Raw genomic sequence first — 144,179 nt, 5'->3', positions numbered from 1 at the left:
TTTTGGCAAAGGTAAAAAAAAAAAAAGAATCTGATTGGATAGTAAATTATAAAATGTTGTATTTACCTAGTTAACATTGTGTTTAATGTATTCAACACTCAGCTGGGCCAGCTGGAGATGAAAAGACAAGATATGTAAACATAGTTCCACTTATTATTGTCAATAATCCAGGTAAAATCTATTTTCTTGTCTGGCACAGTTTTAAATGCAATTTAGACTTCTAATATCCTGGCCCAAAACTATAAACACCCCTTTGGAAAACTGTAACTTTTTATATTATGTAACTTGTCAGAAACAATATTGATATGGATAAAATAATATAGATGAATAAGCTATACTTATATATAACATCCAAAAACAACCCTCAACATGAAAAAGAGCAACGCTGTCCTGCCAGTTAGCACTCTAATTTAAAATGATTGAAATCAGAAAATTTTATGTACCATTTTGTCCAACTTATAACAGAAAGAAGTCAATTAAATAGATAAAAATATATATAAATAAGAATAGTTATAAAATATATTTGGAACAATAACATGGCAAAAGCATAAATGGTATAAAGATCCAAATAATCTTTCCACTAATTCAAAATAACAAAACATCTTCAGTGTTTTCAATTTTTACTTTTACTTTTTCGACTGACAGCAAAACTGACAGCTAAATAAAGCAGAGTCATTTTCTGTTTATACTTAACAATATCACATGCCTTCATAGTCATAATTCATAGCTATAAATTACAAGATCAAATAGCAAAATACAATATTTTGGTTGTTAAATCCAAACTAGTCCTAAGGTAACTTTTTTTTTTTTTTTTTTCATGATTTTAATCATTTAACTGTTTTAGAGCTGGCAGGTGTTCTTCATTGCATTCGAACAGGAGAAATATTGTTCGACAACTATTCCCTGTGTCAACTTGTTTCCCAGCTGTAAAATCAAAAGCTACTAATCTTATGCCAACATCAGCTTGTAAAGACAACAGAGGCGACTTGCTAGCATCATTTAGCCAAAGTGTAACTTAAGGAAAATGTGAGAAACGTTAGGAGGTCAGGTCCAGCACAGACTGGGTGATTGGATAAAGGTTTTTCATTACCAGGGCCGGTAAAACAGAACTAGTCTAAAACAAGCACTGGAAAACCAGTTTGTTGGAACCTAATCAGATATAAACTAGTCTTAAAATCAAATTTCACTGTAAAAAATGTTGTTTTGCTTCAAAGGATATTTAATGTAAAGCAAAAAAGCTCTGATTTTGTTCTGTTTGCCTTTGGGCAGTTGTAAACCGTCAGACCACTAAGCCAGTTTAAGATTATTGTATAAAAATCATGCTTTTCTCTGCTTTCAAGGAAAACCTAGAATCTGATACAAATATCCCAGTATATTCTTGCTTCTGTATTTGTTGCTTATGACAGATACAGTCCAGCTGCTTCACTTATCTCCTTGTGACACCAGAGTGCACAGATAAATCCATATGGGAAAAGTGCAACACAACCTTGAAACTTCAGATATTAAAGCAGCCTAAAACTCAGCAGACCTCCCCATTTTATAACTGCGGCTTTACAGCACAGCCAGAAAAACATCCTCCCAAAAATACTAAATATATGAATACTTAATCTAAATCTAGTTACTGCACTTTAGCCCAAACAATTGCATCAGCATTTTGAGGTACAACAGCTTGAGTGCAACCTGAGCTGCTCTGCAGAGAGCTGCAAAGTGTGTCTCCTACTCTTGAGGGGTATGAGAAATCGACCTCCAAATGGTCTCATACACCTTTCTCTCCTTTCTTACAACAAGTTTGTCTTTTTTGATAATATCAGCAAGCTTCTCTGCAAAGAGTTGCAGGAGCTCATCACACAAAGCGCTCTCCTCAAAGTGCTGCAAGATACAGCAGAAGGCCTTGCAGAGCAGCTCAGGTTGTACGCAAACAGTCTTGTACCTCAAAAGGCTGATGCAGCTGTTTGGGGTTCATTGGACCCTTGAGGAAGATGAAGAAGAAGCACACAACTTCTTGATGTGCTCAACTGATCAGTTTCTACAAGAAGCTTCTGCACATTAGACTCGCAGTGAGAGAGAGCAGCATCATTTTAGCTGATATGCTGGGTGTGTGGCACAGCATTCAACTCTGATAAAAATATTTAGAAAAGATCTTATCTCTCCTTCTGCAAGATCACTTTAAGGAACAAAAGTTTGACAAAGTTAACAAAGATAGGCAAAAACAAATACCACTACCCTTCTTCTCGCTTAATGTAATTCCTTCAATTAACAAAATGTCTGACAACTAAAAATAAATGTGTGATTGCATTTGCTGATTGCCAGTGTAAGTATGTCCTACCTATGATATGGTAAGAATGTAATCTAGTAGTATCTATCTTTTAACTTTAAAGTCAACCTACCTGTATGAAAAAAGTAGGGAAAACAGTTTTGATAATCCAGGGTTTTGACAGTGAATCAGTTTAAGGGGCTGCAAATGGTGCACAAACATCAGCAAAAGTATTCACACCCCTTAAACGTTTTGCATGCTTACCAACTTTTGTCTGCTTCATTGAGATTTAATGTGATAGACCAACAGAAAGTGGCACATATTTTTAAAGCAGAAGGAAATTCCAAAAAAAAACTAAAACTCTGGTGTGCATTTGTAGCCCACTTTAATCTGATACTACTAAATAAAAGTCACCTAATCAGTAAACAGAGTCCACCTGTGTAGCAGTTAAGGGAAATATGTTAGAGACAGCAAAGACTTAAGACTAGCTGAGGTTTACCTTCCAGCAGGTAAAATGATCTTCCCAAACCACTCTCCAATCTCACTAGGTTTGTTTTTTTGCAAAGAAAGAAGGGAACAATTTACTGAGAGGGACTGAATGCAAAGGCAAAGCACACTCATAGTTATTTCTCTTTCTGCCTCACAACTACGCACTACTTTGTGTTGGTCCATTAAATCAACTCCTAAATAGAATTCGGCCACCATTTAAAACAACATGAAAACGTTCAAGCGTTAGAGATACTTTTGAAGGTACTTTAATTTACTCCTGACACATGTTCACACTACAATTATTTCTGCATGTGCAAATTCACCTGACTTCCTTACTGCAAATTGTTGCAAGTTCTTCCAGTAACATTTTGTGTCAAAACGTGGCTCCTGCTTACGTACAAAGCTTTGAAAGCATCCTTGGCTCTGCATTATGTTTCACGCTCTTTGATCTGTTTATAGAGTCTGAATTAATCTGCTAAGTATTCAGAGGCTGTCTATGCAGTTTTAGATTGTGCACCCTAAAATCCACAAACATTTGTCCATGACACCTTATCTAAGTCTATCTGTTAGAATATTTGACTTAGAAAGATTCAGTGGAGATGTTTAACATCTCAAAAGCCCAGTACAGTCTAATGCTGACTCTAATTCCCCCCTCTGTCTCTCATCCTTAGCCCATAACCCTTTATTTCTAAGGGTTGCATCTCAATTATTTCTGTGGAGTAGGGGGAAAGGTACAGGTCAAGGCTTTCTAGCATTTGAAAACTGATATTTTTCAGTGGCTGTAGGAGCTGTGCTTGCAAATACCCTAAAATATGTTCTCTGGTAGCATATTTTAATGGCACAATAGGTAGTGAAATATGTAATTTGGAGTGTTTGAATATACTATGTTCCATATCACTGTTCATTATTGTTAATCATCTTTAAAAACAACAGCAAAGACAAAATTGTTTGTCAGACAATGTGTTACGATCCTGCGGCCACGTCTCAGTGAAACATAAGTATCTCCTGGATTAACCCTTACAAGTAAATCTAAACATAATTTGAATATTGTGAAAAAGTGCAATGTTTTGTCTCTCATTTCAGAAAGTGAAACTCATATTTTAAATAAATTCATTACAGATAGAGTGAAATATTTCAAGCCTTTATTTATTGCAATATTGATGATTACAGATAATGAAAACCCAAAATTCTAAATTTCTGAAAATTGGAATATTGCATTAGAACAATAATTTTTTTTATTTTAAACAGAAATATCAGGCTTCTGAAAAGTATGTTCATTTCTATGAGTCAAATCTTGGTTGGAGCTCCTTGTGCATGAATTACTGCATCAATGCAGCGTGGCATGAAGGCAATCAGCCTGTGGCACTCGAAGTGTTCAGGAAGCCCAGGTTGCTTTGATAGCAGCCTCCAGGTCATCTGCATTGTTGGGTCTGGTGTCTCTCGTCTTCCTCTTCACAATACTCCATAGATTCTCTATGGGGTTCAAGGTCAGGCCAGTTTGCTGACCAGTCAAGCACAGTAACATCATGATCATTTGAGCAACTTTCGGTGCCTTTGGCAGTGTGGGCAGGTGCTACGTCCTGCTGGAAAATATAATCAACGTCTCCATGAAGCTTGTCAGCAGAATCAAGCATGACACCCTCTAAAATTTCCCTGGTAGATGGTTGAGTTGACTCTGAACTTCAGAAGACACCGTGGACCAACTCCAGCAGATGACATGGCAACCCCAAATTATCACTGACTGTGGAAACTTCACACTGGACTTCAAGCGATGTGGATTCCACATCGAGAGGAGCCAGTTGAGGTGGCTCGGGCATCTATACCGGATGCCTCCTGGACGCCTTCCTCGGGAGGTGTTCCAGGCACGTCCCACCGGAAGGAGGCCCAGGGGACGGCCCAGGACACGCTGGAGGGACTATGTCTCTCGGCTGGCCTGGGAACGCCTTGGGCTCCCCCTGGAGGAGCTGGAGGAGGTGTCTGGAGAGAGGGACGTCTGGGCGCCTCTGTTGAGTCTGCTGTCCCCGCGACCCGGTCCTGGATAAGCGGAAGACGACGAGTACGAGTACGAGTATATTTATTTAATTATCTATTTTGTTAATCGTCAACATCATGATTATTTAGGCCATAATATGATCATAACATAGCATTTCTGCATTAAAAATGTTTTTATTAGCCTTATGAAATATTTCTTTTTTTTTTATATATAGAATTTTCTTGTTTTCATTAGCTGTAAGCCATTATTATCAAAATTAGCTGAAATAGATATCTGACATCACTCTGTGTGCAATAAATCTATAAAATACAGGAGTTTCAATCTTTGAATTTAACAACTGAATTAAATTAAGGATTTTTTTTTTAGATTTACCTTATCTTCTTTTAAAACTATCTTTCTTAAATATCACCATACAGTCCAATGGATATCCAAAGGTAGAAAGTGCACATATATGATTCACTTTAAGCAATAATCAGCATGCTAAATGCCCCCTCACCAACTGGTGAGTCTGTACCTGGGTTACTGGTGGGGGCTTTGGTCCCCCATGCTGCTGGTATGGGCTGACTGTCTGTGTCGGGGGCTTCCGCGACTGATGTGCCTTGAGGGGCACCGCTGTCAAGAGGGTTGTCTAAGTGGACACCTGTCAGTGCCGTCTGCCTAATTATTCCTTGAATTGTTGGGTCTTGTTGGGTCTGCACTGCCAGCCCCCAGCTGTCCTCATTCAGTTGTCAATGTGATGGGGATTCTGGCTCTTTTTCCTCTAGCAGCTCAGCATTAACTTTCTTGGGCTCACAAATGGCTGCCCATTTAGGGCCATATCTGGCATTTTTAATCATCAGATTTTACGTTTTTAAAAAAACACGGGTGAGTGCATGAGTATTTTACTGATATTATTTAGGGTTGTTATGATAAACCTTGAAATTTCTAAATTACTTTTATTTTAAATAATATTAGGTGGATATAACACTATTCTCAGATTTTTTTTTAAATCTTCAATCTTCAGTCATTTTGATTTTCTGTTGATTTTTACAGCAACCCTCATGTTGCTGCTTTTCTTCCTTGTTTAGAAAATGATCTTTCATTTGGGGCTTGTTAGAAGCAAAGATATGACCAAAGCTTGTTGCCCATCTAATTTGTCCAGGAGTCCAGGTTTTTAACAATCTTTCACTAATAACTGTTTTTCAATGTCTTATGTCCAGCTAACAGTAAACCTGATCCAAATGTATAGATTCTCTAGTACTGAGATGTCCAGATGCAATAATTAAACTGAAGCACCTGAAGATCCTAATTTAGAGTGGCCAGAGGAGTGAGGAGAGCTGCAGGCATGAAGCAAGTTTTCCACCTTTCAAACCATTTATGACCTGTGATGCTACTTTAGGCCAAATCAAACTCAGGATTAATCCTTGCCTTTAACAACACTCAGCAGCCAGCTCATCAACAAATTTTAACTGATAACCCAATTGGTTGGGTGAACATCCAGACTTGGCATAAAAAGGCCACGGCAGGGATTTAAACCCAGAATCATCTTGCTGTGAGGCTACATTGCAAATTAAGAATCAACCATGCTGCCCTCAAGCACAAATTTGTAGATAATCATCATACACTAAGTGAAGAGCCACTGAAAAAAATACATGTAAGATTTCACTTTAATAAAATTAAAATATTTGTGGCTGTGAACATAAAAAGGGGGCTGCAGTTTGGGAAAGTATTTTTAAGGGCATCCCTAAAACCGAAGAGCTTTTCATTCCATTAAATTAACTTATTAAACTAATACACTGAGGTCGCTGGGATTGCTTTCAAATAACCGTCTCTCTAATGTGTCTCGAAGGCTAAACAACTAAGAGTTGGATGTCAAAACATTCAGCACAGCGTGAACTGAATATTTAAAAGACAAATGCATTTTTCACTGGCCCACCAGCAATAACAGTGACTATAAATAACTCAGAAAGGCTGATTGAGTTGTTCATCAGTACTAGTGATTGACAGGCATGTTCTGCATTTCTGTCTCTCTGCAACTCAATTTAGAGATTTGGATTTCCAAAATAATTGCTTTACAGCAGCAGGTAAAATTTTGATAATTGAAAAAAGTCAGGTAGTGCACTTTTGCCGTTTTTACTGTTGCTGACATACTAGTATTAGCATTTATCTCAACATTATGCCCTGTCTCATAAAACTACCAGTTGGCATTTGGCTGTATTTATAGCATGTAAATGTCTGGATACTCCTGATCATAATGTTTTTAACATTAAGTATTTAAAGATCCTGTGTTTTGGATGGAGATGTGAGAAGGGGTCTAGTGACTGGAATTTCTAGTTTGATCAGCCCAGACAGTTGATCTGAAATCACAAAAATCTGATCTTTTGAATCACTATGCCCATAGCTAAGGCACAAAAGAAACTTCCAGAAAGAAAAATTACGTTTCAGAGAGGCTCTGTTTAATCCTTTTGAGCTTTTGTCTGCTATAAAGCATGTTGGATTTAAAGATACAGTATTTCACAAAAGTGAGTACACCCCTCACATTTTGTAAATATTTTATTATATCTTCTCATGGGACAACACTGAAGATATGACTGTTTGATACAGTGTAAGGTAGTCAGTGTACAGCTTTTATAACAAGTGTAAATTTGCAGTCCCATCAAAATAACACACACCCATTAATGTTTATACAGCGGCATCAACAGTAAGTATTCCCCAAAGTGAAAATAGCCAAATTGTGCCCAATTAGCCATTTTTCGTCCCCAGTGTCACGTGACTCGTTAGTTTTGCAAGATCTCAGGTGTGAATGAAGAGCAGGTGTGTTAATTTTGATGTTATTGTTCTCACATTTTCTCATACTCGTCACTAGACGTTCAACATGGTGAAGAACTTCCTGTGGATCTGAAAAAATAAATTGTTGCTTCATATAAAAGTGGCCTAGGCTACAAGAAGATTGCAAACAACCTGAAACAGGCCTCGCCATGGTCGAACAAAGAGATTGAGCGCACATGCTCAGTGTGATATCCAGAGGTAGTCTTTAGTGCTGCTAGCATTGCTGCAGAGGTTGAAGAGGGGGCATTGGGGTCAGCCTGCTCAGTGCTCAGACCATATGCAGCACATTGCATCAAATTAGTCAGAATGCCTGTCATCCCAGAAGGAAGCTGCTTCTAAAGATGATGCACAAGAAAGTCCACAAATAGTTTGCTGAAGACAAGCAGATTAAGGACATGGATTACTGGAACCATGTCCTGTGGTGTGATGAGACCAAGACAAACTTATTTGGTTCAGATGGTGTCAAGCGTGTGTGGGGGCAACCAGGTGAGGAGCACAATAACAGGTGTGTCCTCAATTCAATTCAGTTTATTTATATAGCACCAATTCACAACACATGTCGTCTCAAGGCACTTCACAAAAGTCAGGTACATACATTCCAATTAATCCTAACCATTGAACAGTTCAGTTAGATTCAGTTATTTATTCAAATTGGATACAAAGTTTTTCTATCTAAGGAAACCCAGCAGATTGCATCCAGTCAGTGACTTGCAGCATTCCCTCCTCCTGGATGAGCATGTAGAGACAGTGGACAGTCACTGGGGTTGACGTGGCAGCAATTCCTCATACTGAGCATGCATGTAGCGACAGTGGAGAAGAAAAACTCCCTTTTAACAGGAAGAAACCTCCAGCAGAACCAGGCTCAGTGTGAGCGGCCATCTGCCACGACCGACTGAGGGTTTGAGAGAACAGAGCAGAGACACAAAGAGAACAAAGAAGCACTGATTCAGGAGTACTTTCTATGGGAAGGAAAAGTAAATGTTGATAGATATAGCTCCTTTAGTCATTTCACCTAGAAAGAAAGAACAGATAAACTCTGAGCCAGTTTTCAAGGTTAGAGTCTGAAAGAGAGCATATAGAGTTAGTCACAGTAAAAGCTCAGTCAATCGCCATGTCTAGGAGAGAGAAAGGGTTAAACACTGAAAGACAGGGCCAAGTGGATCATCGGTAGAAGGTGAGCATTAAGTTGTTGCCAGCAGAAGCTCAGGTGATTCCCCCCTCCAGAAAGGTGCCACAGGCAGATACAGAGCCAGGCCAGGCGCAGCCTCCAGGAAGAGAAAAGAGAGAGAACATAAAGTCAACAGCTGAAATAACAGCAAACAATGCAAAACTGGAGAGTAGCATGAGTAAATGCAGCGAAGAGGGTGAAAGTGGCCACCATGTCCTCCAGCAGCCCAAGCCCACAGCAACACAACCACAGAGATAGTTTCAGTTCAGTTTATTTATTTATATAGCGCTTATTTACAACAATGTCGTCTCAAGGCACCCCACAAAGGGTCCGGAATGGTGCGGGGCCGCCGGGGAGGCCAGACCAAACCACCAAATGCCGGAGCCCGGCCACCCCAGAACGGGCCACGTGTAGGGGGACTAAGCAAAATAATAAACTGATAAAGTTTATCCATCTAGAGCCCACTGATGGTCATTGTTATACTAAAAACCACAAGGATTGGGATACCTCTCTCTGTCAGATTGATCATAACCATTGGAGAAGAGAAGGGGTCATACAGGTAGCAGAAATGGAGGGCGTGTTTGCACCTTAACCATAACTGAGCCGGTTTAGGCTAAACCTGACTCCCTCTTACTTGCCTACAGTCAAGCACAGTGGTGGTGGGAGTGTCATGGTTTAGGGCTGCATTAGTGCTGCTGGCTGTGGAGAGCTACAGTTCATTGAAGGAACCATGAATGCCAACATATACTGTGACATACTGAAAAATCTGAATCAGAATAAACTTTATAGGCCAAGTTTGTGTGTACAAACAGGGAATTCAACTTCAGTTTCCCATCACTCGGATGGTTTATCAACATCAGTCCAAACAACAACCACAACATGTAAGAACACATAAATAAATAAGGACGGGGAGCAGTATGTACAAGTATGTGTTTTTTATGTGGAGTATATAGGAAGATAGAAGGCATGTGTGATGGTGCAGTTTGCTTATTTGTTTCCAGCAGATTAGCTGCCTACCTTGACTGTGAGGTGTTCATTGTGTTCCTCAGAGAGACAGCCTGAGGTAAGAAACTGTCCTTGTGGCAGCTTGTTTTTACAAATGTTGCTCTGTAGTGCTGACTTGAAGGTTAAACTCTGAACAACCGGTGACCAGGATGTGTGGGGGTCAACAGAGATGTTAGCTCCCTTTTTTGTTACCCTAGACCTGCACAAGTCCTGGATGGTGGGAAGGTCAGCCCTGATTGTCCTCTCTGCAGCTCTAAATGTTTGTTGCAGTTTGGACCTGTCCTGCTTTGTGTATGAGTCAAACCACACAGTGATGGATGAGCACAAAACAGACTGAATGATGGCAGTGTAGAAGAAGACCAGCAGCTCCTGTGGAAGGTTGTATTTCCTGAGTTGCCATAGGAAGTTCAGTCCCTGTTTGGCCTGGCCTTCTTCCGAACAGTGTCTATTTGTGATGCCCACCTCAGGTCCCAAGAAAAGGTTGTTCCAAGGAACCGGACGTGATTCACAGTAGACACAGTGTTGTTGAGGATGGTGAGGGGAGGCAGTGTAAGTGTCATCTCCACTGTCTTTAGCAAGTTTGGCTGCAAGTGGTACTGAGCGCACATGTGGACCAACCAATCCATCTCCTGTCTGTATGCAGACTTATCACTGTCCTGGATCAGTCCAACAACAGTGGTGTCATCCGCAAACATCCGGAGTTCAACAGACGGTTCCGCTGAGGTGCACTTATTTGTGTACAGAGAGAAGAGGAGTGGGCAGAGAACACACTCCTCTGGTGTGGCAATGCTGATAGATCTTGAGCGGGAGAAGATGCTTCAAATCTCACCTACTGCCGCCTATCAGTCAGGAAGCTGGTGATCCACTGACGGGTGGAGGCCGGCATTCTGAGCTGGGTGAGCTTCTGGTGGAGGATGTCTGGGTTGATGGTGTTGAAGGCCAAGTTGAAATCTACAAACAGGATCCTGGCTTATGCCTCTACATACAAGTCCTTCTCAAAATATTAGCATATTGTGATAAAGTTCATTATTTTCCATAATGTCAAGATGAAAATTTAACATTCATATATTTTAGATTCATTGCACAGTAACTGAAATATTTCAGGTCTTTTCTTGTCTTAATACGGATGATTTTGGCATACAGCTCATGAAAACCCAAAATTCCTATCTCACAAAATTAGCATATCATTAAAAGGGTCTCTAAACGAGCTATGAACCTAATCATCTGAATCAACGAGTTAACTCTAAACACCTGCAAAAGATTCCTGAGGCCTTTAAAACTCCCAGCCTGGTTCATCACTCAAAACCCCAATCATGGGTAAGACTGCCGACCTGACTGCTGTCCAGAAGGCCACTATTGACACCCTCAAGCAAGAGGGTAAGACACAGAAAGAAATTTCTGAACAAATAGGCTGTTCCCAGAGTGCTGTATCAAGGCACCTCAGTGGGAAGTCTGTGGGAAGGAAAAAGTGTGGCAGAAAACGCTGCACAACGAGAAGAGGTGACCGGACCCTGAGGAAGATTGTGGAGAAGGGCCGATTCCAGACCTTGGGTGACCTGCGGAAGCAGTGGACTGAGTCTGGAGTAGAAACATCCAGAGCCACCGTGCACAGGCGTGTGCAGGAAATGGGCTACAGGTGCCGCATTCCCCAGGTCAAGCCACTTTTGAACCAAAAACAGCGGCAGAAGCGCCTGACCTGGGCTACAGAGAAGCAGCACTGGACGGTTGCTCAGTGGTCCAAAGTACTTTTTTTGGATGAAAGCAAATTCTGCATGTCATTCGGAAATCAAGGTGCCAGAGTCTGGAGGAAGACTGGGGAGAAGGAAATGCCAAAATGCCAGAAGTCCAGTATCAAGTACCCACAGTCAGTGATGGTCTAGGGTGCCGTGTCAGCTGCTGGTGTTGGTCCACTGTGTTTTATCAAGATCAGGGTCAATGCAGCTAGCTATCAGGAGATTTTGGAGCACTTCATGCTTCCATCTGCTGAAAAGCTTTATGGAGATGAAGATTTCATTTTTCAGCACGACCTGGCACCTGCTCACAGTGCCAAAACCACTGGTAAATGGTTTACTGACCATGGTATCACTGTGCTCAATTGGCCTGCCAACTCTCCTGACCTGAACCCCATAGAGAATCTGTGGGATATTGTGAAGAGAATGTTGAGAGACTCAAGACCCAACACTCTGGATGAGCTAAAGGCCGCTATCGAAGCATCCTGGGCCTCCATAAGACCTCAGCAGTGCCACAGGCTGATTGCCTCCATGCCACGCCGCATTGAAGCAGTCATTTCTGCAAAAGGATTCCCGACCAAGTATTGACTGCATAACTATACATGATTATTTGAAGGTTGACGTTTTTTGTATTAAAAACACTTTTCTTTTATTGGTCGGATGAAATATGCTAATTTTGTGAGATAGGAATTTTGGGTTTTCATGAGCTGTATGCCAAAATCATCCGTATTAAGACAATAAAAGACCTGAAATATTTCAGTTAGTGAGCAATGAATCTAAAATATATGAATGTTAAATTTTCATCATGACATTATGGAAAATAATGAACTTTATCACAATATGCTAATATTTTGAGAAGGACCTGTAGTCAAGATAGTGCAGGATGAAGTGTAGACCCAAGTCGACTGCATCATCTGCTGACCTGTTTGCTCAGTAGGGGGCCCATGATGTCCTCTTCTATGGATTTCATGACCACATATGTCCGAGCAACAAGTCTGTAGTCACTTAATCCTGTGATGCTGTGGTTTTTGGGAACTGGGATAATAGTGGAGTGTTTAAAGCAGGAAGGAACCTCACACAGCTCCAGAGACTTGTTAAAGATATGAGTGAAGATGAGGATTCCTATGTGCCTAATCATGGCTTATTTATTGGTTTTAAGATTGATGAGACAATTTTGGTTGCAGCCTTAGTGCATAGCAGCCACAATGCCAAAAGGACCAGCATTGCAACCCTTCCGCTAAATTGTCTGATGACCATTCCTCAACATAGCGCGTGGACCACTTAACATGAATGAGCTGCTGCTACAACATCTATGATGATGAACCACCACAATCTCACCAGAGAAGTATAATTAGAAATAGTTCCTGGTGGTGGTTTGCTCCGCACCAACCGGAAGATATGACCAAGAAGTATACGTTCTGGCTAATTTTTTATGTTATAGTTTAATGTCAAAGAGAGCCTTAGCTGCCATCTTATTCCCTAAAGAGAAAAATCATAATTAATTGAAACAGCAAAGTAGCTCAGTCTAGTCTTTGTTAGTGTGATTTGCGGTATTTAAGTACTAATGTAGGTGAAAAGTATTTTTTGTATTACCATTATGTTGAGTTGATGAATGTCAGTTTCTTTTGCAGATGATTTGGTTAAGGACATGGCCAGGGCATTGTCGAAATAAACGTTTTTTCTGTCCATCAACATCAATTATTTTAATTTAAGTGGCTTATTCCTCAACTCCAGTATATTGTGATAGAGAGGGTGTTTTTTTCCTAGCAACTTAGTAAATCATTTGGAAAAACATATCCACACACTAGCTAACTGCCTTCAAACTCAACATCAGTCAGGAAAGATTTTCATCATAAATTTCACTTAATGCAGTAAAACTGAAATTGAGTCGTATTTATCATATTTTCCTCCACTACCTCTGTCCCTTGCGACTTTCCCTTTGTGAGATTAATCAAGCACAAGCATGATTAACAGTAATTTTCAGCAAACAATTCTCTGAGCATCTCCCAGTCATTATGTCTAAATATGACCTAATGACTCTAAATAAGAGCCTTGATACTGACAGATTTTTAACATTCATGAGGGGAAACAAAGACGCAGAGAAGAAGACAAACAGAGAAATGACGAGACACTAATGAAGATGTATGTTGCTTCTACAAATTATTGTTTGTGTGTGCATTAGCATGCTTCGAGAAAATGGACCTTATTAGGATCTAAACTGCCTCTGAAATAGCTTGATAAATGCACATAAAAAATATAAATTATACTTGTCAGTTGCAATTTATTCAGCTGATAAAACCTCTATTGTTCCATCATACACATTGTGCTGTGAATCTAGTTGCTATTAGAACATGCCTGCAATTCATAAATTATCTCCAGTTGTAGACATGGAGTCCGCACTCCATTTTTTGTGTGGCAGTAATAAAATTTCACTGCAAAATCTGCCCACTTTTTCTTGAACATGACTGCCTGCTACTGAAATCTGAAAATATAAAGCTTTTTAAGACTTCTGACCTTTGTGTGAAGAACAGCCTGCAGCCAGACTTTACTGTTTCTTTGTAACAAAGTCAAAAACTCTAAAGGAACTTTGCCAAATTAACTGACCTAAATCTGAGAGACAATATATATTAGAGTTACAGATGACCTCGGCAGCAAAAGAAGTCGAGATTAAGTTACATATAAAAAGGAGATCTTATAAAAGAATGAATTAAAAGTATCTTCAGCCTTTTTATGTTTTAAACAATGTTGGCTTGTTTTTGTGTGCAAAATCTTACTTTTATCCTCATGTTTGCATTTTTAAAAGCCGGATGTTTACAGAGTGCTGAGTCCAAGGATGTTAGTGGAGAGATAGTGTGTTAAAACAAAAAGGTGCACATGCTGCATCACAGGATTATGTCCTTCTTCTTGTCTTGTTTTGTTTGTGGTGCAAATGAAATCAGTAGGTTTCTTTTATGCCCCTTTCAAGCTGGATTGCAAATGTAGTGTGATAATCAGCCAGAACAAGGATGTACCTTACCTCTGTACAGGTCCTTCTAAAAAAATTAGCATATTGTGATAAAGTTAATTATTTTCCATAATGTCATGATGAAAATTTAACATTCATATATTTTAGATTCATTGCACAGTAACTGAAATATTTCAGGTCTTTTATTGTCTTAATACGGATTATTTTAGCATACAGCTCATGAAAACCCAAAATTCCTATCTCACAAAATTAGCATATCATTAAAAGGGTCTCTAAACGAGCTATGAACTTAATCATCTGAATCAACGAGTTAACTCTAAACACCTGCAAAAGATTCCTGAGGCCTTTAAAACTCCCAGCCTGGTTCATCACTCAAAACCCCAATCATGGGTAAGACTGCCGACCTGACTGCTGTCCAGAAGGCCACTATTGACACCCTCAAGCAACAGGGTAAGACACAGAAAGAAATTTCTGAACGAATAGGCTGTTCCCAGAGTGCTGTATCAAGGCACCTCAGTGGGAAGTCTGTGGGAAGGAAAAAGTGTGGCAGAAAACGCTGCACAACGAGAAGAGGTGATCGGACCCTGAGGAAGATTGTGGAGAAGGGCCGATTCCAGACCTTGGGGGACCTGCGGAAGCAGTGGACTGAGTCTGGAGTAGAAACATCCAGAGCCACCGTGCACAGGCGTGTGCAGGAAATGGGCTACATGTGCTGCATTCCCCAGGTCAAGCCACTTTTGAACCAGAAACAGCGGCAGAAGCACCTGACCTGGGCTACAGAGAAGCAGCACTGGACTGTTGCTCAGTGGTCCAAAGTACTTTTTTCGGATGAAAGCAAATTCTGCATGTCATTCGGAAATCAAGGTGCCAGAGTCTGGAGGAAGACTGGGGAGAAGGAAATGCCAAAATGCCAGAAGTCCAGTGTCAAGTACCCACAGTCAGTGATGGTCTGGGGATGCCGTGTCAGCTGCTGGTGTTGGTCCACTGTGTTTTATCAAGGGCAGGGTCAATGCAGCTAGCTATCAGGAGATTTTGGAGCACTTCATGCTTCCATCTGCTGAAAAGCTTTATGGAGATGAAGATTTCATTTTTCAGCACGACCTGGCACCTGCTCACAGTGCCAAAACCACTGGTAAATGGTTTACTGACCATGGTATCACTGTGCTCAATTGGCCTGCCAACTCTCCTGACTTGAACCCCATAGAGAATCTGTGGGATATTGTGAAGAGAACGTTGAGAGACTCAAGACCCAACACTCTGGATGAGCTAAAGGCTGCTATCGAAGCATCCTGGGCCTCCATAAGACCTCAGCAGTGCCACAGGCTGATTGCCTCCATGCCACGCCGCATTGGAAAATAATGAACTTTATCACAATATGCTAATTTTTTGAGAAGGACCTGTAGTTTGGGAAAGCTTAAATCTTATACTGGAGCGTGTTGGTGTATAAGCATAGTGGCAGCATATGTAGGGGTAGCATAGGACGGCAACCAGGCTCAGCTGTGCTGGTTGCTGAGAGACTTAAGGAAATTGAGTTTTTTAGGCTGCAGTTTAAATGTACATTTTAATTGGCATTGTTTACAGTGTTGACGAGTTGTATTATATGTTTATAATGTAATTTTACAAGAGCCTCAAAAACAGTGTCAATGTTTAGAATCTCACTGGGCTTGTTTTACAATGATCAACAACAACAACAACAAAAGTATATTTTGAATTTCTTCTACACAGAGTTCAAAAGTTACGCTCACTTTTATGCAGCACTGTGGAGGTTCTAGACCAAATTTACCAGGGGGACATGGTGGGATCAGTGTTTTTTTCATCTAGCCATATGGATCTAGCTCCATATGGCTGAAGCTAAAAGTGCAAATCCTTAATTTTTTATTCACTGTTCAAGTAAAACTGTAAAGATAAAAAATAAAATTCATTTATAGTTTCTGTGCCAGTCATCATAAGAAATTGATTTAGGATTATGTCTTCAGTACAGACCAGTTCAGGCGCACTGGCCAGTGTTGGCCCCATCTAGAACCGCCCATGACGCAGCACTCTGTAAATGGTAAATGGACTGAATTTATATAGCACTTTTCCAGTGACACCGACCACTCAAAGCGCTGTGCACTGGAGCCACATTCACCCAATTGCACTCACATATGCACACACATTAATACACCAAAACGCAGATGGGTAGGCAACTTGAGGTTAAGTGCCTTGCCCAGGGGAACATCAACATGCAACAGACGCCTCTAAAGAAACCCATTCATCTACCTCCATGGGGGAGGCAGAGAAGCCACTCGACTCAATGCTGTAAGGTGGCTGGGAAAAACCTATTTAGTGAGTACTAAAAGCTTAACAGAAATATAGCTTTACAACAAAAACAGGTTTCCCATTTTTGCTCCCAATCCAGTAGTGATTGCATGATTGACAGAGCGGTGTGAATCTGTTGTGGAGAAGCCTAACTCCCTATTTTTCATGAAGAACCTATCCATTTAATTTCTGAATAAATGTAACAAATTAGTATACTATAACATAAACGTGATTTTTAATCTTTTAGAAAAGTGCAGATTAAAAAATAAATCTGTATAACACTTATTAAACACATCAGAACTCATGATGTGTTTACTATGAGGGTAAAATGCACAAAGTCAAGAAGAAACCAAGGCAACAGAAATAGCAGTTTGATGGTTGGAGCCTGAACAGAATATTCTAAACTTTATCTTGTGAAGAATATTGTCAAATTTAAATGTGTTAATATTACTCTGAAAACTAATATGAATCTCTCTTCTGTTTGGACAACATGGCACAGCATTAATTATTTTCTTTGGTTATCTTCTGGTTTTGCTTGCTTATAAATTTGGTTCTTTTTAAAAAAACTGACAGTCTTTCTTTTAAGACAGCTGCACAGTGGAGAGGACTATTCAGCAACACAAGTGTGTACTCTCAATAAAGCAGTTTTTGAGCTCCAAGCAGTTTTAACATGTGTTGAAAAGGCATACTCAAAATGCAGAATGCATCAGAGTATGAAGAGGGAAAAAGTAGGTCTATGGTGCTGCAATGGCTCTTTAAAATAGGCAGAAAAGCTGATGGGGCAAAAAAGGCTGCACTCTGATCCATATTCATATTTCCATTCATTTAACCAACAACTCTCCACAACTGTTGATTCATTTTGAAGAATCACTCGTTCGCTTTGAGAAAGGAGTGCAGTCGGTTTTTTTTGCATAATTATGCAGTTACTTTAAGGGGTTTTCCTGTAGCTGTGCTAGTGCATTAATCCCTTTTATGAAGAGGCACAGAAAAGGTGTGTGTCTCTACCGTGCTCAAACTCAAGCTTCACAGCCTCCTGTGGATATTCAGCTTATGGGGGTTGTTTTTCATTAACCTTTATTTGTCTGAGTTAAAATGGGTGAAAGAAAAACATATTTTTTCATTACTTTCTGATTATGCAGGTTCAAAATGATAAGCTGAAAAACTGCAACTCCTGAGACATGTATTCAAACACCTGAGAGTAACTACTCCATCCATCCATCCATCCATCCACCCATCCATATCTTTGATTTAGCTCTTTATTTTCCATGACAGACAGAACGGAGCAGTGCTTTTGTTTCTGCAGATGAGGCCTCGGTCCATCCTAACATCACTCATGAACAAAATACCAAGATACTTGAAATCAGAGACTGACCCTGACCTGGAGGGAGTCTTCCACACCCTTGTCCAGTTAGGAACCATAACCTCAGACTAAAGAGAAGTTGACTCTCATCCAGGCCACCTCACACTCAGCTGAAGACAATAGAGCCACATCATCTGCAAAAAGAAACCCTTAGGGCTCTCAGCCCAGACACCCTCCCATCCATGACTTCCCCTTCAAATCCTGTCCATGAACACCACAAACAGGATCAATAACAAAGAACATGAACAAGCCCCACTTTGTGTTTAGAATTTCTAGTCAGCTCTTGTGTTGGCTAGCCTTTAAAAACTTTCTCCAGACATAATACTCACTAGAATTCCCACAAAAAACCTTGGGGAGATGGTCACAGGCCTTTCTCCTGATTCTCAAAATACATGTCAATGAGGCAACCAAACTTCAATGACCACCTCAGCAACTTTGTTAGGGTAAAGGCCCGGTTCACTGTTCAAAGGTCCAAGAATACAGACACACTGGTTCTCATGAATGGAAAGTTGTAACTTTTAGAGTTGTAAAGCCTATTGTTGTAGCTAGAAATTAGTTAAGAATGCAGAAGATTTTACCAGCTACAACCTCATGCCCACAACTCTAACATGCAAGCAAATCTGAAGCCCAGCTCACTGCCCTCTATGGTGCAGACAAATAAATGATCTTAGCAATAATTAAAGAATTATGGTTACATGTCGAAATACGTGACTAACAAACTCAATAGTGCTTAGTTTTGAAGACATGCAGCTTGAACACATAAGAAAGCCAATTGTTCTTTTTATCATAAATTGTGATGAATCGTCATAAATCAAAGCGCAGTTGCAGCCTCTTTAAGGAAACAGCAGCAGCAGCCTCTGAGCCTTTTGCACTGAGCAGATCAGTATCACTATAATGAATTGTACTCAAACACAAGCAGGTATTTTTCATTATTTCAGCCCTGTGTTGCCTTTCGAAATGCAACAGACTCTACCAGCGAGCTGAATTAGCAACACTGAAAGGATGAAAAACCTAAGAAAGGACATTTTAAGTGGTGATCGTCACTGATTTATGTCTCAAACTTGTGGAGGGTGAAAAAAAAATAGCTGGACATACTGAGGCATGTGTGTGTGTGATATGTGCAAAATCAGCAGTGTTTGTGTGTGTGTGTGTGTGTGTGTGTGTGTGTGTGTGTGCAGGTCTGTTCCTACAGGTGTGTGTGTGACTAAGAAACAGTAAGGCTTGAGGGGATGTAGCTGCAGATTCTTGCTTCTCTCTATTACTCCCTTGAGAAATTCATTCCAGATGCTGCAGAGCTTCTCTCCTCCTTTCACCATCTTATAACACTTTGCACCTAAATGTATTCACACCTTCTTTTTCACTGCCAAAGCAGTCTACAGTATTAATTTAATGTTCTATACTATTAATCCATTATTTTCCTTTGACTCGTATTGTAGTAGAGTATGTATTTTTGACAAAAGTCCTCAGTGCAGCCATTAAAAGTGAATATATATTTTTTGAGATTTGATAAAACGACAAAATAAAACAAACTTGATGCACATTAAAATGCTCACCTGATTAAAAGTGTGCTACATGTTTAAAATCAGCAAGAATTTGGATGGCTCTCTAAAATGCAAGATAGCTCCCAGACTGTTTTGAACAAGCACAAGTCTTACGTGGGAAGGAGGTGATGGTTTATGATGTTTGGTGGCAGCATATCAGCATCCTGGAGTGTCGTGGCAGCAAAGGCAGTCTACTATTAGTTGGGGCTCAAATACATTAGCCTTAGTCACCCTATTGTGAAGCACAATCAGAAAGATGATCATAATTCTAATAAAGAAAAACACCAGCAATAAGGGAAGTAAAATAGTGCCTTAAAACATGTTATAATATTAAACAAAATAACAAAAGCATGATTTAAGTACAATTAGAGAGTAAACCCTGAGCTTTACCTCTAACCAGTTTTCAGCGTAGTGATTTTTCAGCACATCCTCGTCCCTAAGCTGGCTAACAAACTGTTCCCAAGCTGACTAGGAAAGTGTTCCTGTGGCTTAACAGGCAGCAAAACAGCTGACACAACCACACTCACTCAAACACACACACACCCAGACAAAGCACTATATTACCGGTCCACCAGGGAGCTAAACTGCTTACAGGACACACCTAAGTCCTTAATGATCCAAAGTGTGTGTTAGTGTCTGTGTATGCACAAGCTATTTTTTTGTATCTGCATTTTCGCAAGTTACATACAGTGTGTCCTTCTGGGCCCCCGAGAATAACTTAGCTGCATGCAGGTGTGTTTCCTGAGTACCGAACCAACACATGCATGTTTGAGTTTATGTGTGCAGATCAATAAAGCTATTGCTGCAATAAGCTGGGTAGGCTTTCGTGACAGTATTGGCTCTGTCTCCGGAGAGAAGAGAATGTGTTGTGTAATTTACTTCTACAGCAAGATTCAAGAATGGTTTATTTCCTAAACCCACATACTCTAACACACACACACACACAATATATATATATATATATATGTACAGACCAAAAGTTTGGACACACCTTCTCATTCAAAGAGTTTTCTTTATTTTCGTGACTATGAATATTGTAGCTTCACAATGATGGCATCAAAACTATGAATTAACACATGTGGAATTATATACTGAACAAAAAGTGTGAAACATTTGAAAATATGTCTTATATTCTAGGTTCTTCAAAGTAGCCACCTTTTGCTTTGATTACTGCTCCGTACACTCTTGGCATTCTGTTGATGAGCTTCAAGAGGTAGTCACCTGAAATGGTTTTCACTTCACAGGTGTGCCCTGTCAGGTTTAATAAGTGGGATTTCAAGCCTTATAAATGGGGTTGGGACCATCAGTTGTGTTGTGCAGGAGGTGGATACAGTACACAGCTGATAGTCCTACTGAATAGACTCTTAGAATTTGTATTATGGCAAGAAAAAAGCAGCTAAGTAAAGAAAAACGAGTGGCCATCATTACTTTAAGAAATGAAGGTCAGTCAGTCCGAACAATTGGGAAAACTTCGAAAGTGTCCCCAAGTGCAGTCGCAAAACCATCAACCGCTACAAAGAAACTGGCTCACATGAGGACCGCCCCAGGAAAGGAAGACCAAGAGTCACCTCTGCTGCGGACGATAAGTTCATCCGAGTCACCAGCCTCAGAAATCGCAGGTTAACAGCAGCTCAGATTAGAGAACAGGTCAATGCCACACAGAGTTCTAGCAGCAGACACATCTCTAGAACAACTGTTAAGAGGAGACTGTGTGAATCAGGCCTTCATGGTAAAATAGCTGCTAGGAAACCACTGCTGAGGACAGGCAACAAGCAGAAGAGACTTGTTTGGGCTAAAGAACACAAGGAATGGACATTAGACCAGTGGAGATCTGTGCTTTGGTCTGATGAGTCCAAGTTTGAGATCTTTGGTTCCAACCACCGTGTCTTTGTGCGGCGCAGAAGAGGTGAACGGATGGACTCTACATGCCTGGTTCCCACCGTGAAGCATGGAGGAGGAGGTGTGATGGTGTTGGGGTGCTTTGCTGGTGACACTGTTGGGGATTTATTCAAAATTGAAGGCATACTGAACCAGCATGGCTACCACAGCATCTTGCAGCGGCATGCTATTCCATCCGGTTTGTCTTTAGTTGGACCATCATTTATTTTTCAACAGGACAATGACCCCAAACACACCTCCAGGCTGTGTAAGGGCTATTTGACCAAGAAGGAGAGTGATAGGGTGCTGCGCCAGATGACCTGGCCTCCACAGTCACCGGACCTGAACCCAATCAAGATGGTTTGGGGTGAGCTGGACCGCAGAGTGAAGGCAAAAGGGCCAACAAGTGCTAAGCATCTCTGGGAACTCCTTCAAGATTGTTGGAAAACCATTTCAGGTGACTACCTCTTGAAGCTCATTAACAGAATGCCAAGAGTGTGCGTAGCAGTAATCAAAGCAAAAGGTGGCTACTTTGAAGAGCCTAGAATATAAGACATATTTTCAGTTGTTTCATACTTTTTTGTTCAGTATATAATTCCACATGTGTTAATTCATGGTTTTGATGCCTTCAGTGTGAAGCTACAATATTAATAGTCATGAAAATAAAGAAAACTCTTTGAATGAGAAGGTGTGTCCAAACGTTTGGTCTGTACTGTATATATATATATATATATATATATATATATATATATATATATTATATATTATATATATGTGTGTGTGTGTACACTGATGCGAATGTTGCAACATGATAATGCAGTGGCCATTTATTGATTATAAGGTGATGACAAATGTTCAAATTGTGCATAAAGGTTTATAAAGTGGAAAAAATAAGACAAATAATCTTTGGAAATCATCTATTTTGTCTGAATTGATGTGAAAGCTGTTGGAAGGTGAACCCCTGCCCCACTCTCAAGTCTTTTGCAGCTTCAAGCCTTGGCATCTTCTGCCAAGACCGCCCTGCATTTATCTTTTCCCACATCATTTTTTTTACTAACTCTGACAAGCTTTTTGCTGATTTGCATGTAGGCAGAAAACATGAACAGACCACCTTCTTCCACATGTTTGCGGTGTCCCCTACATGGCCTATGGTTAACTGGAACCAAAATTTCCTATGGCTTTTTTCTTGACACTCTTTCATAGATACCTGATTTGTAAGGTAAATAACTAATAACTGTTTTGTCAAAAGATTATTCCACCTGAGCTGTGGATCTCTGCTGCTCCTTCAGAGTTACATTGATCCCCTTGATTACGTCTCTGGTTAATGTTCTGGTTTGGTATACTTGCAGTTGTGCTGTTCTCTTTTCCTTTACAGATGATGGCTTGAACAAAGCTCTAGGAGATCTTCGAATCTTGGGATATTGTTTTACAACCTAACCCTGCTTTAAATGTCTCGACAACTTTCTACTTGACCTGTCTGCTGTGTCGCTTGGTCTTCATGATGCTGTTTGGTCACTGATGTTGTCTAACAGAGCCTTCACAGAACAGTTGGATTTATACTTAGAATAAACTACACACACAATTTCTACTAGTTAACTTAAGGCACTGCATTGCATCAATGGGAAACAGAGAAAATCGGGATAAATACAAATGCACGTCACACTTATTTCAAAACAAATTAGCAGTTAAATGCAGTAAACGTGCTTGTAACATGACAAAATATGAAAAGGTTCAAAGGGTAAGAGAGGTTTTTAAAGGCACGGTAAACCTTTTTAAACATGATATATTAACATAATTATAATTACATATGTAGCAGGGTGAAATTAAGATATTACTTCTGAAATGAGGTCATTATTAGTATTCCTTTCTCTGCCTCATGCGGTTTTCAAAGTGTCCTGCAGGTGACGCTGTCGCCTGTAGCACGAGTGTATCTATTCATTTGATAGTTAAGTCGCACGTGTGACATCACAGCTGCTCGACAGCCGTGCTACAGCTCCCTGGAGCTTCTGCACTGTTGGCACTTGGTGGTTCCCCAGGGACTCTCCCCTGCTCTTCTCTGGGGGGGTTGGGGTAGTCCCGGCAACCTGGGGTTCCTGTGCTCTGGGGGGCCTTTGGATGTCCATGGCTTGGATCTCCTCCACATCTGTCCCAGGTCCAGGGGGGCAGGTCTGTGGCTCCTCACACTCGCTATTGCGTATTTTTATGGAGAAACCTTGTATACACAAGCGCTCACACTCAGATTCACGGGTGTTTAGATTCAGGTGTTAACAGACACACAAATATTCTATATTGAGACACATTTACTACTAATTACATCTTGCATTCATAAGTACCGTGCACGTTTTGGTAAAAAAGCTGTTATTATGTATGTTTCTGCAGGTGTAGAAGCAAGCAGTGTGTTATCTTGTAATCTCTTTAGCTCTAATGCTCCACTTGTGAAAGTAAATCTGTTGGGCTGTTTCTTGGCACTCCGTGCACTACTCTGCTGGACAGGTTAAAACAAAACAAAAAAATAAAACAAATAAAAGATGTAATATATTTTTAAAGTAATGTTTTACGTAAAGTTGTACATTTAAAAAAAAGTACATCTACAGTTGTACTTTTTGTACATCTGTAGATGAAATGCCCATTCAGTGGTGCTTCTTCTGTATTTTTATTATAGGACCACTTTTACAAAATCTTTTATGGAGTAAATTCTTATATTTTGTAGATCTAATTTTGTATTTATTTTTGAAAGTAGCTTCGAATACGCTTGAGAAGTCATAGGTTAAATTCTTGGACACTAAAGCCTGTTTTTGATCCTGACAGAAGGGAAACTGTATCGCCGGTTTTGTGTTGAATGTACTACTTGAATTGAAAGCTTGAAAAGCACCTTTTCCCAAGTATTTTCAAAATGACAAATCAAACCAAAATTAATGCTGCTCTTTTCCTGGGGAAATAAAACACACATTATGTTTTTGGGAGCTATTTCTGTCAGTCTTCACCTGGCCACATATGCGAGATCCTTAAAATTATACCAGAGCATAACTTTTAGTGACATTTATTGACAAATATCTGGGAATTCTTAAATACCTAGTTCAACATCATAAATAGTTACAATCTTAGTAAAGTTTTATTTATTTTTGCTGGGTTTTGCAAGAGATTATTTTCACTCTCTCTGTGTGTGTCATTTTAAGTTTAATTTAGTCTAGAAGGCCAAACTTAAACATTTTATTTTTTTAAATCCAGGATGAATCCAGGAAAGAGATACCAAAAACTGATTATGAACATAGCTAATTGTTTTCCATAAAAATGACTTATTTTAACAGCTGTGAAGCCTACAGCTTCTTATTAAAATGCACATTTTGTGTTATCATGCAGTTATTGCCCTCTCTCCCATTGATGATCATTAACCTGAAAACAGTTAGCCTGTAGGCAGCATTGCATCTCTGCCAGCTACCATGCAAGTCAGAAAAATTAACCTTTTACTGTCTTTCTGAAAAGAATAAAGTAGATATGTGTGTAGCTGTGAGGCTAAGAGTTTGAATTCAGTGCCATGAAAAAGTATTTGATCCCTTACAGATGTATTCTGCTTTTTGCTTTGTCACACTGAAATAATGGCAAAAAAGCATGTTTCAAATAATAATTACATTTATTAAAAGAGAAAAGCTATCCAAACCATCCTGGGGCTATTTTCCTGCTTCAGGGCCTGGACTATTTGCTGCAATTTTTTTAACCATGAATTTTGACCTCTACCAGAAAATCCTGAAGGAGAATATCTAGCCACCTTAAGGTCCTGCATACTTGGGTTAAACAGCAGGATAATGATCTAAAGCACACCAGTAAGTCCAGTAGTGACCTAGTCAAAGTCTAGACTTAAGTCTGATTGGGAAGTGGTGGTTTAAACTTACATAGGCTGTTCAAGCTCAAAAACTCAAATGTGCCTGAATTTTCACATAGGATCAGGTTGATTTGGATAGCTTTATAACCTTTATGATATAAATCATTATTTGAAAAATGCATTTTGTTGAAACCCAAGTTGTTTGATGATCTGAAATATGTAAGTGTGACAAGAAAGCAGAAACAAAAGATATTTGTAAGGGGGCAAACACCTTATCAAAGCATTATTTTAAGCCCAAACTAGCATCTCCTCCATCTGTAGTTAAACGTTAACAACTCAAATCCGTGTTATTGGACACCTAAAAGATAAAAATAATAACGATGTCACAGATTTTCAGCAACACTGAAAATATCTTTAAAAGGTAAAACATAACATAACCACTCAGAGGGAGAAAACAGTGTTATGTGAACACAAACTTAATTTTTTAAACAACTGTACAGCTGTAGAACCTGTCTGACCAGTTTACAGTACATTTAAATAGGTCCGCTTACTGATATTGTTAATTCTTTAATGTTAAAATCAAGTTCCAACTCTCATCAGTGAATCTTTATAGCCCTCATGTCCAAGGTTGAACTGGACAAAGACCCTGATTCTTAATCTGAATTGCCACCCAAGGAAATAACTGATCTATCTCCCACAAATCTAAATAGTTTGACGCTAAAATAGTATTTTTGGCCAGCTACATAAGAAATTATCTTTATTTTGTTTAAATCCTGTCTTATTACAAACTTATGTGATACCTGAGAAGGCAAAAATTTCTAACTCTCACATGTCACCCCGATACAGGGTGCTCCATAATTATTGGTACCCCTGGTGAAGATATGGAAAACACCTTAAAATAAATAAAAGATTTTTATTACAGTAGCACAATCTCACACTGAAAAATGTTGGAAAATCTAACTTTAATCTTTCTACTGTTTTGGAGAAGAAGTGGGGCTCATAATTGTTACAAAATCACTACTGCAACTATATATTTAATCAGTCAATCAGTTACATTGTATGTCTATTACCCAATTTTAATATCAGTCTGGATTTAATTTTTTTACCCTCCCAGGGAACATTTACTTCAAACATTTAAAAAGAACTTGACTTTTAAAGATTTCTGTGATATGTCACCTCTAACTGACCTACTGATTGAGCTCTAATGGTTATCCGGGCCTCATTAGACTTTCATTAAACCTTGTATGAAAAGAGCTCTCTTATACCTGATGCCTCCTGATTTAAGGAATAGAGGGACAATTTGTTTTGCCCATAAGCATCCCATATACGAACCATATCCGACATTTTCATGGCAGTTTGAACAGCCCAATTTGCCCAAAGTTCTTCAAAAATCAAAATTGTGCCACTTCCATATGTGGTACTAATTCAGATACGTATCAGATGGTTTTCAGAGCGTCTGTAGTCTGAACAGTCATGTCGCATATTATCTGACCTTCATGTCATTGTCCTGGTTTCCAACTACACATCCACACAGACTTCTTTATAAGAGTAGGAGTCAGTGCTCCACAAAAGGTCATTGTGAATAGCTGTGCTCTCTTTTTTCTTACCTTTCTTTGTCTTATGATGTGGTCATAATATTGACGCCTCCCATTGCTCAACAACTTAAATGATACACACACGCCGACATCCATTATTACTTCTTAACACAGCGTGCTGCTGTGTGATGTCTACATTCTCCTTTTGCGCATGCAGGTCGCTTTGGGGTCGCAGTTAAATAGCAGTGTGAACCACCGTGCAAAACAAATCAGATTTCAGCAAAAAATTGGAATTGAGCACCAAGACCTGCAGAGAAAACGTAGCCTAAGTCTAAATTATGTAACAGATTCAAGAAGAAATTACTTGCCAGGTTGAGTCACAGGAGGTTCACTAGTTTTCTCAATCAGAAAAAGAACACAGGCTGAATGTGTGCATGACAGAGAAATTCTGGTTATCCTGTCAGACCTCAAGGCCTTCAGCTCTGCACAGCCTGAATCAAAACAGTAACACTCTCCTTCACAACAGAGTTGGAGATGACCTGCGAAAAACCATAACAGTTAAAGAATGTCACATCTTTGAGGGCACCACAACACCGCGGAAACATTTTCTTACCTGTACATTTTACTATTGTTAGTCAATCACAGAGTATGGATAGCTTTACTAGTAATCAAAGGCTTACTGTTTCTCTGAGGTGATACATTTATGACACAGAGACCCATGTCTCTTAACCACTCTTCAAAATTGGAAAGATAAGAGAAAGATCACTCCAGTAATGGAGATATGTGTTTTTTATTTATAAGTATTTACCAATTGCAAAACCTTAGTGATAAAATTATACAATTGTTTTATATATCAGCACTTCCACCTTTAACGATACATTTAGAGCTCTAAATCTACTGCATTTCATACTAATGGTTTGAAGCACATCTTTTACACATAAAGCATGACAAACATTGTGATACCAACCTTAGCGAATCACTAGAAGTCCTGAATTTGTCTCATTGTGGTTATAGTTACACATGTTGCAGAAAACTTTACTTCACATAAGTGCAATTTGATACTTTCATGGCCTCATTATTGGCTGCCAATAAAGATGCTTAAAACAAACCATTCAATCCAATTTTATTTTATGTAGTTTGTCTTTTCAAATTCCTAATGACAATCCCAATAAGGATCTACCTCTTTGCCTCCACTGTGGATCAGAAGTAATAATCAAATCCTTTAAACAGTGAAGCATGATGGCTGTTCACGATCCCTGCAGGTGCATTTTATGCAAACGCCACAGTTATTACTGAAGGATCAGCACCTGTTATATGCTTATTATTCAAGAATTTGATTTTCTTTTTTGCTGAGCAATTTGCAGTCCAGTGCAAAACCAGGCCCAGGTGTTGTAGATCGCTGCTGCAGAGATTTTTTTTCATTCATTATGTTTTCAGACCTGCCTTGTGCTGATCGGGTTTGCAGGGGGAAGGGAGGCTATGTCCAGGCAGTCAATAGGTGGCAGGCAACAAAGACTCTGGATGGAGCCTTTTTATTTGCGTACATGGGTGTAAAATACATTACTGCGGAAAAATCTGAAGGACAAAAGTGTAAACAAACTTTAAAAATTACCTTTGGGGAAAGACATTGTGTGGTTTTTTAGTTTTATTAGTTGATTTTTTTTTTTTTTTTTTTTAGTTAGGGTGGAAACTCTGGAAAAGCATAAAATGCAAATGTACTATTTGTCAGATCTGGATAATGTTTAGATTTTCAAACTGAATTCCCTTTTAATTAAAACATCTAAATTTTGCAAATTTAGCTGGTGCAATCAGATATTTTTACACTGATTGCTTTACTGGTTTATTTTCAGTGTTCAGGCCATATGGGTAGTTATTAGAAATGTCAATTAGAAATTATCTGTATATATGTATTCCATTAATGCATTTTATTCCAACCCAGAGTTTAGGTGATTTCATGCAATTTGATTAGTTGGGGAGCGGCAGAGGAAGGGTCTCACCCAGAGAGCTATTTATAGAAAAACCGCCTCTGGCTACCATGATGTGTCAGCTGTTCCTTCTTCTGTCACATCAACTCATCAGCTGGAGGTAACTGATGTCACTCAGGTAATAAAACATGTTATGGTAAGGGTGAACACAGGGACTTTTAGACTGGATATATATAGATATATATAAGAAGAAAAGTGTTGTTCCTTACTATCTTATTGATTTCTTACATTCAGTCTGCAGTTTTTCACATTTCTGTTGAATTTAATGCTGTAAACAAATGTAGATGTAAATTTATATTTAAAGTATGTTATTGATGTATTTAGTAATATAATCTGAGGAAGTCAGCAGAGGATTTACTGACAGAGAGTGCATAAAAAGTCAAACAGTAAGAGCAATTATTTTCTTACCCGAGACACAGATTTTCCTCATCAGTGACATCCATTGTTTGCCTCAATGGTCTGGCGGCTGTCTCCTCCAGAGCTATCAGCAGTAGTTTGTGTCCTCATCTCTCTATTGTTAGTTATTCTTTCTCTATAGCCAAGGTTCTGCATAAGACCTTTTTTCCATAATCCTGTGGCAAAAGCTGTTTCAAACAGACCTGAGATTTTGTTGGAGATGTCTTCCCACTCACTGGTTAAAAAATAGAATAGATGGACTGAACTAATATAGCGCCTTTCCAGTCATACAGACCACTCAAAGCGCTTTACACTAGAGCCACATTCACCCAATCGCACTCACTAACGCTCACACATTCATACATCAATACGCAGATTGGTAGGCAACTTGAGGTTAAGTGCCTTGCCCAAGGGCACATCGACATATAGCAGGAGGAAGCTGGAATTGAACCCACAACCTTCTGATTGCAATACATAATTTATGCAAAATAGAAGCAGTTTGTTAAAAAGGTTTAATAAAAACACGCCCAAACACATTCATACTGATTGCAAAATTACCAAAAAAAAAAAAAAATGGAACAGGCCGGGCTGTGATTTGTTGAAAAATAAATAAATAATATTGGATAAAGGAGAGAAAAATGCGGGCAGAGACTGTGATAGATGTGGGAGTGTATCTTGGAGAAACAGATTTGCACAAACTGACACCTGTGAGAATTGGCATGGAAATTGATAGGCTTGAAAGAACATGCTTCACCATTTGAGAAGAAATAAAGTAAAAAGAAATCTAGAAATAGACAACTCCCTGCTGGACATGAGAGATGTATGATGTAATGATAAGAAATATACAGCCACGGGTATCTGATGGCTCGTCCACTCTTTCCTCTTCTCTCCTGTGTTCAGTTTTTCTTCATCTCTGCGCATTGTTGTGTTTCTCCTCAGGCTAATCTTAGTTACGGTTGTCGGTTTGAGAGTCAGGTTGAATCATCCGAGAAAAGGTCTAGCAGTTTATTAAAGAAACCACCTGCTTTCTGCTTGACACCATGCTCTGTGTCTCTCACGTACTAACACATATGGTGACTCCAGCTGGGCTATTGTTACTCTGCTCTGCTTTTACAACTCATAATATATACATAATGTTGGGCCCAGCCATGGAAGAGAACAAGGACAGAACTACATACAGAGAACAAAAGAGACTGATAAAAACTTTGAATCCCAGAATGCTCTGCATTAACCCATTCCCATGCACAGCTCCCAGGCAGGAGGCGTTCCAAACAGCAGTTTCCTCTGTAACATCACAAAGCTACAAAACTCTGCCTGCAGCATTTCTTTCACCTTGCCCACACCTCTCCGCAAGCTGAGTTGTGGAGGACAGGCGTGTGAAGGTCTTAATCCCGCTGGCCGAGCAAAAGACTGCATCTTTGGGTAAAACCTTGGATCCAAAGTAAAGAACAGCCTGCTGTTTGTGTTTCCGGTGACTGTAAATAAGACTAGCCACCTGCAACTGAGTGTCTTCTGCAGAAAATAATCAGAGCCAAAGAGTCTCGAAGCAGACACAGGTTGTCTCTACTGACGAAGCAGTTTCCCTGCCCTGAAGAAGAAGCTCGACCCCAGCAGTAAGACCGAAAACAGACGTTCTTGTTAATTTCATTGTGTTTTAAAGTTGAGACAAACTTTATTTCAATAAGTGGTTTAAACACTGATGGTCCGGTAACACAGGCTTGTTCCACTGTGTCTGTTTTCCTTCATCTCCTGTCACTAACCCGCCTAAAAATATGTCCTCAGAGTCCAAATAAAATTTTTATATTGTCTCTATTATCCCAGCTATAGTTGAAGTTCTGGTAATGCTAAGACAGTAGCCACTATTAGTTCTGCTTTGTTTACCATACGGCCCGCACTGCTCCACTGCGAAAGCCCGTTGCACGACGCCAGCTCTCATATTAGTATTTGTCTTAGTAGTACTTAAAGGTACATGTGGCATGCAGAGGGGTTGCTAAATAGGGTCGCAGCCGCTATTTTCTTTCTGTTAACTAAGTCATTAATCCCAGATATGACATCATCACGCCGTCTGACAGTTTGTTTTCCATCTCGTGAGTCCATAAACGTTCACCTCCATCTTAGTAGTCCATCACTCCATTCAATTACAATCAGTCACTGTGATAGGCAGTTAAAACTTTAAGTTTCAATTGTTGTCAATTTCTATTTTTATTTTTTAAATATTATTTATTATACATATTTTAAATGATGTTCTATTTTCCCTTCTGCTTTGCATTGTGATCTGGGTGTTTGAAAACAAACCAACTGTTCTTCTTGTTAGCTTCTAACAAGAACAACTTCTGATATACATATACACAACTGTATAATTCCTCCAGGTACCGACAGACGCAAGTGGTTTTCTTAACTGATGAATTTATTGAATCCATCTTGGTATAGATTCAAAACACACCGTGAAAACTAAAACACAGACAAGACAATAATTACCTTGATTAAAATAAAGACAATTAGCAAATAAACTACTTTACAGCATAAAAACAGACAAAATACCTCGCTGGCTGAATACCGAGAAAGGAATTAGGAAAACAATTATTTTCTTCTTGGTTGTGCTTCTTTTTTTAAACCTTTATGTCCATGCTCTTTTCTTTCTGCGTTTTTCCCCCTTCCTTCCCGAGTTCGCTTCTTCTTGACTTATCTCCATCCAACACATGTCTATTCTGATAACACAGCGCCTTCTAGTGACGCTTCACAAATTTAACTTAAAAATATACAGAAACTTGTAGAAATAGAAATGTGGCAGTTACACTCACACCAAATCTCGCTCTCTTAACAGTGAGATTTCCATAACACAAATTCAAACTGACACAAAGTCTGAACAGTAAAAATAAATAAAATAAACATTACTCTGCTTCTAGCAAAACAATAACCTTATATATAGGTCATTCTAATGAAACTGTTTTCATCACTAGTTTGTCATTTTTGTTAGATGTCCTCTCGCTAACTAAAAGTCTAACCTTTCTCACTTTATTGTCTGCTCCAGGATAGACTGCTGTGACTTTATCTAGCTTCCATTCATTACGTGCTGCAAGCTCTTCTTGTAGAAGCACTATATCATTTATCTGCAGATCTCTTCTGTGTGCATTCCACTTCTGTCTTGGTTGCAAGTTGAATAAATATTCTTTCATCCAACGGATCCAAAACTCGTTGGCCAAATATTGTACTCTTCTCCATCTTTTTTGAAGATACAAATCTTCTTTCATGAACTCTGCCGGTGGAGGTTGAACAATGGTTGACTTTATAGTTAGGATGTGGTTAGGTGTCAACGGTTCGGGGCCTGTAGGATCATTCAAATATTCCACAGAGAGTAGCCTGCTGTTGATAATCACCATGACTTCATACAACAAAGTTCTCAAAGATGTAGTGTTGAGTCTTTTCATTGAATGGTCAAGAACAGCTGAAAGAATACTATGGATGGTCCTTATCTGCCTTTCCTACACTCCACCCATGTGGCTAGCTGACGAGGGGTTCATGAGAAATTCACATCCAAGTACTTTTACTTTTTCCTGATCCATATCCTTTAAGAGATTAGCAAACTCTCTCTGGGCACCAATAAAATCGGTTCCTCTGTCACATCTTAGTTGCCGAACATTACCTCTGATTGCAATAAACACTCGCAAAGCATTGAGGAATGCGTCTGTGCTTATGTCGTCTACTACTTCAATACGTATGGCTCGTGAACATAGACACGTAAGTATGAGCCAATACCTCTTGAACTCTTTCCGTCCATCTTTGATGAAAATCAGACCAAAACAATCCATGCCTACATAGGTGAAGGGTGGTGTAGGTTCTGTCCGGTCTACTGGTAAATCTCCCATGCTTTGAGACTCTGTTTTCCATCTGTACTTGCGACATTTGACACACTTGAAGATGTATGATGAAACTGCATGGCTGCTTCCAAGTATCCACCAACCATTAGCCCACAGTTAATTTGTAGTTATTCCATGACCTTGGTGCTGAACCGTAGAGTGAAAATGTCTTATCAATAAAGTTGAAATATAACTGTCCTTTGGGAGTACTGCTGGATGCTTCACGTGTGGATGTAACACTGATTGACTCAAATGTCCGCGGACTCTGAGTACGCCTTCCTCATCTAAAAATGGAATTAGCTTGTACAGTTTATGGTTTTTGGTCTTGGAAACTGTTTTCTTTGATTTCAGGCTCTTTATTGCTTCAGCAAAAGCTTTCTGTTGAACAAGTTTAATGACGAACAGTTCTGTTTCTCTTCTCTCTTCTAAACTTGTTCCCTTTTCACTCTTCTGTACTTCACCCTTAAATTCCTTGACCTTTTTCCTCAAGACTGCAAGTGCTCTAATCAATCTGGACCATTGTGAAAACTTCTCAAATTTACCAAGAATACATAACTCTTCTTTAGCCTCCATAGTACACACAAAGACTTTGCGAAGTTCCGGGTAATTCCCTTTGGTCTCTCCCACCTTGACATCTCTATCAGGTAGGTTCCTTTCCCAGAGAAAGGCTGGTCCTGTGAACCAATCAGAGGACTTTAGTTGTTCTGCTGTTAAACCTCTAGAGGCATAGTCTGCATGGTTGTGCTCTGACGTAAAATATGCCCATTGCTCTGGTTGTGTGCTTGATTTGATTCTTTGAATGCGATTAGCTACAAGCACTTGAAATCTTCTGGCGTCATTATTAATGTAGCTAAGAATGACGGTTGGTCTGTCCAGAAGAACTCTTGCATGTCTGGGATTTCAAGCTCTGTTTTGATTAGATCACTAAATCTAACAGCAGCAACTGCTGCTGAGAGCTCAAGTCGAGGGATAGTTGTGACACTAGAAGGTGTGACTCTTGACTTGGCCATTACTAAACAACAATGGACTTGATCTGTTTGGCTAATGACTCGTAGGTAAGTACATGCACCATATCCATTGACGCTGGCGTCTGAAAAGTGATGTAACTCATAGCTTTTGACTTATCCAAAATCACATGGTACAAAACATCTTTGGGCCTGTATGTCTGCTAAACCAAAAAGATATTTCATCCACAACTCCCACTGGAATCTTAAATGTTCTGGAAGCTCTTGATCCCAACCGACCTTATTCTGACACATTTGCTGGAATTGGTGAAACATTCGTTCTATATCACACATGAATACGATAGAACTTTTACGAAAATGACAAAGAACACCCACCAAAGTATTGGTCAGGTCAGGACCAGTTAACAGATGGTCATTGAGAGAGGTATCTTGGTACTTGGCAGAGGCATCAAATACAACTCTGATCTTCCCTGGTTTATGTGGGTGATAGATCCCATGGTGTGGAATATACCAGGCAGGGCTGTTGTCTATTTCTTTGTCAGGGACCTTTTCTGCGTCACCTCTTGAGATTATGTTCTTCATAAAATTTGTTTAGTCAATGTAGTATGTTTTGTCTTTCTTAAGTCTCTTTTCCAGACACCTCATATGATAAAATGCACATATTTTGTTGTCAGGTAACTTCGGTCTGCCATCTCGAAATGGTAATGGCATCTCATAGCGACCTCTTTCATTTATCTTGATGTTCCCTTTAAGTTTGGTAAGAAACTTCAAATCTTCTTGCGAAATAGGATTATCATCACCTGCCTTTTCAGTGAAATCCACCTCTAGCGCCTTGGCAATATCTGAAGGAGTAACATATCTTACTTTTGTTCTGTTCACATAATGAAGCATTACAGAAGGCTTGAGTTCTGGAATGACACTATTGATGATAATGCGGTGACTGATTCCAATTGCATCTCCGTAATTCAAACAGGGGTTACTTTGTCTGACGATACTCCAACCAAGATCTGTGCGCTGAGCATACGGTTTGTCTTCTTTGCATGAGACAATCTCCCTTGGAAGTAGAGCTTGTGAGCAGTTGTATCCATTCAACAATCCTACTTCACAATCTTGCAAAGGTGCAATTTCTGATTGTAAGTGTTCCAAATGTGACCAAGCTTTGGCTGTTTCGTTAGTTGGAATGTTAACTTTGTTAGCTGGAATAAACTCTCGTGTATAAATAAGTTGGAGGTAAAGATATCTTTTTATTCAAGTTAAACCCACGAACCTGGAGATCTTGAAGTCTGCAAGACTGAACAACTGTGGTCTTAGAAGACATAGTAGACAACTCTAATCTGATAGGTTCTTGGTTTATTCCAAGTAAATCTGCAACTTCACTTAGTACAAAGGTAGTGTCACTTTGCGAGTCCAGTAAGGCATATACAAGGACTTCTTTAGGCTTTGCTGAAGATGACAGCCACACAGAAATGATTGCAGCTGTTTGTGTGTTGTTTCCTTTGCTTACAGCTCTGTTTGTTGTAGCCGAGGCTATAACTTGCTCTTGAATTTCATTGTTCTGATTTGGTTCAGTATTTGTGTTCGACTTATCTGGTTGTTTGTTTCCTTCCTTATTTTTGACTCTATCTTCATGAAGACAAGTAGGATGCCTTTTGCTGCACTTCTCACAAATGTTGCGGTTGATACAGTTCTTTGAATAGTGACCTAATTTAAGACAACCAAAACACAACTTTTCTGACTGAATGAACTTAACTCTGTCTGCCACAACTTTCTCCAGAAAACGTCTGCATTTGTGTAGATTGTGCTTGGGTTTTTTTTTACAGTATATGCATGTTAGTGGTCTTTTCTTGGGAAATTGTCATCAATGTTTTAGCTCCAATTTGTCTCTCTCTTGTGGGCTTCGGCTTTTCTGCTTTATCAGACTCACCTTGCTTCAGTGACTGCAGTGATGTAACCGTGTTACACACAATCTCAGCTTCTCTTGTTAGAAATGTAACAAATTGGCTAAAAGTGGAAAACTGACTTGTTTGTTCTTCTATTTCCATGACATTGCAGTTCCAGCTAGCAGCGAGACAATCTGGAAGCTTGGAAAGAATCTTTCTGTTCTCATTGCAGTCATTAAGAATCTCCAAGGACTTGAGATGAACCATTGCCGCTTCACAACTACGCAAGGCATCTGCAAAGTCTCAGAGCTCAAAATTGTCCTTTGAGGTCATCTTTGGCCATGCTTGTTACTTATCTCTGTAAGCCTTTGCAATTGTGAATGGGTTTCCGTATCTTTCGTCAAGAATCTTCCATGCTGCAGCACATGCGGATTCTGTTCCAAGCAGGAAGTATCCTTCAAGTGTGCTCTTAACTTGTCTACTCATATATCTCCTAAGGTAGAATATTTTCTCCTATCGGGGATGTTCTTTTGGTCAATCAGGGTTTCACATGAATGTTTCCAGTCGCTGTATCTTATGGGATCCCCACTAAACACTGCAGGCTCAGGAACTGGAATGAGGCTTGCACTTAGTGCACTTGCTAGCACTTTAACAAGAGCTTATGTACCATTACTTAGCAGTGTGGCCATAGCTTGTGGTGCAACTTGTTCAAGCAGAGATGGGAAACCTACATCTGTTTCACCTATAACTTCTGTGTTGATTTTTGTTACATCTACCCTGTGTTCTTCTTTAACAGTTGTCCGGTCAAACACCTGCATTCTTGCTTGTGCTGCTTTAAGATCTTTAACCGTTTCCAAGTGCTGAATCTTTCTTTTCTTTTCTTCTAAAGCACTCTGCAGCTCTGCATACTCTTCTTCTTGCTGTGCCTTGAACTTAACTTCATCTGCTTCTCGTTGCATCCTCAGCATAACTTCCTCTGCTATTCTCTGTAAGAGCATTTGTTTGACCAGTGCTTCTTGTTCTATGGCCTTTTTCCTGACCTCTGCTTCAAGTCTACCAATTTCTTGCGGTTCCCTTTCTTGTTCTTGTAACACTATAAGAACAGCTTGACTTACAGCTGCTTCTGCTGCCGCTTCCTGATGTTTAACAGAGGATCTGCCTGAATGCTCAGACAGTTTCCTACTTGTGTTAAAGAAGCTCAACTTGATGTTTGTTGTCTGAATGAGTGAGCCTGCATCTAGCCAATCTTGATTCTCTTCTTCTTTCCCATCCAATCGATCGGTCGCTTTCTTGACTATGAAGTTTGAGATCTTCACACACAGATCTACTTTGCGCCGAGTAGCTTGATCCGGTGGGGTAAGCTTACTTAATTCTTCATATACCTTTGTAACATCTGCACGAAGACCTGTAACATCACCAATAATGTCCTTAAGTTAGTCTTCACTTAATGTGTCTGATTGAGAGAGGGGATGCTTGGATGATTTGGCACGTGTTCTCCACTTTTCCTAGTTATAGTTAAATCTTTGCTGGAGCCCTTGAATCCTCTCCTCCTGCATTTCTATTCCTTTATCTGTGAGCGTTTTCACTCTCTGACTTCTCCTTAGTTGTCTTTGCTCTTGCTGTTCATTAGGAACAGTAGCTTGTTCTTCAGACTGCAACTGAGGGTCTGCACTAACTTCAGACTCAACAGACAAGTCACCTGGCTCAGACATAGTAATGGCTTGTAACGTAACTTGTCACTAAAGTGAATTAAGTCTAATGTAAACTGAAAGTTATCTTCAAACTGCAAACAAGGTACTTGAAAATATAAATGTCTTATGAAGGGTTGTAATAAAAGTAGAATATAAACTATAATACCTTATTAGCTTAATAAAGAATAAACTACAAGAGTAGCTTAGTAGAGTAACTTAAAGAGCTATTATGTCAACTTAAATATTCCCAAAATATTTCCAAATGTTACTTAATCAAATTTCAAACCGTTCAAACAGTATACAGCATTAATTCGACTGTTAGCAAAGTCCAGATATGAAATAAAATAATATTAGTACATAAACCTTCAGTATGTGCCTTTAAACTTAAAACTTGGGATTAGCTTGAAAGCAGAAACCAGGTACCTTCTTTATTTTTGTTCAATTAGTCATCCTTTGAACTTGCACCTTTTACGTAGACAAACTCTTAACATCTGAGTGTCCAAGTTACTTATGGCCTTATCTTAAATGTTGCTCCTCAACTGCATGCCTTTTGTCCCATGCGCTCCTGGCTCAAGTGTCCCTTCACGGCTCCACACTGTGGGCTGCTGATCACGCTCTGATGAGGCTGCTGCTCCTTTGATCATGCTGCCCCACTTGTGCTCTCCACCTCCGCAGATCAGTTCGAGTTTTCACTATAATTCCTCCAGGTACCGACAGACGCAAGTGGTTTTCTTAACTGATGAATTTATTGAATCCATCTTGGTATAGATTCAAAACACACCGTGAAAACTAAAACACAGACAAGACAATAATTACTTTGATTAAAATAAAGACAATTAGCAAATAAACTACTTTACAGCATAAAAACAGACAAAATGCCTCGTTAGGCTGAGTACCGAGAAAGGAATTAGGAAAATACTTCTTTTCTTCTTGGTTTTGCTTCTTTTCTTAAACCTTTACGTCCATGCTCTTTTCTTTCTGCTTTTTTACCCCTTCCTTCCTGAGATCGCTTCTTCTTGACTTATCTCCATCCAACATACGTCTATTCTGACAACACACTCTCTAGTGACGCATCACAAAATTTACTTAAAATACACAGAAACTTGTAGAAATAGAAATGTGGCAGTTACACACTGAACTGTGATATCACTATAAAAGACAAAAACTTACAGGCAGGCATGAGGTGGGCAAAACATGGAGTGAAGGCAAAAATCTGGGCATGAACAAGACCTGAGGTGGCATGAAACAAACAGTCGTGGACAGGCTTGGCATGACTAACACTGGAGGACATGAACAGTATAAACCAGTGATGAACAAACAGAACGGAAGATCTATACGTAGTGCCAGACGCAAGTGAGACAGGGAGACTGATTGGCATGGTGCAGAGGAACTGAATGACACTGATTACAAGACGACAGTAACTACAGTAACTAAAACATGAATGGTCTGAATAGAGATGCAAGGACACAATCTAACCAAAGGAAAATCTTACAGATGTAGCAGAACATAAACTAAAATGCATCATGAACAAAACCTAAGAAAAAGTGAGTAAACCTAAATAATAATCTAAAGCACCGCCTGGACAACATAAACAATCATGATCAGAGAAAAATCCAAAACAAAAATCAAACAACTTCAACGCCTGACATAATGATTATTATGTGAAGAGAAGTAACCATCAATGTATGACCCAATGTGTTGCTTTTTCATTTTAAATGCCTGTTTTTGTTTAAGAGACACAAAGCCAGCACTTGTTTTATGTAACTGTTTGAGCTTTTTTACAATACAGTTGTTTAGAAACACTGATTAATTACATGAAAACCACTGTCAGGTGAGATGAACAAGACAAATCATCAACATCAATGCAATGTTCCCTTAGGCAAAATTTTGGCACCCATGCAGATGTTGCTTTAACTGAAATTGCCAAAGTCTATTTTTTTTAAAGAATTGGATACAGTGCGTAGTAAACATTTTCATGCTGCTTGATTGTTTTAAAGTCAGAAACTTCAGTGTGTTTAACTGGGCTTCTATGCAATAGACCGATACAAAGTATCGTTTTAGTTGTAGTTTGTTTTTTCAGACCCACCTTTTGCTGCAATTCCAGCTGCAAGCGATGTTTATCAGTTTGGCACATGTAGTGACTGACATTTCTGCCCACATTTATTTGCAAAATAGCTCAAGCTTCGTCAGACTGAAAGAACAACATCTATTAACAGTAATTTAAAAGTCATTCCACAACATAAGTTGGACACAAATAAAAATCTTTAGCAACAATTCTACCACATAAAAGTACTTTGATCTAAATTACTCCATTCTAGCTTTGGCTATATGTCTATCGTTATTCTCTCCAGTCTAAAGTCAACTCAGCTGATAAAAAGCACCCCCTCAGCATGATGCTGCCACCTCCATGTTTCAATGTGAACTGTGTGATTGAAGTGTTTTTTTTTTTCATTTTGTTGCTTTTTTAATTCATAGCACATAGGCCAAAAACATTTATTTTGGTGTCATCTGATTAAGAGTACCTTCTGTCATCTCCCATACATAGTTTGTGACAAACTGCAAGATTGTTTTGGCTTTACTTCAACAATGGCTTTCTTCTTGCCACTGTTCCATAAAGGCCAGGTTGGTGGAGTGTTTGGCTAAAGGGGTCTCTGAGAAATAAATGTCCTAGTTTGGGAGTTCCTGCAGCTCGTTTTTGACATATGTTATTGGCAGAACTGTTTTTGTTTGATGTCTGACAAATAATAATTATGCTGCAGTAAGAGGGACATATGAGGACTTCCCCAGGTCTCTGCACTTGAGTTGAAAGTGGGAAAGGTTCTAGGCAAAAATAACTTTTGTCTTGTTCTTGCCACCTGGAGAACAAAATCCTCTGTTCTTATAGAGGCTTTATGAGTCCTAATAGTTGTCTTCTTAATAAATTCGCCCACCTGAGCTTTGGACCTCTGCAGCTCAGCCAGAGTTACCGTGGGCCTCTTGGCCGCTTCTTTGATTAATGCTCTTATTTTCCGGTTTGTCAGTTTAGGTGGACAGCCATTTAATGACTGTTGCAGTTTCCATTTTTGGATGATGGATTGAACAATGCTCTGTGAGTTTTAAAATATATGCAGCATGTGTCTGTTTATTAATTAAGTGACTTCTAAAAGAGAATTGGTTACAGTGGATTTTATTTAGGGGCATTAGAGAAAAAGGGGGTCGAATACAAGTGCAAGTTTTAGAAAGAAATTAAAAATTATTGATCATTTACCGTCCATTTCACCAGTATGCTCTACTTTATCACATTAGATTCCAATTAAACACTTTGATTTTTGCAGTTGTAACATGACAACATGGGGGGGAAAAATGCCTGGTTTAAGCACTGTAAAGCCATGACTTGATGCTAACGTAAATTACTTTGTGCAGGTAATATTCTGATAAACTGCAACATTTGAAGCACTGACAGGTGAAATGAACAAGACGGATCATCATCATCATTGCAAGGTTCTTCTGGGAGAAGTCCTGGCTCATGCACTCATGTAGATGTTGCTTTAACTTAAACTACCAAAGTAAAAATGTTTCAAAGAAACAGATACGGCTCAAGGAATACTGCAAAGACCCCGAGGCATTGATCCAGCTTCCAAACAAACAAGATTAAAGTATGGCGTCGCCCTTGATACCAAACATCATAGGACAACATCAAAATTCCTAACTCCTGAGCCCAAGCTTTAAGAGATACAAGATACGCTGGAACTTGAATGAGGGCGTTGTAAAATATTAATGCAGATGTTGTATGGTGATGTTGCGGATATTGAATGTGAAGTACATGTATGATGATTATTGTTTATGAGGTAGGGGAGAATGGGGAACTTTGGTGTATTTTTGGATATTTCCCTGTGTATCTTGGAGCTCTTAAGCCTTTCAAAATTTGAAACAAACTCAATATATGTATGCATATGTAAGCCGAATATGCACAAAGGACTAGTTCTAAATCTGCAAAAGACACCAAAAAATGTATCAGGGTAAGATGACCTTCAGTAAAAACACCATGGTAGGACAGTATTTCCACAAAAATCTAAAACAAAAATGACAATACCTAATTTATTTTATTTCATACAGAAAAGCCACTACTGCTGAAATTAAGATATTGATCATTACGGCTATAACAACGTTAGCTATTTATTCATTGTCATTATATACGTGGGCTAAGGCTAAAAATATAGAAAATAAACACAACAAAAATATTTCAAAAGCTTTTTGGTGCAGAATAATCCAATTTTGCTGCGCTGCCCTATATAGAGTAACACTGTCTGGTAGTATAATAATCATGAGCTTAATGCTCAGATAGTCTGTCTGCAATCAGCTGCTTTATAAAAATCCTGCATACAGCCACAAAAAAGTCCTGCACTTTCTCTGGGATCTCATTGAAAGGACTTTAAACCATATAAATAGTTTGATGCAAAATTTAATAGGGTTTAAACTAGGGCTGCACAATATATGCAGCACAATATATGCAGCACCTGCGATATGATGATATCACTTGAACTAAATAAATAATTAACTAATCAGTTTTAATATCTTTCTGCTTTGGGTTAATTGCAAACCTATGCCCCTTTTCCACAGGCTCCAATTAAGGTCGCACAGCTCCACACTTGTTGACTCACTGACGGCTGGAGCTCGGGTTTGAAGCCCTGCCACCAGCCGTCAGTGTAGTGCACTGTACCATTTTTAATGTTACTGTGTGACATTGTCACATTAAAGTAATCTGTGTGAATCTATAACTAAATAAATAAATAGAAGTTAAAAACATACAGTAAATGAACTGAGTATTTCTCTCAGTCATGGCAATAACCAGGACTAGGGCTTTATATCGCAAAACCACACATTTTTGTCGGTTTTTGGTTTGATGTTGGCTATTCATGCTCAAAGGATACAGCGGGGTCTTCCTCCCGTTTGACCCGATACAGGCAGTCTGATTACTGGCAACTGCTCTCTGCCTACTCGCTCCTCCTGCAGACACTGGTTGGCTTAAGGACTGTCAGTACATTTTTGTACCAAACATCCTGTTTAATGGTGGTATTGTTTTGTGTGTTTTGGGGGAAATGTTTGTGCGTCTGAACAGCAGATTTTATGTGTGATCAGCTGGTTTAGGATGTAATTAAATACAGCGCCCCATCTGCATGTAATTCAGAAAGGTGATGGGTCCTTTTTCTTTTTTTTCAGCCTTCATGCATGGTTTATGATTTGTAAATAGAAAAATTATATTTCGGTTCTACCCGCGTCGGGCATTGTGGTCCTTAATAGTCTTGTAGTTGCTCTTACGTTTTATCAACTTGTCCCTGCACTACCTCAGCAAAAACCTTTTCATTTCTCCTGGTCCCATGGCCAATCAGTGAATAGCAGTCTGTTTACGTCACGAGTAGTCCCTACTCAACCCCCGTCGGACCTGCTCAGGAGCAGGGACCAGGAAAGCAGGTACTTGGTCAGAAAAACAAGGGCGCCGTTCATGCAAGAATTGCCACTGCCTATTTCAATAGAACCGTAAAACATAATTATAAAACTGACCACAATGTGAGGTTTTTGGACAGCAGTGTTTTAAATTTCAATGTGGATTTAATGTTGAACATCTGTTTAAGATCTCACACTATAATTTTAATTTTGCCATCACAATTGTGTTCTGGTTTATAATTTTGGCGCAGTGTGAGAGTTTATCACAGCATGTCATTTCAAGTCATTGGTGTTAATTATTACGCTATTCATTTGTTTCAAGGCAAGAAAACACCTTCTGAATCACGAAACCTAAAATCCAAGCCACACAGGGATTTACAAATGTGTGACTGCAACTTTACAGAGACAGAAATATTAGTTTCAAAACATGAACTTGTTTACAATTCATTTAAAAAGCTAAACAAGCTAATTTTCTTTTTAAAAACTAAATTGTTCATGCAGTGTCGTATGGACAGAAACACAATGTGCAGCCTTGTGTTAATTAATGCGCAATCATAAAGTGCATTCAAAGGCAAACAGCTGAATGTAAAGTGGTCACGCTAGATAGTTGAATTTGAAGTCTTTGATTATTCCTCCTCATTTAGCAAAAGTTTGTGTGTAGTTAAGTGGTATAATATTTGTTATATAAAGCACCGTGAAATCCCACCCCCCGAAAACCATATAGTGACGTTTTTTTTACACTAACAATAGAAGTAGCAAGATGAACACCTGCACCTTCAACCCGTGATTCTTCTCCTCACCTCTCACCTCTCCTCTCTGTTGTTTGGCAAGCAAAACAAAGGTTTTTCTGTGACTGATGTTAATCTAATGATGCTCTGCCTGCAGCATTAACTTGTACATTTGCTTGCAAAATTTCACCACAGTGCATCTTACCGTTTATCAGATCTCTCAGAGGTGGATGTGGTATTATTTATTCTGCAACACTATGAATACATTGAGGCCAAGAGAAAATTAATATCAAAATGTTACAGCATTTTGAACTAATTTGAAAAATCGAACTGCTACGAAATGTTTTAGTCTTAGCAGCCCTTATCCTGCCTGATCTGTCAGTAATAATCGTTGCATTTCGCTGTAATTGGTGTTGTGTCAATGTGAGATATCAAGTACTACTAATTAGTCCACAAAATTAAACTTTAAAAATTACAACAATAAAAATGCAAACTGTGAGACCTTCACCATTTTGGACTTCTGTCCTGTTGAGGTCTTTAAAGCCTGTAGTCATAAATCCACCCAATGCTAAATATGCCAGTAGAAGCTGTTTTAATTAAAAGTGGCTTTCTCACACTGCAGCAGACGTTTCTGAGGCTGCGGAGGAAATAGCAACACTGTGAAATCCGTGTTTTGAAGAAGGATTACAGTCTAATGTCTCAAAAGAATAGATGTGTTAAGAGGACTATTCCAATCACTGGCATTTCATCTTTCATACAAACCTATACCCAAACCTGTCCAAAGTATCTGTTTTCAGGAATAGTTTGATTTTAAAGAGGGGTCCATGAAGTAGATATCAGCAGTTAGAATCTTCCCTGCAGGCGATAGCAGTTTCTGTTATATCAATCTGGAGACAGACATTATTTCTCTCCAGAGAATAGCATCTCATGCATATATTATTTTCACACTAATATTTTGTTTTAAACAATTATATGACATAGAAGTCGTCATTTATTTACACTGAAGTTAGCGTAAGCTCTATAAAAATTATGAATAGTCAGATAAGAGGTCAAATTATTATTATGTGAATTATAATTTAATTCAATTCAGTTTATTTATATAGCGCCAATTCACAACACATGTCGTCTCAAGGCACTTCACAACAGTCAGGTTCAAACATTCCAATTAATCCTAATCATTGAACAGTGCAGTCAGATTCAGTTATTTATTCAAATTGGATAAAAAGTTTTTCTATCTAAGGAAACCCAGCAGATTGCATCCAGTCAGTGACTTGCAGCATTCCCTCCTCCCGGATGAGCATGTAGAGACAGTGAACAGTGACTGGCGTTGACTTTGCAGCAATCCCTCATACTGAGCATGCATGTAGCTACAGTGGAGAGGAAAAACTCCCTTTTAACAGGAAGAAACCTCCAGCAGAACCAGGCTCAGTGTGAGCGACCATCTGCCACGACCGACTGGGGGTTTGAGAGAACAGAGCAGAGACACAAAAAGAACACAGAAGCACTGATCCAGGAGTACTTTCTATGGGAAGGAAAAGTAAATGTTAATGGATTTAGCTCCTTTAGTCGTTTCACCTAGAAAGAATGAACAGATAAACTCTGAGCCAGGTTTCAAGGTTAGAGTCTGAAAGAGAGCATATAGAGTTAGTGACAGTAGAAGCTCAGTCAATCGCCATGTCTAGGAGAGAGAAAGGGTTAAACACTGAAAGACAGGGCCATGTGGATCATCAGTAGAGGGTAAATTGTTGCCAGCAGAAGCTCGGACGATGCTCCTTTCCAGAAAGGTGTCACAGGTAGACACAGAGCCAGGCCAGGTGTAGCTTCTAGGAAGAGAAAAGAGAGAGAACATAGTTAAAAACTGAAATAACAGCAAATAATGCAGAATTAGAGAGTAGTGTGAGAATGTAGCGAAGAGGGTGAAAGTGGTCATTATGTCCTCCAGCAGCCTAAGCCTATAGCAACATAACTACAGAGATAGCTCAGGATAACCTAAGCTACTCTAACTATAAGCTTTATCAAAAAGGAAAGTTTTAAGCCTAGCCTTAAAAGTAGACAGGGTGTCTGCCTCATGGACTAAAACTGGGAGCTGGTTCCACAGGAGAGGAGCCTGATAACTAAAGGATCTGCCTCCCATTCTACTTCTAGAGACTCTAGGAACCACCAGTCAACCTGCAGTCTGAGAACAAAGTGCTCTGTTAGGAACATATGGAACAATCAGATCTCTGATGTATGATGGAGATAAATCATTACGGACTTTATATGTGAGGAGGATAATTTTAAATTCTATTCTGGATTTAACAGGGAGCCAATGAAGGGAAGCTAAAATAGGAGAAATATGATCTCTCTTTTTAATTTTCATTAGAACTCTTGATGCAGCATTTTGAATCAGCTGAAGGCTTTTAACTGCATTTTGTGGACATCCTGATAGTAACGAATTACAATAGTCCAGCCTTGAAGTAACAAATGCATGGACTAGTTTTTCAGCGTCACTTCTGGACAGGATATTTCTAATTTTGGCAATGTTCCGGAAATGAAAGAAGGAAACCCTAGAAACCTGTTTAATATGGGATTTAAATGACATGTCCTGGTCAAAAATAACACCAAGGCTTTTTACTTTATTACCGGAGGTCAATTTAATGCCATCCAGGTTAAGTGATTGACTAAGCAGTTTCTTTTTTAAAGACTCCGGTCCAAAGACGACAACTTCTGTCTTGTCTGAATTTAGAAGCAGAACATTTAAAGTCATCCAAGTTTTTATATCTTCAAGACATGCTTGTAGTCTAACTGGCTGGGTTCATCAGGATTTATGGATAAGTAAAGCTGAGTATCATCAGCATAACAGTGAAAATGTATTCTATGCTGCTTGATAATTTGACCTATTGGAAGCATATATATAGTAAAGAGAATTGGCCCAAGTACTGAACCCTGTGGTACTCCACAATTAACCCTGGAGTTTAAAGATCATTTACCATTTACATGAACAAACTGGAATCTGTCAGACAGATAAGATTTAAACCAGCCTAGCGCTGTTCCCCTGATCCCTACAGTATATTCCAGCCTTTCTAAGAGAATATTGTGATCGACTGTATCAAATGCAGCACTGAGATCTAACAGAACGAGAACAGACACAAGTCCATTATCTGAGGCCATAAGAATATCATTAGTGACTTTCAGCAGAGCTGTTTCAGTGCTATGATGAGCTCTGAAACCTGACTGAAACTCTTCAAACAGGTCATTGCTGTGTAAATGCTCACACATTTGATTAGCAACTATTTTCTCAAGAATTTTAGATAAGAATGGAAGATTGGATATAGGTCTGTAATTTTTCAAGTCATCTCGATCAAGCGAAGGTTTCTTAAGTAAAGGTTTAATTACAGCTAACTTAAAAGCCTGTGGTACATATTCATTTACTAAGGATAGGTTAATCATACCTAAAATGTGGCTGGTAATCAGAGGGAACACTTCCTTAAATAATTTGGTTGGGATCGGGTCTAACATACAAGTTGAAAGTTTAGATGAAGCTAATATTTCTGATAACTCAGGAAGCTTCACAGGATCAAAACAGTCCAAACACAGATCAGGTTCTGCAGTTATTTCCAATGTTGTCTCACTTGCTGAGGATGAAGTAATCATCTTCGGGAGTACGTCAAAGATTTTCTTTTTAATAGAATCAATTTTATTTAAGAAGAATCCCATAAAGTCATGGCTGCTAAGAGCTAAGGGAATGGATGGCTCAACAGAGCTGTGACTCTGTGTAAGTTTAGCAACTGTACTAAAGAGAAACCTAGGATTATTCTTGTTCTCTTCTATTAATGATGAGAAATAAGCTGTTCCATCTTGGCGAAGTGTCTTTTTATACAACAGTAGGCTATTTTTCCAGATTAAGTAGGAATCCTCTATGTGTGTAGAGCGCCATTTTCTCTCCAATTTTCTAACATTGTGCTTTGAAGTACACAGCTCTGAATTAAACCAAGGAGCTAGCCTCCTATTAATGATTACCTTCTTTTCAAGGGGGCTGCATTGACTAATGCATCACGCAATGATGAAGTAACACTAAGAACAAGAGAATCAATTTGTGAAGGGCAGAAACAAAATTGTTGCCCTCCACTGTGCTTTTCTGTGATAATGAGGAAATCAAAAATGGAACAGATTCTTTAAAGGTTGTTACAGCATCATCTGATAATGATCTACTATAATTAAATTTTCTTTCAGGTGTGGAGTACTCGGTTAAATTAAACTCAAAGGTTATTAAAAAATGGTCAGAAAATATTTATGAGAAAATATTGTTATGTCTTTACACAAAAATGCCATATGTCAGCACAAGGTCCAGAGAATGAAGACAAAGGTGGGTGGGTTTGTTAATGTTTTGAGCAAAGCCAATTGTCAACATGAATGTTAAAATCCCCCACTTTAATAACCTTATCTGTATTTAACACTAAGTCAGATAAAAGGTCTGAAAACTGATCTAAAAATTGAGAGTAAGGGCCTGGTGGACGGTACAAAACAACAAATAGAAGTGGTTTTAGTGCTTTGCAATTTGGATGAGGAAAACTAAGGATTAAATATTCAAAAGAGTTGTAGCTATTGATTGGTCTGGGACTAATCAATAAATCGGACTGAAAGATGGTTGCTACTCCTCCTCCTCCTCATCCAGTGTTTTGAGGAATGTGAAAATTTAAATAATTAGTAGGAGTTGACTCATTTATAGTAACATAATCCTCTTGCTCCAGCCAGATTTCTGTGAGGCAAAATAAATCAATCTGATTGTCACAAATCAGGTCACTAACTAGCAAAATCTTTGAGGAGAGAGATCTTATGGTCAGTAAGCCACATTTAATTGTTTTATTTATTTTTTTTGTCTGAGTTGTGTTTATTTTTATTAGATTTTCCTGATTTCCTCGTTTGACATTATTTTTTAATCTATTCAATTTTGGCCGTGGGCGAGACACTGTCTAAATAGGGTAATAGGTGGGTAGCTGTACAGAAGCTGCAGAGAGTATTAAACTACAACCCTGCTTCCTGGTTTGAACCCTGGGTTGTCAGAGGTTTGGAGAACTAATAAATTCGGCCAGATTCCTAGAAAGAAGAGCTGTTCCATCCAAAGTGGGATGGATGCCGTCTCTCCGGATCAGACCAGGTTTTCCCCAAAATGTTTGCCAGTTATCAATTTAACCCACATTGTTTTCTGGACACCACCTAGACAGCCAGCGGTTGAATGACAGCATGCGGGTAAACATGTCGTCACTGGTCAGATCGGGGAGGGGACCAGAGAAAATTACGGAGTCCGACATTGTTTTGGCAAACTTACACACTGAAGCAACACTAACTTTGGGGACCTCCGATTGACGTAACCGGGTGTCATTACCGCCAACGTGAATAACAATCTTACTGTATTTAATTTTGTCCTTAGCCAGCAGTTTCAGGTAGGATTTGATGCCGCCCGTTCTGGCCCCTGGCAGACATTTGTCTATGGTCGCTGGTGTCTCTAGTGCCATGTTTCTGACTATGGAGCTGCCAATTACCAGAGTTGGCTTCTCAGCGGGTGTGTCGCTGAGCGGGGAAAATCTGTTAGAAACGCAGAAGGGGGCGCGGCACTGATGGTGTAGGGGTTCAGCGCCCGACCATGTACAGAGGCTACAGCCCCTGAGGCGGCTGTCCCGGAGACTCACCAAACGTTAAAAGCAGCAACAGAAAGTATGTGTTTTAACGTGCTTATGTATTAGAAGAAGTAAGAGGTATCACAGTAGAGAGGAATCAGATCAAACAAGAGAGCCTTCACACACCAAACAATCCACCGAGTGCAACAGCGAAAACAGGAAGCGACGAATACGCCTAAATAACCTTGGGAAGGTTATTATAACAAAATAGGACATGCTGCCTTGCTGTTGGAGCCACTTCAAGCATTCGGCATGCTGAGGTAGAAGAATCATCAGTGCAGACAAAGCATCTGCATAGCGTAGCATAATAATAAGTAGCCTCACTATTACACTACTGGATATTATTAGGGTACTTCTGTGACATGTGAATAGCATTTTTGTAAATTATGTGCAGTATATTAGTTCATCTCTCTGTGTGTGTTAACAATTTAATGGAAAAGTTGCAGATTTTATGCAGATCTTATGCATTTGTTTTTTACCAGAGATGTGTCTTAGATAAGGAAGAATCCATAAGATTTTGGTGGTGATCCGGATCCAGGATTTTACTTTCTATAGCATCAACGAACATACGTTGTGTAGCGAAGGTATGCAGTCTAAGACTGTCTTGATATAATGCAATAGCATCAGATGCATGTATTTACTTTTAAGTAATTTATGTTTGCACTCCATTGAAATGCAAGGCAGACAATGAATAGTATAGGGAAATTCACACTTTTTTCTGTTGTTTTTTCGATCTAAATGACAAATGTATACTATAGCAAGACGCATATACATTTACATTACATGGTTGAATATTGTGGTGACAGCTCATAGTTATTATTACATTTTCCTGTCTTTGGAACAGACTGCCAACTTTATATTTATGCTTAAAACATATTTGCTGCTGCTAATTACCTTTAGAAAAACACAGTGTCCAAGAGACAGAGTTAATTTAACTGATCCATGACGTCTTATTGCTTAATAGTCTTTCTTAAGCTATGGTAGGTTTTTCTTCGCGGAAAGGAACAGTTTAACCTATTTATCAGCTTGTTGGTACTGAGAATGCACATTTTCACTTTACTAATTTCATTTAACATGGTAGTCAGTCTGCTGTGTGTTTGCACTTCTCGGCCTTTCATGATTAATTAACTTGGATGATTTAATTTGCTGTCTTATGCAGGCAGTCTCTGTCAGCGAAAACAAGCTGCTTTTTAAATCGTGATTACCTTGCTGCACAGCTGCCCACCTGGGAAGTCAAATTAAAATAAGTCCATCTGTATTATTTTTGACAAATATGCGCTGAAAGTGGGGATACGTTGCCTTTAACATTTATCACATAAGCAGATCTGTGTACTGATGTTATGTTGGAGGTCTTTGTGCAAAACACACTCCTGTGTGTGTTTAGACCATTGCTGTTTTAAAGGAAATGCACATTTTGCTCAGTTGCACATGCTGCTCCCTCTGCTGCACTGCAGACAAAGTGGGTCAGAACACACACTCACAGTTAGGTACACATTTCTAAGCAAACAAGGACAAGTAAAGAAATTCACCTATTAGTGTTCATATGTTCTCATGTCATAAATCATATTTTTCCTTTATTTGCCTGAACATACAGGTACATGTAAAAACCAAGCTTGTTCCAATGAGGGCCTCTGTCTGACATTGGTAAACATTTGCTTTGCTCCAACTGTTTCTGCAAATGAATCCTGTGGTAAGAAGGAAGAGAGAAAAGACCGGAGAGCAGATATAAAGGGATGTAAAGAAATTGAAAGAAAATTGAGGGGACATAAGTGATAGAGAGTAGGACAGAAGAAGGAAGAGAGGAGAGGAGAGGAACAGTAACTATCAGGAAGGCTACTTTGATGAAGATGAAGATTATCATTATTATTATTATTATTATTCATGTTATTATTATTAGTTGTTGTAACGGCAGCAGCCGCAATAGGTGTGGTGTCATGTTTATTACTAAAATATCTACTTTAATATTATTAACTGTGATAATGGTTCCCCTACAAGTGTACATGTTTCATATTTACCTCAAATATTTTGTGATAATGATGGTAATGCTGAATATTTTTTGGCAACAGTGGCCTCTATTGAGTTGTAATTTGACAGGAAAGACGCTGTGGAAAGAAGGGGAAGACATACAGCCAATGGCCCGAGACGGGGAATCAAACCCAGGCCACTATAGCCTCAGCTCTACCAACTGAGCCACCCAATGCCCCATGCTGAAATGTTATTTTATATTATTTGTGATAGTGGAGGTAGCAATAGGAATCTATTACTATAATTTTTAAATATTTAACATATTTGTATATAACATTATATATGATGATGATGCAATAGATGTGATGTGTGTTTGGGAATTATTAGTATAAAGATTGTTACTATGATTGTGTTTGTATTAAATATATGAAATAGACATACTTGTTCTTTTTACAACATAAAATTCCTAAACTCCTGTTTGGTTTAGTGTTCATTGTGTTTGTTAAAAAACAATAAAAATGTGAAATAAAAATGAAAGAAGGATGAGGTGGGGCAATAAAAGAGAAGAAAACTGAAGAAACTGAGGATGACAGTTGCAGAAAGCAAAAACAAAGGAGAGATCAGGAGACACACGAGAAGAATAAGAGTAAGGAAATAATAGCAAATGATGAGAAACAAATACTGGATTATAGGGAAAGGGAGAAAATGCAATTGAAAAGAGGATAAGAAAATCAAAAAGAACAAGGTTGTGAGAATAAAAGGAAAGAGTAGGAAATTAAATATGACAAAGATAAAGTTGAGCTACAGAGATGTGAAACAAAAGCTGGACAAGATAAGTTGAAAAAGGAGAGTAGATATAAAAAAGGGAAAAGACAAAGACAAAAAAATAAAAGACAATAAAATGAAACAAAAAGAAAGTGTTGTTTATAAAAAAAAGATAATTTTTGCCTCCTGAGAATCTTGGTTAACTTATAGTTGCATAACTAAAAAAAGAGCTGATGGCAGTTTCAGCAGTATGTGTCCAGTCTCTAATTAGATTACAAACATGCCTGCTGAAGCTTAAGCACGCTAATAGTGTTTATTGGAGCACAAGAACCAGCGTTGCATCATCTCACACAAACATAAATCTGCGTGCTGATCAAAGACGGTGTGTGAAAAGTCACTGCACGCCTCGAAGGTCCAGGAGGAGAACACGCGATAACTAACAACCAGACTCCACCAGACAAAAAGACATCTTGGTGATGTGGAGCAGACAGGTGCGATGAAACAAAACACAAGTAAAGTGAAAACAAACGGACTGGCTTTAGCTGCATGTTAATTTATGAATTCTGCACACAGAAACACAAAAGCAGCATACTGACAACCACCTGTCAGCAAGCACAAAAGAAACAGGTTTTATAGCAGATGTTAAATTGATCCAAAGTGGTATGAACGCTCAAACACTCACTCATTAGCAAATTTTAGCAAGTTAACTAAATGTGTGCACGCCACAATTTGAGTGTCTTTATTCTCACTTATAAAGGAAAATCTGCTCCTAAAATAGCACTACAGAGCAAATATTGCAGGTTGCCACATCTAAAGACAGCATCCAGCAAAATTCAGCTAGTTAATACAATGGTGATATCCACGGTAGGATTTCACATAAGTTTAAATTATTTGTTTAAAAGGAAATCTGAAGAAACAAAGCCAAGTCTGCTTTACGTGTGTTTGGTTTGATGACATCACAAAAGGCACAGAAAATCAAGCTGATCTGCTGTTACTAGTAAACAATATTGAGAGAATGAGGGCTGCAGGGTGGCATAGCTGTTAGCACTGTTGCCTCACAGCAAGAAGGTCCTGGGTTCAACTCCTATCCTGGGGTCTTTCTGCATGAAGTTTGCATGTTCTCCCCGTGCATGCATGGTTTCTCTGTGTTGCCCTAGGGTGTACCCTACTACTCACCCATCGGCCATGGGAGACAGGCACCAGCTCCCCCCGGAAACAAAACACCTACACTTGTGTAAATTACGACAAGGGCAAATAGTCTTCTATTCAGAAAAACTAGTGCTGTTTGCTTCATCCACCATCAAAAGGAATTCTGAAAGGTATTTAATATAAGCAATTAGCAAAATTAAAGCATATTAGTTTGCAAATGTAATGTTAATGGGTAAATTCTGACACATTAACAACTTATTTTGGTAACAAATCCCAACTAAACATTTTGGTTGGAATTTACTGAAGAAGTTGATTCAGTCAACCATTACTCTTAAATATGACTAAGGGTAGTCGTGAATAATATAGACAACAGAGTGGTAAGGCTGTCATTTCAACCTGAAAGTCTCACAATAAGAAACACAATGATGGCGATTAGAGAAGTTTATTGGCAAATGATTATTTCTTTGGCGCTCGGACCCCGGAGGAAGACATGAATGCTGAGAATATCATGAGCTTGAATGGACATCTTAGGTTTAGGATTAGAGATGTCTTGCCCCCTGGGATCCGACTGGTGGTGGGGTGAAGGCCAGAGGAGGTGAGGAGACCGTAAGGAGATTGGAAAGAAGGTGGTGGAGGTGGGGTGGAGGAGGGTCGATCTCGGCTTAAGAGCAGGAGGGCTCCATGACTGGCGGTCATTAAAAGCGAAGCGTCAGAGGGTGATTGGCTGAAGAGGCATGCGGACTTGACACTGATTGGATGGAGGGGAGACACATGGAGGAGTCGTTGGATGGAACAGGTGGTGAGGGTGAGTCTTTCAGTCTGAATTTTCGTCAAAACTCCATATTATAGGAACTCTTCAAGAGTCAAGAACTGATTCGTCATTGAGTTAGTTTCTGAGTTGGAGCAATCTGTGTTTTAACGTTCTAATATGACTTGGGCAATTATGCTATGAGGCTAACGAAGCAACAGCGCTAAAGCTAAAATCAAACTCCTGGACTTGAAGGCCATATTTTCATGTACATGTATTTAGTGCCTTCTGCATCATGAATCTGATGCAGAACTAAAGCATGTAATGCCTGCCAAACAAGCAAAAACTGGAGGCACTTTTACTGCTATGTTAATGTCACCTGAAGTATTTCAATCATAGCCACTATCATTAAGGTCAGACTAGTCAAACCTCACTAAAACCTTCAGTAACGAGTTTTTATTCTCCACTCAGACATAAACACAGTTTCTGGTGAAAGCAGTTGTGATAAAACTCCTGGAAACTCTTTGATGCTTTATAATGTGTGAATTTAGCTTGTATCACATCAATTAACCAAATCCGGTAGCTGATGAGAAGAAAACCATACAGCTGCAGTAAAACACAGACCTTGAAGTGTAACACATTTATTTTTTAAAGCTTCTGTGTGAGAACTTTTAAAAAGCAGGTTAAGCTTGTTCCCTTAAGTAATGTAGTGTGGGGTTTCTCTGTGGTGCAGGAAAAAATTGCTTTATGTGACAACTTCATGTGAATAAATGTAAAGGAACACAAAGAAATTTAAATTTTAAGTCCCTGTCTGAAATTAGACTAAATGTGCATTCAGTAGCAATGCATTTCACAGTAAGAAATAAAAAGTAACATTTAAACTGCTTTATTGTTTGCATGTGATGGTTGTTTACATGGAATCTGATTTTTTAGACACAAGATCGAGGATATCCACAGATCAGAGAGAAGCTTAATTTACATTAATGACTCATTTAATCTGTTTTGTATTTTTATATATTTGTGTTTTCAACAACAAAATTAATGATTTTTCACACTAATATTTTTTTAATACCAGAGAAACACTTTTGTGTTGTCTTGGAGGCCATTTAGTCGTTCTTGTTCTCGTTCCTCGCCCCTGTCACCTCATGCTTGTTTAGGATAAGAGATTGCTGTAAAATTAGTGCCTGGATGCAATCGTCTGGCCTTCCTTGGATAAATAACTGTTATAGTGTCCAGATGATTGGATTTTAATGCATTGAACAATCAAGTCATTGTATAGGACAGACATGATTATATATTTGGACAAATTTGTGTTGTAAATTGCCTTGAGATGTCTTTGAAAGTGGGGGTAAGAGCACCAGATTAAAAAGTATAACTTCCCTGTCTGTTGTGTCTTAAACAAGATACTATTTTACATGGTTGTCTGCAGGACAGCTTTACGTTTTACCCAAACCCCAGAATTTATAGGATTTCCTGCATTTTGATCGATTGGTGGATGGCAGAAGGAGGGGCTTGTCCAGGCCACCATTCTTGCAAGAACAACCTGTTTCTGTTTAAGGGCAGTATTTTCTTTAAACTAAAAACACATATAATTGTAATTGTTGGAAATATATTGAAAAGCGTCTAGAAATGTAAGGGCCAGAAAAAGACTTTTTAAATGTATAAAAATAGGTAATCAAGACATTTGGACAGCTGCAAAGTGACACAACTGCAGAACATGATTAACCTGCAGTCATCTGTTTTCAGATTTATTCTGTGTTTATTCCCACTGGTAAAATTTCTCTCCATGTCATTACATATTTTCACCAATCATGGTGACAATTACTCTTTTCCTCATCCAGCACACACTTAAATTGGCTTTTATGGGTGTGAGCGGATCTCAGAAGGTCCATTTGATCGGTGTGTTGTTAAAAATGACATTTCCACCATCCCTGCTTCTGTCTTTCTTTTTCTGTCTCATCGTGTCAGCTGAAAAGATAGCAAAGTGACATCCCAACTGTAGCCCTGAATAAACTGACATCCCCAATTAAGAGCTTCCCGTCCTCAGTCTCTTCACTTCCCTTCTTTTTATTTCACTGTTCCATTGTTTTCAGTTTCATTCTGTGTTACTGTCACATTGTTAAATAGTCCTGAAGCAGTATTTCTTTTTGTCCTTTACATTTCTCAGTGTTAGATCCTGCCCCTCGCTTGTCTCTTTCACCCCGACGTCACAACCCCTCTGTCAGCTGATCGCTAAATTTAATGACTCTATTTCCATCAAACCACCGTGGTGATGAATTATGTCATTAATCTATTGCTGGGGTGATGGATCATGTCATTAATCAGGTTTTTTTTTTTTTCCTGGCCTGCAGCGTCTTGTTAAAGAAAGCAAACCCAGACGTTGGTGATTAACAATTAAAACGCACATTCACACACCCATGAGGTCCCTTTTAAAACTCATGGATGTTTGTGTCCATTTGCCTAATAAAACTCAGCGGTGAGCCCAGACCATAAACATAAAATACAAACGGGAGCATGGGCGTAGAAGCCGAAAAAATTTTGAAAAAGTTTGGCTAAAGTCCTGTCAAATACTTTAAACACAGAGAATGAAATGTAAGTATTTCGAACTGGAACTGTCAAGCCTATAAATCATTGATGAAAGAAGGAAACAAAAAGTAAAATAGTATTCTCTTCTTTACCTCTATTTGCCTCTGAAGGAAAAAACTTTGAGTAAATTATCTAGGTTTTTCAAACAGACACGCCACTTTGTGATACTGTCACGGAACATAAACTGTTGATTCATTTCCAGGGTCGTGATTTTCTCTTTTCTTTTGTGCAAAGACATGAAAAAAGCAGAATACGGGGGTACAGTCTCACTGCAAAATATACAGCTAGCTCCAAATTTGACAGGGGAGAAATACCTATTAAGAAGCTGGAGTCGGTTGAGTTTTTAACATGACTGTGACACAGGAGCACTAAATTTGCAGTTTCTCCAAACTGGTTCTTCTTATACTAACACTGATTTTAAACAATTTTTTTTACCAGAACTGAACTGATCGATCACATTTCACACAAAGACACATCCACCATAAAAGAGCATAAACACACAGTGGGATACCTAGCTGCATTAAAATTACCACAATGTATAAAGTATAAAGGCAGCAGTTTAAGTTGACATTAACATTGTCATTTATTACATCCTTGGGCCACCATGTTGTCAAAGAGGGTAAATTCAGCTTTGCCTTATGCAGATTTAATGGGATGCACACCTTCCAAAAGTTTCACTGCTGTCTTCTAAGTACACAGAATATAAAACAAGAAAGGCTCTTACTTTTCCCCTTAGAGCTGGCTTGACTTGGAACGCATTTCTCCCAAAGCAATTAAAATTATTTGAAAAATGCATTTAATATGTATTTAGGTTATTTTGATCTGCTGTTAAGCTCTGTTTTATGTCTTGAAACATTTAAGTGTGACAAAAGAAGCAAAAAAAAAACAAGAAATCTGTAAGGAAGCAAAGAGAATTGCAGCCCAAATTAGTCTGATTACTTTGCTCCAGGTCTTCCTGGAAAGAAGCTAGGACACTTTTCAAAACCTGCAAAGGTTTTCCCAGTGGGCTCCATCCAAACAACCAATCCAAGGAGGAATCCAGGCACCATCCTTGTCAGTTGCCTGGACGACATTAGCCAACTAATTTCAGTACTAATCCACTGCAGCTCCTTTCAATTGTCTTTTTTTTTACATTTTTGGACCTCATCAAATGTCCCTGAGAATGATTTCACAGAATTTACAAAGGAGGAAAATTTGGCAGTGTACTGGTCCTTCTCAAAATATTAGCATATTGTGATAAAGTTAATTATTTTCCATAATGTCATGATGAAAATTTAACATTCATATATTTTAGATTCATTGCACACTAACTGAAATATTTCGGGTCTTTTATTGTCTTAATACGGATGATTTTGGCATACAGCTCATGAAAACCCAAAATTCCTATCTCACAAAATTAGCATATCATTAAAAGGGTCTCTAAACGAGCTATGAACCTAATCATCTGAATCAACGAGTTAACTCTAAACACCTGCAAAAGATTCCTGAGGCCTTTAAAACTCCCAGCCTGGTTCATCACTCAAAACCCCAATCATGGGTAAGACTGTCCGACCTGACTGCTGTCCAGAAGGCCACTATTGACACCCTCAAGCAAGAGGGTAAGACACAGAAAGACATTTCTGAACGAATAGGCTGTTCCCAGAGTGCTGTATCAAGGCACCTCAGTGGGAAGTCTGTGGGAAGGAAAAAGTGTGGCAGAAAACGCTGCACAACGAGAAGAGGTGACCGGACCCTGAGGAAGATTGTGGAGAAGGGCCGATTCCAGACCTTGGGGGACCTGCGGAAGCAGTGGACTGAGTCTGGAGTAGAAACATCCAGAGCTACCGTGCACAGGCGTGTGCAGGAAATGGGCTACAGGTGCCGCATTCCCCAGGTCAAGCCACTTTTGAACCAGAAACATCGGCAGAAGCGCCTGACCTGGGCTACAGAGAAGCAGCACTGGACTGTTGCTCAGTGGTCCAAAGTACTTTTTTCAGATGAAAGCAAATTCTGCATGTCATTCAGAAATCAAGGTGCCAGAGTCTGGAGGAAGACTGGGGAGAAGGAAATGCCAAAATGCCAGAAGTCCAGTGTCAAGTACCCACAGTCAGTGATGGTCTGGGGTGCCGTGTCAGCTGCTGGTGTTGGTCCACTGTGTTTTATCAAGGGCAGGGTCAATGCAGCTAGCTATCAGGAGATTTTGGAGCACTTCATGCTTCCATCTGCTGAAAAGCTTTATGGAGATGAAGATTTCATTTTTCAGCAAGACCTGGCACCTGCTCACAGTGCCAAAACCACTGGTAAATGGTTTACTGACCATGGTATCACTGTGCTCAATTGGCCTGCCAACTCTCCTGACCTGAACCCCATAGAGAATCTGTGGGATATTGTGAAGAGAACGTTGAGAGACTCAAGACCCAACACTCTGGATGAGCTAAAGGCCGCTATCGAAGCATCCTGGGCCTCCATAAGACCTCAGCAGTGCCACAGGCTGATTGCCTCCATGCCACGCCGCATTGAAGCAGTCATTTCTGCAAAAGGATTCCCGACCAAGTATTGAGTGCATAACTGTACATGATTATTTGAAGGTTGACGTTTTTTGTATTAAAAACACTTTTCTTTTATTGGTCGGATGAAATATGCTAATTTTGTGAGATAGGAATTTTGGGTTTTCATGAGCTGTATGCCACAATCATCCGTATTAAGACAATAAAAGACCTGAAATATTTTAGTTAGTGTGCAATGACTCTAAAATATATGAATGTTAAATTTTCATCATGACATTATGGAAAATAATGAACTTTATCACAATATGCTAATATTTTGAGAAGGACCTGTATAGTCAGTCATGGCCTAAACCCAGAACACACAACCATCAAGGCAGAGCTTATTGGGTGGTAAGTTGAGACCTTTGCTTTAAAGTTAATATAAAACCACTTCAAACATAAAAAACTCTGCTCACTCTCACTAGACTCGTTAGTCTCAAGACAAGCTCCCACAAAACAATCAGATGACTTTATCTGGCCTTCCCGGATGAGTTTTCCAAATTCACTTGTCAGCAGTCATTATGGAGAGTCATCTCTCCTCTGCTGTGAGGGGGTTTACTTTTAATTTCTCTCAACCTCATCACCTGGACTGTCCCCATTGTTAAAAGACATTATTGCATCAGAGGTCTGCTGGTTTTAGCAGGTGAACATGCTGAGGTGTCACTCTGTTGGATCCCAACAAGGAATTTACTGAATTATTACTGAGCAATATAGGAAAAAGACCCAGTCGGCATGTCTGTAGAGCTTCGTGCATCAATTAAGTGTCTTCTTGCTTGTTTTTCTTAGCAATGTCTTGCTCCGTCTTCATCCACCAGCGTGCTCTGAACAAATCTAAATCCCACGCTGCTCTGAAAAAGGTGGGAATTGATGATAAAATTGCTAACATATCTAAATTGCTGATTAAAATCAAAACAAGTAATGTGTGTTATAGCAACACATTTGGCAGGCGCGCACACACACACACACACACACACAGACTTTTCATCCCTCTGTGATTTCATAAGATTTTCATCTGAGATCATTGGTTCATTAGAGGAGCTCTAGTTGTTCAGATTGATTTAATTATCAAATGATCTATGCAGTGAGTGTGTGTGCGTGTTTATGAAAGAGTGAGATTATGCAGCGATCTTGGCTGACATTGATCAGCCCAGTCTAATTGGGAGCATCTAGCCGTGTAATTGATTCTGCTACACTTCACAACTAGATGAGTTAAGCAACATCAACAACACTGATTCACACCAATGAACCAAACTGAAATGAACCAAACTGAGCTGAGCCAGGCTAAACTAAAAGGCTGAAGAAGCAACATGAACTACAAATAATCAGATCACAAACCTTGGATTTACCTCTACAATCATTCAAGAAGACATATCAAAACTGCATTTCTGACTGAATCTACAAACTTCTGCTTGTGAGATACAGTTAGTCTCTAACTCTTGGATATTTGCAGTCATGTCCAAATGCAAGAGGAAGAAATGTTAATTGCCCGAGAGAATGCAAGTTTGAATTAACCTGGGATAGTTCATTACAGCGCACAGCTCTGAAATTATATTCTTCTATGTCATAAAGCCTCTTACAAAAGTTTTCAAAATTTGTCATGTTGAAGCCACACATTTTAATGTATTTATTTGAATTTGATTTGATTGAACGAAAAAATGATAATATTCTCTATGAATAAAAACCTAAAAAGCGTTGGGAACATTTGTATTCAGCTCCCTGAGTCAATATATGTTGTGGAACCTCCTTTCACTGGAACTACAGCTGAAAATCTTTGGGAAGTTTCTTCCAGCTTTGCACATTTAGGGACTGAACGTTTTTTCTCATTTATGTTTCTCTGTCAAACTGCATGGATAGCATTTGTGAAAATCAGTTTTGAAGTATTGCCATGTATTGTCAATGAGATTTTGGTGTGGACTTTGACTGGGCCATTTTAAACATGCTTTGATCTAAACCATTCTGTTGTAGCTCTGACTGTATGAGATCTTTTGAAACCTCTAACAGGTTTTCTTCCAGGATTGCCCTGTATTTAGCCCTATCCAAGATTCTATCAGCTCTTATTAGCATCCCCATCCCTGCTAATGATGAGCACCCCCCAGCATGATGCTGCCTCCACTATGTTTTAACATGAGGATGGTTTTTTCCGGGTGAAGTGTCATACACAGCAATCTTTTTGGAGGCCAAAAAGGTTCAATTTTGGCTTCATCCGACCAGACCTTCTTCCACGTTTGCTGTGTCCCTATGGCTTGTAGAAACATTATGAGATGTTTTATTTTACTTAACAAGAATGTGATTATCCAGATTCCAAAGAAACTTTAATATGGAATACTGCAAAGTGCCAGCATTCACATCTGCTTTGCGCTTTTGGCCCAAATGCTGGAATTGCATCACGGTGATGCTACCTTTTCAAGAGGCTGCCATCTTTATGCACCTGGTCAATTTGAATGAAAAATTATCTGGCCAGCAGCTAAGTACACTGGCAGGTCAGCACAACACCGGCAAAATGGAATTCATGCAACCGCCAACCTCACCGTGTGCATGGGTATGGGTGTGTGTGTGTGTGTGTGTGTTAATCTGTGCATGTGTGTGTCTTGAGGATTAGTCATGCTCTTCTGCCTCTGCAGTACTTCCTGCTTCACACACACAAACACCTGCATCCATCTGGCTGGTCCCCTCTGTTAGCAGAGGTGTGAAATGGAGAAAATCAGTCTGGGGAGGGAAGAGAAGAGGGACAAAGGCTGTGGAAATAAAAGGGAGATAGGGGGGGGGGGAGAGATAAATGCACAAGATCTGGTAAAAGAGTGGGAGAGTGATATTAAACACGAGGGAGCTAGGCGAGCAAATTCACCTGCCCACTTCCTCTTTTTTTCAGCATCTGCCTTCCCTCCCCTCCTTCTGTCTTCCTCTATCATGTTTCTTCCCTCGTCTCGTACTCCCCTAATTAGCTCCAAATCCTCTTACATCCTGTGCTCTGCTCATCTTCCTCCTCTTCATCACTGTCTCCCCCCACTCTGACCAAAAGAAGAGAAAAAAATTAGGTTGACCTTAATGAACAGATCAAGATGGGAGGGAAGTAATGCATCCAGGGAGCTCAGAAAAGCTGGATCAGCACTTTTTGGATCAGTGGTTGTTTACTCAGGACTCCCCCATGTGAAGCTGTCAGAACAATTTTTGCACTTTTCTTTTTCTGAAGCAAAACAATTAGGTTTGTGGATCATTTGGAAGTTTTATTCTTCTTTAAATGTTTCTCTGCTTCGTTTAGAGGGAGAACAGGAGGGAAGTTGTTACTTTTTGCATTGAGTGGTGACAGCAGGAACCGGTGGAGGAGATGACACAAACCTTGGGAAAAATGTGAAAATAATTAGAATCACAAAGAACGTGTCTCAGTGGCCTATATGCAGCCACAATTATTGGTTACTCTGGTAAAGATGGGTAAAAATGTAATCTTTTATCGCAGAGGCATAATCTCACACTGAAAATTGGCAGCAGTTCTCTAACAGCGAGCGTTGGAGAGGTTTTTCTTGCTTCCTTTGCTATACTCCTTAATGTTCATGGTGACAAGATTAACTTCATCATCCAGCTTTGTGTCATGGTTCCAGTTTTTGTAAACTTTTAAAATGATCTCTCTGATTGCAGATAAGTTCAAGAGAGTTCGACATATTCTCTTGTCTTTCTAAATCTGAAAAGAGAAATTATCCTCCGTTATCCTCATACAGGAAATCATTGATTATAAAATTAAAGTTTCTAAACACCCCATTCTATTTTAACAAAAATAAAAGAATCGATTGAAAAATTTATCAGACAGGAATGCCAATTATTTTGCCAGGAGTGATTTAGCTAAAGATAATTATTTTTTATCTTGGGATATTTGTTTGCCCCCAAGGAATAATGTTTATCAAACCAAACGTTTTTCTAAACCTGGACATTTATTGGCACCCACAAGACCTCCTAAAGTAAATTATTGTTTTGCAGGAGCATAATCTCAGACAGAAATGTTAAAAATACAATCTTTAATTTATTTACATTCAATTTCTGGAAGGAAAACAATTCCTCTTTAAGAAATAACTTTTTCTTTGTTTTTACAAAATCCCTGATGCCACCATAAATGGCACCCCTGACAATTCTTATTAAATAACTGCAGCTGAAGCAGTTCTGTAATTTATACTTTACTTCTTAAGTTAGAGTATTAAGGGAGTATTTGCTAAGAAAAGTAAATGGGAAACTCTCCTGGACTTCTGGTTTAGCTTTTTTTGTCTCACTTAAATGTTCAATATGGCACAGTTTTAAATATAGCTTTACTAGCCAAAATACTGTAAGTTTGAGTTTGGTGTCTAGGTCCTGATATCATCACACCGTGACCATTCTGCTTAACATGTCATGGATCGATGAGCATATCTCCCCCTGAACATACCTTCTGCATGTCAGGAAATGAGGAGATGGTCTCTGACCTCGTGATGGGGTGGTGGACCGGCTAAAGAGAATCTAGCAGAAACAGGCAGCAGCAACCTGCTGAAGCTGGTGGTTCTGCAGCCTAAGTAAACCGCCCAAATCATTAGGGTATGTTTGACATATTCCGCAGAGTGTGGGAAAGATCACGTGTAAAGCAGCAGCACAGCTCGAGTTAACTGGGTGAACTAGCTTGAAGGCATTGCCTCATTAAATACAAAATGATAATTTCATTTATTAAGGGGAAAAAACTCTCCAAACCAACCCGGCTCTATATGAAAAAGTAATTGCACCCTAAATATAATAGCTGGTTGTGCCACTCTTGGCAGCAATATTTTTGAAATAAATAAAATGAGTCTTAAAAATAAATGAGGCATAATTTTGATCCACTCTCTTGCGTAGAATTGTTATAGATTTGTAACATGATTGGACTGTTTAATAAGGTTAAGTCCACATTTTATTGAGACCTTCCCACAACCTACGTTTAGTCGGAGGTTTTCTTGAGCCATTCAGGGACCATTGGACTTGGTGCGTGCTTTGGATTATTCCCCTATTGTATAACTCAAGTAAGGTCACAAACTGACAGCCAGACATTCTCCTTCAGGCTTTTCTGGTCAAGATTTTATTCAAGGTTTAATCTCCATGGTTGACCTAGTGTTGGATTTTATTAGTACAATATTTTTTTATTAAAACTTAGATCTTTTGTGTGAAGTTCATTGGCTGTGATTGACTGTACCCTGCCTCATAATCACTGACATTCAAGATAACCCAATCCTGTCAGAAATCCTGCACTGATTAAACAGATGCAAAAATGCATAAACAAATGAATGGCTGATTACATGAATGAATCAAATGAAGAAAGAAAAATGCAAATATTTGAAAATATTAAAGCTAAAAAATGTACAACCTTCCAATTAGCCAGTTTTTGCACATTGTTCACATCTTTTAAAGAACTACTTAATTATTTACTCCTTACATGTACAACCTGTCCAGAACTTTTTATTATTCTGCACATCATCCTCTCCTCTGTGTCATCCTGTAAAGTGGTTCCCCCTCCTAGTTCTGTACATTCTCCACCCTGAGTCAGTCTACAGTGACCTTACCAAGGCCTGGCCAGGAAGATAAGCCCACACCTTCCTCTCCTGTCCAGCATTCCCTCTTCCTTCCCTCATTCTTACCTCCTGTTCTTCTCCTCTCCTCCCTCTGCAGGATTTTCTTCCCACTCAGCATTTTGTTTTTAATTTTTCACTTTCTCATCTTATCCCTGTCATACCTCTTTCTCCTGTCACTTGTTTGCCAATGTTTTACCTCTTCACCACTTTCACTCTGTCTTTTTCACCAGTTAACATATTGCAAATCACAGAAAGTGAAAACCAACCCCTGCGGCTGTTTTTCTTCCCAGTTTTTTGTATGTTTTTGACCATCTAAAGGAGGATTTGTGCTGACTGGTAAGGGTAAAAGATTCATGACCCAACAAAGCCTGTCAGGCAGGCACACATACACAGCCACATATAAATATACATACACAGTTTTAAGAGTAGGTGAATCTGCAGATTTCTTCCTTCAGGCAAACCCAAATGTAGAGGGACATTTAAAGAAATAGAAGCACAGATAAGAAAAAGGTTGCTCTAAAGAAACAAGTAAAGGGGAGATTAGAGGAGAAAGACAGAAGAAAGGGAGGTTGTTTATTGAGCAGATAGGTCTTTGAGCCATTTTGCGCTCCAGGGATTCTTTGACTGTTATGATGCATCAGAAGAACTAAAGTAGAGGAAGCAGAGCTGCAGAAAAAAACTTGACTCACCTTTCAAATCAAGCCCCTGTGGTGTGCTTTCATCTGGTCACATCTGGAACATCCCATGGTCACTTTTCATCAATTTCTGTTGGACAATTTTATGTTATACACCCTTTCAGGCAAGGCTCCCAGCATGGGCAGAAACAAAAACCTTGGCAAACCAACACCAAGTATCAAATGTCGCGTTTTCTTTTTCTTTCAAATTGCAACTTTGGGTTGTGGGTTAGTTATTTTTGTTCTTCTATGGTGTCTTTCTTGTTCACACAATGCATAGAAAGTTGCCCATTCTTTATTTTAGCCCTAAATCTTGTCAGGGTGAAACAAATTTTTACACCCAGCCACTTTATTAGGCACACAAGTATATGGTTTGACCGCTTTTTGCCTTAATTCTTCACAGGATCGATGCAACACAGTGCAGCTTATTTGCAGTGTATGCTAACTGTATTAAGCAGGCTGTCAGAGAGAAGAAGACCACTGTCCTGGCAATGATAAAGAGGAAAACGCATGAGCAGTGGGTCATAGGGTTTATGCACTTTTGCAACTTTTGCAGCCAGACTCATAAGAAACAACTTTAGGCTTCAGAACCTTGGCTGATCAACTCGAAGTGATAGGAGAAAAAAATATTTTGTATTTTGTATTCATGATTCCTTCTGACTGCCCATACAGAGGTATCCTCACAGAGCCTGCACCAGGTTAGAATTATTGTGCAGCATAGTACACTGAGCACAGTGGGGGAAAAAAACTTCAATACTCTCAAGCTGCAGGCACAAAAAAAGCCTTCTGTATACCACAAGGAATTACCTTTTGTACAGGATTCAGGTTTTCAAATTTTCCACAATCCAGCCATGTTTTAACAGCTGTGGAAGTCCTGGACGTTTGAGGATGGTCTCAATAAGGTGTAGGGGGTCTGGACCAACTCCTGTTCTGTTTTTTCTATTATTGCCATGATAACAAAAAAAATGACTCATTTTTATGCTGATGACCCTTGACTTTTTTTTATTAATGAAACCAGATTGAACTAACTAGTTTCTGAACTTACGGGCATGTCTTAGAGATTTAAAAGCTGGATGAACAGTAATTTTCCTGTCCTGAATTCATATTTGCCTCATGCAGTTACTGCAGGTTTGTCTGCTGCATATGCATTATGTGAATCTCTTGTTTCACCACGTCCGAAAGGTGCTCCGTTGGATTGGGATCTGATGAGTTTGGAGGCCATTGGAGTGAATTAAACTAATTATCATGTTCGATTAAACAGTTTTATTGGATTTTAATTTTCTGACATGGTGCATAATCCTGTTGGAAGTAACCATCAGAAGACGGGCACACTGTCAGCATCTTACCTACAGTAGAAAAACATTTGGTCAGAGTGCTTTTTTCAAGAAGAGACTAATTCTGCAGGTTTTATTTCAAAACAACTATGATACATTAAAAATGAGTACAACAGGGTTGTGAGGTTTTGGTTGTGGAGGGCTGCTGTCCTGTTGGTTTTAGCATGTTTCGCTGGTTTGAATCATGATGATTCACCAGGCTTCAGAAGAACTTGGAGACAGACGGAGGAGATCCTTTTTTATCAGGTTAGTTAAATGTGCAATACTCTGGCAATCGAGAACTGAAGCTCGCAGCAACTGGACTACAACAACAAAGATCCTCACAACATCCTCAAAATGTCAAAAAATCTTAATTGAAGCCTAAGCTCCTTTTCATGACACAAAAATATCCCTGACACCTATTGATTGTTGTCACTCTGTAACTTGTCAATCTGAGAAAATGATACAATTATCACACACATTCAGTAAAAATTGTGTAACAGGATTCTTTAGACGCACACAGAGGCAGAAAAATCTCCATTCAGGGTGAGAAGCCAAAACATTATTTTATCTAAACATATTCAGCTCCTGCTCTGTCTCAGTGCTCCTAAAGAATCAATAGTCATTACATTCAAAGTGAATTGATCTCCCCGTGGTGTTTGCTGATTCCTTGGACTAAACCAACTCCAAATGAATCACAGGCCCTGCATATGCGGGCAGATATTATCAGGTGAATGAATGTCAAACTTGTGGTGGTCAGCGGTGGAAGTCAAAGAGGAGTGGAGGTCACGTGTAATTCTGCGTGATTCCTTTAAAAACAACACTTTAGTTAGCAAACATCTATTTAGTTTACCTGGTTAGAATGTTAGAATCAAAACAAATTTACTCTGTTTTACTGGGGGAGTAATGAAAGGATATGCCAAGGTTAACAGAGATGAATGAGAGCAAAGAGACAAAGTTGAGGTATGAGTGAGTTTGAAAGTAGGTTTGTATGACTGAGAAGAGAAGGAACAGGGATCCTGCCATGATATTAGAACATGGTCAGAATATACTTTATAATCCCTCCTTATGCCTTCTGGTGAATGCGATTATGTTTCAACCATGGCCAAAAATAACATGCTTTTTCACTTTTTAGATAAAAAAAACAAAGTTCATAAATGCCTTACATGAGCTTTTTATCTTTATTTGTATACTAATTTCTATTTATTGTATTTAGTTAATATTGTTGCTAAAACAGAATGAACTTTTTTATTATTTTGATTATTATAGTCATACCAATATTACACATAACGTTTACGGCTACAAACTTTGAAACACAACTACATAAGATTACAGTAAAAAAAAAAAAAAAAGCTGTCGTCAGCTCCATTTTTATTCTTATCAACTGCTAAAGAAAAACATCCCCACAGCATGACACTGCCACCACTGTGTTTCACATGGAGATGGTGCATTCAGGGTGAAGTGCAGTGTTGGTCTGCTGCCAGACTTTCTATGCATGCGGGCTGAAAAATTATCTTGTTCCACATGTTTGCTAGGTCTCATACATGGCTTAAGGCAAACTGTAAACATAATTTATTCAGGAGCTTCTACCAACAACAGCTTTTGCCGATTTTCCATGTGGAGAGCTCAACTGTATGTCAGCAGATTCTGCAGCTCCTCCATAGCAGTTTTGCCATATGCTTTCCATTTTAGGCAAATAGAAATAGAGTCTATGTGTTAAACAGATGACCTATTTTGTTTTAGGGATTTTAGAGTAAAAGAGACTGAATCCCAGAGCACTCCACACAGTTTTTTGTCACAAATATTGAAGGCACACAGTTTTCCTTCCACTTCACAATTATGTAATACTTTATGTCAGTGTATCTAATAAAATACTTTACAATTTGTGGTTCGAATGTGACAAAATGTTCAAGATGTGCAAATACGTTTGCAGGGCCATGTAGAAGATAGCAGACGCAAATAATTTAATTTCACACCTGGAGTTAATACACATGATTTTTTAAATCATGTGTTTTAGAAAATGTATTTATATTATTTTTAACTATTAAATAATACATCTGTGTTGTGGCTGAATTACTAAATAAATGCAAAAAAAAAAATATTCTCCATTAATCAAGTTCAAACACAGGGCAGTTTTTAATTTCACCTTAAATATTGAAAGATTTCAGATGTTCTACTATTCCCTGTAAATAATTTCACTGCATTCCAGCTTGTTTGTTTGCATATATTAGATAAGCCACGTAGGAGGAAAACAAATCTATATAAATTCTCAGTTACTCTAAATCCATCCGTTAGAAGTGGGACGAAGAGATCTGGGAATTAACTACATGCATTCATGTCTCCGACAAGAGGATATTTTGTCAGTGTTCATCTAAATCAGCTGGAAATGGAAACATTTATATATAGCAGATGGAAATTTAAGCTGAAAGTCAATTTAAACATTGAAAGGATATGCTATGACATCAGAGTCAAACTGGTATTTAAGTAATGTCTTGTCCAAAATTTGGACAGCGCAATCAAACATTCCCACGTTTCAGACACTTATTTATAACTTAATCTGTGGTCATGGATTTGGGTGTAAGGCTTTGGATCTCTCTCTCATAGACACACTGACATGTCAGTGTAAAAACAGTAGAAACGTCTCTGCACAGAGGAGAATACGTTTTTATTTTGGTCACTGTCTTGCTGCTTGTGAAGAAAACCAGTCTTTGAGAGATTTTATCTTTGGATCTACAGGTCCTTCTCAAAACATTAGCATATTGTGATAAAGTTCATTATTTTCTATAATGTAATGATGAAAATTTAACATTCATATATTTTAGATTCATTGCACACTAACTGAAATATTTCAAGTCTTTTATTGTCTTAATACGGATGATTTTGGCATACAGCTCATGAAAACCCAAAATTCCTATCTCACAAAATTAGCATATTTCATCCGACCAATAAAAGAAAAGTGTTTTTAATACAAAAAACGTCAACCTTCAAATAATCATGTACAGTTATGCACTCAATACTTGGTCGGGAATCCTTTGGCAGAAATGACTGCTTTAATGCGGCGTGGCATGGAGGCAATCAGCCTGTGGCACTGCTGAGGTCTTATGGAGGCCCAGGATGCTTCGATAGCGGCCTTTAGCTCATCCAGAGTGTTGGGTCTTGAGTCTCTCAACGTTCTCTTCACAATATCCCACAGATTCTCTATGGGGTTCAGGTCAGGAGAGTTGGCAGACCAATTGAGCACAGTGATACTATGGTCAGTAAACCATTTACCAGTGGTTTTGGCACTGTGAGCAGGTGCCAGGTCGTGCTGAAAAATGAAATCTTCATCTCCATAAAGCTTTTCAGCAGATGGAAGCATGAAGTGCTCCAAAATCTCCTGATAGCTAGCTGCATTGACCCTGCCCTTGATAAAACACAGTGGACCAACACCAGCAGCTGACACGGCACCCCAGACCATCACTGACTGTGGGTACTTGACACTGGACTTCTGGCATTTTGGCATTTCCTTCTCCCCAGTCTTCCTCCAGACTCTGGCTACCTTGATTTCCGAATGACATGCAGAATTTGCTTTCATCCGAAAAAATGTACTTTGGACCACTGAGCAACAGTCCAGTGCTGCTTCTCTGTAGCCCAGGTCAGGCGCTTCTGCCGCTGTTTCTGGTTCAAAAGTGGCTTGACCTGGGGAATGCGGCACCTGTAGCCCATTTCCTGCACACGCCTGTGCACGGTGGCTCTGGATGTTTCTACTCCAGACTCAGTCCACTGCTTCCGCAGGTCCCCCAAGGTCTGGAATCGGCCCTTCTCCACAATCTTCCTCAGGGTCCGGTCACCTCTTCTCGTTGTGCAGCGTTTTCTGCCACACTTTTTCCTTCCCACAGACTTCCCACTGAGGTGCCTTGATACAGCACTCTGGGAACAGCCTATTCGTTCAGAAATTTCTTTCTGTGTCTTACCCTCTTGCTTGAGGGTGTCAATAGTGGCCTTCTGGACAGCAGTCAGGTCGGCAGTCTTACCCATGATTGGGGTTTTGAGTGATGAACCAGGCTGGGAGTTTTAAAGGCCTCAGGAATCTTTTGCAGGTGTTTAGAGTTAACTCGTTGATTCAGATGATTAGGTTCATAGCTCGTTTAGAGACCCTTTTAATGATATGCTAATTTTGTGAGATAGGAATTTTGGGTTTTCATGAGCTGTATGCCAAAATCATCCGTATTAAGACAATAAAAGACCTGAAATATTTCAGTTAGTGTGCAATGAATCTAAAATATATGAATGTTAAATTTTCATCATTACATTATGGAAAATAATGAACTTTATCACAATATGCTAATATTTTGAGAAGGACCTGTATGTTTCTTCAGGTGCTTTAATGTCCCACACCATTTTCCCTCTCGGCAATTTATAACCTCATATTATTTGTAGAAAACTGTTCATTTTGGTTCTGATCTCTGTTTGGGCGAGTTATATTTTATCAGATATAACAGATTAGGACCCCTGATGAAACAAGAATAACTAATTATCCTCACGCTATTAGACATATAAGAAATAATAATTTCCTTACATAAGATTGCAGAAAAATACTTCAAATCATTGGTTACCAAAGCAGGTAAAAAATGTCCCACTGGTGCATATGAATTGATGCATGATTGGTACAAAATGTCCCATGGTGGACATCCCCATTGGTACCCAAAAAGGTTGTTTATTTCACAACCAAAACTACGAAGGTACAAAATTGGGCAGAGACAGAAATGATCAGCATATATAATTAAGTCCTGTTGTCAAAGTGTCAAAGCAACCATGCACAGAACATTATTCTTAGTAGAGAAAACAGAACAGAATAGACTGTCAAAAATTCAAGGTAAAAAATCCACAGGGTAATGAAAAAATAAATCTATCCCTTGAGTAATTTAGACTTCAGAGTTATGTTGCTTAGCAAATAAACATCAACAAACTAAATACTTAAGCCCTTTCCCCCTGCAGGAACCTTTTCAGGAATCAGGACAAATTTCTGGGGCCAGCATTACTTCCCTGCCTTTCCACTGCATTAACCAGGGTAAAAACTAATTTCCAGGGTAGAAATTTTAATTGAAGTAGCTTAAATCATTCATGTCTGTTTACAGCTGTCTGTGGTGACAGAGAGAGTAAATTTGATGCGATTCTTGTTCCCCTGCTGCAGCTGGGTGTGGACTTTTTTTTGCTCCTTTGAGAAACTGGCTTTATGTGTTAAATAACTGTGAAGGTTACAAACTAAGTTTCACAGTGTTTCACAGTGTAAACGCTATAAAAAGGTCACAAGTTTATGACTAGAACACATAGTTTATACCCCAAGCTGCTGTCTCTCTTATTTCTTCACCTGTTGCAGCAGAAGAGAAAGATTATAGAAGTCTACCTCGGCAAAATCCTTTTAAAATTTGTTAGTTACACCTTATGTGTTGTGGAGCCTTTCTCCCACACAGTGTCTAAGGCCAAACAACCAAGTTCTGGGAAAGGAAGTTTAGGTGATAAATGCTCTGGATCTCATGGTCGAAATGTGCCTTTAGTCTCAAATCATCTGCCCCCTCTATGAGGTTTTTTTTTCTGGGATTGCCCAGTATTTGTCTCTATCTGTCTTGCCATCAACTCTGACCTAGTTTCTTTGCTCTGCTAAAGAAAAGCATCCCCACATCCTAATGCTGCCACCACGGTGTTTTAATGTGAATGTGTTTAGAATAATGTACAGTGTTATTTTAGAAACAAAATCAAAAAATTATTTAAAAAAACAAAACAACTGTTGAAAGACCTGTAGAAAACCACTTTAAATATAAAAAAATACAATAAAGTCCTCCTTGGAAACAAAATTTAAGGAAATTCTAAATGACTAAAATTTTTTTGCTCAGAGCATATTTTTATTGATGAAACTGGGTAAAAGATATTGTGAAAACCTTTCAAAGCATATCAGGCCTTCTACTTGGCTTAAACAGAAACATTTAGGCAGAAAGGAAGATAAAGCAGATGATTTTCAGTTAATAATTGAAATCTGTTAGATTCCAGGAGCCAGGTTTACCCTCCAATGCTGTGAATGCTTGTCCTGTAATGCGACTGCTGCAGCTCAGTTGAGTCGTGCTAAAAGTGCGATGGCTCTGAAAGAACGATGGCTCTAATGTAATTGGAATGACCCTGCTTTGCCCCACACGCACACTATCAGTATAACAGCTGTATTAAAATGTTTGTTATAACAAACTGATCTCTTCAGTGTTCTGTGGATCATTTCTCAGCCCAGCATTTAGAGTGCCAGCTTCTTGACATTTACCAGCAAATTCATATTTCTCTCATACACACACATACACATGTGCTCACACACACTCTTTCCCTCTGCTAGTAAACCCGCAGCAGCACAGAGTCACCCCGTGATGACATTTCACAGCTCTAAACGTTTTTCATCCAAGCATTTTCAAACGAAGGACACGAGATGGATCCCAGGAAGTTAAGAAAGATTGATCCCTTCACTGCCATAAAACTTTCCCCTTCCCCACATCACATGCACTTGACTTAGACTTCAAGTATTAAATGCACTCGCTGTCCGTTATTAGCCCCTTCTCTGCACTACATGTGTGAATTAGATTATGTGTCCTTGATATAATGGATGTCGACTGAGTAGGCACAGTCCTGTGAGAGCAAGTTTAAAAGATTTACAAGACATCACAACTTGGTTATGACACATCTTAAATTAGTCAGCAGAAGGAATGGAAGAAACTTTTAAAACAGTGTGAAACTGTGAAATTACTTGGCTGCCATTAAATCCCATTAAACCAGCTGGAAAACAACCTTTGCACAGTAATTATTTTGAACCCTTAGGATGGGCAGTGCCCTTCACATGGATATATTAGTAAAGATCTCTTGTATTTTCACTGCAGGATCTGTCATTAACTTTTAATGAATGCAAAGTCTTGAACACGGCTGGACTAGATGTAGAGTGACTCCCTCATAGAGTTGCTGATGATTTTTTTATTTTTATTAAATGCATACTGGATGCTGTATTGTTTTTGATAGGGGACATATGGGCAGTTGGCCAGGGTGGGATTAAAAAGGGTGGCCATGGGCATCAGATAAAACATGACTTATTGCTTTTTAAATCTTCATCCTCTATTTTCCGACCTTAAATGGCTAAACAACACCTAATGTAAAGGATGTTCGAAAACAAGAATTGGATGCAAAGGTCACAGGGTCAGATCAATACTTTACAGGCTGGCTGGTTTCTTGGCACTGCGTTAGATTTTAAAAATAGTCCACAAATTTCTAGCAGGGTAAGCGTCACACTAAAAGCTTTATGTAAGCCTTCAAAAACTAGTTTTAATGTGTGCTTGGGATTAACATCCCAGCAACCACCCTGGTTCAAGGCAATTCTAAACTTGTCATGTTGCCCATATGGAGAAAACCACTTGGAGACTATGAATGGGTTTGATGTTTATTCTAAAACAGGGCTCTGTTTTCTGGAAACACATTTTACCTGAAGAGAGAGAGAAAGAACTTAGCATTGAAGGGAAAAAGTGAAGCTGGCTTCTGGATCCAAGGAGTGGCAGCGGGGGAGAAGGAGGGAGGTTCAGTTGGCTTGGAGGTAAGACGCTGTTGGTGTTCTAGGGCAAAAAGCGTATGTGCCAGGGCTTTCGACAGGTGGAGAGTTGGAGAGAGGGCAGGAAGAGAACTCACAGGTAGAAGGGGCTGCGGGTGACGACCCGGAGCTGATGCTTTTCCGGAGTACTATAAAGAGCTTGGATTCAGCTCGGACAGCAACACGCTGCCTCCGACCTCGCCCACCGCTGGGAAGCTGTCACTTGAGAAGCAGAGATAAACAGGCACACTCACCACACTCACACTCTAAAGCCATGACAAAACTGGGAGATCGTTGCTCACGATGAGTTTAACCTAAACTGAAAGGGTGCTAAAGAACAGCTTGCTCAAAGATCAGCACCTTCAAGCTTGACTAAAATTCGCAGCTGCCAACATGGACAAGCCAAATGCCTTCTGGAGTTTTGGGCCAAACAAGACCAAAAGTGAGAAGAAGACCAAGAAGAATGCATGGAGGAGTGAAGGTGAGGCTTTCAAACCTAAGAACACTAGACCAAATATAGAGCAATATATTAGAGTTGTATGTTTTATATCCAAACCACCATGGAAAATAACAGTTAATAGTTCAATAAAATCCTTAATAAAACTCAAATGATGGTGATATTAAGGATGATTGTATGTAAAGTTCTGACCCAGAGTGTATAACCTGTTGTATGCATGTTGTAAAATCAGTCACACAACTACATATTCCTTAATTCCAACAAACTCTCACATTGTGTTTATGCCAGCCAATTACATTTTACATATTTCTTTAAACAGTGCAAGAGACTAAATCCTGAAAATAAGCTCCTGTGTAAGTTATTTTATAAAACTACACTCATTCTTTTAGGTGCGCAGACACTATAGGGATGCCAGAAAGCCTTCTTTAGCAGCGTCCTTTAATGTCAGTAAAGCCACTGAAGCTCTAAATCTAAGGAGTTCTGCATCCTTGCTCCTTCAACTTCGCTTCACCGCGGTAGATAGAAACCAATAAGTCTCATTATGAGCACCCCGGAGTTTTAAGTTTTATAATTAAACATTCAGGGGAAATTAAGATCCACTGACAAAGTTATAGTGCCAAACAACACAAGATAGACCCAGAGGTATATGCTCTTGTTAGGGAAATGAGTTCAAATCCTGACATATTAAACAATTACTGTCAGTTTAACTGGATGGTTTTATATGTAGGAGTCTACAACTAAGCAAACGATGCAACAAAAGGGTCTATAACAACAAAATCAAAAACTAAGAGCAAAAAAAAAAAAACTGTGGGAACCTAATAAGAATAAATAAATACAAAGGTGGAGTAAAAACATTATAAAACACAATGAAAAAATAAAGAAGCTGCCCTAAAATGTATATATTGATTCATACATTCAAAATATAGATAAAAATGTACTCTGATAAAATGCCAGGTTTTGTAATGGAAAAAACGCGACCAAGATAAATTATTTAAAATGTTTTCCATCATCAATCTAATATTTATGCTGTACATTTAGAAAAAAAACTGCAATGACCTGGTTGCATAAGTGTGCACCCCCTCAAACTAATACTTCAATTTCAGCAAGCAGTCTTCCTCGGTAGGACTCAGTGCACAGCTTGCCGTGGGACAAGTTGTTGTTGATGGTTTATGATCTGTTTATTGTTTTTTGCTATGTGGGAGCTATTTGAGCATTTCATTTTTATTGTGGGTGTTTAGTTGTTGTTATGTTCCTGTGGATGTTGCTTTATCATTAGTAATTAATAGCCACCGTGATAAAGGTTCCTTTAGCAATGAATCATATGCTGCCAGTGGCTTACATTAAAAACTAAGATGATATCACTTTTGATATATGCTCAGGATGTCTTGCAAAGGAAATATTTATTATGTAGAATTATAATGCCAAATTTGACTCCTGGATGAATTGCCTTTCAATGTGTCTTAAGTGCTCCTGCCCAGCTCTTTTATTGGCATCTGTAAATGATAGTTTTCTGTTCTGGAAATGCATTTCAACATTAAAAGTTAAGAGGCTCTCCTGATAGGTGACTGTAAGTTCTCTGTATCTAATAAAGGATAAAAACATTAGAACCTACAAGGAGATGCACAACTATCTTCTGAGTACTTCCTAATTACTCTGGTGTCCACGGAAACCGAGGTGAGGTCAACAGAGTTTGGGAGCGAGGAGCCCAGAGAACGAGAGGTCATGAGTGAGAAGCACAGGAGGTCAGTCTTGAGAGTCCAACCAGGCTAAAGGACACACACAGGCTAAATGTACACAATGAGTAATGAGTCGTATGTGTTAATAGAGCTGTATGGATTGGGCCTGGTTTGGCTTAATGAGGCCCGCGGGTTATAAGAGATTCACAGAAATATCAGTCTTTGTTCTGTGTGTGAGGGTCGAAGCTGCAGTAAATCGTATTTATTACAGATTTGATCTGGCTTTCTTTTGTATCAGTTTCATATTTCTAATGTACTGGTTTTATGATTCACAGAATCTAAAACAATGTGATTTAAAACATTCTTGATATGTATATGTTTAAAAAAAATGCTTATTTCATTATCTAAATGACTAAGCTCCTGTTAAAATAGTTCAGAGTGGCATGAAGACAAAAGACTTGGTAAGATAAGTGTTGTGAATGTGTCTTTTTTTCTTTCACTGAACAGATGTCAAATTACAGGTGCATTAAAATAATGATTTTCCCTTTAAATAAAGCACAAAACAAGTGTTAGATCTATATCGCTCTCCTACTACATTTCAACTCCACGAATCACAAAGTCAATATTTGCTGCATGTACAATTCAATTCAGTTTTATTTATATAGCGCCAATTCACAACACATGTCATCTCAAGGCACTTCACAACAGTCAGGTTCATACATTCCAATTAATCCTAATCATTGAACAGTGCAGTCAGAGTTAGTTATTTATTCAAATTGGATAAAATGTTTTTCTGTCTAAGGAAACCCAGCAGATTGCATCCAGTCAGTGACTTGCAGCATTCACTCCTCCTGGATGAGCATGTACCTGATACATTAAGTGAAATTCTTTCCAAAACATGTCAATGTTTTCATTTATAAATTTCTCCTGAGCTTGTGATATACAGTTAGGCCCAAAATCATTCATACCCATGGTTAAATTAGGTTTCAAGTAATTATTTTATTTTACCAACATATTTTCTGTAGGGCTGGACGATGATGCAGTTGGTAGGACGATGGCTTATCAGAAAGAAGGTCCTGGGTTCAAAACCTGGCCTGGGAGCTTGCATGTTCTCCCCATGCATTCGCAGGTTCCCCCTGGCGCTCTGGCTTCCTCCCACAGTCCAAAAACATGACGGTTAATTGGTTAATTAGTCTGTCTAAATGTTCTCTTTGGTGTGTGTGTGTGTGTGTGTGTGTGTGTGTGTGTGTGGTTGTTTATCCTGTGTCTCTCTGTGCTGCCCGGTGATGGACTAACCCTGCAAGGACAAGAAGGTATAGACAATGGGTGAGTGTTTATTTAGGCTGGAAGTAATACTAAGTGGTTTGGAGTGACCCAGCCAGAGACCTGACTTTAATTTGATAACAAAATCTGTGGAGGGAGCTAAAGATTTGGGTGATGGCAAGAAGGACTCCTAAGTTCAAAGCCTTGCAGCTCATCACCAAAGATAAATCATCAAAATCTCAGAGGAAACACAGAAAGCTACAGCCGGTTTAAGATGTGCATGATTGTTCACTGATTGATGAAAAGATTATGAGAAGCTCAAAACTGATACCTTTTACATTAGTCTATTATCTTTTGATAGATGCCTGTCTCATTTCCGTCAGAAACTGTCTTGATTGAAAGAAAATAATTAGAATCTTAAATCCGTCAGGGGTATGAATACTTTCTGGCTTAACTGTAGCAAATGAAAACTTGATCCTAAAGATTTTACAGTAATGAAACAGACTGAAACTAGGTTAGCATGTTTTAATATCTCTGTCAGACCACCTGCTCTCAGATAATACTTACAATGCAGTAATTCGGAGGTTATCTTAAAACAACCCAGCTTTCAGAAAAGCAGAGAACATGGAAAAAAGATGTAATCTAAGTGTTAAGGTAAGTAACTGTACATTTGCTTATTCGTTTTAGAAGAAAATTGATTTGTGTTACAAATATCATACATGAGTATCAAAATAACAAAATATTTTACTAATATTAATTTCATTTATTTAGTTTTCTTATTCAGTATTTTTTCTTGTTTTTTTTTTTTGCTCTCTTTACAGTTTTCAAGCATTTAAGCTTGAGGTAGTTTTAGGTTGATTATCATCAGAGGCAAGAATCAGATAAATATGCAGAACAAAAACCAATTCTCCAATTAGTATTTAAAAAGCCCTCTACCTCCATACAGTTTTGCGCTCAAATTTAAATGTCCACATCTGCTTTCATCCCCAGTCAGTGACCCCCCTCATCTCCACTTTAGTTCATTAGAAATCCTCAAAGAACGGAGCTTCATTCAGCATATGCACCTAGCTACCTCTCTGCTGCCTTAAACACCTCCACCAGATGTCTCTTTCTCAGCTTCTTCCTATCCCTTAGTCCTAAACTCTGTGCTTTACCCCCTATCTTCTAGCTCTGATTGTCTCCCTGGGGGTTAGATGGACAGACAGGCACCATGGTCCCTGCTCCGCATGTGAAAACATGTTTCTGACCTGATTTCTACAAAGTTTCTTTTTAAAAAAAGATAACTGTACAGGAGAAAACAGAAGAGAAGAAAACAGATTTATTGCTTATACTTTTAGTCAAACACAGCTAATTTCCATGTTATATAGTTTTCTGCCAAATTAAGATTTGGCAGAAAACTATATAAGATGTAAATGAATTTCTCAAATCTAAAGTGAAGATATGTGCACATTAATATATGCAAGTCCCCTTTTCAAACTGTAAGCCCTTTCCACATCTGTGAAGATAATAAAAAAGAAAGCTCACAAATTGCAGTGAAAGAGTTGGATGGCTTTAGGTTCAGCTGGAGGTGACCTTCCAGAGTTTCCTTCACTATAAAGGCTTTCCACAAAAACAAGGATCACATCAGTCATATATGGTCCAGCGCCAGTTTGATTAAGAGCTCTACAAGTTGCTAAAGGGCTCAAAGATTACTGTAGTTTTGATTTTGGTTTTGTTTTAAACCGAGATACAACTGCTGTAGTCATTAATTAAAGAAGTTGGAAGGGAGGGGGGTTCATGGAGGGTGTAGCCCCCTTAGCTGCAGCAATGTTATAGAGGAGAACTGAAATAAGTCGGAAGGATTTACAGTGATCAATTTTACAAATAAATCAATAAAAACTTTTTTTATGATTATGTCTCCATCAGTTTTAGGATTATATCTAAATAAATCATTCAATTAAATACCAACAAATCATTTGATGGAGCTTTAATCGTGCAAAAATTATATTAAATGTTTCATGCGACCAAGTCTTTAAATATATTTCAGGCCTGAGAGAACAGCAGAGCTGCAAGAATTTCACTGAAAGTTCAACTGGGCACATAATGTCACCACATTAAGTTTATGTTATTAAAACTGTATTACATTTTAATGTTATTACAATGCTTATTTAGTGCAGAGAACACTTAATGTGTTTAATAATCAACACAAAATAATATCTGGTTAAAAAAAAATAATAATAATCCTACACAGTTTTAGGTAATTCACAATTAGATTCCAAATGTTGGGAATGCTCGGGCATCATGGGACAGTAAAAATAAATCTCAAAGGAATACAAGGATAAAAAGGAAATTCACATTTTACACAAATTTGTTTTAAAATATATGCTACCAGTCAAACGTTCGGACACACCTTCTCATTCAGTGGTTTGTTTTTATTTTTATTCCTACCTCGGAGAACTCCATCTCTGTTGGAAAACCATTGCAGAATACCTCATCGAGAGAATGCAAAGTGTGCAAAGCTGTAATCAAAGCAAATGGGGGCTACTGTGACAGATCTAAATTTGTCACAAAATTTTGTCACAAAATTTTCTTGCTCTGCTCTCGGTGGAGGACGCACGCGTTTCCTCTCCCTCCCTCTTGCCTGCTTCTGCATCTGCTTTTGTCGGTGTTTTTCTCAGAGCCTCACTTTACATTTCTTCCAAACTTGCAAATTATGGATTTGGTCAGCTGGTCTCTCAACGCAATTGATCAAATTTTTTCCACGGGAAGACAAGGTAAAGGAGAATCCTCTTGCCCAGCCGGTACGTTCTTCTCTGGATACACAATGGATTCCTGGGAACAGTGGAAGATTGTGTGCTGGACTACGGTTGAGGACGCAGAAGACGTTTATATATTTGTTTTTTTGATAACAGGATTTCTGCTTTTTGGAGTCGGCGGTTATCTGACTTATCGAGGGAGTAGCAAAACGTGGGCAGCTGTTCAAAGCATCCCAAAGCTGCCTGCAATGCTGGATGGAATCTGCAGAGCGATCAATGCTCAGACTGAATTGTTAAGAGAGCTAAGGCACAAGCTGGATACGGTTTTTGAACAGAATCATAGCCTGGAAGCGGCTTTTGGACTCAGAGGTGAAAGGATTTAATCATGGAGAAGGTTGTTCACTCGAGAACTGCGGAAAGTACCAGAAATTTGAATATTTGGATTCGCAATTGAGGGATAACAGTAAAAACTCTTAACGTGGTTGGAAATCCACACAACTGCTTGAACCACAACATTTATTGTTTTTCTAAATCTGGTGCCCCAATGTGGCCTTGACAACTTCTGCTAAGTGGATGTCGACAAAATATCTCCTGGATGTTATATAAACATGGCGATCTTTCCCAGCACCCCCGAACAGCTGTGACCCAGATGAGACTTTGCGGCTGATTGAGAAAACTTCCATCTCTCTCAAGGACAATGGCGCTCTATCTGTGTTGACAGTCTTAATTCTTGCACACACAATCACAGTATATATTCGCACCCCCAGGATTCCACCGCACCCCAAATCTTTTCTTCTTGTGTCGCTTAGCCCTGCAGCTAATTGCGTGATTTCATTACTTTTTCATAGATTTTTAGTTTTATCAGAAGTATTACCAGCGAAAACCAAACATTAGTAATAGAAAATTTGGACTATAGCTGCTCTTACACCAATGACTCAGCTTTCTTAGTTAGACTACAATGGACTGTTATTACTTAGTTCAACTTCAGTACCAGTAAAAGCAATATATTATTAGCACCTGATGTGGATTGAAGCTGTTTTGTACCAGTGACTCAGTTTCCTTAGTTAGAATTCAGTGGAATGACGAGTCTATCATTATCATCTTCTTTTAGCATAAGATGCTTTATTATTGAGAGTGGCTTGGAACCAATTTCTACCAGTAAACCCGGAAGGATTATTAATTATTATTACTCCCAAGGATTATTAGTGTCATTTGATTTGTTTTTCTGTCTTTGATTTTCTGTATCATTGTAATGTTTTTCCTCATGTACAGCGCTTTGAGTGCCTTGTTGCTGAAAAGTGCTATATAAATAAACTTGACTTGACTTAAAATGTTTTGGGTTATTTCATTTTTTTGTTTACTGCATAATTCTTTACACTTTTGTTTTATAGTTTTGATATCTTCAGTATTTATCTACAATCAAGTAAGTAACATAAATAAGGACAGGCCATTGTATGACAAAGGTGTGTCCAAACCTTTGACCGCTAGTGCATATATTTATAAAACTACCATTTAACACTATTTTTAAGCTTCTATTTTCTGTTTCTTTGTAGTAGCAGTAACGGTTTTCTTGTGAATCTGTGAAAAACCTGAAAACCCGGCATTCACCTTCCTCCTTTTCCAACTGGTTTGCCTCAGTCTCAAACCTGAGAGACTGAAAGGAAGTGCTAACGTAGGCGTTGCTGGAGTTGATTGTGTTTTCAAGAAAGAAAAAAACAAATAGGTGAGAAAGCTGTTTTGTAGCATGCCAACAGCCAGGGGCAGGAATTAAATTCTCATTAGGAGCTGGCAGCGCCACCGCTCTCTTCTTGAATCTACATGATGATGTTCATCATCAACATGGTACAATGGCATAATATCATCAAAAGCATTGGTTGAGGTGTGTTCTAGAATTATTTCTGACATTCAGTATTATGGAAGAGTTGTTTTTACAAACCTTTTCAGTTTAGATCAGAACTCCTTATATTCAGTCTTTAATGAACTGCTGCTTTAACACTTAAAAATCCCTGTGAATATGTTTAGGCTTTCAGATTTAATGCATTTTGCAAAAAGATCTTCTGCTGTTTGAGTCCTGCTACTTGTATGCAAACGTTTGTGCTGTTTGTTAGTTTCTCCTAGTTCATGGATTTCTGTTCAGCTTTTACATGGATCGATAACCCGACACAGTAACACAATATCTTCTGAAGCAGCTAACTAGTAGACATTTAATGTGCAATACATATCAGAATATGTTTCAGCTTGGTACACCTACTTACAGCCCTGCATATTGAAACATTTTTTACAGGAAGTAAAAGTGTTTGTTCTGTTTTAAATTGTCACACACACCAGTAGAGGGCAGCGGAGGCTATCCCTGATCCACAACTCACAAAATATATGAATTAAGTAGCATGAGTTACCCTAAATACTATGCATTGTTTCCATTGCAATGTACAAACCTGTTATTTAACGTTATAAAGTCAATGTTTCTTTCTATTCACAGCTGTCAAAGCATGGTCATTCACACATGGCTCCATGCCCCGAAATCACCCCCCACCCAGTATTCAATAATAGATATTCCTAAATAATGGATGTAATGTAATAGATGGCTTAGTATGGCAGAATAGTTGCATGACTAACCGCTGAGGAGGTAGCCAAGTAGCAGCATTGATAGAGTGAGGACACAGAATGTGATGTGCTTGGAGACGGAGGCCTGGCTTAGTGCTGACATGCACTTAGCCATGCACATTTTTCCAAATATGGTTATCTTCTGAATAAATGGATGATTTCATTACTGCTTTAAATATACTTTCACATAAACGTTCGCTTAATTTTTGATCATGTCCGTAGCCACGTCTCTAAATCTAGCTGGACATACTAGCGAGAGTGGCAGCTAACCAACCTTTTGCTGCAGATGAAATAGTGGTGGTTCTGATGTAGTTCAGATCTGAATTAAAACCTGAAACATTAATGGAAAGGCTAGAGACTACCACTACACATCGGCCAGTGCAGCAGTTGGTTACCATGGAGACTGAAAGCAGCCTAGTGAAGAGACATTGCTGACTAAGGAGTTCCACTGACTTCTTTAACAACTCCCCCTACTGGTTGGGTCTTCAGAGCTATGACAGGGGCTCTGCCCTTAAGCACTGTTTGATCTACTACTTTCTAAGATGCATCAAAAGCATCCAGAGAAAAAATATCCAATTTGGTTCTGAACATTGCTGTTGATTTTATTAGAGAAAGAAATTTATTGTCTGAATGTCTAATTATTTTATTGCCTTGTTCTAACAATAAATCCATTAATACATTAAACCTACCAATTTTTTGTTATGTTTCTTGTTGTAGAAACACTTCATCTCACTCTATTCAAGATGCCAAATTAAAAACAGAGAAAGTTGCCCAAATTTACACAAAACCAAATTTATTTTACATCACATTTTCAAACCCAAAAAATAGTAAGCCTTCACAAGACTGTCCCAGTCTTGCTAGCAATGAAGCATCCCAAAAATAAAATTATTTATATTTACCAAACTGCAACATTTTGAACTTTTCCTTTAATTTTACATGATCAAATTTACATCCACAAGATCTAACTTATTGAAATATATAAATAAAGCATAAAAATATAGATTGCTTACAGAAAACAATGAGGCATTGAGCGTACCCAAAATTGTAACTAGCAAAAGTTGCCTCAGAAGAAAAGCCAGCCAACAAACAAGACAGTTAATTAATAAACCTGACATTTTCTCTTTTCTCTCAGACACACAGCTCAATTATCATCTGATAAACATTTCAAAGAGTCCTAACCAGCTTGCGGCTCAGCAGATATGTTGCAACAACAATTCATTGATTTACTGCCTTCTTTCACTGATAAAAGATGGTATATTGAGACCATTTCTGAGGGTGGACTGTTTTAACTGCCTGTCAGTGATTTTCTTTAATTCACACCATGTATGGTTGATTTAATTTGCTACAAAACAACAGAAATCAACAGGGCAGACTGCCCAATGAGCCGTGCAAGCATGTGACACATTAATATCTGAGGACAGAGCATGTGGAGAGGGTTGAATGTTACGTTTACAGCAGCAGCAGCTTAACTACAAGTAAAACCAAATAAATATTTAAGAAGAAAAGAAAACAGAAAAGCTACAGTGCTGGAAAACACCACGAAGCCCCTGACAACTGGTTGGAGCTCAGTTGGAAATTTCACATAACTCTTGTTTAGTCCAACAATAACTACTAAATATAAAGTAGTTATTGTAGTTATGATGCAGTTAAGGAAGAATGATTTTCTCACATAAAAAGATAGATATTTAAAATCAATAACAATAAATTCGATTTGAATAAAAATGATTTTTGCCTAAACACACTAAATGTGGCTTTTTCCCCTCAATCATTCAGCATCAGCGGTCTACTGGAGCTGGGGAAAAAACAAGAAAACAGCACAGCAAATATAGGAAATTTCTCAAAAATATTTACCGAATCTCAAACATCGCAGGTGCTGGAAATCTGTGCCAACTGTGTCTAGTGATCATGTTTTTTTTGTTTTGTTTTTTTGGGGGGGTAGGTGTAACAGCTTATTTCTGTGTGTCGAGCTCCAGTGTAAATGCTACTCGCTGACACCTAAAGAAGAGCAATTAATACAAGGCTCACAGGCAAAAGATATCCAGCGCTAACCCTCCTACTCCGTTCATAACTAGGGGCTTTCAGCAGAAAACACCGCTCTTTAATAATTTGTATTTGTGTGTCATGGCGCTGGCTTTGGGCACGTTTGCCTCTTGATATATAAAGCTGAGGATCCGACAAGTGTACAGAGACTCTTCAATTAAACGCACCGAACAGAAGTGACACACTGAAAACAGGTTCACCGATGAAATAATCAGCCTCAAAGAAACAGATAATAACGGTTTAAAGAAAGAAAAAGAAACAGCAGGATATGTTAGCTTCTTACATGCATGTTCAGACCACTTTTGCTTCTTTGTTACTTACTTCCATGCCTTAATGCCATGTGAACTGACCAAAATGTCTCCTGAGATTCTTCACAGGACTCCTCACATTCTTGTTTCTTGTACAGGAGTGAAAATAACTTGTTTGGCACCAAGACACCCCCTTCTGCAGTAGATGTGATCTCCAAGTCATCACAGTCAGCATTTATGTGGTTTTACAACAGCTCTCAGGTGTGATTAAGTTTCAAATGTGTCCCGTTCCCACTGGCCCCATCAGAACAGCTGAAGTATCAGGTCAGGTCCCCAGTCCATGGCGGTCTGAGCCACAGCGAACACGGCGGCCCCGAGCGTAGCAGACAGGCCCCACACTGCCATCTTCATGACCTTGTTCCCCTCCCTCCACAGCTGGCCTTGGGCTGCAGGCAAGGAAACTTCTAGGCCTGGGTGTCATAAGGTTACAATGACAGAACAGGAAGGAGGGGGTCAAATGATGAGGGGCAGAAACATGCAGGGATCAGGAGGAGTCGTAATGTTCAAGGCTAAACCAAAGTAACATATAGGCCACGCCACATTTATTGAAGGCCACATTACAATATGACAATATCACCCTGAAAAATGTAATTACTGTCAGGGGCCACACAAAATCATTAAAGGGTCACAGATAGCCCCCCTGGACCACTCTTTGGACACCTCTACTCTTGATTATCAAGAGTTCTGGGCCCTCTCTCTCCAGTTCACCTCACAGGTTTTAGATAAGATTTAGGTCCAGGAACTTAGATGACATGGAAGGAGGTTGATTTTGTGTCTAATTAATCATTTCTGTTGTTGATTTGAACATATGTTTTGGATCATCATTCACCTGAAAGATCCAATTACAATAAATTCTCAGTTTACCTTCAGAGTCCAGCAGGTTTTTATTTATAATCTCCTGGTTTTTCAAAGCGTTCATGTTGCACAGAGTATCACAGATTTTCTGTCGTACTTAACAACTGTCATGAGGTTCTATTCCATATATTTGTATGCTTTGTTATACACCAGACCCATTTGAAGGGTGTTGAAAAGCTGAATTTTTCCTTATATATGACCCCAGCACACAATCCCAATTAAAATCACATTAGCCTTTCCTGTCCTACTATCACAAAAGTAAATGTAGAGTTTCCTAATTGTTTCTCCCAGTATTACTCCTAAACGACATTTCTACATTTGGTAGTGTGAGATTATGCTACATTATGAAAGATTAATTTACTTGAAATATTCACCCATTTTGCCCGGGGTTGCAATAAATGTGTCAAATAACTGTAGTTTGTTTTTACTAAATGATTGGACTGAAAACAAGAAAAAGGAGGAGTTGGAAAGTCAAAACAGCAGGAGCAGAGAGAACAAGAGAGAAATATATTTTACAGGGCAAGAACTAAAGTAATCAGAAAAAACTTCATGTCCTGTGACCACCAAAAATTTGAAAACTAATTAAGAACATGAACCTGCACTATGGCTGTCATTACATCTAATTTAAAGGAGAGTTTGTTCAGTCATTATAATATGTTTTCAGCACAGCTATGTTCACCCATGTCAACACTGTTACATTTCACATAAGTGTTCATAGAGTGTAATTAATTTCTAGTTATTTAAACTCTACTGCTAAAATTTTAAGAAAGTGGAACGAAACATTGTTCTGTTGTGGGAGGGATGAGGTTACATATTGTTTAAGTGCAGCTAAAACGTATGAAAACATTTATTTTTGAGTGAAACATAATTTCTTATGAGTCTTGCAACATTAACATAATGCATAATCACATTTCTGTCCAAACATGTTTTTTAGGAAAGAACATTTTTTTCAAGAATGTTTCAGATTTATTACTGAGCATTTGAAGTATTTATTTTATGAAATAACAAAGGACATATTTAATAATAAAAACCTTCCTTGACACAAAGTTTTCACAAAGACCATGAAAATAAATGTGCCATAAAACCAGTTTAACATTAAATAAATGTTATAACCTTCCTCCTGTTTTACTGCAGGGTTTCATTAAGCCTGTTTGCTTTAGCTCTTAGGTGTATTTTGTGTGTGCTATTTACTTTGCAACAGCTTTTTCTCAAAAAGAAAAAAACATTCTTACAATTTTTAGTTTTGCTCACTTTTAATTCTGAGAAACATTCTCTTAGAATAATTTTTAAAATGCAGAGGATGGTCCTTATTTGCAAATTTACCATAAATTTAAGGGCTCCAAAAAGTTCACTCAATTAAAATCTAATTTTTCTTAGTTTAGCATTAATTTTTTCATTTTAACATATTGTGCAACCAAAAAAGTAACAGAAAAATGTAAAACAAAAAATCTTGCATACTTTAAGTATTAAAAGTTAAAAAAAATATCCCTCAACCAATATGTGTCTCTCAAAACAACTTGCGTGAATAACCAGCAAATAATAAACTGGCTATTTCAAATACGTATGTGCTAATTTGAAATTAAATATAAGTGTGCAAATGCAAAAAATAAACTTGAATCTTCTCCTCTCACCTGTCTCAAAAGAGATTCTTAAGGAAGCAACATTTTAACAAAATTTCTCCATTTTAGCTTTTTAATAGAGATTTAATGCAAATCTTGCACATTTTAGAGAAAAAAAAGCTTGTTAAAACTTTATAAATTTATTGAATTAAATTTCACCTGATTAGATAAAATGTTAACATCACAACAAAGAACTAAAACAAAACAAGAAATGCACCAAAAACAAAAACTCATCTGCTGACTGCAATAAGCCAATTTTCTGCTTGATCAGTCCTGAAAGGCGATCGGTCGGTCAGAAACTCAAGAATGTTTAGTTTTTTTTCTCAATATTCAATGCACTTTCCATTACATGCAGAGAGATGTCAATGATTCATTCGGACTATTGGAGAGCGAAACCTAAAGCAGATAACAGGAAGGCTGAATGGAGAGCAGCAAAGTTTCTCTGTTTATCAATTTGAGTTTTCAGTGCCCGTCTGTTGTGGCGCATGATGGGTCTGAAAAGACTGGCAGCCTTTTGGAGATCTCAGCATTAGCCCCACTCTCTAAAATATACAAACGGAGACTGAGATTGTTTTGTATTGCTAGCTGCACTAACTGCACTAATCGCTCATGTAAGATGCTAAAGACAGTTTAAAATCTGAACTCATTCATTTTCATTGCTTTACACAGCATGACATCACATCTACATTCAATAAAAAATAATAATCTGTTTTTTTTTTACTACTGATCCTTTATTTTTTCCATTAAAATGTCTTGAAAAAAAATCGGAATTAGCCATACATTGTCTGATTAATTTAATTTAATGAATATAACTGAATCCAAATTTTATCTGCCAAGGTTAGTATGGCATTTCCTAAAGGTTAGGGTTAAAATGTAGTGTTTGCAACAGTGAGATCTACAAGTTTTGCACAGGTTTTCTATGCGCAAAACATGTTTTTCTACCTTCTGAATGTATTCTGATGAAACTGCAGGGAAATATATTCCACAGGTTTATAATTAAAGCACTCGCCTTGAAGCTGATGCCACATAATATTTCTGAGTCGATGTAAATCACTGACAACATGTCAGATGCTGCTGTTCAGATGTTCACAGAACACATGGGAGTAATGCATCTCTTTGTTCTGTTCTGGCATATTTAAATCTGCACTTGATTGGTCTGATGGGGGTGCTACAACATTTGTTTACATGTTATTGATTGTGCCAGAGGGGAAAGTGTTTACTGCTGCCTTGTTTTGAAGAATTATATCGCTGAGGTGGGAAAACCTCCAAAGCCAGAAGCTCTGGAAGGATTTTAGTCAGGAATTTCACAGATAATATTCATTTTTTTTTTGCAACCTTCAAAGGCTTTGCAACAACAATACATCTTTACTCCGCTTGTATAAAAATGTGTGAGTGCTCTCTATCTGTAGAAAAGTAATAAGATTACAGTAACTATTTTTACCATGTCTGGAGGTGGTAGAGCCCTGGGCCCTGGTGAGGCGCTGGAGAACAGAGTCTGGCCTCTGGTGGAGGGTGGAGAGATGAAATGCCTGGAAGCTGCTTATGGAGAAGCTGATGGAAGGAATCGAGAGAGAGAAAAAGATGAATGGAAAGAGTGTGCCATCAATAAGGAAGAAAACTAAAGTCTAGTGACATGAGAAGATGGACTGATGGATAAAGTGATAGATAAAGACAAGTGAGGCAGAGAAGGAGGGAGAATTGCTAACCCTGTGCTTCTTGGCTGTAGAAACTAATATACGTTTCAAACATTTGTATCTTTCAGCGTGTCTGTCAAGGTCTTGTGTCACTTCTTGCCCTAAACAATGATTTCAGGCGACACTGAAGGACGCTGACATGCAGAAATACACTCATAGCAGCACAGGGAGGGGGAGTGAGTGGCCTCGCCCACCTAAAAGGTTTCCCCTCAATAATAAAAAGAGAAAGAAACTATGTGGACCAACACCATCAATTTGTGGCACATCTGAGTTAGGAGCACCCCCCTTTGGCCACTGAAAGAGCTACACCATGCTTCCAAGAGTAAATGTTAAATTTATTCAAGATACTTTTTATCTGTTACAGGTCCTTCTCAAAATATTAGCATATTGTGATAAAGTTCATTATTTTCCATAATGTCATGATGAAAATTTAACATTCATATATTTTAGATTCATTGCACACTAACTGAAATATTTCAGGTATTTTATTGTCTTAATACGGATGATTGTGGCATACAGCTCATGAAAACCCAAAATTCCTATCTCACAAAATTAGCATATTTCATCCGACCAATAAAAGAAAAGTGTTTTTAATACAAAAAACGTCAACCTTCAAATAATCATGTACAGTTATGCACTCAATACTTGGTCGGGAATCCTTTGGCAGAAATGACTGCTTCAATGCGGCGTGGCATGGAGGCAATCAGCCTGTAGCACTGCTGAGGTCTTATGGAGGCCCAGGATGCTTCGATAGCAGCCTTTAGCTCATCCAGAGTGTTGGGTCTTGAGTCTCTCAACGTTCTCTTCACAATATCCCACAGATTCTCTATGGGGTTCAGGTCAGGAGAGTTGGCAGGCCAATTGAGCACAGTGATACCATGGTCAGTAAACCATTTACCAGTGGTTTTGGCACTGTGAGCAGGTGCCAGGTCGTGCTGAAAAATGAAATCTTCATCTCCATAAAGCTTTTCAGCAGATGGAAGCATGAAGTGCTCCAAAATCTCCTGATAGCTAGCTGCATTGACCCTGCCCATGATAAAACACAGTGGACCAACACTAGCAGCTGACACGGCACCCCAGACCATCACTGACTGTGGGTACTTGACACTGGACTTCTGGCATTTTGGCATTTCCTTCTCCCCAGTCTTCCTCCAGACTCTGGCACCTTGATTTCCGAATGACATGCAGAATTTGCTTTCATCCGAAAAAAGTACTTTGGACCACTGAGCAACAGTCCAGTGCTGCTTCTCTGTAGCCCAGGTCAGGCGCTTCTGCCGCTGTTTCTGGTTCAAAAGTGGCTTGACCTGGGGAATGTGGCACCTGTAGACCATTTCCTGCACACGCCTGTGCACGGTGGCTCTGGATGTTTCTACTCCAGACTCAGTCCACTGCTTCCGCAGGTCCCCCAAGGTCTGGAATCGGCCCTTCTCCACAATCTTCCTCAGGGTCCGGTCACCTCTTCTCGTTGTGCAGCGTTTTCTGCCACACTTTTTCCTTCCCACAGACTTCCCACTGAGGTGCCTTGATACAGCACTCTGGGAACAGCCTATTCAGTTCAGAAATATCTTTCTGTGTCTTACCCTCTTGCTTGAGGGTGTCAATAGTGGCCTTCTGGACAGCAGTCAGGTCGGCAGTCTTACCCATGATTGGGGTTTTGAGTGATGAACCAGGCTGGGAGTTTGAAAGGCCTCAGGAATCTTTTGCAGGTGTTTAGAGTTAACTCGTTGATTCAGATGATTAGGTTCATAGCTCGTTTAGAGACCCTTTTAATGATATGCTAATTTTGTGAGATAGGAATTTTGGGTTTTCATGAGCTGTATGCCAAAATCATCCGTATTAAGACAATAAAAGACCTGAAATATTTCAGTTAGTGTGCAATAAATCTAAAATATATGAATGTTAAATTTTCATCATGACATTATGGAAAATAATTAACTTTATCACAATATGCTAATATTTTGAGAAGGACCTGTATATACACAAAGTAACAGATGGTAGTTCTGATTAATCAACCCCCCCAACAAAAAAAAGCTATAGTTTTTTTAAATATCACATTTTTCAATCAATATTTTCTCCTGGTTAAAACTTGAACTTTAAATTCTTTAGATTTTACACCAACAGATATCCCATTAGAAATATTTTAGAATAAAATACAATAAAGCACAAAAGAAAGCTATATTTAATAAAAAACTTAACATGCATATTTATTTGAGAGTGAAATCCAAAGCAAACATTCCTCCTACATTTATTAAAGGAAAATGTTCCTCATCTTGTGGCCTATTGTTGCTGCATTGGAGAGTACAGATTTACATATTTGTAATCAAACTCATATTGAGAGATAAATCAGTAAATAAGCTGCATTGTCAGAACACCAAGCATTCAAACGGCTTGTTTTTAATGCTGAAAACTCCACATTTGTACTATAAGTGTCTGATATGAATATAGCATGATTTTACTGTTCTACCGTTTCCTCTAAACAATTGACATTCATGGAAATATTTTAGGAACTTTTAGGGCCATTTATTGTCTTAATTTATGCGGAAACCTCTTTTTAAGCCTATATGTCTCATCAAAATATTGTCTAAAAACAGAAAATCAAAGTCAGGCCTGGTTAGCCTTTTGATCAACCGGATTGCTTACACAATAAATGTAATGGGGGCAGAAGCTAGACAGTATCCATACATCGACAAATGACAAAACAGAACTTTATGCTTCCTAAAACTCCGCTTAATTTTTCACATTTAGGTCCACACAAATCACACTTTTAGAAATGCTATCGAGTGTGATAGGATCATACAGTGTGACAGCAGCTTTAATGTGTCACCTAAACTAATGTGTGATGCAAGTTGCTTTTGGATTAATACTTTTTACATGTATGTGAAAGGTATGAAAGACTCATCCTGCGCTATGAAATATGTTTAATGATAATTTAAAGATAAACTTAACTGGAACTGGACCTGAAGGTGTGGCTATTGGACAACAAATGGATGAATAGAGTTCTATGTTCAATGCAAAGGCCAAATTTAGGTAATTTAATTAATAGAATAGGTTTGTTTGCTCACACAGCAAACCCAAAGCTTGCAGAAACAGTGAACAACTAAAGGAAAGTTAAAGAAGTTCACCAGCTGAATAGAACATAAATGACTGACAGTGAAAGAAGAAATCAAATTTGGATCATCTATAATATTTTTCTAATAAACACCAGGGCTAAAGATATTTACACTAAGCATCATTACCACATTAACCACTTTAATTTCACACATTTCCTCACCTCTTGCGAGACTGCAGTGCAGCCCGCTTGGCCAGTAATAATGGTGGGTACTGTTCGAACAGGTCCTGGGCCTGGCCAATAAGAAGCTCATATGGGAGGTCCTGAGGGATGCGGGAGAGCAGGTGGTGCACCATAGCCATGTCGCACTCAGTTTGCTTTACCTTCTTCTCTCTGTGTAACACAATCTGAAGAAGAAAAATGCAAAACAAGGCAAAGACTCGGAATAACATGAATTACATTTGTTTCACTGTAAACCCACTAGTTTTGGACCCAGTTATTTTGTACAATGAGAGCACAGGAAGAGTTCATAGAGTTACGATAGCTATTTCTCCTCTTCTAAAATGCTTGTGTGGCGTCTGTGTGGCTTGTGTGGGCCTTTTTTTTGCATTTCATGAAATCATTTTTTCTTCAAAACATTTTCCTTTAACAATTTGAATTCATCGTTGCTAGACTGATTTCGGCCTTTGAGAATTTTTCACTGTTTATATTTATACTCAGTTCAAAGTCAACACAGGTGGACAACATTTACTAATTCTGCAACTTCTGAAGGCAGTTGATTGCAGTTGATTTTATTTAGGGGTTTCAAGATTTTTTAAAGTATGCAACGCTTTTTAACAAACAGTGAACCAGTTGTTAAAAAGTAGCTAAGGGCGAAGGAGGAGTATGTGCATAAATTTTATTCTCCTAATTGTTACGGATCAAGTGTGATGAGCAGACAATAAGGCTGACCAGTGTCGTTGTCCGATGAGCTAACCCCTCCCTCCTACTTCCCTATTTCTGAGGGGATTGCTCAATCTAGCTCTCCATTCAACGGGTCCAGACTTCCCTAAACCTGAAAGATCTTAATAAGCAGGTTTACTGAAAGTTCTGTTTAAGCTGGTGTCGGGAAATGACTCGCCTAGCCTCTAGCAGCCTACATCCAGAAGTCTCGCCCTTCTTCAACTGGTGGTCTGGACAACTGAGTAGCCCACAGTAGTCATCCACTCCTAGACAGTCACTTCTGTTAACGGCTGCTCATTTCCTAATATTATACCCTAATATTACAACTGGCTCTTGGTATTTGGGTTAGGTTAATTTTAGAAACACCAGAGGTCAAACTGAAAAGGCCTGTAGAAATCTTTTCTGGAAAATAACTCCTTCCAACCAGAATACTAGACATTATCTATGCAAACAGAAAGTAAAGCTGATGTCACACTGTTTTCTTAGTTTGCAACATATGATGGCATATTTATACAGGCCCTACTTGGATCTAAACATGAGGAAACTAAGCTCAATTTGTGAAACATCAAGCTAGGTCACATCAGTCTTAATGTCCACCAACGCTGGTTGATGCATATTCAAGACACACCACAGCTCAAAGTATAGGTATTTTGCTCCATTTCAGAGCTATGCCAAATTATGTGTAATTTGGCCATTTTGTATACTAAATACCCAAATCTATATCTTGTTTTTGTGTTATTTTACAATTATCTACTTAATTTAGGACCTGCATGACAGCAAAACCACCAATAATTGATTTTTTTCTAAAATTAAAAATAAATTAAGAGACAGTCAGTGGATAATGCTGTACATATAGTTGTAGTGCCTCCAAGTGGTCATGGAAATATTAGCTGAATTCATCAGGAAATAATGCCAAATCCATTGCCATGTCAGCCACGTTAAGCATTTAGCATGCAGGCAATAAACAATAAAATGTGTCATGCCATACTGACAACTAAACCTTTACAAGATCTTACTGTAAACAATCATCTTCTAAATAGCAAAAATATGTGAATTCAAGCATTTTGCTGTATGTTTAGGGTCATATTGCAGTTTTAATCATGTAAAAGAGCAGTCTCCACAGACTAAATTCCCTTTGACTTTAGTTAAACAATTAAGAGTAGAGCTGCACAACGTTAAGAAATTTGATTTTGATATTGTTGCTGCGCAATTCTGAGGACACGATCATCTGTGTCAGGTTGAAACTATGTCCAAAAGGGAGAATATCTAATGAACATACAACAAGTGTATTCATGACAATATGAAAAAACAACCAAAAAAATGTTAAAACCAAAAACAACTTGACTTATATAACATAATTTTCATCTCTGGAATAAATACTGCCCCATTTATTTCAATTCAAGACTCATGCTGTGCTCTGAACTCAGCCTTAGAGGAAAAATAAATAATTTTCTACTTTGTTGCCTCACAAACTTCAAGCAAAGCCCTCCCTCTATTTAGCTCCAACACACAGAGACACAGAGCTACTGAAACATCCTCAACAGCACTATTTGTTTCATTGAGAAGCTTGAAGAGGAATTTAAAAAAAAAATAATAGATCCTTGAAGAACAAAAGGATGCACATATCTAAGGAAATTATTTCCCAAAATGCACCAACATTCCTGCTTTTAACAGAGCATACAGAGCCTTTCATGAGCCTTTCCTAAAATCAGTCACTTCTACGTGTTTTTTTTTCATTCAGCTGAACTATTATTTTTCTGTTTATTACATGTCATCTAATTAAAATGTCCAAATACTTTACAGTGCTCTTCCTCACTGAAAGTTCCACACAGTCCGTGCAGACAAGGTCACAAGCAAAATCAGTCTCACCGTCGCAGCAAGGTAGATGGGCATCAGTGGATGGGAGGCCAGGAAGAAGTCGTAGAGCCTCAGAGTGTGTTTGAAGTCTGACAGGACGTGGCCGTACCACGTGATGAGCCAGGAGAGAGCAAAGATGGTTCCAACCTCCGATCTGAAACAGAGAGAGCAAGCAGTCAGAGAAGAGATGAAGACAACCTACCTAACAACACTGAGGAACATTAATTATTTTCAGATTTTCTTTACATCAAGATTTCTCATGTGCTTTGAGCTTTTCTTAAATTTAAGCAAATATAATTTTACTACCACAATAAAATGCACATATTACAAGATAAAACAAAAACAAAATCATATTAGTCATATACATTAGAACTAGGGCTGCACAGTGGCGCAGTTGGTAGCACTGTTGCCTTGCAGCAAGAAGGTCCTGGGTTCGATTCCTGTCCGGGGGACTTTCTGCATGGAGTTTGCATGTTCTCCCTGTGCATGCGTGGGTTCTCACTGGGTACTCCGGCTTCCTCCCACAGTCCAAAGACATGCCTGTTAGGTGAATTGGTCTCTAAATTGCCCTTAGGTGTGTGTGTGGTTGTTTGTGTGTTGCCCTGCGATGGACTGGCGACCTGTCCAGGGTGTACCCTGCCTCTCGCCCATAGACTGCTGGAGATAGGCAGCAGCTCCCTCGCGACCCACTATGAAATAAGCGGTAGAAAATGACTGGCTGACATTAGAACTAATGTAAATGAAGCATTTCATAAATTAAAAACTAACATAATGCAAGAAAGCACTGATAAGAAATATGCAGTTTAACCACAAGTTAAATACAGTGAAAACAAGAGAAAAACTTGAGCTAAATACTGTTTAAAGTTTTAGCTAAGAGATGCTGAAGGACATCAGGAGTCTCTGAAAGAGACAACCTTCAAAGAACAGTTTCTGCAGTTGCAAAAACAAATCTGATTATTTTTCTGGTTGTTTTATTACAACTTTTTAGTAATGATGAAACATATTAAGTCTCAAAAGATACAGTTTGTATTAAAATCAACTGCCAAGAGAGAATACAACACATTTTAAAATCTGCAGAAAGGTAGCCATCAAGTAACAGATTATTTAACTATTCAAACGTCCTGGAGAGCAAAGAGTATTTACATTCAGTTCATTATTATTAGCTACAGAGTCTTACAACATCTTAAAGAGTATTTTTTACACTACTATCTTATTCAGAAGATGTAAATCTACAAAATGTTTAACAAAAACAGCAGCAAAAAAAAAATGCGTGTCAAAAAAAACTTTTTTTGACATGCAATAACAAATTAGCTAGAAGTTTTATGTGCAAGATATTCGCTAGTTTCTTCATTTTGATTAGAAATTGTGAAGTTTTTCAACAAATATCATTTAGAAATATAAATAATAGTAATATTGTGGATGCTTTTGGCGGAAAAAAATGAAAAGAACAGGAATGGACAAAAACCAAGAAGCATGAGCAAAGGACGGCTGGAGACGTGACCCAACCATAGTAAGTAGAAAAGAAGGGAGTAAACAGAGGGAAAAAGTAGGAAAAATTCACTAAAGCAATACCTTCATTCTTCCTTTTTCTGTTTGTGTGTGTAAGGAGTAAGGTAACCAGCTGATATAGATAGAGGTTGGCAATAGAGTCTTATTTATAATGCGACTATCATAGAAAAAAAACACGTGCAAGCAGGTTAAAATACCTCACAGCACAAGTCACTGACTTGCAAGCACTTGTAAAACCTGCTCCTTACTAAATGCATAAGCTAGCAATAGCTAATTCTATTTTAATGTACATTCTTTTCTGGTTTAAAAATACATAAATGATTAAAATATCCTCAGTTTTGTTCTTAATTTATTATCATTTCATGTGGCAAAATTAGTTTTATGACGCACAGACCTCAATGACCCAAACAGGACTGTAAACTACAATATTTCGCAGAAACTCTCCAGTTAGACCACAACTAAAGCATTCTGAATTATATTTGGTTTACAAAACAAATGACTAAAGATTAGCTCTATGGTTTTCTCTAGTGACAACTTAGTCTAAAACAATCCCAGCTATTTAGTGATGTCCTGACTCAGTTATTTTGTACCTGATCATAAAGTCATGTAGTTCAGCATCAACTTGCTCCAGTATGGGCATAAGATAGTTTAAAATGTGTTTGGTGCGGTCCATGGTTGGATCCATGAAATCCCTACAAGAAGGGGAAAAACAGATGGTTAATTAACACTTTTTAAACATCTAAACATAAGATCCTTTGGCTCAGCGGCTGTGAGAACAGGCTAACCTGAGATGAAAATTGGACAATGTGTCCAGCATGGCGATGGACATCCGTTCCCCAACCACCAGCAGCAGAGTCACAGCGACATCATGGTAGCCCTGATAGTAGTGCAGCTGAGGATTACGTTTCAGCACCTCCAGGATGATGTCGATCAGCTGCTCCTGAAGTACGGCTCTCTCTGCGGTTGGCATACCTGATAGACACACAAGAATGTAACATTTACTACATACAAACACTAATGTGATGAAAAAAACACTTTTTCTACAGTTTTTATTTAAGTTAAGCTGAGTATCTAGACTTAATGCTCAAACTGACTAATAATCCACCAAGAAGAAAAAAAACGTTACCAAGCACTAAAAATAAATTGGAGCAACTCAGCTGAGAAACAGATGACATTTATTTAATAGAGACTAAAGGTAGTTGTAGAAATGGACTGGAAAAGCTACATGGTAGGAAAGTATTCCTCCACAATAATGTGGTTGATAAGGTCAAACAAGTACTTTAAGTGCATTAAGTTTATTCTACAAGCTGCTGAATCATGAGCTGGGCATTTCTGAGGTAGATTTTACACATACTGCTTCAGCATTTAGAAATAGTTCAGAATAATCTTTCTCTAATTGTGTTTAAAGATAAAGTGGGGTCCAGAAAAATGTTTGTGCTCATACCTGTGATTGTGTTTGTGATAACAATTATCTTTTCCACACCATTTAACAACATGTTTTTAGGTAAGCTTTAGAAAAACCTTTCGAAAATCAAAAAAGTTCTTTTTTTTTGTAAATTTGTTAAGAGAAGACAATCTCTATCATTTAAGTCTTCCCATGTAAAGCTTTGTCTTTGCTAATTAATCATTTAACGTCATGAGATAACACTGTGTTGCTCCAAGTACAGAGGTGAAGCCCGATAAGAGTCACAGTGAATTACAACACTCTTCAATCAGTGAAGATAACACGCACATAAACGCACCTTTAGGGAATCGCTTCATGGACCTTCTGACATCCAGGACAACTTGATTGTAGTCCTTGTGGTTCTCCCTCACATCTCGACCTGAAGCAGAAATAAAGATTACATTAGAATGGCGCCTTGCAAAAGTATTGAAACCTCCAGAACTACAATCACAACCTTCAATGTATTTTTTTAGAATTTCTCAGATAAATTTGTACAAAATAGTAAATAATTATGAAGCAGAAGGAAAATGATACATGGCTAGCCCCCCTTGACTAAATGCAATTGCTTTGGGGCATGTACCATCTTTGAACATCTGGACACTGATTTTCTTTTTCAGTTCCTCTTTGCAAAATAGCTTAAACACATGTAGATGAAATGGACAGCATCTGAACAGTGACTTTCATGTCTTGCCACAGATGCTTTGAGCTAAACGTTTCTACTGTGGCTTCGGCTGTATGTTTAGGGTCGTTGTCCTGTTGGAAGGTGAACCTCCACCCCAGCCTCAAGTCTTTTGCAGCCTCTAACACGTTTTTCGTAGCTCCATCCATCTTATCAACTCTGACCAGCTTCTTGCATGCAGACCGAAAAGTGAATTTTGGTCTCATATGACCAAAGCACCTTCCCCCATCTATTTGTGGTGTCTCCTACATGGCTTGTTTCTGTAAACAGGGGTTCCCATTATAAACAGGGCTTCTTATCACTTTCTTTCAACAATGTCTTTCTTCTTGCCACTCCTTTAAAAAGATCAGGAGTCCACAACTTTATCCCTGACTTGTCTGTAGTGTTCCTCAGACTCCAAGCTGCAGTTTTTTTCACTAACGTTCTTTAACAAACCCCTGAGGCCTTCACACCTATATTAATACCCAGTTGAAATTCCACACAGGTGGACTAAATATAAATGCACACCATGCTTAAGATTTAGTATGTAACATTTTCCTCCCACTTCACTAATATGCACTACTGTCAGTTGTTCTATCATATAAAATCTGAATAATATACATGCAGGTTAGTAGTTTAAACAAGAAAAAAAAAAAGTTAAATAGGTTTAAATATGTTTACAAAGCACCGTAATTGCATAAAGATGATCTACACTGATTTATGTAGTGATTGTTAATATAGGTAAATAAATCAACTTGTCATTAAAACTGTTTTTATGAGGGTATACTAACCAGGCTTGTGTGGTAGGTCATACACATTTATGTTCAGTAATTTAGGCCACACTTTTCTCCTTAACTCATCAGTGAGTAGGCCTCCTTTACTGGCTGCAGCTCTCCTCAGGGTCTCAATGTCCACTGGATCTCTATCAGATCAGAAGCAAAAGTTAATAATAAAGTAAGATGCTTTAGAAAAGTCAGCTTGTATTGAAACAATGAGAAGCTTCTTTCATGTTTTATCATTTTAAGAAATCTAAAATTGCTAAAATACAGAGTACAGTAACACATGTGGGTATATTATTTGGGAATTTTAAAAAGGAATAAAATATTCTACTAAAGTGAGCCTGTGTGGCTCCAATGTTTAAAAGAGTCTAAATATTGTAATAGTTTTTTGTTTTTTTTTGAGTCAAAACAAGATTAAATTATAGAAGACCAGATACTGATGTCTGATTTGCATAAATAATATAAAGCAGTCTGATTCCAACCTTATTAATGCCTGATGAATGACAGTCAGCTTATGTTTCCTTCCACCATCCAATTCTGTAAGAAAGAGCAAAGAGGGTTAGTAATGAGAGAGAAACCAGCAGGGGGCAAAACATATTCAAAGAAAACCAAAAACAACGAACATATGGATATAAACCGAAAACTATGGAGCAAGGTTCACCAAACTATGGCCAAGTGCAGACAGACTGTTTATTACTGCAGGTGTATATATGTTTTAAATGTATGGCAGTCAAATAGGATTTTAAGGTTGATGTTGATTAAAAAAACTGTCTCTTCTTCTAGGATTTGAGTTCAGAGAGTCCTGCAGGTTATTTTTTCTAATATCAAATTGAACTTTATTACTTCAAACATGCAGTACAAATGACAACAATGTAATTTTTCTCATTTCATACTTTTTGTAAGAAAGCACAATGAACAGAAAAGATCCAACTCCTGTTGTGGTACTGTTTTAAAGGTCCTACGTTTTGCTATTGTTCTAAAATGGCAAAAAAAAAAAAATTGCTTAAAATGATTTTGTTTATAAAATTTAAAACAATTTAATTTCAACAATAAAACTAGGATGATTTATGTCATTGGGCTATAAAATGAAGACAAAGTAATTACAATGACTCAGTAAATGATGGTGTTATGTAAGAGCTTTTGTCTGGAGTTCTTGACAATGAGACAAATGATTGTGGTTCTGTGAATAAAATATCCGTCATCCTTCAGGATGATGGCAGCTGTAATTTTCCAGGTTTATTCAGACAGCTCAGACTGCCACGCAGTCAACATTTGGAGCTTCATTGGATTCAGATTTAATCTTGTGAAGAAAAGACTGTGGGTGATTTGTTTCCAACTAGGAGGGGAAACTACCTCCGTCACCTCCAGGTTAGTATCCAGATCTGGCTGCAGGGGGTTAATGGTATTACGTAAAATGAGATTTATTTTAAGTCTGAGACTTGTCAACATTTAACCAGTACTCTCAAAACTTTAAATGTACTGGAGACGTTTTATCCACACAATAGTGTTAGCTACCTGTTTCACTAACCTCTTGTGACAGATCCATTTTCGTTGCCCCCAAATCCTCCGTTTTGTTTCTTCTTCTTGGGTTTTCTCATTCCCTTTAAGTAAAAGCTACTGAGTGGCAACTAAAACAAAGTCCCATGGAGGGGAAAAAGCGAATAAAAACAGGATCTGAACACAAAAAAAGGGACCGATTGTGTGTTTATGAACGAAACCGCTCCTGTCAACAGCTGTTAACGCCTGAATCAAGTTAGATTCTGTCTGCTACGCTCGGATTGGACAAAATTGTCACGTGACAAGCACATTATTGGCTGACTGCTGAGATGGAGGACAACCTAACTTGATTGTAGTATTTGTAGTTCTTTTGATTGTTCACCCATTTGGAACATTGAAAGTGGCATACAAAATATGTATAAACGCTTTAACAGTGCTTTAAAGCACTTTGCTACAAATGTAAATACGTTTTATACACCTTATATGGAAGTCTAGTTTTTGGTATTTACACTTACTCACTATTTTTATTATTGTGTGGCAAAACCTTATATTACTCTAGAGTAAGGGACACAGATATTGAATGAATAAATAAACCGATACATTTAAAAAAATATTAGATCAAAAAATGTATTTTCTATAATCCATATAGGCCCAAGTATAGACACCCACTCATTAACATTTGGTTAAATCTGTTTCAAGTTGCATGTAAACCACACAATTTTTCTAGCACTCAATAAATTGTCCACCCACACCAAAACTAACCCACTCCAGGACCCAAAGCATAAATAACAATGCCAGAAATCCCTGCTAGGTGTACTTGGCCTTCAAAGAGTCAGGCAGCATTGCATTAAAAACTGTCATCAAGTTACACCGTCTTTAAAACACAGCTCTTTTATAGTCATCTGTCACTGCATGCAGCATTGTACAGAGAAACTATTGCTAAAGGTTGAAACCAATTATCAACTTTTGTGCACAAATGAAGCTGGGTTCTCCATAACTGACTTCATCTCAGAAGGGCAGAAATACAGATTAGATGAATTCATGGTTAGGCTTTTGAAGGAATAGACAAGTTGTGTGTGTGTGGAGGGGGGGGGGCATACTTGCAAAAATTAAGAAAGACCATCCCATATTGTGATTTGCAAAAAGGCAGTGTTTATGATCTCATGGTGTCAGGGTACAAGAGTCGAACATGTGTGAAGGTGCCTTTACTGTAGAGTATTATCTATTTATCTAAAGGACGAGACAGTATTTTTTAGCAGGTGCACAATGTGCAACTGAATGCATGTTTTTAACTGGTCAGTTTTTGGCCCAGAAAAAAAAAATCCAGACATCACTGTCGATGATTAATTCTAACATTTGATTAATTACAAGATTTGAAATCTCAATCATTGTGTGCAATATATCAGGCACAAAGGTATGCTTGGATGCAATATTGCTCCGATTATCGTATGTCAGAGGTCATGTATTTCCCCTTAAGTGCCCCTAAAACAGAAATGATTGGTTTTCAGATCAAAGCAAAATTAAATCTTTAGGCAATGACTTGCTTAAAGATAGCAGGTTAGCAATCGTTGCTGGATGATTTGATAAAAGCACGGCCATAAAGCTGGACGCGTTTATTGGTTCAAAGAGCTCTAATCTCTCATGTAGATAAGGAAATAACTTTTAAAAGAACGACTTCAAATGCGGAAGTTGGTCAGCGCGTCTGCCAGATAGGGGGATGTTTGCTGAAAAGACGAAGATCTGGCAACCGAAAAGAGTCAATCGCACCTTGAGCTTTTAGCGGTAATAATAACGCGCTTTTTCATTACCAGCACTGAAATAGGAGGAACGTTTTGCGCTGTTGGTTCAGTTGCGAAAGAGAAAAGGAAAAGAAGCGACGACAATTATATACCAGCTATGCCGGGTAGATAGGAGCTGCGTGACTGAAACCCGCAGAAATGAGCGATACCAAAGGGCCCGCAACACGCAGGAGGAGGACTACCATCTCCGGCGGCGGAGGAGCGGGCAGCGTGAAACAAGCCAACGGCACTAAGGGGCAGGATGGCGGGGCAAAACCTCCACGGTATCCCGCTGGAGTCAAAACAGCGGCGGCGGAGGTTTCCAAGCTGCGCTCCAGTCACAATAATGGGAATCTGGACAGGGAAGATTCAGGGAAAAACCAGCAGCACCAGTCCAGGATGAGTCCGAGGAAGCAGAGGAGTGCGGTGGAAGACATCAACGACCGGCTCAGGTACCCGGTGGTGTTATTTTAAAAGGTGTTTAAAAAAAACAAAAAACATTAAAACGGTCCAACGATAGGCAAGGAAGTAAACCTTTAACGTTTAATTACATCTTTAAAGATGTTTTAGGTCATTTTAGTTGGAGGTATGCACCTCTGCTTCCTTTGGGGTTTTCATAAGCTAAATGCGATGCATCTTTGGGTCTTTGCTGGTGCGCATTTAAAGATGAAGTCGTCTTTATAATAAATGGGGCCAATATTTTCCAACACAGACCTAGTTAAAAGAGACAATAAATGTTGCGTGTCATGTCTGTGGAGATTAATATTTACCTCCCCAACGCAAGTTTTTATCTTCTCTTCCCTTTTAATTCTTCATTTTTGAACAGTGTCTCATGCATTTTGCTGAGTTCTTACATTTTTAACACATATCACAGATGATTTCTCATCAGTCAAATGTGTCAATAGTTTGTAGAAAATACTCTATGCAGCATTACAGCTGCAGGTCTTTTTGTTTTTTGGTATGTTTCTACCAGCTTTGCACATAGGGAGTTGGAAGTGACATTTCTGCCCATTGTTATTTTGCAAAACAGCTCAAGTTCAATCAGATTGAAAGAAGAGCTTTTCAGGTCTCACCACCAATTCTCTTTCTCTGTCCCTGTTGAAGAAAAACATCCCCACATCCTGATGCGTCCACCACCATGCTTGACAAGTGAGATGGTGTGTTCAGAGTTTTCTGCAGTGCTGGTCTTTCTCTATACATGTTTAAATTTTGGTCTCTTTCATACGTTACAAAAGTTACATTCCCAATCTTACTAACTTAAGATGCACCAGGAAGGGTTTTCCTGGTCGAATCTTCTTTTCATTGAGATCATACCGAGCAATTCTGATACTGACCAAAATAAAAGTACATGATGCATTACATACCATCAACGGTGGGAGTTTATAGTTTTGACGCGTTAATAAAGGAAAAAGAATTAAACTTTTCCAAATTATACCTACGGATCACCAGTTAAAGAAAAATTTGCAAATTATCTCTTGAAGTTGATGACATTGGTCAGTAGCCACTTCCTCACCTAGTTTAGTTGTAGTTATTTAAATTAGAAATTAAAAGTGCATGTAACATGTGTACTATATACGCCTTCTTCTCCAGAATAAAAAATAGTCCTTTATTTGTAATTAATTTGTCACCTATTCCATTATTAGAGAGAGAAATGAAGCTGTAAAGTTGTTTTAAGGCACATTTGGACAAGTGAGAATGGAAAAAAAGAAAATAGCCTCAACCTTGTGTGCTACACCCCCTCTCAGATATGTCAGTCTCTTCAGTTATAGATATATCTATAATTTAAAGTGTCAAGAATTGAGCCCGACTAATAATTTGGTCTCATAGTACATGATCTGAACACTGAAATTAGAAATTAGGTCATTGTCATGCTTTTAATGAGGCTTTGGTTTGTGTCTGTGTGTGTGAGAGATTCATCCTGTTTTATGTGTTTTTAATGTTGCTTTCAACCTCTGTTTTCAAGTTCATTCACTGGTTTCAATGAGTGCTGTTACTATGCCCTGACTCATTCCTTTTCCTTTCAAATCATCCCCACATGGTCTTTCTTTCCTCCTTCTTCTCCTTCCTTCACTTCTTCTTCTTCCTCTTTGTCATGAGTAATTGTAGGAAATAATATCTCTGATGAAAAGCCAAAATCCTCCTAATTTATTTTGTGATCACACCCTTTAACCTACATTTCCACAACTCATTCATTGCCTGTTGCAGTTGTTGGAACAGATATTAGATTGTGGGACGTGACTCATTCAGGGGAAATGATTTCCCAATCAGGAGGCACAAGGGGACTGGGTTCCTAGGCAGAGCAGGACATGTGGCTTTCATGAAGTCCAAAATATACATGTGGTTTACCCGTGTAATTAATGGTAATGTTACCTTCACTGCTGGTCAGTTTATTCTTGATGAGCGGCTGAAAGTCTTGACAGATAATTTAATCACTAGCTGTTTCATCATCAAACAAATAATTATTGTCGTCTCGTCGTCTTCCGCTTATCCGGGACCGGGTCGCGGGGGCAGAAGACTCAGCAGAGACGCCCAGACGTCCTTCTCCCCAGACACCTCCTCCAGTTCCTCCAGGGGGAGCCCAAGGCGTTCCCAGGCCAGCTGAGAGACATAGTCCCTCCAGCGTGTCCTGGGTCGTCCCCTGGGCCTCCTCCCGGTGGGACGTGCCTGGAACACCTCCTGAGGAAGGCGTCCAGGAGGCATCCGGTATAGATCCCCGAGCCACCTCAACTGGCTCCTCTCGATGTGGAGGAGCAGCGGCTCTACTCCGAGCCCCTCCCGGATGGCCGAGCTCCTCATCCTATCTCTAAGGGAGTACCCGGCCACCCTACGGAGGAAGCTCATTTCAGCCGCTTGTATCCGGGATCTCGTTCTTTCGGTCATGACCCAAAGTTCATGGCCATAGGTGAGGGTAGGAACGTAGACCGACCGGTAAACCGAGAGCTTCGCTTTTCGGCTCAGCTCTCTCTTCACCACAACGGACACAAATAATTATTTGCATTAAAATGTTGACGAAAACTAAAAAAAAAAAAAAAAAAACGAAAGTTATTTTCATTTTGTTTTGCAGCTGCCATGTTCTACAGGAATCTCTCTTGAGTTCAGCCAGTGGCTACAGCAACTACAGAGGAATCCTTAACTGGTGTGTTGTCATGCTGGTGAGTAAAACTGTGTGGGCATTGATTTTCTTTAAAACTGTGGTTCTCTGTTGGCGTTTTTGATTTGCACCACATGCGGCAGTTACACATGTTGTTTCAAGCAGGATTCATAAACAGACTGGTGATGTTAAGACGTAACAGAGTTTCTGGTCAAAGAAGCAAGCTGTGTGCTGCTCTGACCCACACTCGCTACATGACAGACCATAATAAAACAAACAGCCGTAAGACGAGAAATAAGGAGTTGATGTCATTTCAGTGGCAGTTTGACTTTTTATTAATGTTAAAGTTCAGTATTTCTTAATGAAACTTACACAGAAGTTTAAACCATAAAATTTAAAGTTTTAATTGGTCAATGAGTCCCAGCTTCTAACATAGTTGTTCTTTCCTCATGGTTGGTAAACAGATGGAACTCAGATGTTAGCTGGTGCTAGAGGCTGTGGAAACCTTCTATTTTTAGCAGATTGGCTCGCAGGTAAAGTGTCCGTTCACATGTGCGATGTGCTCAGTATTGTAGCTGTTATAGAGCCTTTTATGATGCATTGATTGATATACTGCCTTTGTCTTTTGATTTAATATTAAAAGATTAATCTTTTTTGTACCCAGTTGTCAGCCGTTTGTCATTTATGTAAATTAAATGATTTTGCATTCAGGTGAGAAATTGTTCCTGTATGCATTTTGAACATACGTTGCAAAATGGTGGGGGTCTAACTCGCTGAAATGGTTTTTCTTGATTGTCCGATCTTTAAAAATAGTAGAAATACAGGACAGGGAGCAACGACTTTCAGCAGCATTTGTCCTCCAAAGTGTCCTTTTCCCAGAAAGGTTTTTATGCTTCTCAGCTTGGAGTTAATGTGTTTTTTTTAATGCCAATGCATGCTCATAAATCTTTAGCTTACAAGTATCTGCCAGTGAGAATAACAAGCTACTTCCAGGAACCTGTCTAAAAGGTGTTTTAAGTCTAAAAACCAAGCCTAATTTGTATACAGTGATCAAAATAATCCTAATTTGAATGCTTATATTTCTGTGACAAACCTGTTCTGCTCTGTGGCCAAACAAGTGAGGCTTTAACTTGTGTCTTGTCTGTAACTCTATATGTTATTAGTTACTTATTAGTTAAAGTAGTGATAATTATTTACTTATTACATAGTTATTTCTTAGTTATTTTATTAGAGGAACAAACATGAATTCATCCTTCTGTCTATCAACGTCATTATTGAGTTAGGAAATAGAGATGAGCTGGGATAGACGAGGCCTCTGAGGGCCTGTTGACGGATAGCTCTGAGTAAGAAGGGTTGTGACTCATTAGAATGTGTGTGAAGATGTTTGGATGCTAATGTGAAAAGTGTTGTATGAATTTATGTGAGTTAATTTGTATTTTTCTATATATTCTTTTTATGCTTATTATGTTAATTATTGGATATTTTGACATTTTGTTTTGTGGACTGTTTGTTGTGATTGTTGGAGCAGCTTTCCCATGTCCAGGAGTTTCTTCCAAAGGGGACCAATAAAAAATATCTTCAATCTTGAGTTGTCTGATTTGCTTTTTACTACCCAGACGATTGGCTATATTCCAAGGGTGTCTGCTGCAGAGGTGCATGTTTCCACAGATGAAAGATTGAATGTGTCATGTGTGTATACTCCTCCTTGCACTTCCTTGAGTATGAATGTGTGAAAATACCAGAAGTTCATGCTTGTCCTCCGGTTGTATTTTTCTGAGGTAACTGGGGAACCATGGAGAGTCATTGTGAGAAAGCACAGGTTTATTTAGCTTCTCAATTGTTGTATTGAATCTTTTTTTATTCATAGTTTGATGTCAAGCCCTTGTTATAAGATGTAAAAAATCAACAGGTCAGCCAAAGAAAAAAAAACTTGTAGTCTATTTTATCCAATCAGACTAAATCTTTCACAGTTTAGCATTTAGTAGCACATGTTTCTCTAAATTATGTTTGTGTGTCAGTAGGACAAAGTTCATCCAACTCCAGTATCTCCTGCTATTTTTGTCCTACCTATCTTGTTTCCTCATCTAATGACACTGTCATGCATTTTAATGAAAGGATTTCAAAACCTCTTTAATACAGGTAGGTTCAAATGGAAAATCTTGTGTGAATATTTTGTCACAAGCATGTTAAAAGTCCTGGATAACAACTAATTTCATAAAATAATAAATATTTGCAATTGGCATGAATATTTTGTACTTTTTTATAAAGCAAAATAAATGGTAAAAATATTTTTTCAAATGTGTGCAGTGTGGTAACAACTTACAATAATGTTACAGATTATAACTGGAAAGTTGATTCATTTCAGTAAATTAATAACAAAAAAGTTAAACTCATGTAGAGTAATATGTTTCAAGAATTTATATTTACTAATACTGACAATTATGGCTTACCACAAACAAAAAAATCTAAATTTAGTTTTTCATAGAGTTCGGATATTACATGAGACTAATTTAAAAGAAATAATATCGAAATGTTATTTTATATTCATATTATGGCCTACACGATGATGGTGAAGACTGTTGACCTGACAGTAGCCAGAGTCATTCACACTCTCCACAAGAAGCCGAAGAGGACCTGGCTGTTAAAAGAGTGATGTACCTATGCATTTAATTGGAAAGTTAAGAGGAAGGAAAAAGTGTGATAGAAAAGGTGCACAAAAAAATGGATTACTGCAGCTTTGAGAGGATTGTGAAGTAAAGCCCATTGAGAATTAAAGGAAGATTCACATAGACTGCAGCTGAGATCAGAGCTTCTAAAGCCACCACAGACAGGTGTCTTCCAAGGCATTGGCTACACCTGTCACATGCCTTATGTTAACTTCCTATTTACCCAGAGACAACGTTAACTGTGTCTTACTAGGGTTAAGGAGGAAAATGATTGCACTGTTGCTCAGTGATTCAGTGTCCTCTTTTCAGACGGGTTTTGAAATCAAGGTCACAGAGTCCTAGTTATCTGAAATCTAGTGTGAAGTTTCCACAGTCAGTGATGGTTTGGGGACCCACATCATTTGGTGTTGTTGGTCCACTGAAGTTCATCAAGTCCAAATTCAGTGCCTCTGTCTACCAGGAAAGTTTGGAGCACTTCTTGCTTCCCATTGTCAACCTGTTTGGAGATTCTGATTGAATTTAGGACTTGGCACCTCCCCACAACGCCAAAAGTAGAAATACCTGTTTTAATGACCATGGTATCACTGCTTGATTGGCCAGCAAACTGTCTTGACCTAGGTCAAGAGGATAATCAGAGACAACAGACTGAATTATGAAGATGAGCTGACAGCCGCTATTAAAGCAACCTAGGCTGCCTGAACACCTCAGATTAGCCAGAGGGATCTCCTCCATGCCACGCTGCATTGATGCAGGAATTCATGCAAAAGCAAACCTGACTAATTACTGAATGCATGTACTGTACAGTGCATGGACATACTTTTTAGTAGGCCAACATTTCTTCATTAATAATCCTCTTTTATTGGCCATATGGAACAATAAAATTTTTGAGTGGCTTAATTTTGGTTTTTCATCAGCTGTAAACCATAATCTTTAAAATTAACAGAAATAAAGGCTTTAAATACTTCAATCTGGGTTTTATGTAGTCCAAATGACTGAAACATTTTGATTTAAACATGTTGACTTAAAATAATGTAATGGTATATTATCAGAAATAAAGCAGCACCTTGATTTAACCCATATATCACTTGTGGAAGTATCTACGTTCTTGCTGCCCACTTGTGCCAGTCGACCTCTCCTTACATTCTCTGTACTTTGACAAAAGTAATAGACACACTGGTAGAGCTGAACTATTGCTAAAACCCATTTTGCAATCTCTGCTTTGTAAAGCCCAATGGTCCCCTCGTTCTGTTCGACATGTTGAACCTCTTGTTAATGGCAAAGGTTACGGAGGGAAAGGTTAGCGGTGCAAACAAAAGACATTATTGGATTAAAACAACATTTTTGCAGCACTTTGACAAGCTACAGTCATGTTAAACAGAATATGTTGTGTACCATATGCCCCTGATGACACATTTATCCTAATACTATCTCTCTAATAGTACCAATGACTGCCAAATACATATCTAAATATGCGTGTATGTACCTTACACACTGCTCACCTCTTTTCCGAGTCTTTAATCAGTTTTTATCTTCTAGAAGCTAAGGTGAAGCTGAACCTTGAACTGAAATGCATAACGATAACATAGCTAACATAGGGAGCAGCAGCAGAGTGTTATATGATTGCAGGTGGAACGTGTTGCCAAGTTTAGGTGTGAAACAAGTGTGATCGACTGTGACAGATGTGACTTAGCCTTTAATCTCTCTGTCTGTGTGTTTTATGGGCAGATACTATTTGGCCTTCTCAAACAATTTCTATACAGTGAAAGTAAACAGGTCAATCTGCAGGTTAATCTCAAGCAAAGTTCATGGAATAGGAAACGATAAGGAGATTTAAAACTGAGCATTTTTATCGTCTCAGCAAAGTTCAAACTTAATGAAATGTCAGGAAAAATGACTCCTTCTCTTTGACTCTAATTACCTCATGTTTTGCTCTGCTGTTTTTTTTTCTAGGTGCTCAGTAACGCACGCCTTTTCTTGGAGAACATTATCAAGTGAGTGCACTGTCACAGAAGCCCCATTTATATATATTAAATGTACACAAACATGTTTCTATTTACATTAAATACCTTTTCCTTTTTAATACCTCCTTTTTTCACCTGTATATGTGAAGCACTTTAGTCAACATCAAGTGTTGTTAAATGTGCTATATAAATAAAATTAACATTTCAATTTCCCACCTCAACATTATATTCTATTTTAATAGAACTTTAAAGTGCCTGTGACACACTTTTCCCACAAATGCAGAAATTAAAAGAAAACATCTTATATTGAAGGAACTGGGCAGTAACTGACAGGATATTAGGATTAAAGACGTGAAAAAAGACAATTGTGACGGAGAAGACGTCAAAGGGGAAGTCTCCGGTCATTCACTGTGTGAGGGTCAATGGTAAACGGTTCAGGTAGAAGCCAAGTTGCGTTAAAAACAGCGTTAATATGGTGAAACGGTGCATTGCTGGTGGTGGCAGCAACACTACGACAGCAGCTGTTAATCTGCACTACTTTCCTGAAGCAAATGGATCAGAGATGCCTGGATCAGAGCTGCGAAACTGAGGAGGGACAGATGGGCTGGTCCCACCAAGCACAGCCACTTGTGATCGAAGGACTTTTCAACAAACTGCTTCGAACAAGAAACCTCTGAATTTACAAGAGAAATGATGTCAGAGGTCAAATATCTGACAGATGAAGGAGAATGTTGAAGCAGAGTCTAGCCACGCTGTTCAGAGCATTTGATGGGAAAAGATCGCCAAAGAAAAGGTTGTTGTTGCTGTTGCTAAACGGATCAAGGCTCAGCAGCTAAGAATACTTCCTCGTTGCAAAAGTACATTTAGATATCAGCAGTTATTGTTAGTTATTAAAAATCCGAAATTATTTGTCTTATTATTAATAATAATAATCAGAAGTTATTATTATTAAAATAAGAAAAATGACACACGCATAAAATATATTTAAATAAATGGTTCTCTAAAGATTCTGATATGAAGTTAAAAAACGACACCAGCAGCAGACACAAGCAGATCTTGTGTCTGCTGCTGCTGCTTCATGCTGCTCACTTCACTTCCGGTTGTTTCACTCAGTGCCGTATTTACTGTAACCCCGGATTTGCACTCTGCTCTGGTCCGGTCCGCTGCAAAGCCCGAAGAAGTTCCAAGAACCATATGTTTTGTGAAATTTATGACCATGTATCTCAACAACTGTTCATTTCAGTGGCATGAATTTACTTTTATAAATATTTTATCAATGTTTACTTTCCATAAATATAATACAGTTTATCATGAAAATTTGATGTCATGGGCACTTTAAACACACAGTTAATAAGCAGTGCCATCTGCTCTTTGGCACCCATGGTAAAAACAAAATGCCTTCAAAATAAATTTAAATTTTATTAAATTAGAGTAATCTCAAACTGAAAATTATGTGTAACCTTTAAATTTCTGTACATTTTCTTTTTTTTACAAAATCACTGGTATCACTGTATTTGTTGCCTCAACAATTACTATTAAAACAAATGCAACTTAAATATTTCAAGTTAATCAGTACATCTGGAATATTTTAATTAGTAATTCCTGATTTCCTGTTTTCCTGGGGTATAAATTTAAAGTGTTGCAGAGACCAATTTCTCTTAGCCCCTCATCAACATGGAAAAGACAAAATAACACACTATTCAAGTTAAGCAGGTGTGTTTTTGATCAGAAAATGGCTGCAGATTTGTAATTAATCCTCACCATGTCCCCACCATTCTTTACATTTTGTATCTTTGCCCTAAAGATCTACTTTCAGGGTGTAAATGAGGAGCCAAAAGTGAACCCAGTTCTGCTGTGATATTATTTGCAGGCTATGTTCAAATGCATGTTATCTGAAATGCTGTAGCCTACCAAATGTTGGATCCAAACAGTCCTTTGCCATTTCAATGTTGCAAAGATTGAAGCTATGATGACGATGATGAAGTCATTTATTGTGCAGCTCTACAATGAGAGTGACAGGCTCTATACATTCCCAGAATCTCATCTGGAGATTGGAGACAGTTTTCTTCTTCTCTTCTTTTTATTTTGAGTTACACAAGACTGTAACACTTTTACTCAATCATAATTCGACCTAATTCCCCAATCTTAATGGTCACTTTCACATGATTTATCCACATACTTCCATATTGAAAATATACCTGTAAAACTAATTCATCTTCTCTTCTTCCTCCAGGTACGGCATCTTAGTAGATCCAATCCAAGTAGTGTCTCTTTTCTTAAAGGACCCCTACAGTTGGCCAGCAGCCTGCCTAATTATTGGTATATACCATTAATTTTATTGCATTTTTATACGCAGAAAATAATTTGTATTTACAGGATAGCACAAAGAGACGTTTTGGGTCACAAGTCACATTTGTAGGTGCTTCAGTGTGCACCTGGTGTCACTTGTATCTCAGGGGCACACCCTCTAAGACACAAATAAAATGCAAAATAATGCCTTTTATCTGCAGATTTCATGCACCAGCATTTTCTTCACAAAGATGAGGCCTAAAGGACAAGGTTTTAAATTCTCCAACCACCACATTCTATTTTTAGATATGGGATTGAGTAGAAAATAGATTTAGGTTTCATTTTCTCTTAGAAGGACCTTAATGTGCTTGGGTTTTTTTTATTATTATGTTTGAGCTTTTATATGTTTACACTACAAAGCTAACTCAGATCTAAATGCTGTTTCACAAATTTTAAGCCACCACAACAGTAAGGACAATATTTTGGAAGTCATGCTTCTAAATAATCCAAATACTCCATAAAAAGCTGAGATTCTTGCAGTTAGAGACATGCAAGTGTTTTAAGTCTGCAGTGACCACAGAGAGGGACCAGAAAAACATACAAGATGGTGATCAGTATAGCTTCTACTGATCTATAATATGCTGATAAACGTGGATCAAATCAATCTTTTTTTTATTTCCAAAGATTCGATTGATTCAATTCAAATAAAAAATACTTTATTAATCCCAAAGGGAAATTAAATGTTGTAGCTCATTAGAGCTACTCCAACCTGCTGCCACCTTGAGCGGCGCAATTGTAATTGATTGATCGTAAGATTTGAAGCCTAAAACCTTTGTTAGACAGATTGCTGCTACACTTTCGATCCAGTTTACTTATGTGTCACCAAATCACAAAAAAATGACATCTCAAAGTTCTTTACAAGACACACTGGTACAGTTTATATGTAGAAATATGTAATCCAATCAATACAGTACAATCCCTCCTGCTGAGCAACCATGTGGCAACAGTGGAGAGAAACAACTCCCTTTTATCAGAAACAACCGCCCCAGCAGAACCAGTGCTCAGTATGAGCAGCAATCTGCCGTGACCGAGTGAATATTCATGTAACTGCCCGTTGGGCTTCTTTTTACAGATATTCTCCCCTATAAACTAGTTTGGATCTCAGATTTTTGGATGGTTTGAATGGCATTTGCTGTTCAGATCAAATCACCAAAGACTTATAGATGTGGGTTGATGTTTCTCACAGCTAGTATTTTTTGTGGGACATTTGAAGCGTTGATTATTGTACATGTAGCCATAATAAAATCAAGCAGACTATAAGTATGTAAATATTATAAGTAGCTTACATGGTTGATTTGACCAAACATTGTGGTTTAGTTGTCCAGAGGCTCAGTGAGGGTTCAAAAAGCTGTTGTAAATGTGTTTTAAGATATATTTGTTGCTGTAGCTCATGATCTTGCTTCTCTCATTTGTTTTAGTGTCCAACCTGTTCATCCTGACAACCTTGCATGTGGAAAGGCGTCTGGCAGTGGTAGGTCTTTATGATAATGTACATGTTTTTTTTTTTCAGTAACATAAACACAAATGTTCGTTTAACAGTAGAAACCTTAAACCTCTGCTTATTGCCTCGGTTTGATTGAGTTAACGTTTTACATTAACATTTGTTCTATTTCACCCCTACTCACCGCCAGAGGGTGGTGCTGAAAGCACTGAATGACTAATTCCAACCATGTCACGAGGAATCCTGAGCACATACGTCACTGAGAGGGCCCAGCGGAGCCTCGCAAAAGAAGCTGGCCCAGGGGATGAGGGGCAGCCACATTAACATTGTAGAACCTGGCAAACATGATGCAGCAGCACATATGGCCTTCAGCGGAACCCCCCTCATAGCAGCCCAGGAAGCAGGGACGCTCCTGGTAGAGTGGGCCTTCACACAGACCGGCAGTGGACGGTGTCCTGCACTGTAGGCGTGGCAGATGACATTCACCATCCAGTGGGAGAGAGGTTGTCTAGAAAGAAGACAACCCAGCCCGAGACCGCCATAGCACAGGAAAAGCTGGTCTGAGCGTCTAACAGCTTCAGTGGCAGCAACGTATTCCTCTAGCGCCCGTACTGGGCACAATAACTCAGACCCATCCGCCGTTGCACCTGACTGAGGCCGAAACCGAGCCAATCTCAATGGCTGGTTATGGTGCGAACTGGACAACACCTTAGGCACAAACACAGTGTTAGGCCACAAGGCAACACCAGAATCATCTGGACACCATCGGGGACATGAGGGACTGACAGAAAGCATGCAGCTCGCCAACCCTCTTAGCCGAAACAATAGCTAACAAAAAGGCAGTCTTATATGAGAGCCACTTGAGGTCCGCCTGCACCAAAGCCTTTAAAGGAGAGCAGCACAAAGCTTCGAGAACCAATCGGGCACTCTTCGAACCAGCGGAGGGTGCAACCTACGCGCACCACACAGAAAAAGAGAGACCATATCATGGCTCCCCACCGTTCAGTCAACAGATGCATGATGACATGAAATTGCTGCGACATATACCTTGAAGGTCGAAGGAGAGCGGCCCATATCAAGCAGAGACTGGAGAAACTCCAGAAACACCACTGAGAAAAAGACACCATCTGTTGACATACTGCTGACGAGTAAAGGGTGCCCTAGCGCTCAATATGGTGCGCCTGACAGGGTCCGAACACCCAGTCAGCCTCCCAGTGGCCATGCCCACAGCTGAAGACGTTGAGGGTCGGGGTGCCATATCCGTCCGCCCAACTGGGACAGCAGATCCCTCCTGGTTGGAAGACACCATGCCGTGACACAAGTTCCAAAGCAGCGGGTACCACGGTCGCGCTGGCCATAATGGAGCTACCAGCAACAACCTGCGGCCCTCTCCGAGAACCCTCCGTAGAGTAGGCCAAATCAGCGAGAGGGGCGGAAAAGCGTACTGGAGAACCCGAGGCCAGGGATGAGCTAGCGCGTCCTGGCCCAGTGCGCCTGATGCCCGTGTTAGGGAATACCACAGGGGGCAATGAGTTGACTCCTCCGTAGCAAACAGATCCACCTCCGCCTGACCAAAGCGGCCCCAGATCATGCGCACCACATCGCAGTGAAGGGACCACTCTCCTGGAGCAGGGGCCTGGCGAGAGAGATAGTCCGCGACCTGATTGCGCTCCCCAGGTAAATACATCGCTCGTAGGGTGGACAGATGAAGAGAGGCCCACTCCAGAAAATCCCTGGACACCTCTAGAAGGCGCGCCGATCTGGTGCCTCCCTGATGGGTGATGTGGTAAGCGACAGAGGTGTTGTCTGTTCGAACTAGCACATGTCGTCCCTCTAGGTGGGGCAGAAAGCGCCTGAGGGCCATGTGTACAGCCCGCAGCTCCAGCACGTTTATGTGTTCTTAGCGCTCCCGCTGACGCCAGGGACCCTGGACCGCTCTCTGTTGCCACACAGTGCCCTAGCCCATGGGGCTGGCATCTGTTGTGACCACCTCCTTGCGACACACCACTAAACCCATGGGACGCCCTTGGACAAATAAATCTTGTCTCGCCATGGAGCTAGGGCACAAAGGCAAGTCCACGTCACCGTGAGCCTGCGATGCCTGTGCAGCTTGGCGTCCAGGCGAAAGCTGTTGAGCCACCTCTGCAAAGGACGCAGAAGGAGCAAACCCAAGGGCACAACACAAGTGACTGAAGTCAGGTTGCCTAGCAGCTGCAGGAAGGTGATGTAGGGAAACCGCCTGCCCAACCTGAATTGACTGACTAACTGGAGTATGTCGGCCACCCTGAGAACAGATGGATGAGCCCTCATAGTAGTCGAGTCCAAAAGCATCCCAAGAAAAGTGGTCGTCTGGGACGGAACCAGGCAACTTTTCACCAAGTTGACTTTGAGGCCCAACTGCGACACATGAGCAAGAAGGCACGTATCTTGGAAGGCACCTGCCCGAGAGGGGGCGCAAAGGAACCAGTTGTCCAGATATGGACGAATCCTGACTCCGGAGGCTTGCAGAGGAGAGGGCTGCTTTCACGCACCGAGTAAACACCCTTGGGGAAAGGGAGAAGCCAAAAGGGAGCACCCGGAATTGCCAATGGCGACCCCGATAAGCAAACCTGAGAAAACGGCAATATTCGGCCGCAATAGGCTCATGAAAGTAGGCGTCCATCAGATCTATTGACGTAAACCAGTCTCCTTTCGCAACAGCCTGAAGAACTTCTGACGTCGTAAGCATGTGGAAGGGAAGCACCCTCAGGAACCGATCGAGTCCCCTCGGATCTAAAATGGGGCGAAACCGCCTATTTTCTTTGGCATGACAAAGTACATCACATAGTAGCCCCTGGGTTGCCGCAGAAGGTCTACTGGCTCGATGCCACCCTTGGCCAGGAGGGCGGAAAGCTCCTGGTCCAGTGCCTGGGATTTCACCGGGTCGGCGATAACGGTCATTTTGACCCGGCGTGAAAAGGGGGACCGCCGTCGGAACTAGCCTGTAACCGTGGTTCAAAGTGGCAACCACCCACGGATCCACAGTATGAGCAGCCCAGAAACTGAGCTGCTGATGGGAAAAATGTCCAACGGCTGGCCAGGTGGCATCATCTTCGACCCCCACTGCAGGATCCGGGGTCTGTCTAACTGGGCTGTGGACTGGCTGACGAAAGTCCCTGCCGTGTCTCTGCCACACCTCTCGGGGATAGAAATCCCCAGATCTATCACCATGCTGAGGTGGCGGCCGAGCACTCGGGCTAAGGACGGCTCGAGCGCTGAGGAGGTGGAGGGGTCATACTCCTGCGGAGGCCAGAAAGCTGCTGGTTAGTCTGGCGCGCCTGAAGAGTTCCAGCGCCTCCACAGCTGCTGATCCGAACAACTCCCCCGGCACAACTGGGACACTCCTGAGCATCCGACGGCATGCTTCGGTCAGAGGAGATTGCGCCAGTCAGACTTGTCGACGAGCTTGGACGAGAAAAGACATGACACGGCCGAGCTCTCTGGTCATCAGCGCAAAGGCCTCCAATGCTGCGTCGCTAAACCCAACTGCCGCAGTTGCACCACCAGCGTCCTGAAGGGATGCAGAGAGAGCAAACATGAGATGTGCAATGGAATTGCCAAGGCGGCCAGCACGCGTTCCTGTATTGTATGCTTTCCACAGGAGATAAGTGCTTTCAGCACTGCCCTCTGGCGGTCATCCGGGAGTCATAGAACTGCAGGTTCGTTTTATGCTGTAATTTATTAGTCCTCATATCTATGACTGCTCTGAACTCTGATAAGAAAACCAGCTCTGACCTAGATTTGATTGTGGATAAGCTCAGTATCACTGCTGATAAATATTTAATTATGATAAACTTAAAAATGTAGAGCAATTACGCATATTCTCTGTAATATTTGCCAGGGTACAATCTCTGAAACTACAGGGTGGATTCTTCACATTTCCAACCTCACGTGCATGTTGATCTTCTCCTCTGTCACAATTCTCACTGTGACCTCCATGACCCCAGGTATGTTTAAATACATGATAACACACTAATCTTTCTTGGGTACTAACTTTTTGCATATGTGTAATTTTACTTTAAACAGTTATAGGAAGTTATTATCTTCCTTTTTATCATTTTGACTATCATGAAAAAATTTTTTAGTCTAACTTCTTTCATTTTTTCCGTCATTTATCACCCCCTCGTTAATGGGCCTTGTGTGTTTGTGTTTGTCAGTGGGTGGTGTGTTTTCTCTAGGAATCTACACTGTGCTGTTTCTCAAGCTTTACTCTTATCAGGACGCCAACAGGTGGTGCAGAGAAATCGGACAAGCCAAAGCCAAAAGACTAACACGGTCATATTCATGTAAGTGTAGAAGCACACTGAGGGGTAAATAAACATTCTTTACTGATGGAAAAATATGGCTAATGTTTATTTAAAGCAATTTAGAAGTTTTTTGTTTTTTTTATCAGTTTAATTTTTTTTAAGTAGCTTCTTTGCTATCTAATAGTGGTGCAGAAAAGTGAGTAAAACATTACCACTACATGTTCTTTGGCTGTTTGAACTCTACAAACCCATTGTAGACCGATTCAGACGGTTGAAAGTCTGTTTTCTCCCCTGTGTTCTGTAGGTCCAGATGTTAAGCAGTCAAATGGCTCAGCAGTTCATTGTCTTGTCTCATACCCAGGAAACCTCACACACAGAGGTAACCATGCAGGGCTGCAGCTTTAGTCTGATTTACATGAAACATCACGCATGTGTTTGAAGATGGTTGCCTGAAATATGTTAACAGATTCCAAAATCAGATGCAAAATTAACCTATCTCTGATATAGTCATATCATAAATATGTCTTCTATTGCACTAGTTGTAGGTTAGAGAATTATCAAATCTAGTTATTATCTAACATCTACATGCTGGTGTAGATTTTCAGTCATCCATGACATGTAGAAGCAAATGGACTTCTTCTCTTGTTTCTTTAGTGTTGAATAACTGGTTGATCTGACTTGTTTATTTGTCTTTAGACATGTACTACTTTGTTTTTGCCCCAACTCTTTGCTACCAGCTCAACTTCCCACGATCTCCACGAATACGTAAAAGGTTCCTAATAAGAAGGCTTTTTGAAATGGTGAGAAGCAACAAATGCAAACAATAAGGTTTTAACATGTTAAATTACAACAGATGTATCTGTGTGTTGGATTTATTTCATTCATATCTTATTATCTCTTGCAGCTTTTTCTTATGCAGTTGTTGGTGGGATTGATACAGCAGGTATGTGTTGAATTTTACATTACATTTACAGATCAAGCATGATACAAGTTAACAGATACGCTCATTAAAATGAAAGGTTTTCATATGATACTACAACCCTCTGTTTTACCCAATGTAAAAATAAAACAACAGATAAATATCCAGATATACAGGTCCTTCTCAAAATATTAGCATATTGTGATAAAGTTAATTATTTTCCATAATGTCATGATGAAAATTTAACATTCATATATTTTAGATTCATTGCACACTAACTGAAATATTTCAGGTCTTTTATTGTCTTAATACGGATGATTGTGGCATACAGCTCATGAAAACCCAAAATTCCTATCTCACAAAATTAGCATATCATTAAAAGGGTCTCTAAACGAGCTATGAACCTAATCATCTGAATCAACGAGTTAACTCTAAACACCTGCAAAAGATTCCTGAGGCCTTTAAAACTCCCAGCCTGGTTCATCACTCAAAACCCCAATCATGGGTAAGACTGCCTGACCTGACTGCTGTCCAGAAGGCCACTATTGACACCCTCAAGCAAGAGGGTAAGACACAGAAAGAAATTTCTGAATGAATAGGCTGTTCCCAGAGTGCTGTATCAAGGCACCTCAGTGGGAAGTCTGTGGGAAGAAAAAAGTGTGGCAGAAAACGCTGCACAACAAGAAGAGGTGACCGGACCCTGAGGAAGATTGTGGAGAAGGGCCGATTCCAGACCTTGGGGGACCTGCGGAAGCAGTGGACTGAGTCTGGAGTAGAAACATCCAGAGCCACCGTGCACAGGCGTGTGCAGGAAATGGGCTACATGTGCTGCATTCCCCAGGTCAAGCCACTTTTGAACCAGAAACAGCAGCAGAAGCGCCTGACCTGGGCTACAGAGAAGCAGCACTGGACTGTTGCTCAGTGGTCCAAAGTACTTTTTTCGGATGAAAGCAAATTCTGCATGTCATTCGGAAATTAAGGTGCCAGAGTCTGGAGGAAGACTGGGGAGAAGGAAATGCCAAAATGCCAGAAGTCCAGTGTCAAGTACCCACAGTCAGTGATGGTCTGGGGTGCCGTGTCAGCTGCTGGTGTTGGTCCACTGTGTTTTATCAAGGGCAGGGTCAATGCAGCTAGCTATCAGGAGATTTTGGAGCACTTCATGCTTCCATCTGCTGAAAAGCTTCATGGAGATGAAGATTTCATTTTTCAGCACAACCTGGCACCTGCTCACAGTGCCAAAACCACTGGTAAATGGTTTACTGACCATGGTATCACTGTGCTCAATTGGCCTGCCAACTCTCCTGACCTGAACCCCATAGAGAATCTGTGGGATATTGTGAAGAGAACGTTGAGAGACTCAAGACCCAACACTCTGGATGAGCTAAAGGCCGCTATCGAAGCATCCTGGGCCTCCATAAGACCTCAGCAGTGTCACAGGCTGATTGCCTCCATGCCACGCCGCATTGAAGCAGTCATTTCTGCCAAAGGATTCCCGACCAAGTATTGAGTGCATAACTGTACATGATTATTTGAAGGTTGACGTTTTTTGTATTAAAAACACTTTTCTTTTATTGGTCGGATGAAATATGCTAATTTTGTGAGATAGGAATTTTGGGTTTTCATGAGCTGTATGCCACAATCATCCGTATTAAGACAATAAAAGACCTGAAATATTTCAGTTAGTGTGCAATGAATCTAAAATATATGAATGTTAAATTTTCATCATGACATTATGGAAAATAATTAACTTTATCACAATATGCTAATATTTTGAGAAGGACCTGTAAATGTTGGACAATGGGCTTTTAAAAATTCATTTATCCTTGAGGTTAAAGGACCAAAGTTTCTCAGAGAAGATTATGTTCTGCGTTAAAAGTAAAAAATGTCTGAATAAATGCTTTCAATCCCAAAACTTGGTGACGATGAACATAGTTTCCCAGAGGCCTCTAGCCTGAATCAGTCTAATGTGACCCCTCAGACTCCACCTGTAATCAGACAATGTAACATCCAGTCAGGTGTGAAAGGGAATTAACAGTCAACATAAATGGAAAAGGATACATCAACTCAACATCCATATGAGTGTGTTTTGTTTTGCTAAAAAGGCCTTCTGTTAACTCGTACACTGATAAAACAGTGGCTTATGATTCTAAATACATTTTCTACTATATTTGATTTATTTAACACATCCCTGCTTTTGTCTGGGATGAGTTTGATAGCAATTTTTCAGTGTAAGACAAATAGGTTTCTTGGCAAAGTTTTACTGCGAAAATCTATAGTTTTGTTTGTTTTTGGGGGTGAACGGTTCTGTTCAGATTCAGAATGTCCTATTTTTTTAGTCAAGACAGCAGTTTGAACCTAAATTTTACTTTTGTAGCCCACCGTCCAAGTACTTCAGTGTCCTCTTACTCTTTCCTGCTACTTTGAAATTAGAAAGACTCAGTTTTCTCCTATTAAGAGACAGTTCTGAGCTGTTTCTATCATACTAATATCCTTATTTATTTACCGGCTGACAAACAGAATTAATTGAAATGTGTCTATTTTAGTGGATGGTTCCCTCAATTCAAAACTCAATGAAACCATTCCGGGTATGTATCTTTATTCACGCAAACACAGTTAATTATTATTATTATTAATTTATGTTTTTGCACAAGAGTCAGTGTCATTTTTTAATGATCTTGTATGCAGGATGTAAAATAGAGTAATCTCAGTTCTAATCTCTATTCTTTGCTTGTTGCAGGAAATGGACTTTTCTCGGATGGTGGAACGATTGCTCAAATTAGCTGTGAGTGTCAGCACAGAGTCTCACAGGTTGCATATTAATGAATAAATAACAACGTATTATATTTAAGCTATAAACAGCACTTTATATTTGACCAAATACCTTTTGCTGCTATTAGGAAGTATCAGCCGTAATGTGACCTAACCAGTCCAGACACCCATCTTTCTCTCCTTCTCTCCTAGGTCCCTAACCATCTTATATGGTTAATCTTCTTTTACTGGTTTTTCCACTCCTCTATGAATTTTGTGGCAGAACTGCTGCAGTTTGGAGACAGGGAGTTCTACAGGGATTGGTGGTGAGTAGAGTTTATACAGGTTTTAGCCACAAGCAGTCATATGTTTAGGTTTAATAAGCTGAATATGTAGATTTAAGAATGCTGTAAACGCTGGTTCTGCCGAGAACTAAAATATATTTGAAATAATTTGTGAATTGCACGGCTCAGGCTTTTACTGCGTAACCTTGATTTCTTGTTTTGTTTGAGGTCTGAGTACCACTAAAACCTTTTCAAAAGCAGGAAACTGCTAGAATTGAGTGATGAAATTTACTCCTTCTTCTGAACTTTTGGAAATGTTCAACTTTCTAAATCACAGAATGTACAGTTAAAGAGGGACATCAGATTTTATCTACTAATAGTTTTACAAATCTTCACTGCTCCTCTCCATCCCATTTCAGGAACTCGGAGTCTGTCACATATTTCTGGGCTAACTGGAATATCCCCGTGCACAAATGGTGCCTGAGGTGAGGTCAGACATTAATGTTTTGGCTATATTACAATATGTTTCATTACAATGTGATAAATTCCTTGTGTGTTTGTGCCTATTTTACAGACATTTCTATAAGCCGATGCTAAAAACTGGGACCAACAAGCTTCTGGCTCAAACTGCTGTGTTCTTACTTTCTGCCTTCTTCCATGAGGTAAGAAATACTCAGAGGCAATTAGTAAATGGATTTTTCTGTCCAGCAATATTTTTATTTAAATATTTGTTGTTGTTGTTGTTTTCATTCGGTTCTGCACACAGTTTGAAACTGTAAACTGAGACCGAAGTTGGCATCTGATTTACAGTTTATGATGCGAGTTTATATTAAGTGTCTTTTTTGGTTATTTTGATGTTTTTAAGGAGTCTTGACATTGTATCTGATAAGTTATCATTTAAAATTTTAAATACTTACATGGGTCAAACCCAAAATTGATTATTTTACGTATAACAGAAATTACCTGAACAGCTTTTCTATTTATCAAGAAAACATTTGTAGAGCTGTCTCAGCATCAGGATCACCTCATATTTGTAACTTTGTAAAACACAATAAATAGATGTGAACTAACATATTCTATTCTGCTGCTTTAAAAACAAGAGTTTGTCATTTGTGAAACCCATTTCCAGTCTGAATGTGTTCTAAAGGACTTCTCTCTTCTCAGTACCTGATTAGTGTTCCCCTGAAGATGTTCAGACTTTGGGCCTTTATAGGAATGATGGCTCAGGTAAAACATTTTTTTTCTTTTTCCCTTGCTTTATATAGCACCAATTCACAACACATGTTGTCTCAAGGCACTTCACAAATGTCAGGTACATACATTCCAATTAATCCTAACAATTGGAACAGTGCAGTCAGATTCAGTTATTTATTCAAATTGGATAAAAAGTTTTTCTATCTAAGGAAACCCAGCAGATTGCATCCAGTCAGTGACTTGCAGCATTCACTCCTCCTGGATGAGCATGTAGAGACAGTGGACAGTCACTGGCGTTGACTTTGCAGCAATCCCTCATACTGAGCATGCATGTAGCGACAGTGGAGAGGAAAACCTCCCTTTTAACAGGAAGAAACCTCCAGCAGAACCAGGCTCAGTGTGAGCGGCCATCTGCCACGACCGACTGGAGGTTTGAGAGAACAGAGCAGAGACACAAAAAGAACAAAGAAGAACTGATCCAGAAGTACTTTCTATGGGAAGGAAAAGTAAATGTTAATGGATGTAGCTCCTTTAGTTGTTTCATCTAGAAAGAAAGAACAGATAAACTCTGAGCCAGTTTTCAAGGTTAGAGTCTGAAAGAGAGCACATATCATTGGTCACAGTAAAACTCAGTCAATCGCCATGTCTAGGAGAGAGAAAGGGTTAATCTCTAAAAGACAGGACCATGTGGGTCATTGGTAGAGGGTGAGCATTAAGTTGTTGCCAGCAGAAGCTCGGACGATTCCCCTCTCCAGAAAGGTGTCACAGGTAGACACAGAGTCAGGCCAGGTGTAGCTTCTAGGAAGAGAAAAGAGAGAACAAGGTTAAAAGTTGAAATAACAGCAAATAATGCAAAATTGGAGAGTAGTGTGAGAATGTAGCGAAGAGGGTGAAAGTGGTCATAATGTCCTCCTGCAGCCTAAGCCTATAGCAGCATAACTACAGAGATAGCTCAGGATAACCTAAGCCACTCTAACTATAAACTTTATCAAAAAGGAAAGTTTTAAGCCTAGCCTTAAAAGTAGACAGTTTGTCCATCTAGAGCCCACTGATGGCCATTGTTATACTAAAAACCACAAGGATTGGGATACTTCTCTCTGTCAGATTGACCATAACCATTGGAAAAGAGAAGGGGTCATACAGGTAGCAGAAATGGAGGGTGTGTTTGCATCTCAACCATAACTGAGCCGGTTTAGGCTAAACCTGACTCCCCCTTACTCCAACCAACAGGGAGGGAAGAAGATGGAGGTAAAAAATAAGGAAGATAGCTCAGGATAACCTAAGCCACTGTAACTATAAGCTTTATCAAAAAGGAAAGTTTTAAGCCTTGCCTTAAAAGTAGACAGGGTGTCTGCCTCACGGACTAAAGCCGGGAGCTGGTTCCACAGGAGAGGAGCCTGATAACTAAAGGATCTGCCTCCCATTCTACTTCTAGAGACTCTAGGAACCACCAGTAAACCTGCAGTCTGAGAACGAAGTGCTCTGTTAGGAACATATGGAACAATCAGATCTCTGATGTATGATGGAGCTAGATCATTAAGGGCTTTATATGTGAGGAGGAGAATTTTAAATTCTATTCTGGATTTAACAGGGAGCCAATGAAGGGAAGCTAAAATAGAAGAAATATGATCTCTCTTTTTAATTTTCATCAGAACTCTTGCTGCAGCATTTTGAATCAGCTGAAGGCTTTTAACTGCATTTTGTGGACATCCTGATAGTAAAGAATTACAATAGTCCAGCCTTGAAGTAACAAATGCATGGACTAGTTTTTCAGCGTCACTCCTGGATAGAATATTTCTAATTTTGGTAATGTTCTGGAGATGAAAGAAGGAAATCCTAGAAACCTGTTTAATATGGGATTTAAATGACATGTCCTGGTCAAAAATAACACCAAGGTTTTTTTACTTTATTACCGGCGGTCAATTTAATGCCATCCAGGTTAAGTGATTGACTAAGCAGTTTCTTTTTTAAAGACTCCGGTCCAAAGACGACAACTTCTGTCTTGTCAGAATTTAGAAGCAGAAAATTTAAAGTCATCCAAGTTTCTATATCTTCAAGACGTGCTTGTAGTCTATCTAACTGGTTGTGTTCATCAGGATTTATGGATAAATAAAGCTGAGTGTCATCAGCGTAACAGTGAAAGTTTATTCTATGCTGCCTGATAATTTGACCTATTGGAAGCATATACACTGCTCAAAAAAATAAAGGGAACACTCAAATAACACATCCTAGAACTGAATGAATGAAATATTCTCATTGAATACTTTGTTCTGTACAAAGTTGAATGTGCTGACAACAAAATCACACAAACATCATCAATGGAAATCTAATTTATTAACCAATGGAGGCCTGGATTTGGAGTCACACACAAAATTAAAGTGGAAAAACACACTACAGGCTGATCCAACTTTGATGTAATGTCCTTAAAACAAGTCAAAATGAGGCTCAGTATTGTGTGTGGCCTCCATGTGTCTGTATGACCTCCCTACAACGCCTGGGCATGCTCTTGATGAGACGATGGATGGTCTCCTGAGGGATCTCCTCCCAGACCTGGACTAAAGCATCCACCAACTCCTGGACAGTCTGTGGTGCAACGTGACGTTGGTGGATGGAGGGAGACATGATATCCCAGATGTGCTCAATCGGATTCAGGTCTGGGGCCCTGCGGCCCTCCAAAGAAATGCCACCCCACAGCATTACTGACCCAATGCCAAACCGGTCATGCTGAAGGATATTGCAGGCAGCAGATCTCTCTCCACGGTGTCTCCAGACTCTGTCACGTCTGTCCCATGTGCTCAGTGTGAACCTGCTTTCATCTGTGAAGAGCTCAGGGAGCCAGTGGTGAATTTGCCAGTCCTGGTGTTCTCTGGTAAATGCCAAGCGTCCTGCACGGTGTTGGGCTGTGAGCACAACCCCCATTTGTGGACGTCGGCCCTCATACCATCCTCATGGAGTCGGTTTCCAACCGTTTGTGCAGACACATGCACATTTGCTGGAGGTCATTTTGCAGGGCTCTGGCAGTGCTCCTCCTGTTCTTCCTTGCACAAAGGCGGAGGTAGCGGTCCTGCTGCTGGGTTGTTGCCCTCCTACGGCCTCCTCCACGTCTCCTGGTTTACTGGCCTGTCTCCAGGTAGCGCCTCCAGGCTATGGACACTACGCTGACAGACACAGCAAACCTTCTTGCCACAACTCACATTGATGTGCCATCCTGGATGAGCTGCATTACCTGAGCCACTTGTGTGGGTTGTAGAGTCCATCTCATGCTACCACGAGTGTGAAAGCACAACCAACATTCAAAAGTGACCACAACATCAGCCAGAAAACATAGGTACTGAGAAGTGGTCTGTGGTTCCCACCTGCAGAACCACTTCTTTATTGAGTGTGTCTTGCTAATCACCAAAGATTTCCCCCTGTTGTCTATTCCATTTGCACAACAGCATGTGAAATAGATTTTCAGTCAGTGTTGCTTCCTAAGTGGACAGTTTGATTTCACAGAAATTTGATTTACTTGGAGTTATATTGTGTTGTTTAAGTGTTCCCTTTATTTTTTTTGAGCAGTGTATATAGTAAGGAGAATTGGCCCAAGTACTGAACCCTGTGGTACTCCACAATTAACCCTGGAGTTTAAAGATGATTTATCATTTACATGAACAAACTGGAATCTGTCAGACAGATAAGATTTAAACCAGCCTAGCGCAGTTCCACTGATCCCTACAGCATATTCCAGCCTTTTTAGGAGAATATTATGGTCGACTGTATCAAATGCAGCACTGAGATCTAACAGAACCAGTACAGACACAAGTCCATTATCTGAGGCCATAAGAATTTCATTAGTGACTTTCAGCAGAGCTGTTTCAGTGCTATGATAAACTCTGAAACCTGACTGAAACTCTTCAAACAGGTCATTGCTGTATAAATGCTCACACATTTGATTAGCAACTATTTTCTCAAGAATTTTAGATGGAAGATTGGATATAGGTCTGTAATTTTTCAAGTCATCTCGATCAAGCGAAGGTTTCTTAAGTAAAGGTTTAATTACAGCTACCTTAAAAGCCTGTGGTACATGTCCATTTACTAAGGATAGGTTAATCATACCTAAAATGGGGCTGGTAATCAGAGGGAACACTTCGTTAAATAATTTGGTTGGGATTGGGTCTAACATACAAGTTGAAGGTTTAGATGAAGCTAATATTTCTGATAACTCAGGAAGCTTCACAGGATCAAAACAGTCCAAACACAAATCAAGTCCTACAGTTACTTCCAATGTTGTCTCACTTGCTGAGGATGAAGTAATCATCTTCCGGAGTATGTCAAAGATTTTCTTTTTAATAGAATCAATTTTATTTTGGAAGAATCCCATAAAGTCATGGCTGCTAAGAGCTAAGGGAATGGATGGCTCAACAGAGCTATGACTCTGTGTAAGTTTAGCAACTGTACTAAAGAGAAACCTAGGATTATTCTTGTTCTCTTCTATTAATGATGAGAAATAAGCTGTTTTAGCTTGGTGAAGTGTCTTTTTATACAACAGTAGGCTATTTTTCCAGTTTAAGTAGGAGTCCTCTAGGTGTGTAGAGCGATATTTTCTCTCCAACTTTCTAACATTGTGCTTTAAAGTACGCAGATCTAAAAGTAACCATGGAGCCTGCCTCCTGTGAATAATTACCTTCTTTTTCAACGGGGCTGCATTGTCTAATGCTCCACGCAATGATGAAGAAACATTATGAACAAGAGAATCAATTTGTGAAGGGGAAGAAACAAAACTATTGCCCTCCCTGTGCTTTTCTGTGATAATGAGGAAATCAAAAGTGGAACAGATTCTTTAAAGGTTGTTACAGCATTGTCTGATAATGATCTACTATAATGAAATGTTCTTTCAGGTGTGGAGTACTCAGTTAAATTAAACTCAAAGGTTATTAAAAAATGGTCAGACAGGACAGGGTTATGAGAAAATATTGTTATGTCTTTACACTCAATGCCATATGTCAGCACATGGTCTAGAGAATGAAGACAAAGGTGGGTAGGTTTGTTTATGTTTTGAGCAAAGCCAATTGAGTCTAAGATATCATTAAAGGCTATATTTAAGCTATCACTTTCAGTGTCAACATGAATGTTAAAATCCCCCACTATAATAACCATATCTGTATTTAACACTAAATCAGATAAAAGGTCTGAAAACTGATCTAAAAATTGAGAGTAAGGGCCTGGTGGACGGTACAAAACAACAAACAGAAGTGGTTTTAGTGCTTCGCAATTTGGATGAGGAAAACTAAGGATTAAATATTCAAAAGAGTTGTAGCTATTGATTGGTCTGGGACTTATCAATAAATCGGACTGAAAATGGTTGCTACTCCTCCTCGCCCAGTATTTCAAGGAATGTGAAAATTTAAATAATTAGTAGGAGTTGACTCATTTATAGTAACATAATCCTCTTGCTGCAGCCAGATTTCTGTGAGGCAAAATAAATCAATCTGATTGTGACAAATCAGGTCACTAACTAGCAATGTATTTGAAGAGAGAGATCTTATGTTCAGTAAGCCACATTTAATTGTTTTATTTTTCTTTTCGGTCTGAGTTGTGTTTATTTAGTCCGAGTTGTTTATTTTTATTAGATTTTCCTGATTTCCTCGTTTTAGATTACTTTTTAATCTATTCAATTTTGGCCGTGGGCGAGACACTGTCTTAATAGGGTAATGGGTGGGTACCAGTACAGAAACTGCAGAGAGGAGTGTTAAACTACAACCCTGCTTCCTGGTCTGAACCCTGGGTTGTCAGAGTTTTGGAGAACTAATAAATTCGGCCAGATTCCTTGAAAGAAGAGCTGCTCCATCCAAAGTGGGATGGATGCCATCTCTCCGAATCAGACCAGGTTTTCCCCAAAATGTTTGCCAATTATCAATGTAGCCCACATTGTTTTCTGGACACCACCTAGACAGCCAGCGGTTGAATGACAGCATGCGGCTAAACATGTCATCACTGGTCAGATCGGGGAGGGGAACAGAGAAAATTACGGATTCCGACATTGTTTTGGCAAACTTATACACCGAAGCAACACTAACTTTGGTGACCTCCGATTGACGTAACCGGGTGTCATTACCGCCAGCGTGAATAACAATCTTACTGTATTTACGCTTATCCTTAGCCAGCAGTTTCAGGTAGGATTTGATGTCGCCCGTTCTGGCCCCTGGCAGACATTTGACCATGGTCGCTGGTGTCTCTAGTGCCACGTTTCTGACTATAGAGCTGCCAATTACCAGAGTTGGCTTCTCAGCAGGTGTGTCGCTGAGCGTGGAAAATCTGTTAAGGTGTGTTCACACCGAACGCGGATTCTGCGATAGGAGCGGCTGATTTACATGTTATCCCTACGTAGAGGCGCGTTCAGGAGCGGAGTGGTGTGAAGGAGACGAAGGACGCGGTGCGGAAGGCGCGCCGAGCGAAGTGGGAGCGGAGCGAGAGCAATGGACGAGTTGAAAAATCTGAACTTTTAAATTCACGTCGCATCAACCAATCAGGGACTGGATGTGGCTGTGACGTAGGGTGAAAGACCGCAGCGGAGAAGAAGCCGTTGTCAGTGAAGATGGAGGACCAGATCATAGTGGCGGTGTGCGGCAAGCCACAGTTGTATGACTCAACTAATTACTTTTACCGAGACAAGTACAGAAAGGACCTGGCCTGGTTATGTTTAGGCACAAATATCTTATATTTAGGAGATATGGACATTAAAAATTGGCTGTTTTTTTATTGAGCTGAGATTTATTTACTCACCGAAGAGAGATGGACAGGCGTTCAGCAGCGGGGATACAGCGCCGGTAGTTGGTGTCCCGGAGGCCGATTCGTCTCCCAAAGCGGGACAGCAGATCTTCAAACTGGGTCCTGGATAGACGGAAGTACCGCTGAAATCGATCGTCATCCAGACGCAGCTCCTGGAGTAGGTGGTGGTAATCTCCGAACTGTTCCCGTCCCTGAAGAATCTGGTGAACCCAGGGACGTTGATGCCGGTGGCGTTTTTCGGCTCTCCACAGGTAAAACACCGTAATTAGGTCCGTGAAATCCATGTCCGCCATGTTCAGTTGAAACCAGCAAGCAGCAGATAGAAGCTCCTCCTATTTGATGACGCGGCGAAGCGTTGCCGCTTGTTGCCAAATGGCAACGCGGAGTTCACGCGGAATGTCAAGCAGGCAAAAGCACACAAATAACGCGAAATATTCGCAGAATCCGCGTTCGGTGTGAACGCACCATTAGAAACGCAGACGGGTTGGTGGTGACCTGTGGGCTGGGATCTAGGACTATGCTTTTAACGTACCGTCACCCAGCCGGCCTGAGGCCACCAATTCCAACACCCTCGCCTCCAAAGCTACAAAAATGCTACATTTATTACACGTACCATTATCACTAAAGGAGGCAGAGGAGTAACTGAACATCTGACCCAGAGAGCAGGAGAGAGGAGGAGACTCAGAGAGAGAAACAGCAGAACGGGTAGCCATGATGGAACTAAAGCTAACGCTAAGCTAGCGACCCCTTACCGCTACTAGAAAAAAACGTGTAAAACACAGAGAGTCCCCAAACGTTAAAAGCAGCAACAGAAAGTATGTGTTTTAACGTGCTTGTGTATTAGAACAAGTAAGAGATATCACAGTAGAGAGAAATCAGATCAAACGAGAGAGCTTCACACACACCAAACAATCCACAGAGTTCAACAATGAAAACAAGAAGTGACAAATACGCCTTACCACGCCTGTGTGTAAAATTAAAACCTTTTATTCCTGTTGGTTGTTTATTGTCATCTCTGTCTTTCTGGGTTCAAATTATTCTCATTTTTCATTCATGCAGGTTCCTCTGGCTTGGTTTGTGGGTCGGTACCTGAATGGAAACTACGGCAATGCGGCCGTGTGGCTCTCTCTCATCATTGGACAGCCTATTGCTGTGCTGATGTATTTCCATGACTACTATGTTATTCATCATGGAAGCACTACATAACACAGGAAGGAAAAAAACTGAGAAATGAGACAAAAAGAAAATGTAAAGCAAGTGAGCCTGGCTCTGCTTTCATTTTTGCACTTTGAGGGGGCAGGACCACAACATGTTGTGAAACAATGTAGGACATTTACATGGAAAGGGCTTGGTGTTAAACCTTCTGTCAGCTTGCTCCTTTGTCAGCCTTCAATCAAACTAAACCTTAAGATGCAGCGCCCTGTTTATTTCATCTTTAATAATTTGATTCTGGACCCAAACTAAGTCAGGACTTTGATGTATGTTAAAGGAATGGATCGCTCTTTTGTTTGAAGCTGGATGTTTGCTACAGCAGAGCAAATGAATTCCATAAACTCCACCAATGATGTACTTAATAAACCTCTTATAGTTGAGTTAATATTTTCCAGACTTAAAAAGAACTTCAGCATATTGAAAAGATGGCGCTCTGCTTAAAAACACACACATATGGTGCAACAAATATGAACCACTGCCAGGCAAACACAACTAGAACTCAAATCCTGCCTCTATAAATAAGCTTGAATGAGATTTGTTTCTGTATCAGTGACTAAGCAGTCATTCTGTGTGTATCCCCATGCCACTCGTGCTGTTTAATGCCTGTTTTCTTCCTTAAAGTAAGGCTAAAAACTCCAGATGTCCACATTTTGAAGTTGACCACAGTAACTGTTTTCATTACCTTTTTATTCCAAAAACAGTCATATTTGTCTCTTATTTGTGCAATACAATACTATCTATTATTGTTAAATGGTCTTTATAACAATTTAAGGAAGCAAAGATCCCTTCCCATTCAGGATTGAATGGACCAAGGTCGGGAATGTGGAGTAATTTATACAATCATGGCTCTATCCTGTGGTTTGCACATTTTAGCTGTCAGATGATTTCATGCTTAAAAAAAGTTTCTATGCTGTTATAGTTTGCAAAGTGAGACTTTTTCTTATTAATATAATTTAAAGCTGTGTTTATTTTTTCTTTTGTTCTTTTGCACTTTAAAGAGATGCATGCTATTGACAAAAGCAATAGATTTCTATAAATGTATTTTTTTAAGTTATAATTCCTATGGTAGAAGAACAGATTGTTTTGGAATAGGTTTTGCTCTGTGAGATGCTGAAATGTCCTAATATTGTGCTGAAAGGAGGAACTCAAGCATCCTTTTCACTGAATGCTTCTTACAGTATTTGATCTATTCCGTCTGATGTCTTTGCTTTGATAATTGCCATCAAAGCCTGACACTGTTGCCTGCGAATCTATTGCAGCACGTTAAAATGTAATTTTGCATTTTTTGTATTATTTCCATCAAAAGATGTTCCCTATCAAAAACAAGTGCCTGCTACCCATAAAAATATGTTTAAATTATAAGACGTCCCAAAACTGTTCAAGAGCTGTAATTTAGTTGTAATATTGTTTTTTTGTCTCTGAACTGAATTTAAATATATTGCAATAATCCTGTTTTAGGAGCATTTCAGCACATAGTGGGTACATTTTATTCGGTGCCAAATCAGACTAATTGTGGGCAGCAAAGTATATCTAAAGGAAAAGTCTGTCTAGCTTTCCAGATCAGAGTTTATGGCTTTTTTGGGTTGACCTAAACAGACCAGTTAGTTTTAGTTAAGTAGTTTATGTTGTCTGAGTTATTTGATGCAACCTGGAAAATAAATGAATTTATTACCAGATTTGTTCATGCTGTGTAATACAACTATGTTTTTAGGAAACATTTTCTTTCAGTTAAATATCTTTCTGCTGTCTGATTAAAGATGGCTTATCTCTGCTTTCAAGGCTCTTTCTTTCTTTCTTTCTCTCTTAGTGTTTTAAATGAATTGGGAAGCTGGCAGTTAAGATGCACCAGAATATAAATTACACTTAACTGTGATCAGCACGTTTTTTTTTTCCAGTTTACCTACCATGAAATAAAAACATGTTTTATAAGGTATCTAAAAGATTACATATCAGACTCCCAATTTTATTAGGGACAGATAGTGCCACAATATGGCAAATCATCGACTAAATAAATATATAAATCTGATTATTTAAATAAAATCCAAAATACATAAAATTTTAATATTACCCCTACTGTGATTGGTCAGAAGTTCACATACTGTGCAGATTAACCAATTAAATGTTGAGGCTTACTTCTGTCACAGTTACAAATGGAATAATTTCATGGTGAACTGTTGCAGTTAAGTAATATTTTTTAAATAATATTGATTTCATCATTTAATACTTTTTTTTAATCAAGGATTTAATACTTTATAGAGCCATTTAAATAATAGTACTTTATTATTATATATGCATTAATCTTTTGCCAGTTTTTATTTAAATCAAAAAAATCTATTCATGTATATGACTTGGCCACAAAGTAACAATGTAATGTTATGTGTGTTAATTAAGAAATGTATGATATATGGGCCTATTTTACACAAACTTAAATATTCATGTCTAATTAATTCAGTAAAATCTAGTTATATGTTAAAACTACATATAATTATTATTAATTGAGGCTCAACAATTAAATAGATATGTAGCAGTATAAAACCACAAAATTAATAAAAACAAATGTTTGCATATTTAATAAATTGTATTCACTTTTAAATAAAATATTTTTTTCCTTTGGAACATGACTGCTTACAGTTCAAAGTGTTGGACTGTTAAAAAAACATTTAGTAAATTTTAATCTGTAATTACACTTACTAACACAAAAGATAAAACATTTATATAAAATGAGGCATTTTTCGCAACACACAGTAGTAGTTATTGAGCAATATGCATCTGGATCTGCTTTCTAGTCACTATCATCTAAAAATCATTACCTAAGGGATACACAAAATGAAAAGTACTAAAACAAATAATCCCATAAAAAGCTTTATTATAGACAGCAACACAACAGCACACTCAATACACAATATTTCCAATCGAATCTACACAAAATAAATCTCCCCACCAACACCTGGGCCACGGCACAGCTGAGCAGGATCTACTGCTGAAAGAAAGACAAGAGTTAAAAAAAACATCTAGATGTAGAACAAACCTCTAGTTTCAAAGACTATTTAAAGAAATGGAAAATTAATTTAATAACTTGGATAATTCAGTCCTTTAGAGGCATGTGCTCACCTTGGCCTTCTGGTTCTGGACAGGCAGATAGAGTTTAAACTCTGCAGGAAGCTCATCCTCAGAGTAGAGTCTGTCAGAAAAATAAACCCTCCTGATGCGACAGTTTGCATGAATCTGAGAAGAAAACAAGATGGGTTTCAGCAAGAGCAAAAGAGCAACGACAGCAATTTCAAAAAGATAATGCAAAAAGAGTCAGACGGCTGTGCACTCACCTGTACTCGCAGCGTCTCGGTGTAATTGGTCCCATATGCTCTCCTGGTGAAGTCCGACAGGTTGAACTGAATCTGATTCCAGCCGTCGTCGAGCCTCATGGGCATGGTGCAGATAAACGGCTTCACTCGCGTTGTGCTCTGATAGTTGCTTGCTCGAAACCGTCGCCTTACATTTTTATCGTCCAGCACCTGAAAGATGTGACGAGATGTGGAGTCAGAAAAGAAAACACAAGTCACCATGAATCTCAGCCATCAGTGGATTTTAGCAACACATGAAGGACCTCTGAATCTGTACCTGGACTTCAAAGGTGAAGTACTTCTTTAGGTTCTTAATAATCATCACCAAAAAGGGAAGCTTGATCCCGAGAGTCTTCTTGGGATCAGCCGGACATGTTATATAGGTGGTGCTGCACAGAGCAGAGGGTTAACAAAAGAAGAAAATCAGAAAAGTTATTAAAACTCAATTAGCTTATACTGCATTTGAGATTGTCACATTTTTTCATCCTTAATTTTTTCTTTGTGTTCATATAACTTGTTTCTTTTTTTAAATCACTTAATAATACAAGATGGAAATATAATTTACAAGATATTTTTTATGTTACCAACTCAGACAGCAGGAGAGCTGCTTTGCTACTTTCCAGATTATTTTGAAATGTTCCTAAATGCAAAAACACACTGAATTCTATCGTCTAGTGATGTGTGTTTACCTCTATTTCTCAGTACAGACACGTACTTCTAATCAGTGATAATAGAGATTTCCTTGTAAAATCTGCATTCAAGCTGCAAAACTAGCAACTTTAGATCTAAACACCTTAAAATGTATACTAAAAGGAGGACACAACCATTTATTCACTCATTTTCTGTACCCACTTACTCCTGTTCTGGGGTATAGGGGTGCTGGTGCCGGGAACAGATCAACTTCTTCATCATAATACCAACATTAAGACAATCAACAACTCAAATAAACACTGACACCTCATGGTAAATCTGAATCTCAGATGGGAGAATCTCAAACTGAGGAGAATCAAGCTTCTCGTGTAGACACATAGTGTTTGGTATGTTTAAAGAAAGCGAGGCAACGTACACCACTACAAAGCCAAACAATATTAATACATTAACTCACCTGACATTTGCTCCTTCAATCTCCAGCACATTTGAATGAATGTCATTATCAGCTACTCTCTTGATGTGACCGTTTCTCACCTACCAACACAAAGAAAAATGTTGATTTCTTGCTCTCTGTGGACTGATTTCATTGGTTTTTATGGGTTCTAGAGATAAAGCCATGGAAAAAAAGAGAGTACACTCCCTCTCTCAGTTGTAGGGTTTTAAAAATCAGGACTAGAGATGCACCTCTCAGTTGCGCTTGATTGGCTGTAATAGATTATCTGCAGGTAAAAACTGAAAACGTTTTTCCCCCATTTAATAAATGCACCAAAATAAGAACTCCCACCATTTTCGGTGTATAAACACATCAACCAACAGCATGTACTTTGAAGCACTCTTAAGTTTTATGATTAAAAAGTCCGATATCATCAGTTAGGGACACATGCTTTAATGCATAAATAGGCATAATCTTGTACTTCCCTTATTTTCTGAGGGATTCAAAACCTCTACCTGGGAATCTGCAGCTTTTCCTCTGTTTCTGATGGAATAGTAAATAGCATAAAAATATGAATCAGCTGGTAAGACTTCTAAGAAAGACAATGATCTGTATCCGCTAGGAGAAGCCTAACAGGTGCATTACTAATAGTGACATGATAAAAAATAATGATCCGATCTTTACGAGGTGCTAATATTATTTACATCTATTATAATGTGTACAAACCCCAAACAAGATTCCACACAGACATAATTCATTAAATAAAAATGAATGAAACAATAAAGAGCCTTGCGTAAAACGCTTAGTTCCTATATATATAAAAAGGTTGGTATACAGAGGAGTTTACTGGCTGACACAGTGACTCCAGGGTGTCCAAATCCTGCGGCTGCAAATACAAATTAACAACCAGATAACATTAAGAACGACCTCAGCATGTACATCCATAAATAAAAAAACTGCAATGTTTTGTCTATCACCGTCTCCATAGCAACACATAGGAATCCTGCAGGACTTCATTGTTATTTATATATTTATTTTTTATGACTAAATAATGAAAGTGCGGAATCTGTTGTGTGTTGTGTAGCATTAAGGACAGGAGTTAATGATATAACATTCAGGTAAAGATCAGATCACAATAATATATCCTCCTTATACGTAAAAAACCTTCAACTGATAGAAGGCTACTTTCTTTTCACAAGCACACATACTTGAATTAACTAAACAAATCCTATAAGTTTTTGATATTGATTTTGGACAAACGCCCATAGCATTATTATTGTTAGTGTTAAGATCGCTGCATTAATGATTCTAATGATTTCTTAAATTTGACGAATAACCGATGTATTAAAATAATTTACACACCAAATGATGGCCCTTTAAATGCTTAAACGTCATTAAATAAGGCTAACGAAGCTATTTGAGTCAACTGACAACTTTAGGAAAGTAGCACATGATGCCAGGTAGCTTTAGCACCAGTAGCAGTCCATGCTAATTTGAAATAAGCTGACACGGACAAATCCAAATCACTACTCACTTTTTTGTCCCATATTTGAAGCGGTTTGCTGCCGATGCTGTACAATATAGATAAAAACCCGCTTTGAAACGTATTCTTGAACATTTTTTATGCCGTAAACGTACACCCGTTTCCAACGACGCGTCTGTTTACCAGCTTTGTTTCCGGTCCCCAATACAATGCGAAACAAGCCGTTCCGCTCTCAAAAAAATAAAAAATATCAATGTAACGTAAAATTATACTTGTACTGCGATTAAGTTGTCAAAATACGTATCTCACGGGAAATCACTGTAAAACAAGAGTTGTTAACTTTTTATTGTTTTGTGTGGTTGCTTGGGAACATTTCTCGATGGTGTTTGAACGGAGTTTTAAATGTCGACACATCTCAGTCGTCCTGGTAACCATAGAAGCGTAGTAGGCCGGGGGAAAAGTTACGTCAGCGCGTCCGCCATATCGTGAGAGGCAAGACGGCTTTAGAAACAAGGAAAGGCAAGTTTATTTGTATGTACTGTGTGGTATTGTGAGTTATTTGTATAGTACGGAGCCCGACAAGTGTAAGCGAATAAAAAAAACAAAGCCGGTGGAAATCCGTGTTCATGCTTTACTAAACTGTGCTCTCAGTTTCTCCAATCCGTCTGTACAGTTTGATCAATTGTGCGCTCCGTTTTCCATTTCGTTCGCGCAGATTACTCAGTGACATATGTGGAGAGTTTGGACGTATGCCCCAGACCCACACCTGCGAGGTAAATTCGGTGGATCTGTTGTCATATATAAATTTAAAGCGCTGCCATGTTTTAATCAGCAGAATTCACAGCTTCCAGTGAAGTGAATATCATCTATCTCCTGGTGTTGGTCAGGACTCTGGCAGCACCATTTTGAATAGCTGTAGGCCCTGTATTTCTTGTGTTTGTTTTTGCTTTTACAGACAGGAAAAGACACAACAATCTAATCTACTGAACAAAATCATGTGTTAGGTGCATCAGTTTTAATTGTAAGGTTTTTGGATGTTTCCAGCTGTATTTGACAAAGCCAATGAATACAAGTGTGACTGGAAGCATGGAGTTTTTTTCTTTATATCCATTCATCCATCTTCTATACCCACTACATTCTGTACAATTAGTAATAATAATAATAATGCATTTCTTCTACTTGACAAACTTTAAAACCACCATCCTACTATAACTATTTCAGTAACTGTACTTAACAATGTGCAAAATTGTTGACATTCATTTCCAAATGCACTTGAAACAGGCCATCTCTATAAATAGATTTTCTAAACACACCCAAGTGTCAGTGCTCCTTTCAACCTACTAAATTTCACTGAAGTGCCAAGTAGAACATCCTTCCTCTCTGTTTGCAGCACTTTAAACATCTTGCTGAGATCTCAAATATTTGAACAAGCTTTAAAACAGTCTATCAAACAATCACTGGGGTCTTCGTAAAGTCACTGACAGTTTAACAATGTCTCTTTGTTTTAAAGGAAGTGAAGCCAAACTAAGTGACCATGTAGCTGTATATCTGGCAGTGCTTTACGGAGCATTAATTTTACCCAAACTGTGTATTCAGTGTGAAAAAAGTAATACAAATGTTCAATCCTTCTTATTCTGCACATTGTTTTTCTTACCTAGAGAATGCTACATATATTTCCCTGTCTACTCTGTCCCAGTCTCTCACCTCTGATTGGATCAGATGTTAACACACCGAGACAAACAGATCATATAGCTTTTTCCTCAGAGCTCTTCAGAGTGGGAAAACACCAGGGATGGAAACTTTACTTAGAGTTTGTTTCCCACTTAGATGAAACATAGTATTCAAGAGTCTCTCTCTTTTTGTCTTACTATAATGAGGAGGTACGATTGAGCTGAAAAATACATTTCTTCAGAAAACAACACCTGAGGTTTATTTCTGCAAACTAAGCCGTGTGTTTGGTGTAATCCTGGCAATAAATAAAAAGTTATGGATACTCCAACGAGGCTAAAGCTGTAAAATACAGTTTTATTGATTTTGTTTCTAACTCTCCACACAACCTCAGCATTTTGAATTTGGTAGTTTTTGAACATTCCAACATTTAGAAACCTTTACCCAGGCTGTTCATTTTTTAGAGTTGTTGTCATACTTTTAGAAGAGACGCGGGATATTTCCCCAACCCTGCAATAAGTGTAATATCAAATCTAATTTCCAGATTTCACTCATACCCCTTCCTCCTTCCTCTATCCCCAATTAATTCAGGTAGTAATTCAGTAATTATGTCTACAGCCAGCTGTTGAAGTAATGCACCGGGAAACAGGATACCTCATTTTGTTTCTGATTCCCTGTAGATAAACAGTTATATGCATGTATGTGTTCTGTTAACAGCTGACAATCCTGCAGCAGATGTCAGCATATGTTGTTTTCATCCTTGTTCAGGAGCAACAAAAAATACATCAAACTAGATATTGCAGTTGTTTTTGTTTTTCAGACAACATAATTTAAATACCATGTGTTCCTGCTGACAATGACATCTGACAATTTAGTACTATCAGTGCAATTAAAACTATTGGGGGAAAAGACTAATTTGGGTACAGTACCTTTGCTTGCCAAGTCTCGGGTCAAATATGGACCAATCCAAGGCTGGAAGGATTTAACACAAGAGGATTGACCTACGGCTTTAATATAATGTACTAGGTTTATCCAAAAATGGGTTAAAGTGGCCAATTTCTAATGTTAAGGTCAACAAAAAGTGGGTTTGCTATCCTTTGGGCTAAAATGAATGAACACACAACCATGCATTCACGAACTCAAACTTAAGGACAATTTGGAGCAGCCATTTAACCTGACATGCTTGTTTTTGGATGGTGTGAAGAAGCTGAAGTACTGAGAAAATCCACATGTGCATGGGGAAAACATGCGAACTTCACGCCAAAAGGCCCCACCAAGGATTTGGACCCAGGGCACAAAGAAATGGTGCTAACAACTGAACCACCATTAGAGGGGAAGAAACGGAAACTCTTCGGTGGAACCGATGACAAAAACAGAAAATTTGGTACAATACACGATTACACTTATGGAAACATAAGGGCTATATTTCTGTTCCACTTTTGCTGTGGTGTAATGTTCCTATGTTTAATTTGGGTGCTGATCATTTTGCCCCCGTGCCATTTTGTAGTTTTGCCGATTTGGTTGTTTCATACCAAGCTTTTTCAGGAAAGTAATGAGCTGCAGGACATTTCACACATGTCAGTGAGATGTTTTGTACACACTTTTACTACCAATAATTTAAAGCAACTTCCTATAATTTGTTCATAGTACTTATATTATATGCTGTGATGATATGTGGTTATGAGACATCAATAAATAATATCAGCAAGAGGTCAGTTATTTTTGTTTGATCAGATAAAAAAAAATAATCATACACTATATTTCCAATTCATATAAAGAGCGAAATGAAACCTCAGTGCCTTGAAATAGGCAGTAACATAGAATCTAAATAAATTGTTGATTAAAACAAATTATTATTATGATATATGAGAATTTTTAATTCAGCAAAAACAGTTAACTGCAAAAAACATAAACCGATATGCATTTGTTTACGTACATGAGTAGGAAAACAATTGTTTACAGGGACCAAATGGGAATAGGAATAGGATGAAATGGAGGTTTGAGTTAATGAAGGGGAAGAATTACCTGGTGTCCACTATCAGTTTCTGATATGGGTAAAATGGATCGTTACCCAGGGTGCCATTGTGTCAGGGGGTGGCACAAATGCTCAAAACGAAAGCACCCAGCACCCTGAAGAATGTTTTATTTGCTTATTGGTATGTTTAGTTAGTCATAGGGAAGGTTCTTGTGTCAGAGCTGTAAGAAAATATGGCCGGAGGAGGGGCTCGCCCAGAGCAGCATGGCAAGAACCACAACTGTTGATGGCCTTTTATTTTTCGTACCTTTCCTACATTTTTTGTTTGTTTGTGTTTTTTACTGTGTTTCTGTTTTTTGTGCCTCAGGAGTTAGATTAGTTTCAACCTCACTTTATCAGCTTTAATTTCAGGTCCTGTTATTCCTACAGTACAAGTGAGTGAAATATTCCCTTATCTTCTTCCACTTGCCTTTATAGTTACATAAACGTTTTGACGAACTTCCATGTTTTATTCCTTCATCACTACTTCAGCGCTTTTCACATCAGTGCTTCAGATATTCACAGAATTAATTATAAAGAGTAAGCGAGCGCATAATGACAGTAAGTTAAAGAAAGAACAATGGTTCAAGGAGAAATGTGGACAGACACTCCTGGTAAGGGGAAATAAACTGAGCTAAATGTGTCAAGAAGAGGAGGACTGCAGTATCTGACTGGAAAAAGGAGGAAGCTGGATGAATTTTACAACCCTGACATTCATGTCTCTAAACTCTTCCCACTGCCTCAAAGAAAACACAAGGATATGAGGAAGAGTAGAAAGGAGTGGGAGGAATCTGATGTTTGAAGACTTTAGTCACCCTGTCGCTGCACTGAAGGTATGTTTGAGAAATAATATACATTGATCATTATGTGATGTTTGCTTTTTCAAGTCTTTCTGAATTTGTTTAGTCTTTTTTCTATTATTTTAATATACAAAATTATTATATTATATATGTGTATATTGTACATTGTAAATTTGTATATTCTGTAATACAAAAACAAAACCAAAGAGCAAAGTGTACCGGAGTCAAATTCCTTGTTTGTATGTACGAACTTGGCAATAAAGCTGATTCTGATTCTGATTCTGAAAATACACTAAGAAGACAAAATACTTCAGCTTCTACACTGTTACAAGCTGGTGGATTGTTCTATATATAGTTTTTACTGTCTGCCAAACTTATGTTGTACTGTTATGTCTTGATTATTTTATGGCCAATATGAAACAAATAAGTCTTGACCCTTTGGAAGAGGAAGAGCATAGGGAAAAATATTAACTCTGCACTTTGATGGTAAAAAAAACATTTTTTTTAAAAGAAAATCTGATCATATTTGTTGAAATTTGAGTATACAAATGTATGATCAAGTAACAATCTCCTACTGGTGCCTTGCTTTAAGGTTAAAAGAAATAACATATTGTTTCATTACCCTTTTACTTAGATGGAGGTTTTTCTATTCATTCACTCCAGACCCTCTGCCTTGTTGGATCTTTTTGCCTTGCAATGATGAAGAGTGGAAAGACCTTCCTCAGCCGAATGTGCAGATGGATCCCTTTATATTTCTGGTGTTTATCTTGAAAACAAATCATTGTTTTCATAATCAGATTCAATAATATGGAGATATTCTGACAAAAATTGTTTCTTAGTTTTAATTTTCAATGTAAAATTAATTTTTTGGTATGTAAAAATAATGTAGGGAGCAGTTTACCTGAAAATGTTTACTTCAAAGTGGAAATTCAGATGCAAAAAAGTCAAAATTCTTTTGTCTCTAAATTATCGACTCAGTTGAAATGTTGCTCTGCCTGATTCCTAATAAAAATACCTTAAATAGTTGTCAACAAATTCTACATTGAAGTTTTACACTCAGAATAAACACGGTAGCTTAACTTAACAGCATTTTGTCTGATTTTGGGTACATTTGTTTATGTTAAAATGATCCACTCTACCCATTGGTAAAAGATTTTAGAGCTTTCTATCTTTTAAACCGGACATGCCCCATTCATCATATTTCTGCAAAAAAAAAAAAAACAATCATAACTTTTTAATATTTTTTTCAGTCGGTGAAGATCAGAAGTGTGTCAAATACGAGCTCTGACACGGTTCGTTTAAATTCAGTACGTTTTGTTTAAAGTAACAGTTCAGGTCATGTGCTCCGGTTTGTCAAAAATGTTAGATCCTTTCGGAGAGAACAGGAAGATGGATTTTATCATCTCTCCAGTGTGAGAGGGTGATGTTTATAAAAGGGCTTCTAATGTCTGTTCTGGATTCAACTCTCAGAGGTCATTGCAGTGTCTCTGTGTTTCAGTGCAATAAACCAGCTGAAGAAGTCCTCATTACTTTAAACAGAGCCATAACCATAACCTGCCTCCAACACAGAGGCAGTTTTTGATATTGGCCACATAGGCGGTTGCCCAGGGCAGCTTTAGAAAGGGCGCCCCCAAAAAACGAAAAAATAGAACACATTGATCTATGAAGTTTTCCATTGCTTTTTTCTGCATGTGGAGTCAGTGGGGAGTTTGTATTCATATGTATTGAGAAGGCACCCCCTGGTTGCTAGTAAAATACAGGGTGTTTGACAATCACAAAGCGCCCACATGGGGTGAAGAGCAATTTATTCTGTG

General features: G+C 38.9%; 3 protein-coding genes across 6 annotated transcripts; 1 reads left to right on the top strand and 2 right to left on the bottom strand.

Annotated features, from left to right (window-relative positions):
- Nucleotides 1–65,436: 65,436 nt before the first annotated feature.
- Nucleotides 65,437–101,539, bottom strand: zgc:63863 (uncharacterized protein LOC393372 homolog). Of its 3 annotated transcripts, none has more exons than XM_047384155.1 (10): nt 101,310–101,539; nt 100,264–100,318; nt 99,794–99,924; nt 98,643–98,723; nt 97,686–97,872; nt 97,491–97,592; nt 95,404–95,545; nt 92,815–92,999; nt 89,291–89,400; nt 65,437–65,485 (listed from the first exon to the last, which is right to left on the bottom strand). In XM_047384155.1, exons 1-10 carry the CDS (start codon nt 101,377–101,379, stop codon nt 65,469–65,471), a joined length of 1,080 nt encoding a protein of 359 aa, XP_047240111.1. In that variant the 5' UTR covers nt 101,380–101,539; the 3' UTR covers nt 65,437–65,468. The 3 variants fall into 3 exon arrangements, with proteins under 3 accessions (XP_047240111.1, XP_047240110.1, XP_047240109.1); XM_047384154.1 differs by lacking the exon at nt 65,437–65,485 and adding an exon at nt 77,316–77,722; XM_047384153.1 differs by lacking the exon at nt 65,437–65,485 and adding an exon at nt 83,800–85,785.
- Nucleotides 101,540–102,889: 1,350 nt separating this feature from the next.
- Nucleotides 102,890–133,747, top strand: dgat1a (diacylglycerol O-acyltransferase 1a). The gene is made up of 17 exons (XM_047384773.1): nt 102,890–103,508; nt 106,121–106,208; nt 110,764–110,804; nt 113,008–113,093; nt 114,542–114,594; nt 118,445–118,550; nt 118,761–118,889; nt 119,155–119,229; nt 119,547–119,650; nt 119,755–119,793; nt 122,313–122,354; nt 122,507–122,551; nt 122,731–122,843; nt 123,221–123,286; nt 123,376–123,463; nt 123,966–124,028; nt 131,823–133,747. Exons 1-17 carry the CDS (start codon nt 103,216–103,218, stop codon nt 131,967–131,969), a joined length of 1,578 nt encoding a protein of 525 aa, XP_047240729.1. The 5' UTR covers nt 102,890–103,215; the 3' UTR covers nt 131,970–133,747.
- Nucleotides 133,748–134,824: 1,077 nt separating this feature from the next.
- On the bottom strand, nt 134,825–138,235 carry cfap20 (cilia and flagella associated protein 20). 2 transcript variants are annotated; one of them, XM_047384166.1, is made up of 6 exons: nt 137,935–138,235; nt 136,422–136,501; nt 135,594–135,705; nt 135,299–135,487; nt 135,087–135,200; nt 134,825–134,955 (listed from the first exon to the last, which is right to left on the bottom strand). In XM_047384166.1, the coding sequence occupies exons 1-6, from the start codon at nt 138,016–138,018 to the stop codon at nt 134,950–134,952; spliced, it is 585 nt and encodes a 194-aa protein (XP_047240122.1). In that variant the 5' UTR covers nt 138,019–138,235; the 3' UTR covers nt 134,825–134,949. The 2 variants fall into 2 exon arrangements, with proteins under 2 accessions (XP_047240122.1, XP_047240123.1); XM_047384167.1 differs by having other exon boundaries at nt 134,825–134,952; nt 137,935–138,234.
- Between the last annotated feature and the right edge of the window lie 5,944 nt (nt 138,236–144,179).

The sequence above is a fragment of the Girardinichthys multiradiatus genome, chromosome 13, assembly GCF_021462225.1.
Source record: "Girardinichthys multiradiatus isolate DD_20200921_A chromosome 13, DD_fGirMul_XY1, whole genome shotgun sequence".
In the NCBI taxonomy this organism is placed as follows: domain Eukaryota; kingdom Metazoa; phylum Chordata; class Actinopteri; order Cyprinodontiformes; family Goodeidae; genus Girardinichthys; species Girardinichthys multiradiatus.
This window is presented reverse-complemented; position numbering and strand designations above follow the sequence as displayed.

Excerpts from the sequence above, each read along its gene's own strand:
- zgc:63863 (XM_047384153.1), bottom strand. The coding sequence starts at position 101,379 with ATGAGAAAACCCAAGAAGAAGAAACAAAACGGAGGATTTGGGGGCAAC. Across the intron at positions 95,546-97,490 it reads CTACATGACTTTATGATCAG|ATCGGAGGTTGGAACCATCT; the intron begins GTACAAAATAAC and ends TCTCTGTTTCAG. Across the intron at positions 93,000-95,403 it reads CCATCTACCTTGCTGCGACG|ATTGTGTTACACAGAGAGAA; the intron begins GTGAGACTGATT and ends TTTCTTCTTCAG.
- dgat1a (XM_047384773.1), top strand. The coding sequence starts at position 103,216 with ATGAGCGATACCAAAGGGCCCGCAACACGCAGGAGGAGGACTACCATC. Across the intron at positions 118,890-119,154 it reads ACTAACACGGTCATATTCAT|GTCCAGATGTTAAGCAGTCA; the intron begins GTAAGTGTAGAA and ends TGTGTTCTGTAG. Across the intron at positions 122,552-122,730 it reads AACGATTGCTCAAATTAGCT|GTCCCTAACCATCTTATATG; the intron begins GTGAGTGTCAGC and ends CTTCTCTCCTAG.
- cfap20 (XM_047384166.1), bottom strand. The coding sequence starts at position 138,018 with ATGTTCAAGAATACGTTTCAAAGCGGGTTTTTATCTATATTGTACAGC. Across the intron at positions 136,502-137,934 it reads TTCAAATATGGGACAAAAAA|GTGAGAAACGGTCACATCAA; the intron begins GTGAGTAGTGAT and ends TTGTGTTGGTAG. Across the intron at positions 135,201-135,298 it reads CCGAGACGCTGCGAGTACAG|ATTCATGCAAACTGTCGCAT; the intron begins GTGAGTGCACAG and ends TTTTCTTCTCAG.